The 144,179-nt window shown below is 41.8% G+C and overlaps 1 protein-coding gene and 3 long non-coding RNA genes across 4 annotated transcripts in view; all 4 read right to left on the bottom strand.

Moving 5' to 3' along the window:
* Positions 1 to 5,153, bottom strand: part of LOC116985336 — a 22,991-nt gene extending 17,838 nt beyond the window's left edge. Inside the window, exon 1 of the long non-coding RNA XR_004415247.1 lies at positions 4,969 to 5,153. This is a non-coding gene — a long non-coding RNA (uncharacterized LOC116985336). The remainder of the gene's footprint in view (positions 1 to 4,968) is intronic.
* Positions 5,154 to 11,170: 6,017 nt separating this feature from the next.
* Positions 11,171 to 18,943, bottom strand: LOC116985335. The gene is made up of 3 exons (XR_004415246.1): positions 18,932 to 18,943; positions 16,727 to 16,955; positions 11,171 to 11,331 (listed from the first exon to the last, which is right to left on the bottom strand). It is a non-coding gene; the product is annotated as an uncharacterized LOC116985335 (long non-coding RNA).
* A 40,280-nt stretch (positions 18,944 to 59,223) lies between these two features.
* On the bottom strand, positions 59,224 to 62,413 carry LOC116985334. Its single transcript, XR_004415245.1, has 2 exons — positions 60,711 to 62,413; positions 59,224 to 60,509 (listed from the first exon to the last, which is right to left on the bottom strand). It is a non-coding gene; the product is annotated as an uncharacterized LOC116985334 (long non-coding RNA).
* Positions 62,414 to 64,584: 2,171 nt separating this feature from the next.
* Positions 64,585 to 142,916, bottom strand: ube2h (ubiquitin conjugating enzyme E2 H). The gene is made up of 7 exons (XM_033040060.1): positions 142,248 to 142,916; positions 98,948 to 99,024; positions 94,570 to 94,644; positions 74,313 to 74,352; positions 71,982 to 72,034; positions 68,597 to 68,725; positions 64,585 to 65,585 (listed from the first exon to the last, which is right to left on the bottom strand). Exons 1-7 carry the CDS (start codon positions 142,298 to 142,300, stop codon positions 65,461 to 65,463), a joined length of 552 nt encoding a protein of 183 aa, XP_032895951.1. The 5' UTR covers positions 142,301 to 142,916; the 3' UTR covers positions 64,585 to 65,460.
* Between the last annotated feature and the right edge of the window lie 1,263 nt (positions 142,917 to 144,179).

Genomic DNA, 144,179 nt, shown 5'->3' with positions numbered 1-144,179 from the left:
ACCTTGAGGTGTGTTTGCCGCCCCCCCAGCGCAAAAGGGAAAGTCGCAATTAAACGAAATGCAACGAGCCCGCCTCCCTCCGTTCCCCCTGTTGGTGTAAAGAGCAAATGTATCGAGTTGAAGATTTGCAGTTCAGAGTATTTCGTTGAAAACCAAAGGGAAATTAATGCAGCGAAATTAAAGGATTAAATCTCAATGTTGAAATTTTGAAGATTTGCCCAAACATTTTATCTCGACCTTCTGAAGATGGATTTATATTTACAAATTGTACAGCTTCGTATTTACAAAATACAAACCACGGTTTTGTTTTGTCTGTTAAATGGTTTCTATCCTTGAACCGACGGGATATAAGCGGTTTCCTCGCGAATAGATTTAACAGTTGATTTTTGTCTAAGTTATATCAGCTACGTCGCTTCGACCAAAACTAGGAACAGCCTACGAAGCCATGGAAGGAGAAAGGTCAACTATTAAACGTTCTAGTTCCAATTTCAGACTTTCTCACGCCAGGGACCCGATTGTAAACGTACATTAAAAATATCAATCTTTTAATGAAATGATAATTTTAAAGGGATAAATATCTGAGAATTTGGCACGCGAGGTTTCTCTCCTTTGATGTTTTTGAATTCGTTTTTCTCTTGCTAGTTTTAGATGCAATTGGAAATATTAATCTCTCACCCAACAAGTGAATAATCCGATGTCTCCGGATTAGCCGGACCTATCTATCCGTGTGTCCCTGGATTTTAAATCTTTTTTTGTTTAAATCCTCTAGGATTCCGGCGCCCTGCCTCTCTTCCCAGCTGTCTCGATTCATTTTGACAATGTATTCTGATCTAGCGTTTAGCGAAATATTGTAAATAATAATAATAATAATAATGGATGGGATTTATATAGCGCCTTTCTAGAATACTCAAGGCGCTCCTCAGGAAGGTAACAAACTGAAAACAAAACCCGTTGACATTTCATGTTTTTTTGTTTGCAATTTCTATCTGGGATTTTGATCGATGACCTGACTGCGGCGACCAAAAACCTCTTTCCATTCCGACGCTGCCTCTTTGTCGATGATCTGATATGTCTCCTGCCTCTGGGAAACCTTTGAGTTTGGAGGAACACGACTCCCTTCGTTCATCTGAAATCTGCATTCGTTAAATGCACCAGATTGCAAACTCAGCCAATTTCACCTAAAATAGCCTCGATTTTTTTTTTCAATATTAATGTTTGAATTAAATGCACGCTGTCTCCCCACATGCAATAAACAAGCATCCGATTCCAGCTCTTCAACCATGTACACAGTCTATGCAAACTGTAGGTGTGGTCAAAACTCAGCCCCGAGATAAAGAAATCGCACAAATAATTAGGGCATCCTGGAATAACGAAATTTCAAGAATAACAAAGTACAGATCTGGAATAACGGCATTCCAAGATCAACACATCGCATCCCTATAATGGTAGGATTCCACGAGTCTTTAAAGCCGCCTGGAATATTGAATTTCCAGGAATAACGCAATGCAGATTTGGAAAAACGAAATTCTAGGAAGAATGGAACACACTCTAAGAATTAGATAATCCCGGGAATAATGAAACGCGCCTCGAACTAAAGAAACGGGGGGGGGGGGGGGGGGGGGGGGGACACACCAAATAACCGATAACTTAATTCTGATGATAATTCACGATCTGGCTCACATTCTGCTTCCCAGTTAGTTAGAGTGGGTTCTGATATACTTGTTACTAAATAGCATCAGAGTATCCATGTGTTGATTGCTGAATTGTAATTGTTTGTGTACTCTGAATGCATTCGAATAATCAGCACCTGTGCTGGGGGGGGGGGGGGGGGGGGGGGGGGTTATTTTTTGTTTAATGGGATCGCGTGAGAACAGATAATATTATAAAACAACAAACCTTTCGTTTGGCCACGGATGTTCATTGTCTCCATCTGCACCTCCCGAAATGGAAACGCACCTGTCCTTGCGTATGTCTAGTCATCTGCCTCTTTTATTTACCTTTCTATCTTTACTCTCGCTGTATGTATTTAGATGAAACCCGTCTTTGATTAGTTAATATTTGTAATAATCATATCTTAAACTTTTTTTTCAATCAATCTAGCTACATGCAGCCGATGGATGATCCGTTGGTAATGACAAAGATGCGGTTACATAGATATAGTAAGAAGGTTATTATATATTTTGGTTCCTAACAATCATAATAGGTTATGCATTCACTTGGTACAATGTATTCATTTCGTCTGCCCTTGAGTAGAGTGGATGGCTCCTTTAATCTATAATCTCTCTTTCGCTCTGTCTTTCCACTGTACTTGAAATAACCCAGCATCTGGAGTAACATATTGACAAGGATATGCCGCAGGATTGCGACATTCAGTGCATTAGCTCCCCGCCCCTCCCCTCCCCCAGCAGCGCGGCTATGGTTTTGTGTACGTTTTGAAAAGGCGAAGTTCAGAAATTATTGATCTCACGCTGCAGGGATGCTGTAAGTGATTTTTTTTCCCGACGCCTAAATGGCTCACTAAGCAGCGCTAATTTGTCGCATTTCCTGGTGTAATCGATCTCAAACTGGGATCAGAGCGAGAGGAACATAAAGATGCAGGGGTGAGGGACAAAGAGCGGGGTGGGGAGGGGGAGAAATAAATAAATGAACAAGAGGTAGGGGAAAAGAAATGATAAATTGACAAAGAGGGAAAAAAAAAGAGAATGAATAGATAAAAAAATAAATAGAAACAGCAGAGTGGGGAACACAGACTCGCATCAAGAGAGAGGGACATAGGGAAAAAATAGAATGAAATCGAGAGATAGATGAACGGCTGCGCCAGAGGGACTGAGATGCAATGAAACGTGAGGAGGGCGACAGGTCGGCCGTCAGCTCTGCACTAAAGCATCTTGCTCGGCCACAGAAGGCAGTGGTGGCCAATTCAACATGTTTTCAACAGAAAGTTAGATTTAGCTTTTACGGCTAAAGGATTCAAGGGATATGGGGAGAAAGCAGGAACGGGATACTGATTGGGGATGATCAGCCATGATCATATTGAATGTTTAAGAAGGAACTGCAGATGCTGGAAAATCGAAGGTACACAAAAATGCTGGAGAAACTCAGCGGGTGCAGCAGCATCTATGGAGCGAAGGAAATAGGCAACTTGCCTATTTCCTTCGCTCCATAGATGCTGCTGCACCCGCTGAGTTTCTCCAGCATTTTTGTGTACCTATGATCATATTGAATGTCGGTGCCGGCTCGAAGGGCCGAACGGCTTACTCCTGCACCGATTTGTCTATGTTTCTATCTCATCTTGTGAAACTATGCTCTATATTTCATTGCTTATAAATACATTTCGCGATTCAGAGGAAACATTCTTTGCGTGGTGACATACCTATGATAATCAGGTTTACTTCAATGTCAATATGATGCCTGTGAGAATTTCGTTCAGTATATAATTTAGCCAAAAATGACTGATCGGGCATGGATTCTAAAATTACCGGATTAGGTAGGTAGTTGATGTGAATTCAGATTGGTTCTAAAAATATATTTGTTACTATGAAACCATATTAACTACAAATACTGGATGTCCAAATTGTGTCTAGTGTTGAGGACCCATGGTTTATGTAAGTTGTTATTTTGAATGCAACAGAGTATTATTTGAACGGTTTTTTAAACAAATAAAATATTTTTTAAACGAATGCCACAGAGTATTATTTGAACGAAGGTTTTTTTTAATATACATCATTAAATTGCTCTGGTTTGTGTGATTTGTGCGTGTGTGTAGTTTTGATTATGATAGGGGTGAATTAAGAAGACGACCGGTTATTAATAAGCAATACAACCGGGGCCATGCACTATTTTTCTGACGTGAGTGAGTGAGTCATATGAGATGTGGAGGAAGGAAGCGGGAGTGGATGTCTATTTAAACTAGTAGCACCTTTTCCACCAAAGATTGGAGAATATGATTAAGAAGGAACTGCAGATGCTGGAAAATCGAAGGTAGACAAAAGTGCTGGAGAAACTCAGCGGGTGAGGCAGCATCTATGGAGCGAAGGAAATAGGCAACGTTTTGGGCTGAAACCCTTCTTCAAATATGATTAGATGTCTGAGTTTTGTTACCATTTTCTCCCCATGTTGTTCCATCTTCATGGTACGTAAATATCAATACTACAACTATTTAAATAGGACACATCGCTAACTATATAGTAAACCCCTCCCACTTGTGAATACCATTTCGAGATTATACATCATTTGATTTTAGAAAGGATTTTTCCAATTTACGAGTCTGGTTTCAAATGGGATAAAGGATTATTGCATTACCCTTCAAAACCCCGCGATATTGACTGTAGAGACAAACCCCTGGACAGTGAATGGGCCCCTGGTACAATATCCCTCAGCAATGTGAGAAGTAATATCGCAGCCAGGGGAAGCCATTCGGCCCAACAAGTCCGTTCCGCCCTTAAATTAGAGGCACCCTGAACTGCAGATGCTGCAATGTTGTAGTAATTCAGCGGGTCAGGTAGCATCAGTGGAGGGAACGGTCAGGTGACGTCTGATGAAGGATTCAGGCTCGAAATGTCGCCTGTCCATGTCCTCCATAGATGCTACCTGACCCACTGAGTTACTCCAGCACTCCGTGTTTTATCCGCCCTTGAAGTATATCGTTCTTGATTCGATAAAATCTTTGGTCCCCTGTCCCCAAACAGACAAACAGCTACCAAATCAAAAATTTGAATATTTTCAATTCATCTTTTTGGGAGAGATAGAGGGGGGAAGTGAGAGAGAGAAGGAGGTTCGGCTTTATCGTGAGCATCAGCTCCGTCGAGAATGGCGATTCGCCATAACACAGAAGAGAGATAGAGCGGGCATGTTATGCTTGGACATCTGTTTATCACCGGAGGCCAGTGCTGCACTGTTCAATTATCCATAAACTGCATCATCGGATTAATGTTTTAAAACCGAGCACGGAAAGAAGGACCTGCTTACCTTGTAACATTTAAGAGGATGAAATTGATCGCAAAACAGAATGCCTCTCTGAGGATCTCCAATTCGCTGACGTTTGATGGGCATTGGTTACTGGCAGTAATTCCTAACAACATGGTTCCGACGCAGTCGATAAGCGCAGCCGCAGTAATTTAGGCTAAAAAGAGAAAACATTTGAAAGAGAAATTGGGTGTGTGTCTAACCACGGCGGAATTACAGATGGTTGCTAACACCCCACTCTGACCCAGTGCCTCATTACTCCATCGTCCACGCGTGGCATTGCAAATATCATTAAACGTGGCCCTTCTATAAAACTGGGGGATGCGGCCAAATTAAAGGTAGCAAGAAATCAAACGAATTCCCATGAATTTATAACGTATACGAGCTTCGGAAACGCCAGCACGTGCTGTGTCTGAACAACCTACTCTTACTGTTATTGTGCAAATGTTTACATTGCTGAAAGTGAAGTTATCCTCTAAATGCCTCTCAGTGTTTAAAGTATCCAACAGTGTCAGTGCGGCAACAATGGTGGTGTCTGTAATTGTCTCCGGATCCCGCCCCTCCCAGACTCTGGGATGGCGTTACATCACTGAGCAACTTATATCCAATGTTCGCGACCCTGCAGACCAAACACGAGCTTTCTCGACCTCCAAGCAAGTTTACGCCTTTATTCTATTTTCACAGAATATTTCCAAAAGAGGAAATGGGTTGTGTAGATTTAAAACAAAATATCCACAGATTTTAAATGTCGCGTTAAAACCGAGAACTCGTTGCATCGGGAATCTAAAATAATCTGGCGGGGACGAAGCAGGTGATTCACACTGTGCCGGGGACCTGCCCTTTTTTGCCCCTCTCCACAATGCTGTGGGATAGTTTTTTTAACATTTTGTTTCGAGTCCGGTTCTCACTCTTTTCATTTGGGATTTCGTTTGATCAACAGCCCGGCTTGCAGGCACAACCCGCTCACTGGCGAGTCCCCCTACTCTGTATTAAGAGACCCAGACGAGCCCTTTCACAAAGAGGCGAGCCGGCAGTTTTACACAGACGAGCGAGGGCTTTGAGCAAAGGCGCCGGGTTCATTCGTGAAATAGCGCGGAAACCGCGGATTTTAGGTCTGATTTCAAACGTGGTGCCCATTTATAGCTCCCCTTTCTTTTGCGCCGCTTCAACGATTCTGGCGGTCTGGCGAGGTGTCGGTGACAGCCTGAACCCCCTTTATCGGGTTTTGCAGAGGCTTGGTCAGTTTGGGCTCACAACGCCGAACAGTGAAACCACTTCACTGTTACTTGGGCACTTGGTTCCTGCTCCACAAATGCTGCTGGGCTTGTGGAGTATTTCCCAGTACTCGGCTCTTGTTGTAGATGTCGGGTGGGTAATTATGAACGAGTTAAAACTTCGTGGCAACCTGCCGTGTAAAATCCCCTCTCTGCCCCCAGATAATCTCATCTGAATGAGTGATCAAACATGCTTCACTGCAGAGGGATGCAGAGCGGGCGGGCGGGGTGGGGTGGGGCAGGGTGGGTTTGATGCAGGGCATGACTGGAGGAAGCTGGAGAACAGAGAGATGTACCGACAGAAATGCACATTGAGGAGATTTAGATCGGATTTCTATCTCCTTCTCCAGTTACACCCCTTGTCTCTGGTGACAAGAGCAAACCCAGTCCTCGCATACACCACCCCCGGCCCTGCATTCACACCGAATTTATACGCCATTAAATTGACATTATGTTCCATTCCATCCACCACTATTTTTGTCTATAATTTTGTCTTGATTTTTCACTTAAACCCGGTTTTTTCCGTGTTCTGTCAAACAGCATCAAATCCCTCTCGGCAATATTTGCACCCTCGCCCCAACAAGAATAAATGCCCCATGTTCGACTTGTCTCTGTCACTGCTATTACCGGTCCGTCACAAAACAAGCGTTTTGTGGCAGAACAATACGTGACAATTTGCGAGCTTTCGGCTCCTTCGCAATCCTGGTCCTTTTTGGAGAATTAAAAAGACCCGTCTGATTTCGAACATGTTCAAGCTCTTTCGCGAAGGGAACCAATCGGGCCTCGAACCTGACTTATCCGGTACAGGACCTGGCCTCGCCCGTGCCCCACCGAAGCGCAGACACTTACAGAATAAGACTGATCCCCAAACTCCAGTGAGAGACGGAGAAAGGGAGGGACAGATAAAAAGAGACAGGTGGGGTTGGAAGCGGAGATATTTGATGATAGGGTGGGATGAGAGGGAAAGGGGAAGACACAAAGAATACAAAGGCAACACACTGAGGAGAGAGAAGACCCCGGGTTCTGTAAGACCGGGTGAGTGGAGAATGATGAAGAGAAAGACAATGTCGTTCAAATGTGTAAATATGATGTTTTCATTTTGTTTCACTGTAATAAAAATGATAGGGCAAAACAAATATTTGCGATATGAAAGATTAAAAATTGCATTAAAATCTATTTACTTAAAATACAATTTGAATTTATAACTTGGTAGAAGACATTCACATGGTTAAATAAAGAAAAATATTTTTATGGGGAATTGTATTGATTGACTACAGAATGTATTCAGTTATCAATGTGAAAGGAAGTATTCAGAATATCTATGAACTGAGAAGCGGCTGCCTCTGTAACATGCCCGCAGCTGATCTGGGAGAAAACAACTTTCACATTGTGAAGATGTTCACAAAAGCTCCTTCAGACGAGACCATTTCCAAAACCGACTCTACAATTTTGATTCATTTTCATGGTGCTTTCCTGTCACTTTAAATGTTATTGCTTCCGATGTTATTTTTTTTAATGATAAGACTTCATGATTTATCTGCATCTATATATTGAGCTTGTCAAAGTCTATATCCAGGCTTGGTTTATGGCCATTTTGTGTGATAGAGCAGCGGACGTGAAGTTATTGTCTTCATGCACTTACTGCACTCTCCGATGAACCGCAGAATTTCGGGGCGTGGGGAGGGGGAGGGTGGGGTATTAATCGAAGCAGGAATGCACATTATCTAAGAGTGGATGGTGATTTTGCAGTGTTACACCAACCTGTAGTTTAAACGTACCCTCACGAACCATCACCCTGTGAATTGATCACAAGATGTGTGGTGGTGAAACCTTTAAAAAGGTTGAACTATTAACAAACCAGATGAATACTTGGGGAAAAATGACAAAGAAGCATTTTTGCTGTTTCAGCCTAAAGTGCAAAGCCTCTCTTTGTCTCTTCGCCTTTAAATACCAAATGCCGGTTAATTTATTTATAGCTTCGTAGGAAAATATAGGGGCGCAGCGAATGGCCATCTGAAAATTCAAATGATGAATGATTGGAAAGAACATTGCTCTAAAATTACATTAATAAATATTATACACCGTTAGGAAACGCATGCAGGCAGGTAAATAAGGTACGTCAAGGTGACCCTATTGTTTCAAAACACCATTTCAAATGGTTAAAAGAGAGCGTCGATGATCAGGATTTAATGTCCTCTCATTTAATTCAAGATAAAGTGTTCGCTCGATTTCTTCCTAATTTGTTCTGAATGTTAAATTTCTAATTGAAACATTGTGTCCGGTAATAAAAAAAACAGTTCTGCATTATCGGTTGTTTTGTGCATCGCTTATTTTCTGTTCAGTTACAACACTGGATAAATGGGGGAATATTCTGCTTTTAATATTGTTATTTACCCCTCCCCCCCCCCCCCTCCCCCTCCCCCTTCCCAAGGCGAGGACGATGCAGCTTTGGAAGGATGCATCAGATAATATTTCCTACTTCACCGCCTGTCCTTGCATTTTCAAACCGATTCGTTCGTTTTGCGCTGTAATCGGGGCTCGGCGCCACCTTACAGTTTAATGCAGATGATATGTTTGTATCTCTTAACAATATGCACAGGTAGATCTGGAGAAATAAGGGGCAAGACAACGGGTGGGAATTGGGTTGGAGACAAGACCTTTGAAGAAAACAGTCTGTGAATATACTTTTATCTCATTCCCCATGAAGGCGAGGTTGAACGAATATACGCCGAGAGAGGTTGAACAAATATACGCCGAATTTTTCCAGCGATTAAAACAAACCCTTAGCTTCAGATTTTGGCGCCTAAAAATTAGTTGCAAACCACCTCTTAGCAACAGTGTAGATAAACTCGAACGAGGGTTGCGAGATTTCGCCTTAAAAGTCGCCGATAAAACATCAGTAAGTTTGGAAAACAATTACCTCTGTGGCCAGGAATCATTCTGCAGCAATTTACCGGGGCCTCCAGCGTTACCTATCCGGGACAATAGAGTGTTGTATCTACAGGCTGCTTAGGACAAACTGGTTCTGATCATTAACATTACAATCGCTCCAGAAACCGCTCCAACAACCTCCGTATAAAACTGCAAAAATCCCGAATGGAATATTAAAATATATCATGTTATTTTTTTTTTCAAATCTAAGAAATCCGCTGAAAGAGCGAATGGGCCGAGCAGAGAAAGAAAGGTTAGGTGCACTTACCTGCAATTCGCCATTTTACAGCCGTGCTTTCATTCTGTCTCTGCAGCCGCTCCTTTCTCAACGGAGTTCAGTTTTATTTTATTTTTTTTAAATCAAATAAAGACAGCACCAAACTGGGCCGCTGCCACAATGCGGGCAGGAAGGAGGAGACTGGGTGAGTGAACGAGTTACTGTTCCGGATGCCATCAACTGATCCGTTTAGAGAAAATGTCTGGGATGCCGTCCAAATATGTGTATCGGTCGAAATTCGTTTGAATTTCCACTGCGGCTCAGTCCGTGAAACCCACCCCGTCTAGACAACCGGCTACACTCATTTGAGCCGATTCTCTCCACTCCTGCCCTGATCCCACCCGCTCTTCGTTAGACTCTACCTGTGTCATCTGTAACAGATACACAAAGGAAGGAGCGGAAAGCCGCCTCTATACTACCTGACTTCCGTGATATTGGATCACAACTTAGCCCAGCCGGCTGTCTCTTGTACCTGCACACATTCACAAGCAGCAAACGCCGCTTCCCGGTTTCCGCATTCGTTTTCTCGCTTTATAAATATTTTCTCGTTCATATTTTTTCGTTCTCCGGCCATCGACCTCTCCCCTCTTCCCCCGCGCCCCTCTCCCTACATCCACCCATCATTCTTGCATTCTCTGTCTTTTTCACCCATCGCTGCCTCCTTTCACCCCCCCCCTCCCCCCTCCCCCCTCCGTCCCTCTCGCCATATTTTCACCTCTCTCCCCCTTCTCTCTCTGTTCTCATCTTTCTCTCCCTCGCCCGACCTCTCGGCTCCTGTCCCACTGAGCCAGATGAAGCAGACGGCACCCAAGGCAGCTTTGTTTGTGGTAAGACTGTAAGCATCTTACCCCTCTGGTAATCTCATCTCATCCCAGCACAGCCCATCCCATCCCATCCCATCCCAGCCGCCAATGTCACCCGGTCCTCACTCTGCCCAGGTGCGCTCTAAGGTGGTTTAGAAATGAATCAAACTCACCTTAAGAACCACAAGCGCATACCATTCCCATCAATTAGCCCGGATCTACCATCACGTTTGGATGGCAAGGGAGGAGTTATGTTGCGGGAGGAGGGAAGGATGAGACCATGCAGCAGAGGATGGGAGGAGGGGGGGATGGGAGGGGAAGGGGGGGGGGGGGGGGGGGGAGGACATATGTTAATGAGAGCGCTGCCTGTTTAGGAGACACTTTGGTTTTACACGCATTGCTGCTCTCTAACTGGTCGGGGAAGATCTGCTCAGAGGCGTGCGAGGGGATTTAGTTCCCTCCTGACACACCTTCCTGCTTCTCGCCGCAGGGCCTTCGGATCAGTATCTACGGTTAACATTCTCTGACTGGCCTTGTTGTCCCCCCACCCCTCACTCCTCTCCTCCCCCCACCCCCCACCCCCGTGCCTCTGCACCTGGCTGCACAAAACCATCGGCCCTCTCTCGAGTGCGGAGCAACCCCCCACCCACCCAGACCCAGTCTCTGTGCTCCTTCTCGGTATACAGGGAGACCCCAGCAGCATCGCCTCGCCTCGCCTCGCCTTGAAGGGGCGGAGAATGGCAGCACTTGGCTACTCAGAGTTTATATCCCCAGCCCGATTCAAGAGAAAGTGAATTTACATTTGTGTCCTATGTCTGTCTCTATCTGCAACATTTCTCAGCCACTCAGCGCCCACTTATCACCGCTACGCTCGGCATTCTTTGCCGCAGGCATCTCGTTCCATCACAGATGGGTTTTTTTACCTTTGCTCAGTCTGCGCACCAATTTAGTCTTTGCTATCCTGTTTCACAGCTGCCTCCATATCTTTCGATCTCCCCTTTTCTCCGATCTTTCTCGCCGACCCTTTCAATCTAACTGGGTAGACAAAAATGCTGGAGAAACTCAGCGGGTGAGGCAGTATCTGTGGAGCGAAGGAAATAGGCGACGTTTCGGGTCGAACCCCTCTTCTTCAGACTAATCTAACTTCCCATCTAACTGTTGTATCACAATATCATTGTTCTTTGTCAACCTTCCAGTTATCCATGTATGTACCTGTCCTCCGGGTTACTGTTCCTAAGAACTAGACAATAGACAATAGGTGCAGGAGTAGGCCATTCGGCCCTTCGAGACAGCACCGCCATTCAATGTGATCGTGGTTGATCATCCACAATCAGTACCCCGTTCCTGCCTTCTCCTCATATCCCCTGACTCCGCTCCGAACTAATAATGTTCATTATAAAGTATCTGCACCTCACCTCAACACAGGGACACCGATCATTTATTGGATGAGTTGCCTCCTGCATGGACAAAAATATCATTTTCTATGCACCACCAATCTACCATTCTTCAGTCAACTCCTGACCACTGACGCTGAATAATTCAAGCTTTTTCCAGCGAGGCTGTGAAGTCAATTTACCTCCACGCTAGTGTCTATCACAAACAAACAAACATATCTCGTTGTTCACAGGTGAACCAACACGAGGGTGAAGCAAACTCTGTATAATAAAGGGAACTTGAGTGAAAAAGTGAAGATGACCACTGCAAAAAAAAATAGCAGAGAAGGGTCCCCGACCCCAAAATGACACCTTGTCCATGTTCCCCAGAGATGCTACCTGACCTGCTGTGTTACTCCAGCTCTTTAATGCCCATTTGTGCAAAACATATCGACTAGGTGACATCACACCCGGAATATTGTGTACATATTGGCCTCCTCACTCTAAAAAAAGGATATACATGCCACAGAGAATGCAGGGGAGATTCTCTGGACTGATTCTGGCAATGTTGTGTTTGACATGTGTATGAGGGGAGGTTAGACAGAGTAGATTTGTACTCTCTGTGGTTTAGAAGAACGAGAGCAGATCTCATTGAAGCTCAAAATCCTGCAGTGCCCAACAGGCTGGATGCAGGGAGGATTTTTCTCCTGCTCAAGAATTTAGAAACAGGGTTTGCAGTCTCAAAAAATGGCTAGGCCCTTTAGGATTGAGATAAGATTACATTTCTGCATGGACATTGGTGAATCTTTTAGAATGGTGCGTGTGTGTATGTGTGTGTGCGTGTGTGTGTGTGCATGCGCGTGTGCGTGTGTACCTTTGTAGGTGGGTTTATCTCCATTTCAATGTGCTTGCAGGTATTACACTGTGTTTGTATGTATATGTTTCTCTGTAGACCTGCTTGCAGTTGGTCTAGATAAAGTAGAAACAAGGAACTGCAGAAGCTGGTTTACAAAAAAAAAACACAATGTTCTGGAGTAACATTTTCTGGTCCCTGGATGGGTTCTGAAATCGTGTGCCAATCAACTAGCCACGTGGTTTATTGACCTCTCATTTCTACAGCCTACTGTTCCAGCAGCTTCAAGAAAGTCCCCATCATTCCAATCTCCAAGAAAAATAAAATGAGCTGCCTCAATGATTACTACCCAGTAGTTTTAATATTGATCATGATGAAGTGCTTTCAAAGACTGGTAATGACCCAGATCTGCACCATCCTTCTGAACAAAGTAGCCCTTTCACAATTCAAATACAGGAATAGTAGGGAGGATGCTATCTCTCTTGCACCACATACAGCTCTGGATCATCTTAGTAATAAGAAATATGTCAGGATACTATCCATTGACTAGAGCACAGCCCTCAACACTCTAATACCAAATAAGCTCATCTCTAAACTCCTGGTCCTTGGCTTTGGGGCCTCCATCTGCTTTGGCGTCTGAACCTTTTGTGCAGAGGACCACCATCAGTTAGAATTGGTCATGACACCCTGACCCTCAGCACAGGTGCACAGTCCCCTGCTCTACCTACCGTACAACCAAGTACAGCACCTGGCTGATGTGTAAGTTTGTCAATAACACCCTTGTCCCACAACAATAATGATGAGATGAGGTAAAGGAAACAGATCAGGAACCTTGTGGCATTGGGTCAGAACACAACATGGCCATTAACATCAGCAAGGCCAATCAGTTGCTTGTTGACCTTGGAACCAGTTGCTTGGAAGCAGGGGAGTGAATACAACTCTGCCCTCATCAAATGAGCTGCTGTAGAGATGGTTGACAGATTCACGTTCCCAAGCATCCATATCACCAGCAATGTAACACAGTCCCTTTACACTGATGGAATGATCAGGAAAGCACATCCCCATATTTGCTATCTTAGGCATTTGAGAAAATTCAGCATGTCCATGAGGATTTTCTCAAACTTCTACAGATTCGCTATGGAAATTATTCTGCCTGATATAGCAACTGCTCTGCACTGGACCACACAACTCTACAGAGAGCAGTGAACATAACCCAGTCCATCACAAGCTTGTCACTTCCTATGATCCGGGCTATCTTCATAGAGCATTGTGTTAGGAAGGCTGGGAGTATCATCTACGAATGCCCACCATATCCATTCTCTTTACTCTTTTCTACCTTCGGGGAGAAGACACAGCACCTTGAAAGCCTGGAGGTCCGGATTAAAAATAGTTTCTACCAGAGTCCTGAACCATTCATTTTTTTCTCATCCCCTTCCCAGAGATGCTGCCACATACTCTTTCTCTTAACTCCACCTCATTCGCTTATTCAATTATTGCGCTTTGTTTTTTGTTGTTGTATTTTTACAAATTTCACTGCAGCCTTTGCACCATTCTACTGCTTAGCATTTGTTATTGTCATTGCTGTTGTATCTATCACTATAAGGTTCATGCAAACAATTTCATTGCACTGTGCTGTTTATGACATAAGCTAATCTGATATATGTGCTTGTGTAGCTTTGTATGTCTGTAAATGCATTCCTGTATATGTTTGTGTGAGTGTATATGTTGCGTGTGTATATCTCTGTATATTTGAATATGCAGTTCTCTGTGTACCAGAATATGAGTATTTCTAGATGTGAGTGCATGTGTGATTGTGTACTTGTGTAACACAGCTGATCTGCAAAGCAAATCACCATGCATACTTGTTTTGCAACACTTTTACCTCCCCTTCTTCCTAGCCTGGGAATCTCTCAGTTCCTGGTTGTTTTCCTTCTGTCTATCAATTCATAAAGATTGCATGTTATGGTCCAGTTGGTGTTATTTGTAAATGGCTCCATAGTTCTACCCAGGTTAATGTCACCCAACCATCCTTCAACCATAAACTCTGTTTTCTGGAGGTTCTATCATTTACATAGATCTGCATCCTGTATACTTAGCATATATTTATACATTGCGGAAACATGCTCACAGGCAAAGATCAAAAGATCTGTTGCCGATTAACTCCTTTTCTAGATAAAATGAGTCTTTTGCAAGCTTAACATTATGTGCAAGAAGATTGTGTAAAGAGCCTAAGCACATTGTAGGGAGTGTTGCATGAATTGTACTCCCTGTTACATGCTCTGTACAATTAATATTGCAGGTAGAATGTAAGAATACTGCTAACACGCTGTAAATTGTCACATGTGCAGTGCAAATAGTTACACGCTAATGTATGACTATTACATGCGTAGTGTAAAGAAAGTAAATTGACTGTAAGAGTGTTACAATTACAGAGATAGGTGTTAGAAGCATAGTAAGAAAGATAAGTGCAATGTGAGACATTATAAGAACAATGTACAAGTGGCAACCAGCAAATTAAGGTGAGGACTCTGGAAGGAATGTTGCCGACACTTTATATAAATGATACAAAATGAAAAAAATCACAAGCAGAGAACAAAGAATGTAAATTCAATGTAAGGATCCCTAGCACAAGTGTAAGAATACTACAAGGACAGTATAAGAAGCATTGCAGGCATTGTGTGAGCCAGGAATAGTTGCACAGCAGCCACAGTGTGTATGTTCGACATGCTATGTAAGAATGTTACAAGCTTATTGTCAGAAATCTAAGTAGGGTTCAAGAGTGTTAAAATCATTGGGTAAGTTATTGCAGACACTACAGGGAATATAAGTAATGTATGAAATCTAAGCACAATGCAATAATGGTCTAAATGTCAGGTAATTAACACAAACACCATGTGAAAAGGTGCCACAAACAAACTCCAATAGCGTTTCACGCATGGTGAATGAGTGTTACAAGCAAAGTAGGTTCAAGCACTATGTAGAAGTCTTCAAAATACAAGATTGGTATAAGTACTATTATGACCAACGTTTAAAGAACATTATAGGTACAGCAGAAAAGGGTTACAGGCATGGTGTAAGAATGGCAAGTGGCACAGGGGTGCTACAAGCACAGTGTATGAAGCACTGAAGGACAAGGTGAGGCATCATGTGTGGAAGGTAGGCACAATGTAAAGGTGTTACTTACATACGTTGTGTAAAGAGCATTACAAACACTCTCTAAAGACTCTCCTGCACTACCTGTAATATTCTTCAAAATACTCGAACTACTTAATATATATAAATAATCGGCATTTAATAAACTAGTCTGAATATATTATATACATATTCAGACTCGTTTATTAAAGCAACAAGATTATTCATACACTAGCTGTTATATATAATCCAACTCTTTCAGCTTTGTTCAATTGTTGGAACAGTCTTAATCTGTCTTAAAACACTGGCTGACGTATATACATATATATATATATATATATATACTTATCTATATATGTACAGTATATATAGATAAGTATATCTATACCGTATATATCAGCCAGTATTAAAAATATTGTCCCTTTAATAAACTAGTCGGAAGCATCTTCCTCTGCTCTCCGTCCATATTGGATCAAATTAAAACTCTGCTAAAATAACTCTTTAAATCCAATTACATGTTGACCCTGAACGGGTTTACAAATTCCTAATGTCCACAACCCAGTTTGATCCAGTCCTCAACCCCCATCCATACAGATTTACATTCTCTGTGCATAAATCAGCTTTGGATCCAGTTTCTCACTCCCTGTTCTTTCGCCAGTTTGAAGCCACTCCCTGTCCTTCAACAGTCGCGGGTCCAGTTTCCCACCTTAGTGCCCCGAATTAAGTTTGGATGCACTTTCCCACTCCTCGCAGTCGGAAGAAGCCTGCACCCTTTATACAACAAACCCGGGACAATTCCAATCATTCTTGGCATATTATCGGAACTGAGAAAATTGCTGGTTCACATTAATCTGGTTTAGTTGTAAAATGTATGCATTAATTCCGGTTACATGAGTCTAGCCTGATGTCGTTGACAGAGCGTGGTAGCCAGAGGCAGGCGGAAAGTAAAATGATTTCATTGAGACTCTTCGTATATCTTTCAACGCAGGATGTGTAGACACAGCTCACAAAAAGAACACGTTGGATTGAAGTTTAGTCCTCTCTCCCCGTCCCACCCCCACCCCCTCCCCGTGCCCCCCGGGTGCTTTGTCTCATTCACACTCGGAATTCCGTATTACCTGTCGCTTCTCGGCCGCAGATACTTCTCTCTCTCTCTGTCTCTCTCCGTCTCTTCATCCAGTCACCTCTGAACCAGGCAGATTCGTAACTCCGCTCCGGCCTCTCCAGAGAGAAAACAAATAACACAGAATGGAATGACAAACGGCTCCAGGCGCCGTGTTTCCTTCGGCAAAGTCAATGAGAAGGGAGGATGGCGAGAGTGGACCCTGGAGCCAAGAGCAGAAGCCGCTGTGTCTCTCACTGCCGAATTGGCACTGCCTTTATACCGTTGCACTGCCCAAGTTCCCCTCGGGTCAACCGGCTAGTTTTCCGTTCTCTCATTTACCTGCTGTTGCCAATTAGACAGATACTATTAGAATCCTCCTCTTCCATATTTTATGTACGACTTGAATCTGATATTGTTTCAATGCCCTCAATCCCCCCCCTCGCTCATCCACCAACCCCAGCGCAAGCTCATTGAAATCCTTTTGTCTCCCACCCACACGTGTTAAACCCGATCCCAGAAATACAGGAAAATCGACTCGTCTGAACCCAGGCCAAGACTGAAACCTTAACTCTCCGGCCTCACAAAGGGAGGCGGCCGGAGATCGGGCTCCAGCGGCTGTTGAATATTTAACGCGCCAGATTAAACTGCACCCGACACCGCCAGGCTCCATATGACGGCCCGAGCCCGTCTCTGTGCTCGGCCAGGTGTAAGGCGAGCTCACCTGGGCGGCGTGGACGCGGCTTCGTCACTGTAACTCAAGCCCCGCGAACAATGAGGATGCGCGGAATTCAATGCACCCCCTCGCTGTTTAAAGTGTTGCACTTACCGTGCAGATAGATGTCGTTTGTTCCATGTGCGTACACACTTTATCATCGCAGAGACGTTTCTATCATGTGTGTTGAGCCGCTTCGGGAGAATCACATAGTGGCTGGGAAATGTAGCTTCACAAACGCACCCCGAACCCACTCGGGCGACCAGTGTTAGATGTAAAATGGATATTCATAGAAACATAGAAAATAGGTGATGAGTAGGTCATTCGGCCCTTCGAGCCTGCACCGCCATTCAATATGATCATGGCTGATCATCCAACTCAGTATCCTGTGCCTGCCTTCTCTCCATACCCCCTGATCCCTTTAGCCACAAGGGCCACATCTAACTCCCTCTTAAATATAGCCAATTAACTGGCCTCAACTACCTTCTGTGGCAGAGAATTCCACAGATTCACCACTCTCTGTGTAAAAAATTATTTTCTCATCTCGGTCCTAAAAGACTTCCCTCTTATCCTTAAACTGTGACCCCTTGTTCTGGACTTCCCCAACATCGGGAATAATCTTCCTGCATCTAGCCTGTCCAACCCCTTCAGAGGGGTATTGTGTATTGTAGACACAAGGAACTGCAGGTGCTGGTTTACGAAAAAAAGACACAAAGTGCTGGAGTAACAGCGGTCAGACAGCATCTGTGGAGGATGCTGCCCATATTACATCTTGTTGTGTTAAAACTGGGCATGAAAGTCTCTGCGGTTTACAAAGAGTGGCTGCAGTTCATAGGTGTCTGACCTAGTTTGTATGTTTATACGTGTGATTCCAGCGTGTTTCTGCACATTACGTGCCGACATCTCTGTATCTTTCTCCCTGTATCTCTCCCTTCTCTCTATCCATAGATTCTCATGTAGTCGGCGTGTTCTTGCTGGGATCCAGGGGAGAGGGGGGGCGCTGCTCGGCGGGACGGGTTGATTGGGTTCTTTGCCTTTTTTCCAGTTCCTTACACCAAATCTCTGCGTGGTTTGTGTTTTAGCGTCTGCTCCGCCACTTTACATGGCCGACTCCCTACTCCCAACCAAATATTGCAGACACCGGAGCTTCGAAATACTCAGCAAGTCGAGCAGCATCGGTGGGGACAGGGGCGGAGACAAGGTTTCAACGCGTCACCCCGTGAACTCTGTTCTTACGGAGACACAAAGATTGAGGGTGGTGGAGTCTCCAGCAAAACACACAGTGCTGGAGGAACTCAGCGGGTCAGGCAGCGTCTGTGGAGGGAAGGGACACTTTTTCGGGAAACCTCTTTCATATTCACAGATGCTGCTTGACCTGCTGAGCATTTCAAATAAGAGACACAAAGCGGGTCAGGCAGCATCTCTGGAGAGAAAAAAAGATGGGTGATGTTTCAGGACGGGAACCTTGTGCAGCATTTATTTTAATTTTCTTTCCAGCATTTGCACTCGAGAGTGGAGTTAAAATCCATGCTCCGTATTTCTTCTATTTGTGAAGATGGTGTGAGAAATATTATTTTAAACAGTTGTTAGTGGATGTCATTCAAAGCATAAAACTCATCCAATCTAGCCATTGTTCCCTCCCGTCCTAACTCAGACAGCCCATGGCAGCACCAGTGATGGCGGTGGGATGCGAGGAGAGGGGTGGTACCCTACTTGCTCAGCTAATGGTCGCGATGAATGGTGATTTGCTTCCATCTCGAGGCGGCTACTGCGACAAAGCCTCCCAGAGATGGGGCAGAGGTGACATGTAGCTGGTGAGGCCGTGAGCGTCTTTAGTTTAGTTTCGAAATCCTGCATGGAAGCAATCCCTTTGGCCCACCGAGTCTATACCAACCATCCATCATCCCTTCGTCTCACTGGTTCTGTGTTATTCCACTTTCTCGTGCACCCTCTATACACCAGGGGCAATTTTACGGAGGCCAATTAACTGACAGACCTCCGCGACTTTGGGATGTAGGGGACAACCAGTGAACCCGGAGGAAACCCACGCGGTCACAGGGCTAACGTGAAAACTCCACACAGACAGCACCCAAGGTCAGGATCGAACCCGGGTCTCTGGCGCTGTGAGGCAGCAGCTGTACCCGCCGCTTCGGTCTACACGGCCCCGATGTTCTCAACACCACATCGACTGCTCCTTCAGCGCCGAGCGGTTGAAACTCTTCGGAGCGGCCATTCCTGACCAGCAGAAGATTACATATAAAACTGAGATAGAAACTCAGCACGTCTGGTTGAAGTCCCTCAACTGATCCGTTAAGCCGGCTTCTCTCACCACACAACATGTGTAGGAAGGAAATGCAGATCGAAGATAGACATACAATGCTGGAGTAACTCAGCATCTGAAGCAGGATCTCGACCCGAAACGTCAACTATTCCTTTTCCCCAGAGGTTCTGCCTGACCTGCTGAGTTACTCCAGCATTTGGTGTGTGTTTCTCTGATCACAGATGCCTCCTGACATGCTGAGCATTCTCCGCTGTTACAATTCGATAACAGGAATGGAACCGGATATCGAGATGTTAGCTCGCAGCTGAGAAAACATCAGTTAGCGATGGATAATTAAATTATATCGAGAAAACCCTTTCAAAGCAAGAAAGACGCGGTGTGCTTTCTGTGAACCGTCTGATACTAGTGTTATAGACTCATGGAGTACAGAAAAAGCCCCTTCACACAGCTGAACTACAGGGGTAGATAACATATAGTTAATATTTCCCTAGTTAAATTGTTAATAATTTAAATCGCAGGATGATGTTATAACCAGGGAAACGCAGATTTACAAAAACAAATGTATTGATGTGTCATCATTAGAAAATGCTCAGTTAGAAAATATTTTGTATTTTCCACCCAAGGCCGCAGAAGGTTGAATGTTGGACATATTATACATTTGGCAGCTTTCTGGTTACACACAGCGCTCCTCTAATTAATCCAATCCCTCAAGTGTAGAGGCAGTCACAGGGGGCTTCAATAAAATTACTAAATTGAGGCTTATTCTTAATATTAATGCCATTATTTACTTCACAAATGTATACCTACAAATCGCGGCATTGTATCCCAGAATCATTCCCTAATTATATCACCTCCTTTCATTTGGATGTGATCTCATTCAAGAGAGAGACATTCTCTGTTGCTCGTTTTGTATTTATAGGGCAATGTCCCAAAAACAGATATTTCTTTGTAAAACTCGGTACTTTGAGGCGATCGTTCCTATAATATAAATACACAACACTGTGCTCAACTATCAACGGTTATTAATGTAAGCATTTCTTGTATTCTCTATTTATTATCTGTGTATATTGCGTTTACCGGCCTGTTATGATGCTACTAGTAACACTGAGGTTGTTCAGTTGTCGGTACATATGACAAGTCAACTCGGATCTTGAATGGGGAATTCTGTGTAACTGCACGGTGGGCATTGAAACAAAAAAAGGGATCGCTTGCTTCCCAAGGGTGTTATTTTCATGAGAAGAATTTTATGCAGAAACCGATATCCGCTGTTTGGGACAGCGCAGAAATTGCCCGATACTGAAACAGCCCTGATCTCATCATCCCATCATATTAAAAAATGCTCACGAACTCTTATGTCCTTTGATTGTTTTATGGGCGAGATCCCGGCGTGAGGACATGACTGAGGCTGTGGTGAGAACAAGCGTTCTTGACACAAAATCGAACCAGTTAGCGGCGATTGTGTCTCAGTGTGACGAGAGAAGGGCCGCGGACTGCGGCGAAATCTTTAATTCCTTTCCCCCGCCATGTTTGCATCAACATTTTAATTAAAATACCCGCATCTGTCGGTGAATAAACCGTCAGCGAAAAACAAAACCAGTGTCGAATTCAATGCTGGAAATTCCAAATCCGAAACGTTAACTCTGCTTATAGAAACATATAAAATTATAAAAGGACTGGACAAGCTAGATGCAGGAAAAATGTTCCCAATGTTGGGCGAGTCCAGAACCAGGGGCCACAGTCTTAGAATAAAGGGGAGGTCATTTAAGACTGAGGTGAGAAAAAACTTTTCCATCCAGAGAGTTGTGAATTCATGGAATTCCATGCCATAGAGGGCAGTGGAGGCCATATCACTGGATGGATTTAAGAGAGAGAGTTAGGTAGAGCTCTACGGGCTAGTGGAGTCAAGGGATATGGGGAGAAAGCAGGCACGGGTTATTGATAGGGGACGATCAGCCATGATCACAATGAATGGCGGTGCTGGCTCGAAGGGCCGAATGGCCTCCTCCTGCACCTATTTTCTATGTTTCTATGCTTCTTTCTCCACGGGTGCTGCCCGACCCTCTGGGTAGTTACAACACTATTTTGTTTCTAAACCTGGCCACCTTTTTTTATCTGCACGAAAGCTTTTGGGACCAGTGTTGATGAGCCGAAGGGTCTGTTTCTACGCTGTATGACTCAATGACTGCGTTTCTGGTCCCGCTGCAGCTCGGAGGAGGGGTGGGGAGAGACGGTTCCTGTTCTCTCCAATATTTCACGAAGTCTATGCGAGCGAGAGAGGAGCTGCAACGGACTAATACCGCGCTGAATGCTCAAGGCCTTTGGCCTGGGGACTATGTTGCGTCTCTTGGGGGAATGTGTGGTCGATGGAAGCGCTATAATTCTGTTCAACGACTCGTCGCTCAACCCAGAACCATCCTCAGCCGCCACTGTGAGTGGTGCCCGTGTCTGTCTGCCCTTGGCGAGTTTAACCTGAGAGTGAGGAGCAGCATCAGTGGCGAAAACAAATACAATGTTAACGTTTCAGGCCCCCGACCCTTCTTCAGAATTGGGAGCATTTCTGATAAGATCACGGTGCACCCCGTGCTGTCCACATGATCTCTATGTAGCAGAACACTAGAACACTAGATAGAAAGATCCGGAGGCCATTCGGCTCCTCAAGTCTGCCCCTACATTCAATATGATCACGGACCTCAACTCCTTTTTTGAACCAGTTCCCCCTGAATGGCTCTTAGTTCCAAAACGTTTCAAATATTTATCTATTTCCACCTTAAACATGTCTAATGATCTGAACTCCATCACCCAGGTGACAGATAATTCCAGAGACTCGCTTCCTCCGAATTGTGACATTTCTGCACCTCCGTTTTAAATGATTGTCTCGTTGTTCAGTAGCCATGTCCCCATGTTCATGACTCTTGCACGCGTGAAAACCACCTCCATTTCTCCCATCTGATGTTGCCCGTTTTTTCTGATTACTTGTCTATTTTGCTCTGCTAACCTTTATTAAAATACCCCAGATTTGTTCAATGAATCAAAATGACGGGTGGAAATTAATTGCGGGTGGTTCTGGAGACTCATTTCCACAATTCTCTGCTCCACCACAGATTAATCCCCACAAATCTGACCGACCTCCCACCCTCTATCTGATGAGCATTTTTTGTCCTCCAGCTAACCTGCAAATGTTGCGTGTTTAAAAATATGTCAGGCAGCTTTGTCCTGCAATTAGTTTATTGGATTTGGGAGAAAGATCCAATTCGTTACTTAAGTTAAATAAAATAATTGTTAGTGAACAACAACCATATTTGCTGACATTGTTCAGTAGTTATGTCCCCTTGCTCATGACTCTTCCACGAGTGAAAACCATTTCTCTCACTGGATTTTTCTGATTGCTTGCTTATTTGCTATTTTTAGTTTATTCAGAGTGTTCAATATTTGTATTGGCTGACCTCCCAGACCCTTGTAAACGCAAAACTGTTGTTACACTGAGGTGCTGGTGCAAATGTTAGCACCAAACTGGCTGTAGATGGTTGTAGATTCCAATCCCGCTCCAGAGGCAGACCATGAAGTACAAGCCAACAGCTGCAATACATGGGCAGTGTGGCAATGTAAATGTGTTGCCGTTCCATCTACCCACCCAGAGCAGGGAATCTAGAGTTCCCAACTGCACTCATACAAAGGGGTTTATAACTTCTCTAGTGTTAGGAGCAGAATTAGACCATTCAGCCCATCAAGTCTACTCCGCCATTCAATCATAGAATCATGGAAATTAGGTGCAGGAGTAGGCCATTCGGTCCTTCGAGCCTGCACCGCCATTCAATATGATCATGGCTGATCATCCAATTCAGTATCCCGTACCTGCCTTCTCTCCATACCCCCTGATCCCCTTAGCCACAAGGGCCACATCTAACTCCCTCTTAAATATAGCCAATGAACTGGCCTCAACCACCTTCTGTGGCAGAGAATTCCACAGATTTACCACTCTCTGTGTGAAAAATGTTTTTCTCATCTCGGTCCTAAAAGACTTCCCCCTTATCCTTAAACTGTGATCCCTTGTTCTGGACTTCCCCAACATCGGGAACAATCTTCCTGCATCTCGCCTGTCCAACCCCTTAAGAATTTTGTAACTTTCTATAAGATCCCCCCTCAATCTTCTAAATTCTAGCGAGTACTTAGAAGATTGAGGGGGAATCTTATAGAAACGTACAAAATCATGGCTGGTCTATCTCTCCCTCCTAACCCCATTCTCCTGCCTTCTCCCTATAACTCCTGATGCACGTACTAATCAAGAATCTATCCATTGACTTAGCTTCCACAGCTTTCTGTGGCAAAGAATTCCACACATTCACCACCCTCTGACTATAAAGATGTTCATTCTCATCTCGTTCCTAAAGGAACATCCTTTAATTCTGAGGCTATGGCCTCTGGTCCTAGACTCTGCCACTAGTTTAAACATTCTCTCCACATCCACTCTATCCAGGATTTCCTGATCAAACTCATTGATCTGTAACTTTAATCTTGTTTCTCACTCCACAGATGCTGCTGGAACAGCTTAGTATTTCCAGCTTTTTATCTCTTTATTTCAGATCTCCAGTATTTGCAATGTTTCCCTTTTGGTTTTCAAGTCATTGTTTGTGGGTGCTTGCTGACCATAAATTGCCCGCTGTAATTACTGTGTTACCCTGTTTCATCCAGGATCAACAAGAGGGCTGATGTGGCCACCATGGCCGTAGAGGGGTGATTCCAGGTTACCCCTGCATGTGAATGTGATAACCCAGATCAAACAAAGGAGCCCAGCATCACCTCCTGCCCCGGACACGAAGGATATCTTCTGAGAATGCCAAATGGTGGCTTACAAAGCTCAGGCCTAAATTGCAGATATCATTTCAGCCACCATGCTGGAAATATGTTGGTGGGTGGCACAAGGAAATGTAGATGCTGGAATCTTGAGCAAAACACAAAGTGCTGGAGGAAATCAGTGGGTCAGGCAGCATCTGTGGAGAGGGTGGCCAGGTAACAGTTTATGTCAAGAACCCTCAGACAGATTAGAAGAATGTTGCGCTTTAAAAGTACTCAATTTTGTAAAATTTAAAAAAAATATCTTAATTATTTTAAAGAATTGTTTTATACGGTTTGCACACGGATAAATGCACTTGAATGTTTGGCACTAAAGAAGAAAACATCCTCGCCGACAATCCCACCATGCATTCCCACCCCAGCGACCTATTACAGCTAAAGTCGCACACTACAATGCATTAGTTATGTTTCAAGTTCCCAATTATCATCTTGTATCTATCTCCAATAGGAATTAATAGATCACGGTGGAAATGTTGCGCTGGGTACATGTTACCAACGATAGCGAATCCATTTGAACTGAGGACCACAGGACTTTATAAAAAAAATACGTGGAATTATACAGCATACAGAAGCAGGGTTTTCAGAGAGATATAGAGGATAATGTAGAGAGATATAGATGATAATGTAGAGAGATAAAGAACAATGAATGAAAGATATGTAAAAAAGTAACGATGATAAAGGAAACAGGCCACTGTTAGCTGTTTGTTGGATAAAGGAAACAGTCAGTGGGACAGGCAGCATCTCTGGATAGAAGCAATGGGTGATGTTTCGAGTCGAGACCCTTCTTCAGACTCCAGCCTTCTGTGTCTATCTTTGGTGTAAAGCAGCACTGCAGTCCCTTCCTACACAGTCCATAGTGTTTCATACTTGCTGAGGTTAGTGTTGTGCAGATTTCAAGAGCCTGATGGTTGGTGTGAAGAAGCTATTCTTGAAACTGATGGGCGCGTGTTACAGGTCCTGCACTTTTTCCCCGATTGTAGTAGTGAGACCAGGGTGGTGAGGGTGTTACCTGTTGAAGATGTCAGCTGCCTTTTTGAGACAGTGCCTCCTACAGATCCCATTTGGTGGGGGTTACTTTTACTGTACCACTCTACTGCTTTTTTTTTAAATTGCTGTTTTTTTCCCTTTTCCCTTCCGCCCACAATATTTAATATGTAAAAGTATATGTGATTCTGTTCCATTCTGTTGGTAGTTTGTTTGGTTGTTTGTTTCTTTGTCTTTTTGCACAAAGTCCGCGAGCATTTCCACTTTTCATTTCACTGCACATGTGTATGTGACGAATAAACTTGACTTGACTTGACTTGACTTGACTTGACTTGGTGGGGCGGTCAGTACCTGTGATGGACCGGGCACTCAGCCTACAGTACCACTCAACCTAACTAGTTATTCACAATGGATATTTTAACATTGCAAAAACACATTTGAATTACTTTATTCACACAATAAAAACAGCCAAAAGATAGGTGAAGGAAGAAATGAATGAGGAATTCCGAGAATGGGAAGGGATGAGTAAAGGAGGAGATATACAAGGGAAAAAGCTGACGAAGAAGACACACGTAAAAATAGATGATTATAGAAGGAGGAAATAAAGAAATATAACATGTAAAAGGAGAGAAAGTACACAAGAGGGAAAGTGAATGTTCAAGAAGAAACTGCAGATGCTGGAAAATCGAAGGTAGACAAAAGTGCTGGAGAAACTCAGCGGGTGCGGCAGCATCTATGGAGCGAAGGAAATAGGCAACGTTTTGGGCCGAAACCCTTCTTCAGACTTCAGAAAGTGAATGAAGTGTGTAAGAATGAATAAAAAGGAAACATGGATATAGAGTGGTAGAAGGGTGACTTGACTAATAGGGAAGAAGGAGCCAAGGAATAGGTGAGGGGACTCAATCTCCTGGGAGGTGCTTTTTCCCCTGAGGAGCATTCACTGCAGGACTAAACTAAAAGGGAGAAAATAGGAATAAATACATGTTTGGGGTCACCAAGTGATATTGCTCTGGATACCAGCATTTTTTAGGTTTCAGGACCGCTCTAATTATTCTGACAGTGATTGGAAACTTGGATTTCATTGGCAAAAGGTAAAATAACTCTTTAATTACTATGGTAAAATTAAACATCACGTTAACACTGGAGGGAGAGTGTTCTTTAACTTAGCATGGCTGTTCATTGTTAAGACATTGGTAGTAACTTGTCAAGAATTATATGATTAATGAGTGAAAACCCTAACTGAAGAGTTGTTGGAGCCGAGACACTTTGTGGTTTATCTTTCCGACTGTCGTGTCTGGGATGTGTGTTTGAACTCAGCTAGACTGTGAGAATAAATCAATATTCTATAATGCTAATGGTTGCGGGGGACTGGATTGATCCTGCCTTATGCATTCTTTAAAGAGTGTGAAAAGGTTCATCCCCTCACTCTGAGCGTGATTCAATCCCAGGCTGTGGGAGGCAAGCGGGGAATGATGGCTCATTTAGCTGCACAAAACAGCCCATTGTAGTGGGTAGTGGGTACTGTGGGACCAGAGGTGCCATCCCTGAGTATCTGAGGCAGGCAGACATGCTATTTCAAATCAAAGCGTTGAGTTTCCTCTGAAGAAGGGTCTCGACCCGAAATGTAATCTATTCCTTTTCTCCAGAGATGCCGCCTGAGTTACTCCATCTTTTTGTGTCTAACTTTGGTTAGACACCTGTCTGCACATCTGGATGCCCGCAGTGGCGGCTGCGGAGGGTGGAGGTCCCGACCACGGGGGGAAATGGAGGAGGACTGGCCAATTTTTGTGCCTTCCACCACAGTGATGAATGCTGTGGTGGATGTTTGTGTTAAATTTTTATCGTGTATTGTGTGTTCTTTATCATTGTACCGCTGCTGACAAATAAAACTGATATTGAATTGAATATTGAATATTGAATATTGAATATTGTTTAAACCAGCATCTGCAGTTCCTTCCTACACGAGTTTCCTCTCGTGTTGAGGAAGTGAATTTCCTCTGTAGACCTTTCCAATAATCACCCTCCCACTAAAAACATAATCACTATTGGGGCTGCTTTCTGTACCAAATTGACTCCTACCTTTCCCACCTCAACATACAAGTGGATGTCAATGAGAGAGAAAGAGAGGAGAAATGATGAAAAATGTAGCAAGCTTTGGGGGAAGGTTGTGCATGTTGGGCTGGGATAAAGAGAGAGAAAAAAAATATCACCAAACAGGTCTGTGTAGTGGCTTGAGATCAGATTCCAGCTGCAGCAACGTACACAACTACAGTCATTCAGCCATTCAGAGACTGAAAGTTCCAGCCTTCAATCAATTTTGTGATGCAGATTACAGATTACAACAGAAAATTGACCCGATAAATCTTGAAATCAGTGTAAACAGTGGCCTGGTGGTTAAATCAATCCAGAGGTTTAAATGAATGACCCTAAGATGCGCATTTAAATCCCAGTTATTTAAATATTAGTGAAATATTTCAAAAATACAAAGCTGATCTCAGTAGTGGATTCACAAATTCATCATTTTGTCACACACAAAATATCAGTTAATATGTGTCCCTCAGGTATTGAAATGCTGACTGAATTATGTGTGATTTCCGATGTACAATAATGTAATTGTCTTTCATCTGCAAGCTGCTCAGTTGTATTAAAACTGCTGCATTAAAGAGTTATCAGATGGAGTGTCATCAACAATGCAGGCTGCCCTCTGGGTGGCTGCTATGGAGAGGGAACAGTTGCTCATCTCTTCCCAGAGTGTGGATTTGCGAAGAGAGTCTGGATTAGGATGCCACGATACATCCCGCACAGGTCCGCAACAGAGGACCCTCTGATTTACGGGGTGTTCCCAGGGACAGGGTCAGAGACGGACAACAAGTGCTGCTGGAAGATTATCTCCCTGGTGAAAGACACTCTTTGGTCTGCCCGAAACCTGTTGGTCTCCCAGCAGAGTGAGTTGTGCGGCAGGGGATGATGGTGACTGGTACATTCTGGACTGCAGGAGCCCTTGCTGAGGAACCCACCAAAGGTTGGCACAGCCAATGCAAGTCTCTGCAAGGGAGGACCACAGTCTAATGTCCTTCCACTGCTGGACATTGAGGGGCAGAGTCCAGTGGGGACATCCCTCAAACAAGGCAAGGGATACAACCCCAGGGGGCCACAGTAGTGGCAAGGGTGTTTTGTTTAAAGATAGGTGCGAACACTAATGACTATGACACAATTGAATGTATAGATACTGAGATTGTACGAAGAACGTATCCCTATTATACCCCTTACACACTCACAAATGTGTGGCCATATTTGGCTCTAACTCATAAGTTCATAAGTTGTAGAAGCAGAATTAGAGAAATTCGGCCCATCAAATCTACTCCGCCATACAATCATGGCTAATCTATCTTTCCCTCTCACCCCCATTCTCATGCCTTGTCCCCATAGCCCCTGACACCCAACTGTGTCTAAGTTACACACAAAAATGCTGGAGAAACTCAGCAGGTGCAGCAGCATCTATGGAGCGAAGGAAATAGGCAAAGTTTCGGGCCGAAACCCTTCTATACGTTTGCAGATGACACTACTGTGGCGGGCTGGATCATGAACAATGATGAGTTGGGGATAACATCAAACAAGAAATTATTGATGCGTGTAGCAAAGATGCAGCAGTTATCATGGGTGACATTAATCTTTCATAATCGACTCAAGCATCTCCCCACTACCATACATTGTCTTAGTGGCGGCACAGGGTTGGAGTTGCAGAGTCCATTGGCATCGCAGAGTTGTGATGTCTCAACGTCCTCCACCACTGTCCTGCCGCTCAGAGCCCATGCTGTAGGCTTGAGCCATTGATCTATAATGTAGGAAATGTGGCAATTAAATTTGTGTACAGTAACTCCCATAGGAACGTGACGATCAGACTGTTTTCTGTCCAGCGATGCTTCCAAGATTTCCAGCATTTTTGGTTCTAGAGTTGGTGATGGGGATGACTCTCAGGATTGCTTCCTCTTGATACCTCCGATGGGTCTGCCTTGCTGGTGGACCAGGGTGCTGTTGGTGATGGTGATGAAGGAGGCCGGGATCTCAGCGTTATGCCGTGATTCTGTAAGAGATGAAGAGATGAACAACTTGGGAAGCTTCTGCGGAGTTTATCCATGTCAGGTTACTCAGGTTGCTACTCTGTGGGATGTCCCATGGTATAAAGTGCAAAGAGCACTGAAAGGTGGTGAAGGTCGGGCATACTTTTGCTGTGATTGAGGCTGATTTTGGATGACCATTTTGGCTGTTCTTTCGTTGTAATGTGGATTCATGCAACTGGGTAGCTAACAAGACTATTGCAGATGGAAGAGTGGCAACAGGCCAAAGCAGTCAAGGCTTGCAGATTGACACAAAATGCTGGAGTAACTCAGCAGGTCAGGCAGCATCTCTGGAGAAAGAGGATGGGTGACATTTTGGGTCGAGACCTTTTATCAGACTATGTTGTGTCTATCTTTGGTATATACCAGCATCTGCAGTTCTTTTCTACACAAGGCTTACAGATTTGTGGATTGTACGCTTTTACTCATTCTAGTCATCTCATTGCAATTAGTGCTGATATTTTTTAAACAAATATGCATTTTTTATTACTCTTCTACAGCAGGAATTGAACTCATGCCTGCTGATCATTAGTCCACACCTATAGATTAACAATTCAGTATCTTCACCCCAATGCTTCGATCCCTAAATGTCCTGTAAATGATCTGCACTGTTCCTGCCAGTTTTGATGGAGCAGTGAGGAGGAATCTTTCCTCTGTTTCTAACTCATGATATACTTGACGTCAGAGTGATGAGACATTGTCAAGAGATCTTTACCTTCATCTAACCCTTGCTGTAACTGACCTGGGGGAGTATCTGATACTGGCACGGTGCCTGAAATTGAAAGGATTCAATTATACAAGACAATATTCTCACCTTGACGACTTTTTACCATCGTGATTTATTTAGTGGCATGGCAAGGAGAGAGATATGTGCTATTTTCCTAATGCCAGACATGATAACCTGATATTGCAACTGTAGCTGGGGTTGGTTTATATCAAAATGAAGTGTGTCGAATGTAGTGTCATTCAGCATGATTCAAGGCTATAGCATTCCCTTTTTAATCTGAACTTCATACATTAATAATGAAAATAGATCCTGCTGCTGAATAATTTTGAGGGCTTGATAATCAGATGGAGATAAGCTTTGAAACACATGCCATTCCACTTGCTCCGATCACCAGGTGTCCATTGAATAACCATGTGAAAGGTTTTAGACCTTTTATATTCATCCTTTGGCAATGACAAACAAGCCCCATCGCACCGCACACTTCCCCGTTAAACCTTCCCTCGCTCCCTGCCCCACAGAATGTACCTTTGTCCCAGCCACAGTCAATGAGTTCATCAACACAAAGGTTTTTGTTGCTTATCCTCGTGTCACTGCTGGCACAGTCACTGTAAGCAGTTCCATGGTTTATCAGAAGTTGATGAACCCTGGAATTGCAGGCAACTCACATCCAAATGGCTTGGGGCCGAATCTAGTAGGAGCAAGAAAACAATTTATATATAAAAAGGACATTTGACCCACTTACCCTTTCCTTCCTACTGAACTGTGGTGACTTTACATCTTCATTAATACACAGCCAATTTCAGGAATATTCCTACGTTAATATTCCATAAAAGGCTGCACAGACATTTTCATAGAAACATAGAAAATAGGTGCAGGAGTAGGCCATTTGGCCCTTCGAGCCTGCACCGCCATTCAATATGATCATGGCTGATCATCCAACTCAGTATCCCGTACCTGCCTTCTCTCCATACCCCCTGATCCCTTTAGCCACAAGGGCCACATCTAACTCCCTCTTAAATATAGCCAATGATCTGGCCTCAACCACCTTCTGTGGCAGAGAATTCCACAGATTCACCACTCTCTGTGTGAAAAATGTTTTTCTCATCTCGGTCCTAAAAGACTTCCCCCTTATCCTTAAACTGTGATCCCTTGTTCTGGACTTCCCCAACATCGGGAACAATCTTCCTGCATCTCGCCTGTCCAACCCCTTAAGAATTTTGTAACTTTCTATAAGATCCCCCCTCAATCTTCTAAATTCTAGCGAGTACTTTGAAGATTGAGGGGGGATCTTATAGAAATGTACAAAATCATGGCTGATCTATCTCTCCCTCCTAACCCCATTCTCCTGCCTTCTCCCTATAACTCCTGACGCACGTACTAATCAAGAATCTATCCATTGACTTAGCTTCCACAGCTTTCTGTGGCAAAGAATTCCACACATTCACCACCCTCTGACTATAAAGATATTCATCCTCATCTCGTTCCTAAAGGAACATCCTTTAATTCTGAGGCTATGGCCTCTGGTCCTAGACTCTGCCACTAGTGTAAACATTCTCTCCACATCCACTCTATCCAGATTTCCTGATCAAACTCATTGATCTGTATTCCAGAGATTCACCACTCTCTGTGTAAAAAATGATTTTCTCATCTGATAGATTTGATAGAATTTATTGCCACACAACCAGGGTCGGTGGAATTTTGGGTTGTCAGCAGCGGTACAATAATAAAGAACACACAACCACAATAAAAATGTAACACAAACATCCACCACAGCATTCATCACTGTGGTGGAAGGCACAGAGCTTGTCCAGTCCTCCTCCATTTCCCCCCGTGGTCGGGACCTCCACCCTCCGCAGCCGTTGCTGCGGGCGTCCAGATGGTAAGGGACAAAGTCAAAGGCAAGGTAAGTCCAGGATCGGCTCTTCCCCACCGGAGACCGCGGCTTCAGGCTGGTGTAGGCCGCAGGCCGGCGGTCGAAGATTTAAGGTTCCCGCCGCGCCGCAGCCAGAAGCACCGCAGACCGCAGGGCCGGTGGTCGAAGCTCCCCTCCAGGGGTGATGGTAAGTCCATGCCGGACCCACGGTAGAAGTTGGCCGCGGGCCGGCAGTGATGGCTTCTTCTTCCACCGGGTCCCCCACGAGGGACGCCGCACCAGCTGGAGCTGTGCAGACAGCGGCTTCAGGCTGCCGGCTGCCCCGGGCCAGCGAAACGGAGCGCTTCCCTCCAGCGAGCCCCAGCGAGGGCTCACCCGCTCCACGCCGAGAGTCCACGCTGCGCCCGCCGCTGAATCCACGGGCGCGTCTCCAGGAAAGGCCGCGCCGATCCTTGCTGTTAGGCCACGGAGGAGGCGACCTGGAAAAAGTCGCCTCTCCATGGAGGAGGCAGCCGAAACGGTTTCCCCCTCACCCCCCCACACCACCCCCCACACAAAACACACCGAGAAACATCAAAAACATACTTTAAAACATACTAAAAAAATTAAAAAGTTGAAAAAAAAAATAACGCGCTGCTGACAGGCTGCTGCCACTGCAGCGCCCCCTACCTACCTGGTTCCTAAAAGACTTCCCTCTTATCCTTAAACTGTGACCCCTTGTTCTGGACTTCCCCAACATCGGGAACAATCTTCCTGCATCTAGCCTGTCCAACCCCTTAAGAATTTTGTAAGTTTCTATAAGATCCCCCCCCAATCTTCTAAATTCTAGCGAGTACAAGCCGAGTCTATCCAGTCTTTCTTCATATGAAAGTCCTGACATCCCAGGAATCAGTCTGGTGAACCTTCTCTGTACTCCCTCTATCGCAAGAATGTCTTTCCTCAGATTAGGAGACCAAAACTGTACGCAATACTCCAGGTGTGGTCTCACCAAGACCCTGTACAACTGCAGTAAAACCTCCCTGCTCCTATACTCAAATCCTTTTGCTATGAATGCTAACATACCATTCGCTTTCTTCACTGCTTGCTTCACCTGCATGCCTACTTTCAATGACTGGTGTACCATGACACCCAGGTCTCATTGCATCTCCCCTTTTCCTAATCGGCCACCATTCAGATAATAGTCTACTTTCCTGTTTTCTTAATGCAAATGTGTCCAACCATTTTGTTTCAATGTTTCTGGGGGGGAAACAGGAGGAGGGTGATGGCAGGAGGTAGATGATGTGGCTAGACAGCAAGAAGTCCTAGACAAAATGATATTCCCATGAACTTGCAATGAATCAATATTGAAACAGGAGATATCAGCTACCCATAATATTCGTAGCAGCACCCTCACCCTTCCCCAACCGAATCCTCTACCATTCAGTTTACTTATCATTCAGGAATCAATTACTTTCTATACTTTTAGTTTAGTTTAGAGACACGACATGGAAACAGGCCCTTCAGCCCAACAAACCTGCGCCAACCAACGTTCACCCGTACAATAGTTCTATCCTACGCATTAGGGACAATTTGTACAGAAGCCGAATAACCTACAAATCTCCACATCTTTGGAATGCGGGAGAAAACTGGAGTACCCGGAGAAAACACGCGGTCACAGAGAATGTACAAATTCCGTACAGAACGCACCCTTAGTCAGGATTGAACCCAGGTCTCTGGTGCTGTAAAGCAGCAACTCTATTGCTACGCCACGGGGCATCCCTCTTTTCTCTTTCCGAAGAGTATATAGTCCAATTCTAGTATTACAGATCCCAACAACAACCTGGTCCACAACTCTACAACCTACTTTCTAAAATAACAACACCTACGTTTCCTGGTTTCATACCAACTTTCAGCTGTTTCCTGCATTCCTCAGATCTCGTGCCTGACAATAGATATCGTTGGACAAAAGACACCGACTGTTCATAGCAACACGACAAGGATCCCATGTGTGACCAGCCATGGAGAGGGATGGCTCCAGTCACGTTAGGTATGGAAATCTCAGACCTCTGTCCACCTCCCTCCATTCTCTTTTCCTGAGGGTACTCTGCTTTTAACTTGAAGTTAACTCTATGGTCCAAGTACAACAAGAGCTATTTTGTTTGAAATTGATTACATTTATTGGTATTCATTTTGTTAAGGTGAGGAGATCTAAGATGTAAGTGACACCAGGCACAGCTCATCAAATTATCCTTTCCCTTTTGCCTATCTCTGGCTCTTTTTAAAAGGCTTAATCACCACTGCATTTGGTGGGATTTTACACAGGTATATATTCAGCAAAAGCAGAGGCAAAGTGACCTTATAATTCTGCATCCGTTAGTAAGACCTGAGCAAATATGACACTTTCATCAAGCCAGTTTCACACTGCATCCAACCAAGTCAGCAAAACCCTTTGGAACAGCCTTGATTTTATTTAATTGAACTTGACTAGAGCCATCCTTCCCCAGGGCTAATCCTATACAGGATCCTCATCGAACTAGCTGCTCTAGGATTGACCTCCAGAAGCTTTTCCATGGAAGGTTGATCGAAGAAGCTTGGCTTATATTCACTGGAGTTCAAAAGAATGAGAAGTGATCGTAATCAGACAGAAAATGAATCCAAAAGGGATTGAAAGACTGGAAGTACAGTTTTAGATCAAAGATACTTCTCCAGATTTCTGCCAACTATCGTGTTACTGATTTCCAGTCGTCAGACCTTTCTGTGACCCATGGCCAAGTCTACCTTTGGAGCAATGGGTATCAGACTCATCTACTCGTACAGCGTGGAAACAAGCCCCTCGGCCTGACTCGCACATGCCAACCAAGATTCCCCGTCTATGCCAGTCCCACGTGTGGCACATATCCCTCTAAACCTTTCCTATCCATGTACCTGTCCAGATGTGTTTTAAGTGTTGTTATAGTACCTGCCTCAACTACCTCCTCTGGCAACTTGTTCCATACACACACCTGTGTGTAAATGTTGCTCCTCGGGTTCCTATTAAATCTCTCCCTTGTACATCAGTCACTGAAAGTAAGCATGCAGGTACAGCAGTCAGCGAAGAAAGCCAATGGCATGTTGGCCTTCATTGCAAGAAGATTTGACGGTAGGTGCAAGGAGGTCCTACTGTAGTTGTACAGGGCCCTGGTGAGACCGCACCTGGTGTATTGTGTGCAATTTTGGTCTCCTAATTTGAGGAAGGACATTATTGCTATTGAAGGAGTGCAGCATAGGATCACCAGATTAATTCCCGGGATGGCGGGACTGACATATGATGAAAGAATGGATCGACTGGGCTTATATTCACTAAAATTTAGTAGGATGAGAGGGAATCTTATAGAAACATATAAAATTCTTAAAGGATTGGACAGGCTAGATGCAGGAAAAATGTTCCCGATGTTGGGGGAGTCCAGAACCAGAGGTCACAGTTTAAGAATAAGGGGTAGGTCATTTAGGACTGAGTTGAAGAAAAACCTTTTTAGCCAGAGACTTGTGAATCTGTGGAATTCTCTGCCACATAAGGCAGTGGAGGTCAATTCACTGGATGTTTTCAAGAGAGAGTTAGAATTAGCTCTTAGGACGAAGGGAATCAAGGGATAAGGGGAAAAAGCCGGAATGGGGTTCTGATTTTGGATGATCAGCCATGGTCATATTGAATGGCTCGAAGGGCCAAATGACCTTCTCCTGAACCTATTTTCTTTGTTTCTATGTTTCACATTAAACCTGTATCTTTTTGATCCTGATCCCCCTACTCAGGGTAAAAGACTAAATGGTGGCCGACTAGGAAAAGGGGAGATGCAGCGAGACCTGGGTGTCATGGTACACCAGTCATTGAAAGTAGGCATGCAGGTGCAGCAGGCAGTGAAGAAAGCGAATGGTATGTTAGCTTTCATAGCAAAAGGATTTGAGTATAGGAGCAGGGAGGTTCTACTGCAGTTGTACAGGGTCTTGGTGAGACCACACCTGGAGTATTGCATACAGTTTTGGTCTCCAAATCTGAGGAAGGACATTATTGCCATAGAGGGAGTGCAGAGAAGGTTCACCAGACTGATTCCTGGGATGTCAGGACTGTCTTATGAAGAAAGACTGGATAGACTTGGTTTATACTCTCTAGAATTTAGGAGATTGAGAGGGGATCTTATAGAAACTTATAAAATTCTTAAGGGGTTGGACAGGCTAGATGCAGGAAGATTGCTCCCGATGTTGGGGAAGTCCAGGACAAGGGGTCACAGCTTAAGGATAAGAGGGAAATCCTTTAAAACCGAGATGAGAAGAACTTTTTTCACACAGAGAGTGGTGAATCTCTGGAACTCTCTGCCACAGAGGGTAGTCGAGGCCAGTTCATTGGCTATATTTAAGAGGGAGTTAGATGTGGCCCTTGTGGCTAAGGGGATCAGAGGGTATGGAGAGAAGGCAGGTACGGGATACTGAGTTGGATGATCAGCCATGATCATATTGAATGGCGGTGCAGGCTCGAAGGGCCGAATGGCCTACTCCTGCACCTAATTTCTATGTTTCTATGTTTCTATGTTTCAACTTATCTATTCCCCTCATGACTATATACATATTTTGACCACTCACTCTCGGAAAGGGCAAAAGGGATTCAGAGGAGCATTTTCTCAACAACCAGGTTAGGATGTTCTCATCGGAGGAAAGATAATTGAGCAGCATTCAATACTTTAACATAATGTAAACTATGATCACAGTAGATGTGAAATTCATGTAATTCATGTAATCAATTCACTTGCTCTGGTACAAGCCCAAGCATTTGGACTGGTACATGGATAGGAAAGGTTTAGAGGAATATGAGTTTACCATGATGGGCATGTGGAATCAAGGAAACGAGGATGCATGGAGACCAAGGAAAGTGATTTGGGGATTTCCAATACATTAGTTGTAGTGATTTCTGTGCAGCCGGAGGTTGAGAGATGAAAATGATGGAGAGCTGGGTACTTCCGAGAGGAACGTGCACACTAACTTGAGTTTTCTATGCACAAAAGCTAATGTACTCTGTTTTATTGTGATTTTTTTTTTAAAAACAACCCTCGTATGCTACTGGAGATGAGCGGGGTCTAATAAAATATGAAACAGTAATTTCATGGGTGGGTGGGTCACTGACATCTTGTAAATTGGGCCCTGTAATTGGAGCCAGCCTTCCAAACTCCTTTGTTTCCATATGCCTGTTTGCTGAGTCTGCCTGTTCTCGTAACAGAGGGAAAGTAGATCAGATTTCATGATAACGCCAACCCATCTCTCGGCGCGACTAAACCGACTGCCCGCCTATCAGGGCAGCTGCAGGGAGATGCAGCTTGCAGAGTGCAAGGTTGGTTCCTGCAGGGATACGGGAGAGAATCCCGAATTCCATCTGTACTCCGTGGTGGCACATTACAGAGAGCTTTAAAGAACCAGTCCCTGTTTCCTGGTAGTGCATGGGCTTTGTGCTGCATTTGAGGCCTGGATCTTCAAAGCCCTTGTCCCCAAGTCGTCACAACCTGTGCCAGCAATTACAGGCAGAGTTACCAGGCTGCCGTGCACATTAAAAAGGCAGACAGTAACATCAATATTTGTAAATACATAGACATGGGCACGGAACTTTGTGCCTTCCACCACAGTGAAGAATTGTGTATTGTGTGTTCTTTTTTATTGTATCTGCTGCTGACAAATTCATTTCACTGCACATTCGGGTGTATGTCTTGAATAAAATTGACTTTGACTTTGGAAGTATACTTATGAACAGGGTCTGAAGAGGGGTCCAGAACCAAAACGTCACCCATCCATTTTCTCCAAAGATTCTGCTTGACCCACCGAGCTACTCCAGCACTTTGTGTCTATCTTCACTTATGAACATACATATTCATAAAGATAAAGATAAGTGTGCTTGCTCACACACGTTCACATGTGCATTTGTACAAACACAAGTATCTTGTCCTTTTTCCACAGTCCCTTGGAATCAAGAATGACTGAAATACGCACAAAACGCACAGACACAGAGACACAGCTATAGAAATCTGGATTGTAACCCAATGTGAAGGAGAATATTAACATACAAATCTGCACATCAGCCCGTGGAGTTTGTGGTACATCCTCCTAACAATTTAGTACACTTCACCTGCCGCTGGCCTATAGAGACCCATTTTCCACTTGAGTGGCCTGATGATGTCATCAATGCTGTGAAGTAATATCAGCTCAAAAGGCCACAATGTCGTTCAGAACTGCGAGGAGAGGTGAATACAGCCAAGGACAGCGGGCCAGAAGAACAAGGAATCATCTTCCTAACCGTGTGTTCAGCCATCACATTTGTGCTCAGAGTATTTCTCAGATTGTTTGCTGTGGCGTCGAATCCTGGACTCAGATAATCAAAATGTGTAGGAAAGAACTGCAGATGCTGGTTTAAATCGAAGATAGGCACAACATGCTGGAGTAACTCAGAAAGACAGGCAGCGTCTCTAGAGAGAAAGAAAGGGTGACGTTTCAGATCGAGGGTCTGAAGAAGGGTCTGTACCCGAAACGTCACCCATTCCTTCTCTCCAGAGAAATTGCCTGTCCCGCTGGGGTCCTCCAGCATTTTGTGTCTATCTCAGATAATCAGATTTCTCCTCCTCTTTACCTGTTACCATCTCCTTCTTGTGCCAATCACCACATCTTCGGCCTTTCCCTTGATGGGTGTGGATGAAGTTGGCCTACATTAAGATCCTAAACCATTCTGTCTCCACTAGCGGTACGTTCCTATCGCGTGTTGTAGCATGGGCCCCTGTTCACTAAGCCATCTCTTGGCCAGGCAGTCGAGCTGCTATCAGTTCCTGCTCCTCCTATATACTGTATGTTGTGCCCGACCCACTGTGTCAACCTCACTGCTCCCTAACTCTTGCAATCACCTTCACTCTGTCTTAAGTAATGCATCAACCTCACTCTTACCCAACCTCTAAACCAGTGGTTCTTAACCTTTTTTGGCACCAAATGCGAACAAAATACTGTATGTGGTATGTACCTTTGTAGGTTCCTAAACATGGGCTCAACAAATTGATATTTTATTTGTGTCCCCTTTCATGACCCCCGGCAAAGCCCCAAACGACCCCCATAGGGCGTCACAACCCCCAGGTTAAGAACCACTGCTCTAAACCAATCTCACTATGGGCTTCAAACCTGTACCAATGGCATTCTGTAACTGATCTCTCCAAGTGATGGAACAAGCTCAATGTCCTTCTCTCACGCCCAATGGGAATCCTTGGGTTTGAACCACTCAACTCTTTGAGGACATGCTGGTGTCCAGTCTTGCTCTCAGCAATCCCAGTGATCAAGAACAAGCATTGATTAATGATCAGCCCCTGTGGTGGGAAATTGGAGGAGATGGTGTTGAGATATCTCTCCTCATGTAGGCAGTTACAGTTAAATTAAACCAGGTGAGTTGATGTAGGTATCATCGTTCATTAACATGCTAATAATCAAAGAGTCATTAAAAAAACGGCCTCTTCAGTCCAACATGTCCATGTCCAGCAAGATGCTTAAATAAGCTAGTCTCATTTGCCAGTGTTTGACCCATATCCCTCTAAACCTTTCCTGTCCATGTGCCTATCCAAATGTTTTTTAAATGCTGTTATTGTACTTTTCTCAACTACTTTGTCCTGCAGCGCTTTCCACATTCATACCATTTTCTTTGTGGAAAAAGTTTCCCCTCAGGTTCCCATTGAATCTTTTCCCTCTCACCTGAAACCTATCTATGCCCGAAAGTTCTTGATTCTTCAACCATGGGTAAAAGACTCTGTGCGTGTTCAAATTTGGACACACTGCTGTAGGTAAGGGTACAGCAGGAAATATTCAAACACAATACAATGTTGGCTACACCAATGTCTTGTCCAACAGCAACATAATGTCCGAACTCTTATACTCATAATGTCCGAACTCTTATACTCAATGCCCTGACTGATGAAGACCAATGTACCAGATGTCACCTTCATCACCACTTTTAGGGATCTATGTATTGGTACTCCTGTGTCCCTCCATTCTACAACACTAGATGCAGGAAATTTTTTCCCAATGTTGGGCGAGTCCAGAACCAGGGGCCACCGTCTTAGAATAAAGGGGAGGTCATTTAAGACTGAGGTGAGAAAAAACTTTTTCACCCAGAGAGTTGTGAACTTATGGAATTCCCTGCCACAGAGGGCAGTGGAGGCCAAGTCACTGGATGGATTTAAGAGAGAGTTAGATAGAGCTCTAGGGGCTAGTGGAGTCGAGGGACATGGGGAGAAGGCAGGCACGGGTTATTGATAGGGGATGATCAGCCATGATCACAATGAATGGTCTTTAACAAGGTCCCACCTGGTAGGCTGCCTTGAAATGTTAGATCCCATGGGATCCATGAACTAGCTAATTGGATACGTAGGGCCGAAGGGCCGAAGGGCCGAATGGCCTCCTCCTGCACCTATTTTCTATGTTTCTATGTAACACTCTCCAGCACTTTGCACCTATCTGAATTGAATGTAATTTACAAATCCTCAGCCCACTTACCTAACTGACCCTCAAGATCCCAATGTAGTTGTTGATAAGCTTTCTCACTATCTATGACACCACCTATTCGTGTTTTGAGCAAAGTTACTAACCATTTCTTGTACATTCTCATCTAAATCATTTAATATAAAAAACGAACAACAGTAGGCCTATCACTTCTGAAACATAGGGCACCAATCCAAAAAACAACCTTCCACTACTTCTAGGAACCTCTGCTTCCTAGCAGCAAACCAATTATGTATCCAATTAGCTAGTTCATGGATCCCATGGGATCTAACATTTCAAGGCAGCCTACCAGGTGGGACCTTGTTAAAGGCCTTGCTGAAGTCCATAGAGACAATATCCCCCTTGCTCTCATCAGTCCTTCTTCTTACCTCTCAAAAATATCTAACAGATCACCTCTGACCTCTTGTTGGCAGAGATGTTCCATGCCAGCACTTTGAAGAGCAGATTGACTTCTCCCAGCGGCCAGGTCTACATTGACACCTCAAGCAAAGCCAGATTCCTTGGTAAGTATCCCACTGTTGTTTGTGGGATCTTAATTTCCATAAAATTGGTTGCCTCCAGTTTTGTTTCACAACAGTAACATAGTTATAATTCCCTGCCTCACCACAATGCCAAGCCTAGTCTCATATACTGCTCGATTTAAATTCACTGGAATTTGTTGATCACCATTTTTATCATTCCAGGCTTAACATCAGGGTCAAAGGTCTGTCCCTTCACCCCATTTTCCCACAAAGCAGCTATCATTCACAATTCCTGTTCCCAGTTGACACATCCTTTCAACCCGTCCTATAACCTGTCCTAAGCTTTTGTTACTTCCTCATGCAATAATTTCTTCCTCTTTTGACCACAATGTTGGTTACTCAAGTTAATATTTCCAGCAGTTACGTCCAAATCACACCCTGCACATTAGGATCCAAAACACAGCATAAATGTGGTTCTCACCCTCCACATGGGGTAAGTGCCAGCCATTGCCAATAGTCATGGTCTTGGTGTAACAGTGGAGTTTGCTTCATTATCTTGGAGCAACAGCCTCAACCATTCCTTGTGGGTGAAAGGTTTGGCTATTTCAATAATTCCTTCTGTTTCTGCTGAGAGGGAACCAAAGTTCTCACCCTGGGCCTCAAAGGAAGTGAGAATAAACTTCCAGTTCCTCATCGCTGGCTCCATCCATCAGCTGTATCCCTGGTGGGAAATGCAAGTCATTGCAATCAAATGGAAGGCAGTTAGCAGGGAGTAACACAATCAGACAGTGAAACACGAGAGCATCCAAAGTCATTGAAAACACTTGGTTTGTGTTACACCTTGTTATAAATGAGCTTTCTGTTTAATTAGCTCAAGCTTATCTACCTAGCCTCTGGTCGAACATTAATGGCATCAAATTTCTCTTCTAGTTCACACCCACTCACTGAGCCTTATTGGCCCTGTCAGGGGACCAACGCTCGTCTTTGGTCCTCGCTCAGAGGTGTTGACTCTATCTGGGTGCATTGCCACAGAATGAGCTACGGGCTCAGAGCAGAGAGTGGGTCAGGGTCTCACAGAGCACCACTCTCGACCCACACCTGCTTCAGGTCAACCTGACCTCATCGCCTACCTCAGACCATGTGCTTGGCAGGGCTCCAACCTATCCACAGATAGCGAACTGGCAGTAGGATATCCGTAAGGCTTTAAGCCATGATAGTCCTGTTACTGAACTTCTCCTTTCATCTTAACGCTTGGGACCATCTACTTCCTTCTCTGCAACAACCATGGCCTGCCGAAAGCTGAGACCTTTCCAGGGTGGAAATGTCAAAGACTAGAGGACATAGTTTGATGGTGAGAGGGGCAAAGTGCAGGGCGAGTTTTTCTTAGATGGTGGTGGGTGCTGGAACACATTGCCAGTAGGGGTGGTGGTGGAGGCAGATATGATAGTAGCATTTCAGAGGCTTTTGGATAGGCACATGGGTATGCAGGGAATGGATCACATGCAGGCAGATAAGTTGAAATAATCTTGGCAACATGTCCAGCGCATGCATTGTGGGGTGAAGGCTCTGTTCCTGTGCTGTACTATTCATCCAGGCTCAACCATTTCAGTTGCCTCTGTGACCACATGGGCTTCTTCCAACGTGTGGTTCGGTAGGATAATGGGTCACTGTAAATTGCCCCTCATTTGTGAATGTAGTGGTGTCAGTACCATCGGGTGGAAGCTGATGAGAACATGTGGAGAATAAAATGGGGCAAGCGTAAATGGGCGTTTGATGGTCAACATGGACTTAATGAGCTAAAGAGTTTTCATGTTGTATGATTCTACACAATGATCATTTCAGCAAAGTACCAGGAGATGGCTAGCAAGTGTGAAAACGAAAACACAAAGTCAATGGACAATAGACAATAGGTGCAGGAGTAGGCCATTCGGCCCTTCAAGTCAGCGCCGCCATTCAATGTGATCATGGCTGATCATCCACAATCAGTACCCCGTTCCTGCCTTCCCTCCATATCCCCTGACTCCGCTGTCTTTAAGATCCCTATCTAGCTCTCTCTTGAAAGTATCTAGAGAACCGGCCTCCACCGCCCTCTGAGGCAGAGGATTCCACAGATTCACAACTCTGTTTGAAAAAGTGTTTCCTCATCTCCGTTCTAAATGGCCTACCCCTTAGGTTCTGGACTCCCCCAACATCGAGGAACATGTTTCCTGTCGCTAACGTGTCCAAACCCTTTATAATCTTATATGTTTGAATAAGATTCCCTCTCATCCTTCCAAATTCCAGAGTATACAGAGCCAGCCGCTCCATTCTCTCAGCCTATGACAGTCCCGCCATCCCGGGAATTAACCTTGTGAACCTACGCTGCACTCCCTCAATAGCAAGAATGTCATTCCTCAAATTTGGAGACCAAAACTGCACACAATACTCCAGGTGTGGTTTCACTAGGGCCCTGCATAACTGCAGAAGGACCTCTTTACTCCTATACTCAACTCCTCTTGTTATGAAGGCCAACATGCCATTTGCTTTCTTCACTGCCTGCTGTACCTGCATGCTTTCAGTCCTTAACAATGGTAACACAGTGGTGCAGCAGTAGATTTCAGGGACCAGATTTCAGTGTCAGGGACCCAGATCCTGACTATTGGTGCTGTCTAAAGGGAGTTTGTATATTCTCCCTGTGAAGCGTGGTTTTACTCTGGGTGCTCCTGTTTCCCCCTTCATTCCAAAGACCTGCAGGTTTGTAGGTTAATTGGTTTTGGTAAAATGAGTGTAGGCTCAATGGGCTGAAGGAACTGTTTCCACACCGTATCTCTAAAGTAAACAGACAATAGAGAGCTATTCAGCAGGGGAAAGCTCATCGATTGTTGGGTTCGGATTGTCAGCAGCAAGGCTGATGTTTATCATATTTATTATCATCCTAAGATGCCCTTGAGGGTGGGAAGCTGCCATCTCACACCACAGATGCTCCCAGTAAGTGTCAGGTTAGATTTCTTGGAGAGAACTCAGATGTACCGAAGCTCTGCTTCATTTCCTTTGGGACACTTGTGTTTTGCAGATGAGTAAATGCCGAGCATTCACCCACTGTTGAATGTACTGCACAGCAGCTCAGAGAGGTGAACAGTATTTCTCTGGAGAGAGACACAAAGTGCTGGAGAAACTCAGCAGGACTGGCAGCATCTCTGGAGAAAAGGTATAGGTGACATTATGGGTCGGAACCCTTCTTCAGTCTGGATCTTTCTGGATTCCTCTGTTCTCAAGGATCAGACAAGAGTTAGAGCAAGTACTATTTAAAGTGAAATAGTTATTTTGAAATCTTTGTATGTTTCAGAAGTCCATAGTGGACCACTGACCAATGCTTTGCTGTGCTGTGCTGAGAGCAAAACCACAGACCATTCAGCTCAGCTATCCCGAGACATTCAATACTTTGTGTGGTTGACATCTGGCGGTTCAGCTTCCAACTCTCACCTTCATTCTTGGGGTTGACGAGATGAGGGATGATGTGAGCAATGTTGGAAAGGACAAGAGTGTGCAAAGTAAAATGGAGGAAATGTAGCCTGCTGTGTGACTAAGATGGTCATATAAAGGCTAAATGAACGTCCCTGACCGATGGAGAATTGACATTCTTTGCACATTCTCACATCCTAACTCAACGTCACGCAACTGCAGTCCTAAAGCAGGAGGAGTCAAAGCTGCTTTATTTATTATGGTCCAAAATAAAAACACAAAATGCTGGTAATACTCAGCAGGCTATGAATGGAGAGAGATGTTTCAGGTTAGAACTTCATCTGACCCAGGGAAGCTCTTACACATTCTCTTTCTTCCCCCACCCCCCATGTTCCAGCAAATTAAAACACCATTTGTCTCTTTCACCCATTTCCAATAGATGGGCAGGGAAATGGCACAGCTAGGAGCTAGTGTCTTACAGTGCCAGAGACCCAGGTTCAATCCCAGTGATGCTGTGGGCTTATCCCACATCTGAAAGACGTGGAATCTGACAGGTTCATTGGGCACTGCAAATTGCCCCTGCTATGTCATTGCCAGGTAGGATCAGGGGAGAAATTCAACGTGGGATTAATGCAGGATTGGTGTAAATGGATGGTTAATGGTCAGGGATTAATGCAGGATTGGTGTAAGTGGATGGTTAATGGTCAGCCTGCTCCCAGTTTGCTGAAAGTTCTGTTTCCCTGCTGCAGTCCTCTATGAATGAGATGTTGCCTGACCAGCTGAGTGTTTGCAGTCTGCTTTTATTTTAGATTTCATCCATAATTGATTTTTTATTTACGGTGGTCAACTACAGGAATCTAATGGAGTTATAATATGGAAGGATTTTTATGATTTTACAATCCATTTGTTTTACTTTCATTTAACTTTTAACATTTAAATCCTCACTCTTGGGAAAATCAGCCAATTATTTCTCTCTTTTCTCTGAAAGACCACCTCAACTCCAACCACAGGTTGAGGAACACTGCCCCTTTAAGCAGAACCTGGATCCTGTTGTCATCCAGCTTGCACAGCGGTGAGTTCCCATTGCAGCGCCCTGCAACAGATACCCAATGACCTCATCTCTGGGCTGCAGTAAAATCACCTGCAGACAACTTGTTTATCGCAATGCAGAGCAGGGACTGAATACTTCATTGCATGCAGTCCGTGGTGGTTAACTCTTCATGTGCCATGTGCATTTAAATAATAAGCAAACAGGCTGTGATTTCTCTCCCTCTACCAGTTTCTGCATGGTCTGATAGTGTCACTCTGTGCAAAGATCAGAATGGCAAGACAGAGAATGGAAGTGGTTACGATAAATACAGGAAGGGCTGGCAACACAAAGTAGTCATCCATAGAAAAGGGTCAGGAGTCTGCGAGAAAGATCTGCACCGCATCCATCTGACTTCAACCATGCTATTCTGGAATTTTCCATGATCATTTGCCATTCTGATCATTGTCAGAAAATAATTTCAGGGAGAATATATCAATGCATAATTCTGTACCTAAACAGGAATAAATCAGGGAGGAAATCTGGATCTGTGTAAGAACAGATTCACGACTTATGAGTAATTTGTTGTGTGAGTAAGATGTGACATGTTGGGATTTTGGCAGCACTCCCTGTATAAAATCCAGGATGTAGATTGTCCCTGCAGTTGACTGAGGTCATGATTGAACACAGCAGGTGGAGATTCCCCAGGGCTATTTGACCTGCCACTGACTGCCCAGTTTAGATGTTACATTGCCTTCTCAATGTCACTGCGCCCAACCTGTTCCCCTCCTGCAGCTGGAACATCAAAGAAATGGACAATTTTTTTTCCCTTCTTTCAGTCACCTGAAGTGCAGATCTGGGACCTCACATTGGGATTTGAACTTGTTTGTGATCAAGGGTGTTGAGCTGTTTCAATCGCGAGGGCAGAAATCATGCCCACAGTGCAGTTTTCACATTGATTTTTGGCACTTCGTGAGTTAGAGTGGATCGATCATTCGCGGGCTTGCGAAAGGGTCTAATCAAGATCATTAGAACAGAGTCTAGCAAGCACGGGGGAGTGGTTAGCACGCCTTTGGGTTAGAGTCCCATAAAACCAGGCTGGGGTTAGAGGCCCTGGTGGGTTGGGTTCGAGGTGCTTTCCTGGGTTCGAGGCCCAAAACATTGGTCGTAGATGGCAGATTGCAGCTGCTCTAACGAGAGCCAAACGTGCTTCATCGGACGACGAGTGGCCCAGGGTTAGACTTTGTATCCGAATTGGTGGGGTATTAAAATACAGGTCTCGCCTTTGATTGGATCGTTGCCGGGAGCGCAAATTGAAAAGGTGCGGTCTGAAAAACGGCATTGATAACTCACAGTGAGAAGCGGCTAGGCGCTGGATCCTCGGTGCTTAGCAGAGATGTGTGTCTGTGTGTAGGTATCTGAGTCCCTCCCTGAAGTGACAGATGAAGAGCCTCGAGAAGGTACTGGGCTTGGGCGGACAGAGTATAGATTGGCTGGAATACTCCAGTCCGTTCAAGAATTTAATTGGGCAATTTTAGTTTGATTCGAGAGCCCGCGTTGTAAGAGAGATACGCACTAAAATTAGGAGATCGAATTCGAGTTTGAGTCTATATTTGCAAAGCCAAATTTTCAAATACTGAATTTCCTATTGAAGTTCTGCCAGTAAGGTGGAATGCAAATTCCTTTATATAGAACTTCGAAGTTGGTTCATGTCCGTGATCGATTCCGAATAGCGGCTGATCAACAGTGAATAGTTACCCTGATTAGTACCTGATAGCGAAGAGTACCTGAGAGACGGGAGCCTCCATACTTGACAAAAAGTAATCCGAATAGCAAAGGGTACCCCTAATTCTGTCAAACTTAGAGAGGAGGGATAGAGGTCCCCCTATAGAAGTCCAGTCTTAGCAGTGGGATAGCAACATTCGGGAGGAAAAGTAATCATTTAAGGAATAGTACCCCTCAGCAAAGAGTAAACTAGGAAGGGAAAAATCTTCGGTATCAGAGGGAGAGGTTCACTGCGTGTTAACAGCGTGACGCGGCGTCGAGGTCGAGTGTTCGTGAATTGTGCGCTAATGCTTTAAATCATTTTGTAAATTGTAAAGGTCTAGCTTTTCGTATTGTCATTGGATTCGGATTTTGTAAATATTCTATGTATGTAAATAAAATTAGAGTAATTAAGATTTAGATCGTGTTATGTCTGCGGACCGTCATTTGTGTTGCTGCTTGTGCGAGTGTTTACAGATTTAAAAACTTGAAGTAAGATATTCGGATCTGTTTTGTAAGAATCTGAATCGGTGTAGTTCGATCAGGGATCATACTCCTTCGATTGCTGCGTCGGGGGGAGGAGTCATTCCGCTGATTGATGGCGCTGCGAGGAGGATTTCTTAGAGTGCGTGATTTATAATAAACAAATGTTTGTGGTTTATTTAGGAGTGTGATTGTGTCTGATAATGATAGGTAGCATGTTATCCTGCTCGTGGACTGTGTTACTGAAGATCATTTTTGGATGTTTTGATTGAGAATTAATTAAGTGCTGGAGTGTGTTTGATTGTGTTTGGATGTGCTTGATTGTATCCTGATTATTGAGTGACTGGGTACTGAGAAAGTTATAAGAAGAAGAATGCCTTTATTGTCATTCAAACAAACAAAGGATTGAACGAAATTTTGTTCGCTGCAGTCATAACAGCAAAAAAAACAAAACACACAATTAATACATTTCCACACAAACATCCATCCCAGTGAATCTCCAAACACCTCCTCACAGTGAAGGAAGGCAAAAGTCTTATCTCTTCCCTGTTCTTCTCCTACGGTCAGGCAGTCAAACTGCTGCGTCGAGGTGATCGAGGCTCTTGATGTTAAAGCCCCCGGCGGGCGATGGTAAGTTCCTCAGCCGATTAAGCCACGGCGAGCGATGTAAGGCCCTGCAACGGGCCGATTCAAACCCCGCGATTCGGAGCGGGCAAAGTTGGCGTTGCGGGAGCTCCTGAAAATCAGTCTCCTACCAGGGACCTGCGAGCTCCCGATTTTACCGTGAAATTTGAGTTGCCATTTGGTCGGGGCCTATTTGAGGCCTCCGCAGTCGCCGCAACAGCGGCCCGATGTTTCAGGCCCTTTCGCCGGATGATGGAGCTCCGGCGTCGGGAGAACACTCTTCAGCGGCTTGGAGTGTCTGGAACGGCCGCTTGCTGCCAGAGACCGCGGCTCCCGCAGTCCACAGGCGGCGCTGGTCGGAGCTCCGACACTGGCGATCTCGGCGAGAGATCCCAGGCTCCGCGGTGTTTAAACTCAGCGGTGTTTAATACCCACTCCATGAGGTATTGAGCCTTGTCTGGGTTTTCTGCAGATCAGGGTAAATGTTTCTAAGTTGCCTTCCTTACGAAGTCAGTTTTGAATACAATGTGTTGATCTGTTGTATTATTGGGTTTGGAAAATGTCTGTTATGTATGGGGGTATAATCGATATCTGTAATTGGGTTATTAAGAGACCACCTCCATGTGGTTCGGCCCCTCGAGGTCCCGGGACACATAAAATTCCGCTACCATGAGGTTCAGCGTCGATCTTCTGGGAGAGCGCTTGGGACTGCGTGAACTTCTGGAGTGTCTCTGTCTGAGCGATGCCTAGAGGGCTTGAACAGGCAGACACGAGGATCAAACCCGCGGTGGGATATGTACAGTAGTTGAATTGCAATGTGCTTTTGGTAAAATAAAATTTAGTTGTTTCAAATGCTTGATTCAATGTTTTTACTGAAACTAGACTGGGGGGAAGCTTCGTAAAGAGCAATTTACAATAGCAGTGGACACAGGAGAACAAACAATATTCCAGATGTCATACTGAAGACCTGTCATCCAGGATTGATTAACCTTTAGCCATTATATTTCAGTCAGTTACAACAAGATCAGTAGCTACCTAAGAGTGGGAAATGGACCAGCTATGACCTGCTCACAAAAGGCTGGACAAACCCAATCCATTTCCACCCATTCTGTCCACGCTCACTCTGCAGTAATGAAAGCTGCCATTGACAGTGCAATCAAGTGGCCCTTACTCACCAACGCTCAATTTGGGTTTGCCAGGACCATTCTGCTGCAGATCTCATCACAGGGAGGTCTTAACATGGACCAAAAGATCTGAATTGCAGAGGTGAACTATGATTTGGTTAAAGTGGCATCAAGGAACCCTGGCAAAATTGAGGTCAATGGGAAAACACTTAAACCAGGCTCCTTGACTGGCATCTTATTAACCACCCCTAACCTTCCCTCCACTACCAGCTCAGTGGCTTCAGTGTGCACTCTTCAGCATGCACTGCAGACTTGCCGAGTTCTTGAGTTTCCTTTTTAACTCAAGATTGCAACATCTGCAGTATCCTCTTCATTCTGATTTTCACTGGCTTTTAAAAAGACAACATTTTACAGATTAAAATTAATTTTAGCAAAGATTAAAAGTCCCTTAGCTCTTGATACCTTGCACCAGGTGAGATAATTTCCAATTTTATTACTTTACACAATAATTTGTACAGGAGAACGGAGCCATTTCTGCTCAGATTTAATCCTCCACGGCACTAATACTGTTTAAGCAGTGTGTGTACTTCCACCCTCTTCCCAGTTTTCAACAAGGTATTTCCAGATCAACTGTTTTCTTGCTATCACAATAAATAACCTTCCACCTGTTGGTGGATAAATTAAATACAGTACCCAAAATAAACTTCAAAATGAATTTTCAATAGGAAGCTGCTAATGCAGCCATGACATATAGTATGATTAATAGCCTGGATACACAACAAACTGCAGATTTTGAACAAAAGGCAGCTTTTGTATGGAGAAATTGACATTTTGTGTAGACAATTTTCAGACATTAATATGTGTAGGAAGGAACTGTAGATAGGTTTATACTGAAGATAGACACAAAATATTATAGTAACAATGCAATACACTTTATTTTTCCATTAGGTACTTTGGTTTCTGCAGCCATACAGCAAGAAGAAACAATTCCACAAGACACACAGCCAACTCAATTCACACAGACATCCATCACAGTAAATCTCCTCCTCACTGTGATGGAAGGCAAAGTCTTGTCTATCCCCTGCTCTCCATCCTCTCCTGATGTTAAAGACCTTGGCAGGCGATGGTAAGACCAGCGGCCGTTAAGGCTGCGCCTGCGATTTAAGGCCCTGCTCCGGGTCTTAATGTTGGAGCCCCCGGCGGGCGATGGCAAGTCCCGCGGCCGTTAAAACCACGCGGGGCGATGTCAGGCCCCACTCCGGGTCGTCTTCAGTCCCGCAACTCGGGCGGGAGAAGCTGCCGCCGCGGGAGCTCTGAAAAGTGGTCTCCCACCAGGGACCCGCGAGCTCCCGATGTCACCGTCCACAGGCCTGCAGCTGGAGCCTTCGAAGCCCCGAAGTCTGGCCGCAGCCGCGCGCCACCACAGCTCTCCACGCTCCAAGGCCGGCCAGCCACACGAGGGTGAGTCCGCAGGCTCCACGACTGGAGCTCCCAGGTCGTTCTGGCTGGAGGCCGCTCCACGGTGCTAGGCCCCAACGACAACAGAGACCCGACAGGGAAAAGGTCGGGTCTCCCGTGCAGAGATTTAAAAGTTTCAACCACCCCACCCCCACACATATACACAGTCAAAAATATAAAAACCACAGCAAACTACACATTGAACGCGACAAAAAAATTTTAAAGGACATACGGACTGTAGGGGGCGCTGCCGCGAGGCACCCCCATTTTACACTCAGCGAGACAGGCAGCATCTCTGGAACATTCTTCTTCTTATCGAGTCCGCACACAAGATTAAAAGTTGTTCAGCCAGAGCTGAACACATTTCTCGGCAACTGTATACAATGGTGTCTGTCTTGTTGCTTCTTGTGCGTGATGGTGGAAAGATTGGTGGAAACGCTCTTTCCTTGATCCCTCTGGAAAATTAATATCCTGCCTGACCAGGGCAGCTCACACTAAAAACAGTCACACAACTCAACAAATTCAGGCCAACATAGAACTTGGACCAAATCCAATACTAATAACTGAAGAATTGTCCTGATCCAAAACACCAACTGTCCATTGCCTCCCAGATGCTGTGTGATATACTTTTTCACCAGCACTTTATTTGCTCAAGATTCCAGAGTAGTCATACAGCACGGAAACAGGCCCTTCAGCCCAACTTTCCCATGCCAACCAAGATTCCCCATCTACACTAGTCCCACCTGCCCATGTTAGATCCTTATCCCTTTCCTGGCCATGTTCGTGTTCAAATGTCTTTAAAATGTTATAATACCTGCCTCAAAATACTTCTTCTGGCAGCTCATTCCGTATACCCACGACCCTTTGAGAAAAAGTTAGCCCATCGAGTTCCTATCAAATCTTTCCCTTTGCAGCTTAATCCCAAGGCCCCTGGTTCTCGATTCCCCAACTCTGTGCAAAAGACAGTGCATTTACATTATCTATTCCCCTCGTGATCTTGTGCACCTCTATAAGATCACCACTCATCCTCTTGCACTGCAAGGAATAAGGACTTAGCCTGCCCAACCTCTCCCTATCACTCGGCCTTCAAGCCCTGGCAACATCCCCGTAAATCTTCTCTGCACTCTTCCCAGCTTAACATCTGCAGTTCATGGTGTCTTCTTTAGACTAAAATCCACCTGGAGGAACAGGTTCTTTGGGAACAAAAAAGTGCTTTTCATGAAAATAGAATGTTCCAGGGAGATTTCCAAAGAAATAGTAAGCACAGTCACTGCTGACACACTGAAAAATGACAAGCAGACAAATTAGGATGGTGATGTAGATCAATCCAACTGGTATCATGGCGCCATCTCCTGATGCACTGAAGTACTGCAAGCCGTCTGCAACATTTATTGCCCACAATGTCGTCTCTCTGAGGAATGCAAGTGTAGATTCTCCTTTGCAGAACACCTTTTATAAAGCCCATAAATGAGACCCACAACTTACATTTGTTCCTCTTTTTAATTCTCCAAATCTTTCCCACTCTTCCTTAAAGCCCTTCTCAAATTTGAGCAATAGCACATCTTTTGACCCTTTAGAACTCTGCCAATACATTAACTTAAGGCAATTAACAATTCCTTTTGTCCCACATTTGCTACATTCATAAATTTTTGTTCTGTCTTTTATCCATTTTCTTTGTATCTTCTTCAGACCCACATTGTCATTCGTTATTGCATTTCACTTTCCCCTTTGTTTCCTCTGGTCCCTCATTTCTCCCCACTGTGGATCATCTCCACATGCTGTGTGGTACCAACACTGTGCCAAGGTTTGAGTTCCACGAGGCACTGTGGCTCACCAGTAGAAACGTGCTTACCACGTTCTGTATACTCATGGCCTGGCCTACTCTCTCTCTCTCTCTCTCTCTCTCTCTCTCTCTACAATTGTAATCCAGCCATGGCTCAATGTGGGATGCATTAGCACCAGGCAAAATCAAAATCAAGTTGCCACCAATGGTGCAGATCAAATTTCCACTGCCCTATCCCAGCTAGTTGCGAATCTAGTTGGTAAGCAATGGTGAACAGGGCAGCACATTGGTGCAGTTGGTAGAGCTGCTGTCTCACAGCACCAGGGAGGGGTCAAGGATAGAGTGTTCACGTTGCGGCCCTGTTTCCACCACTACGCACAAGGAGCGCAAGACGTCAGTGTATGCAGATGCCGAGTAGTGTGTTCAACTCTTGCTGAACAATTTCTAATCTTGTGATGTGCACTCGATAAGAAGCAGCACCAGGGATCTGGGTTCAAATCTTACCTCGGGTGCCGTGTGTGTGGAATTTGCATTCTCCATGTGGGTTTTCTCCGGGTGCTTTGGTTTCTTCCCACATCCCACAGATGTATGGGTTTGCAAGTTTATTAGCTGCTGTAAATTGCCCAGCGTGTGTAGGGAGTGGATGCGAAAGTAGAACAGAACTAGTGTGGTCAGCATGGACTTGGTGGGCCAAAGGGTCTGCTTCCATGCTTCAGCTTTGAACTCAAACTAAAAGTTATTACAAGGAGATTGCCAAATGAATATCCCCACCTTCAGCAGCGGTGGGAACTAAAGACTAAAACATTTTTTTAACTATGTTTAGTCCAAGCATGGCCTTATTTGAATTTCACTAGGCTCTAAAACTTTCACAGCCTTGGTCTAACCATGGACTAAAGAACCAAATTGCCTTGACGTGCAGCATTAAGGAGTTTTGTTAAAACTGAAGTCAATGGATATCATGGGGAAGACACTCCAATGGTTGGAGTCATGACTTGCACAAGGAAGATGGTTGTGGTTGTTGGAGGCCATCAATCCGGTCACGAGATATCACTGCTGGAATTCTTCAGTGAAATGTCCTCAGCCCACCCACCTTCAATTGCTTCATCAATGACCTCCTTCCATCTTAAGGAACTCAGATGTGGTGATTTTAGCTGCTGAGTTGATGATGTTTGCATCAATTTGAAACTCTTCCAATAAATAAAGCAGTCAATGCCTGCATGCAGGAAATGTAAACCGATTGGTAGCAAGACATATCTACAACAAAATGTCTGGCCACGACCATCTTCCAACATGAGACATAGAAAATAGATGCAGGAGTAGAGGCCATTCGGCCCTTCGAGCCTGCCATTCAATATGATCATCCAACTCAGTATCCTGCACCTGCCTTCTCTCCATACCCCCTGATCCCTTTTGCCACAAGGGCCACATCTAACTCCCTCTTAAATATAGCCAATGAACTGGCCTCAACTACATTCTGTGGCAGAGAATTCCAGAGATGCACCTCTGTCTGTGGGAAAAATGTTTTTCTCATCTCAGTCCTAAAAGATTTCCCCTTTATCCTTAAACTGGGACCTTAGACAGTTTATCCTTAAACTGTATCCTTAGACAGTTTAACCATTGTTGGCAGTACCACTGTCAACATCCTGAGGGTTACCATTGATCAAAGATTCAAATGGACCCGCCACACAAGAGGAAAAGCACATATTTTAAGGATGGGGGTAATCCAGAGAATTTGGAGGAAACACAATCATGGAGAGAATAGTTAATTCCTGCATGAGAAGCATCCAAGATCAGGATCAAACTTAGGTCCTTGAAGTCAAATGCTGTGCTATCCCCAACCTCCATTAATCGAGGCTAGCTACCAGATGGAGTAATGTGGACAGCAATTACAGATGCATTTGTGTAGTGTTTCATTAAGTAAAGCTTTGTAACTGGTAAACACACACAAAAGACACAATGGTAATTTTAATACACTATATTGCCATGGATGGAGAGTGGTGTGCTTTCCTTCGTAGTGAGAAACAGCTTCGTAAGTAAAGATATGTATCCCAAAGAGTCAATAATATTGCAGCACAAATCCATAAATCATACATTTGCACATCATCGACAATACACCATGGGCAGGCCGTCAGATCCTTGGCATGGAGATTCACCAATGAGGTCCCGAGTGAGGACTGATGGACAGAAAAATCAGAGGCTGTTCATTTTAGTCAAGAGTCACGAGTGTTTATTTGTCATATGCACCGGAACAATGAAATTCTTACTGGCAACGATTGTTAGTCAGTGTGGCCTTGGTGGGCCAAAGGGCCAGTTATCATGCTGTATTTCTAACTAAACCCTGACCTGATAGATGTTTTCAAAAATCATGCTGGGCTTTATTGATTGCCGTAAACAAGGATGGCAGGTTTACATAACTGAAGGGAAAAGAAAAGATAGATTGGGATTGATTGTTTTGTTGATCCAACTCTTCAGTAGTTACTTGGTTTAACCTTCCGTATGATAATAATTAACTTTAAAAGTAATTTTTCTGACTGTTTGGATGGATATGTTCAGAACATTTCAATAGATGGCAGCTCAAAAACCAATTTCTCCTCTCATTGCCATCACTCAAGTTTCTGGTAACCATTATAAAGTAAGTCTGTTTAAAAAAAAACTACCACAGGTGTAGGGGGGAAACAGCCGATGTACATCAAAGATAGACACAAAATGCTGGAGTAACTCAGCAGGTCAGGCAGCATCTCCGGACAAAAGGAATAGGTGACGTTTCGGGTCGAGACACTTCTTCACACAGAGAAGGGTCTCGACCCGAAACATCACCTATCCCTTTTCTCCAGAGATGATGTCTGTCCCGCTGAGTTACTCCAGCATTTGCGTGTAAAAATGCACAGGTTTTGAGTCACTTTGTTTTGCTGAATCCACAAAAAAATATTTTATGTCAAAGCAAAAAGCATCTGCAGAGAGAAGGTAGCATTCGTGTTTCAGGTCAATGACCATTAATCAGAAGAAAAAAACCCCAGAATATGCTGGAAACACCTGGCAGGTCAGATAAACACTTGTGGTAGAAGGAAGAATTAATGTTCCAGGTGAAACACTGCATTTTATGAAAATTTAATGAAGTGCAAATTGGCTGCAGCAGTTCCAACAGTACATTTCTGACCTCAAATGTATTGAAACACTTTTGGGTGTGGTGGGTTGAGAACTTGAAAAGAGGCACATTCCTGTCCTGAAAACATACCATATAAGTGCCCCTATTCTGCATAAAACCTGGCAAAACACAGCAATGAGCACACAGGCCTGAAACATTCCCTTCTAGTCATAGAATAATGCAGTACAGAAAAAGGCCATTCGGCCCACCATGTCCATGCTGACCTTCTTGCCCACCTACACTAATCCCATTTGCCCTCGTTTAGGTCTGTGTCCGGGTGGGAGATTGCAACCTTCACGTGGTTCGCCCTGTTTCGACAAATGCAATCAACCCGGCGTGCACAATCAAATAGAACAAGTTGTCCGACAACTTTAGGCTGTGCACGCCATACGCAAGAAGAAGGCCTGTGTCCTTCTACCTTGCTTTTTCAAGTACCTGTCTAAATGTTTCTCAAAAGTAGCAACTGTATTTGATTCCACCAGCTCCTCTGGCAGCAAGTTCCAGATATCAACTACCATGTAAAAAATTCACCTCGGAACCCCTTTGAAATTCCTCAGCTCATTTTCGAGAACCCTTCCAAGAAACCCTCCTACCTATGCTTATTTTATAGACCGCTACCAGAGCACCCTTCAATCTCAGGAAAACAAGCCGTGCCTATCCAATCTCTCCCCTTAACCAGTCCTCCATTGCAGGCAACATCCTGATGAAGCTCCTCCACACTAGTGTAATCGCTCCCTCCCTAGATCAAACAGGAGGAAAGGCGTGCACTCAGGTAGGTCAGAGGGGTTTGGGTAATCAGATGGGTGCATAAGGAGGGGAGCTATGATCAGTTAATGGGTTACGTTAATGAAGATCTCAGCCAAAGATCCACAGTGCATAACTTAGATGGCTCACTTGGTAATACCAAGTAACAGAATGATTATCTTGGTCCTGAACACATGGGGCTCCTTTAAAGTATGAAGTATGCCTCACATCCGTTGTAGCCAGTAGGTTTATCTGGGCACATGCGTACAAATGAATTAGGCAGGTGAAATCCAAACTTGCATGGCTAACGTCTATCCTCTGTAGGTAAATAAATTAGACACAATGTAATTGGCACTGGCCCAATTGCTGTTGTCATCCATGTCAATGATATGGATGAGAATGTACTGCAAAATTATCAATTTTGGAGTTGAAACTAAAATGTGACATCGTAGACAGTGAAGATGGTTATCAAAAATTGCAAAAGGATCTTGATCAGCTGGGCAAGTGTGCCAAGGATGGCTAATGGAGTTTAATGCAGATATGTGCAAGGTCTTGCATTTTTGGAAATCAAACCAGGTCATGGTCTTCACAGTGAATGGTAGGCTCCTGAGGAACGTTGTAGAGCACTGAGATCTACAAATATAGACATTTGATTTGCTGAAAATGGCACCACAGGTAGATAAGGTGATAAAGAAGCCGTTTATTGGCTTTCAGTCAGGGAATCGAATATAGAAGTTGGGACACAGTTACAGTTATACAATATGCTGGTGAGGCTGCACTAGTAGCACTGTTTTCAGTTTTGGTCACCCTGGTTTAGAAAAAATGTAATTAAGTTGGAAAGGGTGCAGAGGAAATTTACAAGGCTGTTGCCAGCATTTGAGAGCCTGAGCTATAGAGGGTGGTTGGCTAAGACATTATTCCTTTGAGCGCAAGAGGCTAAGGGGTGATTTTATAGGTGTATGTAATAATTAGGGGATTAGATGGAGTGAATGTACAATCTTTTTCCAAAGGTAGGAGAATCAAGAACCATAGGTTTAAGGTGAGAGGAGAAAGATTTAATAGGAACGAGAGAGGTAACCTTTTCACACAGAGGATGGTGGGTATTTGGAATGAGCTGGCAGAGGTAGTTGAGGCAGGTACGATAACATTTAAAAGACACTTGGACAAGTAGGAGAGGTTTAGAGGGACTAGCTTAGTGGAGCATCTTGGTCAGCCTGGAGTAGGGCCAAAATACACATTTCTGTGCTGAATGACTAGGAATCTAAATCTATATGTTGAGGAGTCAGAAGCAAATTGTTGCCAATTCCTCATTATCCTCTAAACCATGAAATTTCAAAAAATATATATACTCTAAATACTACCAATGATCTAGCGTCCAATATTTTCCAGGGAAGAACATTTCAGAGACTCAACTGTTGCAATTTTGACTCCTCTGCAAGTCAATTTCAAATACCCCTCCCCCTAATCCTGTAACTGCGTCCTCTTGTTCGAGACTTTGCTACAATGGTCATCCATATTGCTCTGCCCTCATCACAATCTTGTATGGTTTTACAAGATCGCACATCATTCTAAATTCCCAAGAATATAGATCTAATTTGTTTTAAAACTCATGATAGGACAACCCACTCACCCCAGGTAGTAGTCTAGTAAATCACTTTTGGAGAACCCCAAATGCAATCTTTCCTATCTCAAACAAGGGAACAAATCTGCATAATATTCCAGGTGTGGTATCACCAGGACCCCATATAATTCCAAAGTCCAACCATGTTGCAATAAAGCTCAATGTCATTTTCTTCCTCATTATGTGTTGCACCCGCCAGCTAACCTTTTACAATTCATGCACAATTTTGTGCCACTCATCTGCAATCTTTCTCCTTTTAGAGAATAGTCTGGCTTTTGATTCCTCCCATTGAAGTGCAATAAGTTTCCCATATTAACTCAATTTGATTGGTTTTGCTCACCTAATGACTCAGTCTGCCAGTATCCTGTTGAGTCCCAATTTCACAGCCGACCGAGGATCTTTGCCCTGAAACATCGTCCATTCCACAGATGCTGCCAATTCAATGTTTCCAGAATTTTCTTTTATAATTTTAGATTTCCAGAATATGCAGTTTCTCAATTTACATTCATTTAGTTATGTTAAGTGGATCAGAATCTGAGCACTATCATTAACTCCCACAATTCTATCCCACTTTAAAAAAATCTCAAAACATAGCTTTCTCATCTCTCCTGAACCAGTTTCCAATTATTCGCTCAAGGCCATTAATTCAGTCCCTTATAAAAAACATCCCCATGAGAAACTCGATTATATTAAAAGGTGTATGAAAGTAAAAATTGCAACACTATTTAGGTTTGATGTTAAGGCACATCACAATTGGGTATTTTTGTTGTTGTTGATGGTCTTAAATGCAGTCTGCCATCTATACCAGGAAAGTGTATCAATTCACATGAAAACTTTATATTGCAAGAAAATCCTTTAGGGAGATCAGACTTGTACATTCCAGGTGCAGGTTCACTGGGATCAAATGCCTATTCAATTTGTTAACAGTTGATCCACATCGCACATTAGTTCAACTGCTTTAGGATTTCAAAGGGTCATCCATAAAGTACAACACCAGAGATTATTACACACAACAGCACATAGTGCAGGGAAATACCACATGGATTCAGAATTGGTTTACACATAGAACAGAGTAGGAATTTGTCATTTTTGGGCTAGGAGGCTATGACTAGAAGAGTGCCACAGGGTTCAATCCAATACATCCAAATTTGCCACTGATACAAAAGCTGTGAGGAAGGTGCACAGGGGTTGCACATGAACAAATAGGCCAAATGCATGGTAAGCATGTGGGAGATGGATTATAATGTGTATATGAATCGGTGAAGGCTAACATGCAGCTACGAGTAGTAATTAGGAAGGCAAATAGTATGTTGACCTCAATTACACATGGATTGTGAACAAGTATACATACATCGTGCTCCAATTAAAGAGTCTTAGTGAACAGCATCTGAAATATTGTTTACAAAGCTGGTGCCTCTGCCCAAAGATACATGGTGGCAGTTTAGCAAATGTTCACTTGATGGCTTTCTGGGAAGATGCAAAGATGTATCATATAAGAAATAAGGCAGACTGTAAAATATTTATACATTTAAAAGTACAACAGAAGATCTCACCAAAATGTGCAAACATTCAGAGGGCTTGACTGGGTAGATGTGCAAATGACATTTCCTCTGGATGAGGTCTTCGGGATTAAAATGAGGAAATTCCTTCAGTCAGAGGGATTGAATCTTTCCATATCCCTTTCTAAGAGGGTTGTGGAGACGCTCTTACCATGTTTATTTAAAACTATTGACCAACTTAAAATGTTAAGCATTACAATGCGACTACTGTAAAGGACCATCCAAACTTTTATTGAACAGCAGACAAGAGAGTGAAAGGCACACTCTTGCTTCCATTTCCTATTGCTTACCTATCACAAAAATTATTGCTCAGCCTTGAAAGTACTGTTCCCTAAGTACTAAGAATCCAAAGTCTGGGGAACTTTTTTGTGGAAATGTGCTGCTCAGCAGTTTCCCTCCTGAACAGGCTAGCTTTAATTTTTAAGATTATTAAGCCGCCTCAATCTTCATCACCCCCAACATGAAATACTGCCTTTGTTCATTGCCATCAAATCTTTTTCTAAGCACACTATGTGCAGGGGAATTCATCATTTTATAGAATATATGCCCATGCCTTTCAATGGATGGAATGCCCCAGATCTGTGTGTCTCAAAGTAACAGATCAGCCTCTTGTCATTGAATTAACTTTGCCCAATCTTCAGTAACTAGGGAAATCACAGTGCAGTCATTAATAGATTTATTCATCACCCTTCACTTCTTTCCGAAGGGCAAGCCTAGCTTAGTCACTACATAAATAATAAATAAAGGTTAAACAAGATAGGCAGCAAATGGTTACAAATGGCACGTGGAAGAAAGTTAAATGAGAAACAAAATACTGCCACCATCGCCTGAGTGCATCTCGATCCAATCAAGCAGTTTCCCCAATGTAGTCTATGCCCAGGTTCAGCAATGCCCACTTGCCACTCAGCTACATTACAGTGACTATGATACCCTGAACATAAGCATGCTTTTTTAACCAAGTGACCTGTAGCTCTTTCAGGTGTTATCTTTCTAAGCTGCATCCATGATGTCATGGACATTTACTGTGAACTTATTGCAGCTCCTTCAGCTTTGCGTTTATATTTATATATCCTGGGCCAGAGTCAGCCAGTAGGCTATTTCAGCACCGATTTGTTGATATACCATTAATCTTTAAACTACGACCCAATGCAAATATAAAAGGTTACTCTCATAGTTGTACCATATATTAGAACAAGTTGAAATTGAATAGTCCAATTCTTCTTTACGGTGATGATGCGCCTAGATTTTCAAAATCTCACAGAACAAAGTTAGCCATAGAGCCATAAAGCCACACCAATAGCCCTTTAGCCCATTAAATCGGCACTGACCATCTGGGTTCTCCTAATGAAACCAAGATGTACAAGATGTGCGCAGTAAGTAACCTGTTTAAACAGTGTGTTTAGATTGCTCAACTGTTTTAACAGCATCTTCTGCAAAAGTAGGCATTCCCAGGGGTGGGTTAGGTAACAAAATCTTGGTTAAAGAAGCAGGTTTAAGGAGCATTTTAAAGTGAGAACAAGCATAGGAAAGTGGACAAATAAATCAATTCATTTCAATTCAGCCAAAACACAATAAAATGCTCCTTGAAAAATTAATAACAGTATATATTTAACCAATTCCCACAACTATTTATATTTGACTGAATTGTATATTACAATACTTGGCATTTGACCTCCAGTATTTCTTAACAGGGCAGCCTAAATAAAAACTGAAATAAAAGTGGTGTCTGAAACACTCGTTGATTAGGCAGCATCTGCAGAAAGGGGAATGTAGGATTAATGCTTCATTAGATAATTTTTCACTCAATCTATCACATTCACACAGTTTTCAAAGTGTTTTACATGCCATGAATAGCTATCGTTCAGATATCTGGAAAAATGCAGCATCCAGTGTTCATGTAACAATAACTCACAATCAGTAGAAGGCAATATATTTTTGTGGCATTGGTTGAGGAGGAATGCTGGTGGAATGATGGGTGACCTCACCCTTATGAAAGTTTTATCCATAATTGTCTCCTGAACCACGAGTGGCCTTAACAATGGTGTAGAAGAACTAAATCCAAACATGCTACTTCCGTGCCAATCTCCAGACACTAAAGTTCTTGCATTAAGGTTCCATTGCAAAACATATTTGGAGTACTGTGCAGAACACACTAGCTGATGAAAACACCAAATAATCTTCTACATAAATGAATCATCCCATCTGTCGCTTCATAATTCCCATCTATTTTATCCAGCCAAAAAAGTAAGTTGCATGTCAGTATATTGATTAAACAGATTCTCTATTTTTCTCATTCCCTGTATTATTATAGATAGAACAGTGCAGCAAAAGAACAAGCCCTTCGGTTCCACAATGTCTGTGCCAAACATATGCCAAGACCATGTGTAAGAAAGAACTGCAGATACTGATTTAAATCGAAGGTAGACACAAAATGCTGGAGTAACTCAGGGGGACAGGCAGCATCTCTGGAGAGAAGGAATGGGTGGCGTTTCAGGTCGAGACCCTTCTTCAGTCTGGACTTCTTCAGTCCTTAAACTTCTTCAGTCTGAAGAAGGGTCTGGACCCGAAACGTCACCCATTCCCTCTCTCCGGAGATGCTGCCTGTCCCGCTGAGTTACTCCAGCATTTTGTGTCTATATGCCAAGACCAACTCTTATCTGCCTGCACCTAGTACATATTCCTCCATTTCCTGCATATCCATATGCCTATTCAAAATGTTCTGAAATGCCACTATCGTATCTGGCTAAACCACTATATATAGCACTACAGCACGTTCCTGGCACTCACCACCCACTGTGCAAAAAACTTGCCCCACTTCACTCCTTGAACGTTGCTCCTCTCACCTTAAAGCTATGCTCTCTAATATTTGATTTCTCCATTCTGGGAAAACGGTTCTGACTGTCCTATGTATGCCTCTCATAATATTATACACTTTATGCAATCTTTCCTCAACCTCTGGCATTCCAGAGAAAACAATCCAACTGTACAACTGCTCCCTGTAGCTAATCCAGGCATCATCCTGGTAAACCTTCTCTGAGCCCTTTCCAAAGCATCCACATCCTTCCAGGGTTGACCAGAACTGCACACAGTACTCTAAATGTGTGTAGTTCCCATAAAGCTGTATTATGACTTCCTGACTGTTATATTCAATCCCTCGACATATGAAAGCAAGCATTCCATATGCTTTGTTTACCACTCTATCTACCCATGTTGCCACTCAGGGAATTATGGACTTGCACCTCAAGATCCCTCTGTACACCAATGATGCAGATAAACAATCCTCAAACTCAAGAGAGTGAAGTCTTTCATTCTGAAAGCAAGCTGCATCACAATAGTCTAGATATACTTACCAGTCAGGCAGAAATCAAAGATCTTAGTGCTTATTCGTTAAGGAAGACAAACAACTCACTCTATCACTTTGCGTTCATCTCACAACAACTAATTCAGAAATGAAGTAAAGCGGTTGGTTTGTGACCTAGAGGCACCCAAAATAAAAAGTTCCAGGCTAATGCTCATCGCAATAGAAATACTTGATGTAGGATCTGTGCAAACCAGAGAACAGTACACTTTTACACATGAAGCTTAAAAAAACCCAGCCAGCTAAAATACATGTCCCACTAAGAGTCTGAACTTGGTTTCTTCTCTTGGTCAATGGTAACATATCCAATCCCACTGTCACTGCTGGAATTGCACAACAGCACAAGAGAGATCCCCATTTGATGTTAGGTTTCCCTGCACCACAAATCCAGAATCTTTTTACATACTTCTAAACCAGTCAAAACATAGAAAATGTGAGATGTCAACAAACAACTTTCTTTTAACAATTAAATCTTACAAAGAGTTCATTTGGAAATTAGGTTCCAATACATTGTCACATGGTAAGCAAGCAAACTGTGGAATATACTTGTATCCGACTGATGAACTGGGAAAGTGTGAAGTGTACTGGACAAGATACAAACCTTTTACTTGGGAATGTAAATCCACGTCAACTTGATTTCAAAGTCACCTCAGCCTCAGAAAGTGAAGCTGGTTCAGCTGCACCATTCCACTGCATAAATGTTTCTGCTTTCAATCACGAGATGGCTAAGTTGTAAATTGTGAAGATATTAACAATGATGCACAGTTCCAATGATGTGATGCCTCAATAGGATCATCAAACAGCTCAAAACATGAACATATGCTGCATTTACTTCATGGAAAGGGAAAATATCAATGGAAGGCGACAGCTATGTGGAATGAGAAGAAGAAGACGTGTATTCCAAAGAACAGGCAAATTGGGTGAAATGATTCCTCAAGAGCTGAATGAGACTACAGTTGAGGATGGCTTTTCAGAAGTAGGGGTTGTAAAAGGATAATTACCCTGATTTAGAATACGTTCAATTTCCCTGTATTCCATCCACACATCAGAGACCAAGGGATATGGAAGAGGGAAGGTGGCTGGAAATGAATATAGGCCATGAACGAGAAGGTATCAATCTTCCCTTGTAGTATTACAGAATTTACAACTACTGGCACAAAATTCTACACCAGGGTAAAAACTATTACAATCAATTCCAAATCAACTATTGTAACAATGAAAATATACATTTTTTTATTTTGAAATCACCAGCGAGCATACTAACTAACCCTAAATAAGTCAAACAGGTATAAGTCAGCACATAGCAATAGGCATTTAAAAAAAAAATCTATATAGCAAGATAGGGTGCTGGCAAGTATTCCCCCAATAATAATACAACGTGCTAATTAGAGTAATCAAGTTCACCACTACCTAGTAATTACTTAATACTATCCTTCAGGTTAAAGCCACAAACACTAGGTTTTTTTATAATTAAATCTGCTTTACGAACCAAAGTCCTAAACAAGTTGTATTCTTCCATATCATGCCACAATTAAAATAAAAAGGATGTTGTAATCTGTACGTCCAATTTTATTCACGAGGAAAAAATAGAAACAAAAAACATGCAGAGCAAATAATATTAGTTTTTCTTCTGCCTAGTAAACCTTCCATTGTGCTTCGATTTTACTGAAACTTTCTGTTCTCTCTAGCGCTGCTGTTCTGGTCAAGATACGGACAGGGCAAACGGTTGTTCTTGCTTGGTTGTTATTCTGCTCTCACCAATCCGTCGCTCTCCTTTTCTTGCTCTTTTTCCATTTGGGGCCAAAATATTTATGTTAGGAATACCAAGGTTATGTGATAACATGCATTTGGGCCTCACATAGCTACCATTGGAATGTGGGGTAAGATGCACCTCAAGTTGGAGCAATGACCAAGGAGAGAAAAAAAAAATCCAGGGCGATAATATACCAATGCTATCCATAAAAACCTGGTTTTAGTAATAAAAAAAAAAATTGCTTTTTTGTTTTTAAATATGAATATTATAGTCTGCTTTTCAATGGTTAGGAAATTATATAGTCTGTCTCTTAGAAAGAGGTTGGTGACACTACTACAATTCCATATCCTGGGCCTCATCTTCGGAGAAGTCAGACATGGAACTCTCTGATGAACTTTCGCCAGCTCCTTCTTCTTGTTCCTTTAGTGCCTCCTCTGTTGCATATTTCTGGATGTATTCTATGCAAGGATTAGGATGAAGGTAGGAAGAAAATAAAAAACAAAAAACAAAATCAGCGAATGGCTTCTAGAATCAATCACATTTCTCAATTTTGAATGTAATATTAGGGCAATGCAACAAAGCAAGAACACAGTGCTGCAATAAAATAAATGGTCTGTGAATTTTGAATTGTGGTCTTGACCCAAAATGTCACCTATTCCTTTTCTTCAGAGATGCTGTCTGACCCGCTGTCTACTCCAGCTTTTTGTGTCTATCTTTGAATTGTGGTGTTGATGGTCATCAGCACCAGCACTCTGTCAGAAAGTACTAAAACTCTCTCACTTCTCCTGGGCTCAATATGAAAGATGTGTGCATGAAATGCTGCACTGTACATTACATCCACAAACCACAGGCCAACTTGATTCCTCAACCTCTCAGGTAAGGGTCCTTCTTGCTATTTACTCGCCAGGATGATTTCACAAAATTAAAAATTAAACGACCAAGGAACGAGAGGGTTGGTAGTCTTGTAGAAATAAAAATAGTTGTCAGATTACACTCTGTGTAGGTTCAACAACTACACATTTTAAGTGGGACAACTGCAAAGGAAGAGATTAAGTTTGAGGATGTTTTGATTTTTTGAGATATGGGCCTGTCCCACTTAGGCTATTTTTTAGGCGACTAGGCTGTCGCAACATGGTCACCGGGGTGTCACCTGTATGGTCGTGAGTAGTCTTCTCAGTCGCCCAAAGAGTCGTAGCGTCTTTCTGATCGCCGCTGGATTTTCAACGTGTTGAAAATTTTTTGGAGACAGTGGGTTTGACGCCTTTGAGCGTAGCTTGATTTCTCCTGACGTAGGTGCTGTTATAGTTTCTCGCCAGGTTAACGTAGGTTGTCACCAGTGCTGACTTTGTTTTTTTTTGTTAAAGTAATGATTCTATTTTTAATTTTATGTCAAAAGAGATTCCAGTCGCCGGTTTTTCGGCGACCTGCTACGACTGTGACAGTCGCCGGCAGTCGCCTAAAAATAGCCTAAGTGGGACAGGCCCTTTACTTATTTGTAAGTGCAATTTGTTGTTCTTGCATTTTTCTTTTATAATTTTCTTTTCAATAATATGTTCAAGTTTCAGTTTTTAGGATTATTCATTCTTAAACATTGGAGTGGCTGTGTATATCCTAGTCTTTTAGTTCCCCAAAATATATAGTCACAGACTTTTTAGGATTAAATCCTATTTGGCATTTTCTTTCTGCCCATTTTACCAACAGGCCAATTTTATTCTCTAAACAAAGACGACCCTCCTCACTATGCACTATGCACCCCAATTTTCATATATTCTGCCAACTTATACCTCCTACATTCACATCCAGATTGTTAATGTAAATAAAGAGCACAGTCCCAGCACCAATTACTGCAGTATACCACTCACTATTCCCAGGTTTTGCACAAACAACCCTTCATCATCTCTGCTCCTTGTCAAAAGAATTTCAGATCAGCCTTTTTACACTCTATCCACTTGGCCTCATTTTAAGAACCTTTTAGAATATTCTCTTTCCTTACTGAAGACTCCTTGATTACTAAAGCAATGCCACCTCTTTCATGTCTCTTTCCCCGCTAACCTCCCAATTCTCCAAGGAAGATTCTAAATCCTGTACCATTGATTGGCCAGTGCTGCCCATTCTTCAAACACATCTCAGAAAGCAATTATGTTATAGTCCCATTTATTAAATTACTGCCTTCAGTTAATCAACCTTACTTGTCAGACTCTTTGTATTAAAAGAGATGCAGTCCAACCTTGCATTCCTAGAGACCTGGTTTTCCTTCCACATTTGTCTGCTCCTCAGCCCCCAAAGTGGGCCTACCTGCGTCACATTCGCCTTCAGAATTAGTTTAAATTCTTCTCAACACTTCCAGCAATTTCCCCCCATCCTCCGCGAGAGAATTTCTCTGCTTGGTGTGACTTGTCCAGCTTGTATATTCCCATCTTTCCCAGACATATTACTAGCGAAGTCCTCTCTCCTCCACGACCTCTTCAGTCATTTGAGTTACCCTCCTATTTCTATGCTCACTAAATGCAATTCAGAAATAAACCAGATAATCCAGGTTATTCCTGTTTAATGTTTTTGATGGGACAAACTATCGAGCATAGCATCATATAGCACTGCAAATTAAGGCAAGCTAACTCCTCAAACATGCGGCCATTAATACCCAGGGCCACATGTAACAGTTGTCTCAGTATGGAGGGCTTTCTACTCTTTCATCCCCATTGACTGGCAGCTTACAGTTTTTAAATCCAACCAATTTCACTACAATTAGCAACCTCACCCAGCACAGCTATGTCTAAAGGGCCTGTCCCACTTTCACGACCTCTGCCGAGTTTGCCCTTGACTCATACTTGCAGCATGGTCGTCACGAGGTCGTAATGGTGGTCGTAGGTACTCGTGGCATCAAGTAGGTTGGGGCGCTTTTCTAGCCTGATGAAAAATGTCCACGAGTAAAAAAGATCATGAATTAGGTCGTGAAAGTGGGACAGGCCCTTAACTCTCTCTTAAATATATCCAGTAAATTGGCCTCCACTGCCTTCTGTGGCAGAGAATTGCAGATTCACAGTCCCGCCATCCCTGGAATTAACCTGGTGAACCTATGCTGCCCTCCCTCAATAGCAAGAATGTCCTTCCTCAAAGTAGGACCAAAACTGCACACAATACTCCAGGTGTGGTCTCACCAGGGTCCTGTACAACTCCTTGCTCCTATACTCAAATCCTCTCGCTATGAAGGCCAAAGTGCCATTTGCTTTCTTCACTGCCTGCTGTACCTGCATGCTTACTTTCAGTGACAAGGACACCCAGGTCTCGTTGCACCTCCCCTTTTCCTAATATGACACCATTCAGATAATAACCTGAATAATATGATTAGAGTGCTTGCTTGCCACACAGGATTCACCTGAACCAACAACCTTCATTGTTTTTTTTAGACCAGTAAATTAAATTTAAAATCATTTTTATATTATTAAATATAATTATAAAGCATCCTTACCTTTTATTTTCTGTTTGTATTCTTCTGGTCGATGGAGATACATAGCTGCAGCATCACCGTTTAGAGGGTCAATTGGATTTGGATAGGCCAGAAGCTGGGGGAGGAACGACTCAAATATGTTGGTGAGATCTGCAGGGAAAATACAAGTTCCCGGTTACTCCATTTTCAATGCCAGGACTATTGTAATGCATCAAAAATGACCCAGATGCAAGTGTGTTGATAAACAACTGTTAGGCGAAATGAAAGTTGGGGAAAGAGCTAACACAAAGCCCAGGAACAAATGTTTGGCAAGCAAAATATCCAAAGAATACCTGTCCAAGAATTCACAAACTAAAACACACTCACACCCTATGCGCTCCTTTCTCTCTCTCTTTCTGGTTCTCTTCCCTCTACCCCCATTTCATTCTCTTCCCCACCTGGTAACATCTGCCAATCACTCCAACATACACTCTGGTTATCCTATCCGCTTTCCCAATGGTTCCATCTCCACATCATTCTGCGTCACTGACTCCACTTACCACTTTCTTTCCTTACCAGATTCAGCATATGTAGCCTCATGCTCCAACTTACCACCTTCCAGCCAGTCTCAATAACCACCCTCCCCCCCAACTAATTCCACCTGTCCATCAACTCCTCCTCACCTTGTTCCATCTACTGCCTGCCAGCCCCTGCCTCACTTCTCCTGCATGCCACTTTACATTGGCCAGCTCCCCTCTACACTCATTTTTGATGCAGAAACTCGATCGGTAACATTGACTCTCCCTTTATCGCCACAGATTCTGCTTGACCCAACGCGTTCCCGCAGTAGTTTGATTTTTGCTCCAGATTCAGCATCTGCATTCTCGTGATGATACCCATGTGTGTAAAAAAGACACTGCTGATCCCAGAAATCTAGGAAGAAAAATGCTGGAAATATTCAGGTCAGGCTGCGCCTGTGTGAAGAGAAGCAGAGTTAACATTTCAGGTCAGAGATCTTTGTCAGAACTGTTCTGACGAATGGTCTTTACCCTGAAACTTTAACTCTGTTTCTCTTCCCACAGATGCAGCCTGACCAGTCAAGTATTTCCAGCAGTTTCTGCTTTTAAAACAAATATGCATAGTGGTCAAAGTCCCTATTGTTGGACAAAGTGACTTCAATTAATCCAGGGAATTTAGACTAGTTAAAACATTTTAGTAACCCTACATACAGATATCCATCCAAATCCAAAAATAATGGTCCCAGATGGGATATCCTGTACAGGTAGAAAACATTTACCAAATCCACAAAAAAATCATTAATATCATATCTCATTGAAATTCCCAATACTGCAAAATTGATTTAAAAAAGTGGATTCTGAATAGTCAAAAATTAGAAGCAGTCTTTTTCCAGTTCTCCAAACACAAAGCAGCTTAATAAGCACAAACAAAAAAATACTTTGTACATTCCACAAGCAAAGACAGGTTTTGATATCAGTTCGAAATGAATTTTGCAAATTGCATCAGTCATTCCAAATGGCGCATTGCCTCGGGGTAATCTGAATCAGGTTGGAAAGGATCCTGATGTCCAGTGACCACATCCACTTCCTGGCTAATTATTAGAAGTATTATGGAAACACTGGTATTATGTTATTTAAGGAAAGAGCTTTAGAAACTGTGCTAACAGAGCTGGACATGGCAATGAGGATTTTCTTCATCAGTAATGATGTAGGAAATATGGGCAATACTGGCAGCATTTAGTGTCCATCCCTAATTGACTGAGATGGTGATGGTGAAGTCACTTTTGTGAACCACAGCAACCGTCTGAAAAAAATACTTCTAGAATTTTTGGAATTAATGTTTCTGGAATTGAACTCAGTGATAAACCCATGTCACACATTTCCAAGTCTAAAAGCTGAAAGACTTGGAGGTGAAACTGTAGATAGTGTAATTCCATGTGCCAGTCATCTTCAAAGTAGCGGTTGCAGATTTGGGAGCTGTTGAGGAACGGACCTTTGCAAGTAGTTGTGGTTCATTTTAGAGTTGGTAGATACAGCAGCCAAGCATCTAGAGTAGATTCAGGCTGATAGATATTCTGCCAATTGGTGGATTGTTCTGTCACATCAAGTTGGTGGATTGTTCTGTCATATCCTTATTGGAGTTGCACTCATCCAGGAAAATGGAGCATTTTCTCCATCACACTACTGACTCTATAGATAAAGAACCATTGAACCATAGATAAAGGCCATGGATAATTGGGAAATAGCAATGTGAAAGTTATTTGCCAAAGGACATCTAGCTTCTGACCTATTCCTGTATCAACAGCATTTAAGCAGCTGACAGTGTTTCTGATCAAAGGTTATCACTCTAGAATTCCAAATACCCATGGTAAATGATTAGCTCATTTCCGGCTGGAGATCTTTTTTTACCACTTATGTTATACAAATGAACATGCTGTCAGCTTTTGCTGCTTAATTTTTGAGTTAGGAATGACACCTGATCAACTAGTAGCTTAATTGGCGATTGTAAATACAGAGAATCAGTGAGTCATAATAGGTGTGAGAGAATATAGATTACAGGGAAAAAAGTGTGGGAAAGGGTTTGATACGATCATCCTGAGTACAAGCACATACTAATGACCCAGAGAGCAGCATTCAGTGTCTTTATTTATGCCCCTGTCCCACTTAGGAAACCTGAACGGAAACCTCTGGAGACTTTGCGCCCCACCCAAGGTTTCCGTGCGGTTCCCGGAGGTTGCAGGTAGTGGAAGCAGGTAGGGAGACTGACAAAAACCTCCGTCAACCCCTAAATTCACTTTGATATCTATTTCCTATCGTCCCAATTTACAATAGGTTTTGCTACCTATTTTATCCTCTCAGAAAAGCTACATCAGTCTACAGTCTCACAGATATTAGATATTTTGTGGCACTTTACTCAACTAGTTAAAAGTGCAAGAGACCGAACACCGCCAACAGGCCATTCAACCACAAGGATAACACAATGACCTCCATTTGTTCTTCTCAAATCTACACTGATCTACCCACTATCCCAACTTCAAGTGGAATTTTATACTTCAATAGGTGTCTGGATAAAAATTATATCACTGATCATTGTCCACTTCAGAACAGATCAACTGTGGACATTTTAAGTCAATTCTTGGTTAATTATGTTACTGTTTAATTTACAGCATCTCGAAAGTTGACTAGATAACAAGCGAGAATTTCAATTGCTTTGAAGGTATTCACATTGATCCCAATTTGGTGAAGGCAAGAATCACTTCACTTAATGTAGTGTTACACTGGACTTCCAGTTCAAAGATTACATTAACTGTGTTGTACATTCCGTGGATGTACATGGCACTATCAAGGGAAGCATGTATTGGCCATCTCTTATTTAAACATATTATGCAAAAACATTTTCAAATACTTACCATAAAGGGCCGTCCATGTCTGATTAATTACATCTAGGCATACGGTTCCTGACCTGGAGAAAGTAAACATTTGAAGCAAATTAGGGTTCAATAACAATGTCTTGCAACCCACGGCACTGTCCAAAACCAAGGTCTACAGTGACTAAAGCAAGAAAAATCATATTAAGGGGCAAAAAAGTAGACTGAAACTAGTGATAAAGGAGGGACGGTTTTTAGGAGGAGAGTTAAACTGATCTAGAATAATATGTACAACAGGCAGCATGAAAAAGTTGTTAAAACTCAGACAAATTGCGACACAGTCAATCTCAGTTACAATAACAAGGAAGAAATCCCTATATAGCTTCATTAGTTCTTTTTGTTATCAATGCACAATTAAAAATTCACCCTTTTAATCTCCGTTCATTGTTTCTTAATATCTGACTACCGTTCACATTTCTGCAACCATTTTTAGTGCACAGTTCATTCAGCCTCTCCCATCTTGAAAGGTTAGAAAACAAAATGATAGAAGACATCAATCAAGACAAAACAAGAACAGCCTAATTTTGGAATGGTAAATAAGTAATGGCCTTGATAAATAAAAGGATCTGGAAAAAAAAAGATTAAAACAACATTTTTTATAGCCAAGCTTTTCACAAGTTTTGTGGAAAAACCTTGAAGAAAGTTGATATACTAGTGAAAGCACTTTCCCCTTAAATCTGCAGACAATGAGATTGAAGTCTCACAAATCTATAAAGTCCCAATACCCACCGTAACGGAACATCTCAGGTCTCGGGCATTTCGATGCTGTTACAAAATGGGTCATTTAAAAAAAAAAGGCAAAGCCAGTGAAGGTTGTAATGCATTGAGGAAACGGTTGCAAGACCTTCTGCTAAACAAAGGAAAACTATTGGAAGTTATCTTGTACAAGTACAATAGAAAAGGTTTGGAGGGATATGGACCAAACGCAGCCAGGTAGGTGGGACTTGTTAGATGGGCATCTTGGTCAGCATAGGCAGGTTCGGTTGAAGGGCCTGTTTCCATGCTGTATGACTATGACTCTAAATCATGAGAGTAATCTTTCTGACATGGGATTTTCTTTATTTTATATTATACCATGAAGTTGCAGAGTTTAAACTCCACGCGATCATGATTGGCCTACATTTTGTTTCCATGCAGCATTTAAAAAGATTGATGAAATTGAAAGCACTTGAAAAGATATGAACAGTCTTGCTCACATAGATCGCCACACGTGTGTACAAGTCATGCCACAACTAAGATTCACTAGAAAGCAAGTCGAATCCCATAAAGAATCCAATTCATAGAAACATAGAAAATAGGTGCAGGGGTAGGCCATTCGGCCCTTCGAGCCTGCACCGCGATTCAATATGATCATGGCTGATCATCCAACTCAGTATCCTGTACCTGCCTTCTCTCCATACCCCCTGATCCCTTTAGCCACAAGGGCCACATCAAACTCCCTCTTATATATAGCCAATGAACTGGCCTCAACTACCTTCTGTGACAGAGAATTCCAGAGATTCATCACTCTCTGTGGGAAAATGTTTTTCTCATTTCAGTCCTAAAAGATTTCCCCTTTATCCTTAAACTGTGACCCCTTGTTCTTGTCTTCCCCAACATCGGGAACAATCTTCCTGCATCTAGCCTGTCCAACCCCTTAAGAATTTTGTAAGTTTCTATAAGATCCCCCCTCAATCTTCTAAATTCTAGTGAGTACAAGCCGAGTCTATCTAGTCTTTCTTCATATGAAAGTCCTGACATCCCAGGAATCAGTCTGATGAACCTTCTCTGTACTCCCTCTATGGCAAGAATGTCCTTCCTCAGATTAGGAGACCAAAACTGTACGCAATACTCCAGGTGTGGTCTCACCAAGACCCTGTACAACTGCAGTAGAACCTCCCTGCTCCTATACTCAAATCCTTTTGCTATTCTGACTAGACTGATACATTGAGCTTCGGATGAGATTTTAGACAAGATCCTACACTTGCAACAGAAATACTACAAGTTAATTAACCCCACAATGAACGCTACTGTCATGGATAGCAGACACAGGGGAGATGCCTTCATACTCAGCACCATGTAGCACACTTTCTTGACCATACACAGTAGCCAGTTTTTCTAGATACACACAATTAAATTTAATTTTAGCGCTTTAAACAATTGTTAATGGGTCCAATTCTCCTTGGTTATCAGCAACCAAGGAAATATAACATCCCCTCAATCCAAACCAATAACTTTATCAAAATGATTCTTCAGCGTTTTATCCATTTCAATCTTTCTCCCTTCTCATCTTAATGTTTCCTTAGCTGCTACTGAAAGTAAACTGTCACTTACGCTTCATCGATGTTTGGATGGAAAATTTTATTCATGAATCCTGTAAACAAGCATCGAAAAGTCAATTAGTACTCAGAAATGGAAAGAAAAACAGCAATATGGATAAAGTGAAAGCATAAGCTATTTTTAGTCTAACGATGTTTTGGGTTGTGGAATTTCAGAAATAAAAATGATCTCCACGGTGTGCGGCTCTATACCTGCAGCATTTCCCATTTACATTAACACCAATACAATACTCCAAGGACAAATATTTTACACCATGATCTTAATGGAGTTGTCCGTTGTTGCTGTATTATGATAGTTTGACTCAGAAACACCTCAAGTCAAAAATATACATTATAAACTTTGCACAATTAGCATGATTGATTCACTCAAAGTATTTTTGGTTTAGTCCTGACAGCAATAAATTCATATAGTAAAAATGTGTATGGGGTACACCTGGAGAGATTCAGAGACAGGGGGAGAGAGAGAGAGAGAGAGAGAGAGAGCGAGACGGAGGGACGGGGGGGAGAGAGAGACGGAGGGACGGGGAGGGGGAGACTGAGGGACGGGGAGGGGGAGACTGAGGGACGGGGAGGGGGAGATGGAGGGGGGAGACAAAGGGGGAGGGGAGACGAAGGGGGGAGGGGGAGACGGAGAGGGAGAGATAACATGAACTTATCACCTTCATGCCTCAATATCAGATCTAAATTGACAAAGTTGCATTATACAAGAAAATACTTGGAAGAAAATTTCAATTAATTACATGGCAACTCAACCTGTCAATCCGATGATGCAGCTTTCCACAAGTTAACAAAATGCTTATTTCACCATCCAAAAAGCACCTCAATCTTTATACATCCGTGTGGTCTGTTTTACTGGGTTACAAGTCAATTTCCTTGTTAACTAGTTCAAAAGTCAAACAGGGTAGCACTGCATGTATTAGATATGCTACAGAAAGCTGTGGAGGCCAGTTCAATGGAGATTTTTAAGACAGAGATAGATAGATAATTGATTGGCATGGGTGTCAGGGGTTATGGGGAGAAGGAAGGAGAATGGGGTTCGATGGGACAAATAGATCAGCCATGATTGAATGGCGGAGTAGACGATGGGCCAAATGGCCTAATTCTGCTCCTATCACTTATGAACATAGCCATACTAAATGACAGTAGTGATGTAATTGCGACTGCTGGTGATTTTCCTGCTTTCAGCTATTCTCTGATCACAAACAAACTTCCGTGTAATTCTCAACAGTCACAATTTCTTGCTCCTCAATCTTCTTGATTGGTTCATACTACTCAAATGAAAGAACCCCAAAACCAAAAATACCTGCCATGCTCTAACTTGCCACAGGAATACATCAGCAGAGCTCGATCACATCCTTTTTGTTTAAGAAGGAGCTGCAGATGCTGGAAAATCGAAGGTACACAAAAATGCTGGAGAAACTCAGCGGGTGCAGCAGCATCTATGGAGCGAAGGAAATAGGCAACGTTTCGGCCCGAAACGTTGCCTATTTCCTTCGCTCCATAGATGCTGCTGCACCCGCTGAGTTTCTCCAGCATTTTTGTGTACCTTCGATCACATCCTTACCTGGCACACTTTCCAACAAGTGAATGAATAAAATAAACATAAGCTTGAAAAGTTGTACTATTCCAAATCATAACCACGCTGTTATTAGAAAAGATCTGTCCAAAAACGCTAGAATACCCATTTAAACAATACGTTCCCAGACCTTTTATCGGATCTGACCTGCTCTACAACCATCTGGACACAAGGGGGAGCTCAGCTGTATATAAAACAAACAGGAAATCAGCACAGCCAGCAAGTTCAAGACATCCCTTTTGTTCCCTGTTGCAGAAAACTACATGCACTTGCATTGACATTTGCTGTCAGTTCCTTTTGACAAAATTAGAGCAACTACCTATCTTCAAGATTTGTATAAGCTTTCCACAAGCTAATTTTAGACGAACGCACATTACTTTGTGCCAATGTGTAGGAGGGAAATGCTGATTTAAACCAAAGATGGAGACAAAATGCTGGAGTAACTCAGCGGGCAGGCAGCATCACTGGTGAGAAGGAATAGGTGAACCCTAATGCACCCATTCCTTCTCTCTAGAGATGCTGCCTATCCCGCTGAGTTACTCCAGCATTTTGGGTCTATCTTACTTTGTACCAAGTTGTGGGATTAATGTTTTATAATTAATGGAAATTGACATGACATTTTTTATATCTAACTTTTTGTTTCTGTTAAAAGGTTAGTATATTATCTAGCACGCAGCAGAGCTGCATTTTGTAAGGCTCAAAACCTCTTTGATGTGTGGTACAATATATTACATTCCATAGATTCAAAATAGATCCAAGAACAATAGCAGCAGAAACATACATATCATAACCAGGAACTTCACTCGATTACTGCGATGGATCGTTAAGTACAGAGGGACACCGAAGCCTCGGCATCAGACACACCAACGAGGCGCTCAGTGAACTACAATGGCAGATTTCATGTGCGCTAAGCAACGAAACAAAACATGCAAAGGACAAAGCCAAACAGTAGCAGAACTAATATATCAGATCAAACCGCTCAAATGCCACCAACCCTCATGAACATTGATTGACAGCTAACAACAGGCTCCAAGGATGGTGTCCAACAATAGTGCTCAATACTGGAGCATTTATAACTACATTCAACCAGAAGTGCCCAGCAGACAATCTTGGCTTCCATCCAAGGCCTCCAGTATCATAATAGCCAGTATTCAGCTAATTCAACTCACTCCACATGGTAAAGAATGACGGTTACCACTAGATACAATAAGCAAGGGACTAATCACATTCTACTGTGCCCCCAAAGACTTGCTCGACAGAACTAATGGTAGCTCTAGCCTGCAGCTCCAATACAGAATTGCATCTGATCTTGTCGAAAATTGCCCACGTGCAGACTAGTCAAAATAAGCAAGGCAAATACAATCTGGCCAACCACCACAATCAGTCTACTCTCAAACAAAGTGATAGATGTTCACAACTGATCCACCAATGCCACTTTGTTCTTAGTAGGACCGTTAAGCTCCAGAGTTCACCACAATATTGAACCAAAGATCAAATTCCAAGGGCAAAGTTAGTGATGGATCTCAACAGCAAGCAGAATATGACCGAGCATGGCATCAATGAGGCTGAATAAAAATGAAATTAATGGGCATTAAGAGAACACGCTAATGATTGATGCCTTACACAAAAGATGGTTTAGTTCTTGGAGTCAATCATCCAGGCCCCAGCCATCCTCTTGGGCTTCAATCTTCTTTTCATCATGTGCTCATAATTGAGCATGGTTCAATTCAATCGCAAATTCTCAGCAAATAAAACAATTCATCTCTCCATACAGCAAAATCTAGACAAGATTCTGAGAAGGGGCATTGAGATATTAAGTAGCAATTAACATTCATGCCATAAAACAAGCAAAACAAAGACCTCCTCTAACAAGATAGAATCTAATTACCCATCGTTGATATTCAAAGGCATTACATTCACTGGGTCTCCCATTAAGATTCTAGGGGAGGGGAGATTCATTATGGCCAGAAACACAAATACTATGGTCAAGGGAGCATGTCAGATACTGGCTATCCTAGAGCAAGCAATTCTCATTCTGACACTCTAAAGCCTTTCTACTATTGACAAGGCACATAAGGAGTACGATGGAATATTATCCACTTGTCGGGATGGGTACAGTAACACTGAAGAATTTAAAAACACCCAGGACAAAGCAGACCATTCAACTTGCACCATCATCCATTCCTACCACCTACACAGCTGCAATGTACCAAGTGTATTATCTCCAAAGTTTGCAATCCCTACCATCAAGAACAAGAGCAACAGATACATTGGAACACCAACCCAATACTGGTCTAACTTGCACCAAATGCCCTCACGTAGAAACAAGGAACTGCAGGTGCTAGTTTATCAAAAAAAGACAAAGCATTGGAGTAACTCAGCGAGTCAGGCAACATTCCCGGAGGACATGTTTTCCAGGGATGCTGCGTGACCTACTGAGTTACTCCAGCACATCGTCTTGAAATAAATTGTCATTTCTTAATCATCACTGGTTGCAAATCCAAGAACTTCCAACCCTGTGGGAGTACTTTCACAACTACAGCAACCAAGAGACTGGGTCACCACCACCTTCAAGGGCAATTAGTCATAACAAATGCTGACCTTGCCAGCAACACCCACCTCTCAAAATGCAAATACTTTGCACGAAAAATATCACTTACAATCTAACCTTTACCTGAAATACTACTAAATAATCTAAATTTAAAATTAGTAAGCAGAATCCGATTTAACATATTAAAATATTAACAATTTAGACAAAGGAATTAAATGCAATATCTCCAAGTTTGCGGATGACACAAAACTGGGTGGCAATGTGATCTGCGAGGAGGATGCGATGAGGCTGCAGGGTGACTTGGATAGGTTGGGTGAGTGGGCAGATGCAGTACAACGTGGATAAATGTGAGGTTATCCAGTTTGGTGGCAAGAACAAGGCGGCAGATTATTATCTGAATGGTGTCAGATTAGATAAAGGTGAGGTGCAATGAGACATGGGTGTTCTTGCACATCAGTCACTGAAAGTAAGCATGCAGGTACAGCAGGCAGTGTAGAAAGCAAATGGCATGTTGGCCTTCATAGCGAGAAGATTTGAGTATAGAAGCAAGTAGGTCCTACTGCAGTTGTATAGGGCCCTGGTGAGACCACACCTGGAGTATTGTGTGCAGTTTTGTCTCCTAATTTGAGGAAGGACATTCGTGCTATTGAGGGAGTGCAGTGTAGGTTCACCTGGTTAATTCCCGGGATGACGGCACTGACATATGATGAAAAAATGGATCGACTGGGCTTATATTCACTGAAATTTAGGATAAGGGATCTTATAGAAACATATAAAATTAAGGGATTGGACAGGCTAGATGCAGGAAAAAATGTCCTGATGTTGGGAGAGTCCAGAACCAGGGGTCACAGTTTAAGAATAAGGAGTAGGCCATTTAGGACTGAGATGAGGAAAAACCTTTTCAGCCAGAGAGTTGTGAATCTGTTGAATTCTCTTCTGCAGAAGGCAGTGGAGGCCAATTCACTGGATGTTTTCAAGAGTGAGTTAGATAGAGCTCTTAGGGCTAACGGAATCAAGGGATATGGGGAGAAAGCAGGAACGGGGTACTGATTTTGGATGATCAACCTATTTCCTATGCTTCTATGAATGTGCTGTAATAAATTTGAGTAGATTAGCTCCGTTTACCCAGTGCCAGCACTTAAAAGGTATTATTAACACAATATTGCTTCATGCAGATACAACAATGAATCGCAGAACCAGGTGCCTGACATTTGAAATAAGCAAGCAGCACTGAGAAGATGAATTTTGATATGGTTAATTGTGATTATTTTGTTTCCATAGCCTGAGACAGGCCGAATGATTGAAAGATAATAGAACTAAATTGAAAACAATTGCTGGATTAAAAATAGCGATTCCTAATGGAAAGGTAATGTCTACCTTAACTGAAAGAATGGCAGAAATATTACAAATCAAAAAAGCAAACTTATAATTTCAGGCACATTTATTTTGAGATGACGATGGCAGAGATTGTCAGTTAATCCTGATCATATACAATCAGCAAGGCCAGAACAACGTCAGTGAGACCAGAATATACAAGTCACATGTACGTTATGATCATTCAGCTTACCAAAATTTGCCCTTACAAAAGTCACAAATTACTATCCAAAAATGAAATACAGAATAAAATTCACTCACATAATTCATGTGCAAAAGTAAATCAACATAAATGTCTCAATTCATGTATTTTGACACATAGGCTGATGACGCTGGTTGACGCTATGGAAAGTCACAATATGGACCATTTTCTAGGACACCCCTCGAACCCTAATGCGGGGTCGCTTGTACCAAGTTCTCGACTTCTGCAAGGGATAAGGACATGAACATCCTGCATATAACACAAATGTAGATACTGGTAAGGCCCTAACTCCTTATACCGAGTACACCAAGTTTATTGTCTTGTGTGCAAGTACACGAGGTACAGGTACAATGAAAATCCTGCTTGCAGCAGCACAGGCACAGATTCCGACAACGCACAAAAAAAGCAAATGATACATAAATTATAAAATTTACAGATTCTAGAAGATAGCACAAGCAAAAGACGGACCAAAAGAAAACTTCTGTACGAAACACAATTAGAGAAACAAGTTTGTGGTAGTGTAAGAGGTGGTCTGTAGTGTTCTGTTGCCAGGGTAGGATCAAGGTTGTGCAGATCAGTTCAAGAACCTGATGGTTATAGGAAAGTAACTGTGATTGAACCTGGTGGTGAGCAACTTCAACCTTCTGTGCCTCTTGCCCAATGGTAGCAACAAGAAAGGGACATAGCCTAGATAAATAGTAGGGATCCTAATGATAGATGCCACCTTTTTGAGGCAGTACCTCATGTAGATGCTTGAATGGAGGGGAGGGCCATGCCATGATGGACTGGGCATAGACCTCAATACCCTAAATAAAGCTTCACACATAAATAAACACAACTATTTCCATTTAATGTCTTGATTCAGTTATTGTTGCATATTATGATTTGAAAACAATAGACAATAAGTGCAGGAGTAGGCCATTCGGCCCTTCGGCCCTTCGAGCCAGCACCGCCATTCACTGTGATCATGGCTGATCATCCACAATCAGTACCCCGTTCTTGCCTTCTCCCCATATCGCTTGACTCCGCAACCTTTAAGAGCTATATCTAACTTGAAAGCATCGAGAGAATTGGCCTCCACTGTCTTCTGAGGCAGAGAATTCCACAGATTCTCAACTCTCTGGGTGAAAAAGCTTTTATTCATCTCCATTCTAAATGACCTACCCCTTATTCTTAAAATGTGGCCCCTGGTTCTGCACTCCCCCAACATTGGGAACATGTTTCCTGCCTCTAGCATGTCCAACCCCATGTCTGAAGAAGGGGTTTGGCCCGAAACGTTGCCTGTTTCTTTCGCTCCATAGATGCTGCTGCACCCGCTGAGTTTCTCCAGCTTTGTGTACCTTCGATTTTCCAGCATCTGCAGTTCCTTCTTAAACCCATAATATTCTTATATGTTTCAATAAGATCCCCTCTCATCCTTCTAAATTCCAGTGTACACAAGCCCAATCGCTCCATTCTATCAACATCTGACAGTCCCGCCAACCCGGGAATTAACCTCGAGAACCTATGCTGCAATCCCTCAATAGCAAGAATGTCCTTCCTCAAATTTGGAGATCAAAACTGCTCACAATACTCCAGGTGTGGTCTCACTTGGGCCCTGTTACAACTGCAGACAGACCTCTTTGTGCCGATACTCAACTTCTCTTGTTATAAAGCCAACGTGTCATTAGCTTTCGTCACTGCCTGCTGCACCTGCATGCTAACTTTCAGTGACTGATGAACAAAGACCCCCAGAACTCGTTGTACTTCCCCTTTTCCCAACTTGACACCATTCAGATAATAACCTGTCTTCCTGTTTTTGCAGCCAAAGTGGATAACCTCACATTTATCCACATTAAACTGCATCAGTCAAGCATCTGCCCACTCACCCAACCTGTCTAAGTCATCCTGCATCCTTATAGCATCCTCCTCACAGTTCACACTGCCACCCAGCTGTGTGTCATCTGCAAATTAGCTAATGTTACTTTTAATCCCTTCATCTAAAAATCATTAATGTGTATTGTAAATACCTGCGGTCCCAGCACCGAGCCTTGCAGTACCCCACTAGTCACTGCCTGCCATTCTGAAAGGGGCCCGTTAATCCCTACTCTTTGTTTCCTGTCTGCCAACCAATTTCCTATTCATGTCAGCACCCTACCCCCAATACCATGTGCCCTAATTTTGCCCACTAATCTCCTAAGTGGGACCTTATCAAAGGCTTTCTGAAAGTCCCGGTACACTACATCCACTGCCTCTCCCTTGTCCATTTTCCTCGTTACATCCTCAAAAAATTCCAGAAGATTAGTCAAGCATTCGTAAATCTATGCTGACTCGGATCGATCCTGTTACTGCTATCCAAATGTATCGCTATTTCATCTTTTATATTTGACTCCAGCATCTTCCTCACCACCGATGTCAGGCTAACTGGTCTATAATTCCGTCTTCTCTCTCCCATCTTTCTTAAAAAGTCAGATAACATTAGATACCCTCCAATCTACAGGAACTGATCCTGAATCTATAGAACATTGGAAAATGATCACCAATGCGTCCACAATGTCTAGAGCCACTTCCTTAAGTACCCTGGGATGCAGACCATCAGGCCCTGGGGATTTATCAGCCTTCAGTCCCATCAGTTTACCGAGCACCATTTCCTGCCGAATGTGAAATTCCTTCAGTTCCTCCGTCACCCTAGGTCTTCTGGCCACTAGTACATCTGGGAGAAACTTATGTTAACAATGGCTCCATTCCAAAAGGACACGGTAAGGAGCTGGATATGTGGTCCGGAAACTATTCATTATATTTCCATAGACAATGATTGGTTCCTTTCTGTATATGTATAGATATTTGTATGGAAACCTGAGACAGTACTAGGGGCCAAATCTGGTGACTACACAAATAGGAAATCAATATATAACAAGAACTGTGCACATAAAAATGATGATAGCTATTCCAGCACTTTCTTCCTCCCTAAAATGCAGTGAAAGTGTACAAAACACATAAACTGACAGACCTTCTACAACACACCACTGCCAGCAATATTGCCTGCTTTTACATTCAAATTAGCATGAACAACAGTTGCAACATCGCAGCAAATTTAAGCTGTAGAGCCTATTGAAGGTAAAGTATTGTCCAATTTGGGGAAATTAGCCTAAGTGGCTGTCAACATTTTAATTTTAACTAGTTTAAGAAATCGATGCAATCTTAAAATTAGAGCAGAAATTATATTGATGAGAATCTACAGCAAAGTTGGCAATTCAGCCCAATAGATATGTGCCAGCGTTTGTATTCCAACCAAGCCTTCTCTATCTTGCTTCATCTCACCCCATTATGCAGGCACAATAAGTAAGTTGTTCTAATCACAATCTGTTCATGCAAACATATATTAGTGTTGTCATCTCCCATTGTGTGCTTGCCAATCTGAACAGTTTGTTTAAGAAGGAACTGCAGATGCTGGAAAATCGAAGGTAGACAAAAATGCTGGAGAAACTCAGCGGGTGAGGCAGCATCTATGGAGCGAAGGAAATAGGCAACGTTTCGGGTCGAGACCCTTCTTCAGACTGATGTGAGGGTTGGGGGTGGGGGGCGGGAAGAAGAAAGGAAGAGGCGGAGACAGTGGGCTGAGGGAGAGCTGAGAAGGGGAGGAGAAAGCAGGGACTACCTGAAACTAGAGGTCAATGTTCATACTGCTGGGGTGTAAACTGCCCAAGCGAAATATGAGGTGCTGCTCCTCTAATTTACGATGGTCCTCACTCTGGCCATGGAGGAGGCCCAGGACAGAAAGGTTGGATTCGGAATGAGAGGGATAGTTGAAGTGCTGAGCCACCAGGGAGATCAGGTAGGTTAATGCGAACCGAGCGGAGGTGTTGGGCGAAGCGATCGCCAAGCCTACGCTTGGTCTCACTGATGTAGAGCAGTTGACACCTAGAGCAGCGGATGCAATAGATGAGGTTGGAGGAGGTGCAGGTGAACCTCTGCCGTACCTTGAAAGACTGCTTGGGTCCTTGAATGGAGTCAAGGGGGGAGGTAAAGCGACAACTGTAGCATTTCCTGGGGTTGCAAGGGAAAGTGCCAGGAGAGCTGGGAAGATGCCGCCGGTGATGGGATCACGTTGGAGGTGGCGAAAATGTCGGAGGATTATTTGTTGTATGTGACGGCTGGTAGGGTGGAAGGTGAGGACAAAATGTCGGGGGATTATTTGTTGTATGTGACGGCTGGTAGGGTGGAAGGTGAGGACAAGGGGGGGGGGGGTAGCAGATTTACGGGCTATACAAGATTTACGGGCTATACAAGAGACCCTGGTGAGAGCCTCATCTATAGTAGAAGAGGGGAACCCCCATTCCCTGAAGAATCAGGACATCTCCGATGCCCTGGCGTGGAACACCTCATCCAGGGTGCAGATGCGGCGTAGACGGAGGAATTGGAAGTAGGGGATGGAGTCCTTACAGGAAGCAGGGTGGGAAGAAGTGTAGTCCAGATAGCCATGGGAGTCAGTGGGTTTATAGTGGATGTCGGTCAGTAGTCTAATCTGAACAGTTTGTTACTTGTTGGACATTACGGAATTCAGAAAAAAATGGATCTGAAAAATAACTAGACACATATAATAGGAGGCAATAAAATAATTGGAGCACAGTAAAACTGGTTGCCAGGCAGCCAGGGTCTTCAAGTTCACGCTGCTCTGGTCTCACTGACCGAATAGGTAAAACTAGACTCAACAGTAACATCACAATTGAGAATATTGGACCAAAACTTCCAAACCAGGCGTTTTTCATCAAGAATCACTACCCTTTCATGTGGATGTGGAGGGTTTTTATTTTGCTGGCCCAAAGGCATTCTGAACGTCAATGGCATGGTGCCAGTGGTTCTCAACCTTTTTTCAGTGATGTACCCCCTGTGAAATATTTTTTCAGCCAAGTACCCCCTAACCAGCGCAAAAATATAGGCCTACATATATTTTAAAATCTCACGTACCCCCTGGAGTGCCTTCACGTACCCCCAGGGGTACGCGTACCCCCATTTGAGAACCACTGGTCTAGACAGTGGCATGGTCTAGACAGTGGCAGGTCCTTTGGTGCACACCTCCAGTGGTGCACTGAAGCCTCCCCTCCTGACCAGATCAGCGACATTTAAGTAAATAATTGAAAAAATGAGTTCAACTAAACAACCAAATTACAAATAATTAAGTTGAAAATATATAAAATAAGCCACAGATCATGCAATTCCCATCGAACTCAATAGGTCCACAGCCTGGCAATGGATGCGAAAGGCAATTTCCCAGCAATGTATTTGATAGATTACATGAAAGACCTTGCTACTTGTTCATAGCTTTTTAAACAGCTGAAACCTCAATTCACCTCATTTTGTGACCAGTGTTCATTTTCTTCCATTCCTTAATGCTTTCAAGTAAAAACCCCAAACCATTTCCTCAATCTCTTGCCCCTTACCATTACAGTCTTACAACACCATTACCTTAATCATAAATAGTCCAATTTCTGATTACATCTTTGTATCCCTCCTAACACCAACTTCTTGCTGAACCTGCCCCTGGAAAAACGACTCATTAAATTCTATTACTTTTGCAATTTCAAAATCTCATTTGTTACAGCTTTTCTGAAGTTATTGATCTGTCAAATCAAAACCTTCCACCATATTTGATACCATAATCCACGTTAAATGGGGATTGTTAAATGGGTGCTATGGAATACATGGTCTATGTTAAATGGGAATTTAACCCCTGTTAACCCCCCAACCCCCCCCCCCCCCCCCAGGCGGTTGTTTCACATTCCCATTAAATCATTGATTAAAAATACTTCCTTACCTGCCCCCTAAATTAACCGACAAATCGTTAACTGTACTCAAGTAGTGTCTCCCTCTGGTTTAAAATCTGTCATATTTGCCTTGCAAATTATCACTCCACCTCCAATCTCCTTTGCTTCACTCTCTCAAATGTATGCACTTCTTTCCAACTTCTTCGCTCAAATCCCCACCAAGCAACTTTACTTTGCTACTGCTATTTTATTCAAAGCTCTGGTAATAGTCACTAATGACAACTGATGTGTTTACAACAAATCTATCTCTCCTCGTCTTGTTCCACTCATTTTAATAAATGACAATGTCACGGTCTTTATCCAAAAAACTTCCCATTTTTGACTATCTTGATGGGACTGACTACACTCATTGGATACTATTACCTTTCAACCCATCGCCAAAAAAAAATATTACCAAAGATTTATTTTCCCATGCTACCACTATTACGTCTGGCATCATCGAAGGAATTGTCCTTACCTCCCTCCTCTTCCTTAATGATGTGATAACTTGGCCCCATACTCCAAAACACTGGAGTAGTTTGGCACATAACTGGTGACAACCAGCTTTTACCTCACCTCTTTCTCAACTTCTCTACTGTCCTCAGACGTTCACAAGATTTGTCTGAATATCCAATAATGGATGAAAATCAATCTTGAATCTACACTCCATTCCCTATATTCTGCCTGGAAACTGCCTTGAAGCTGAAGCAGATGGCACAAGTACAACCTTGGTGTTATTTAACCAAAGGTTTCTACCTCAATTCAAACTAAACCAGAATACATGCAACCCTGGCATTGGTTCATTCCCAGATGGAGCACCCAAGTACCTATCCTATCTTGCACCCGATTCTGTCTACTCTACATCTATGATTGCAAGGACACATATTGCTCCTGTTCCAGACATTCAAATATAAAATTCCCATCCTTGTGTTAAAATTCTCACCTTCACCCCAACATTCTTCCTTTCTAATCTCCTTCCAACTTCATAATTTGTTTTATTCTACCATTTATTCAACCCTCTCACCTTGCTCCGGAATTCATTTTTCAAAAAGCTCAAGCACATTCTGATCAAGGAAGATTAGAAAATGATTAAACCCTATAATTCATTAAAAATAATAGAAATATATCCATGTTATTGCTATTTAAGTACAAGCCGACAGTGGTAATTAATCCTAAAATATTTTGCTTGTGCACAAAGGGTTACTAAATATTTTATAGCTTTATTGCTGTTAGTCAGTATCTGTGCAATTCTGGATTTAGGACCATAGGCTTGTGATATTATGCACTGCAGATGGCTCTCTTTGCAGTGTCAGCCTACAATCACTTCAATTTCATTACTTAAGTGATAAGCAATACTGCGGTGCAAAATTCAGCCATGCCAATTCTCAGTAGGAGTAAAGACAAGTCACATCAGCTAGCATACCGAGTGGAAAGGACAACAGAAAATGCTTTGCAAAATGAGATTCACACAAATAATATGACATTTCATAAATGCAGATCAACAGAAATTGCCCTCCTGCTCCATTTTTTTGAAACTACACTATGAAACAGCTGAAGATTGTTGGACCTAGGGGACTGCTCAGATCGGGAGGCAAGGTCCTGGGCTTGAGATGACTAGCTTGTGCCTCACAAGTCCAGCAATGATGTTTCTCCTTAAATCCCACCAACCTCAACTACATTACAGCTCATTGATATCCCAGTCAATAATGTTACTAAAGCAATCACTCCCCCCCCCCGATCCTGAATCTATAGAACATTGGGAAATTATCACCAATGAATGCGTCCACGATTTCTAGAGCCACTTCTTTAAGTACCCTGGGAAGCAGACCACCAGGCCCTATTTTTTTCTCTCTTTACATACTCTTTAGGAGTCGTCAGGAGTAACGTGGTCCTGGCCAGTTATTGTAACTGAACAAATTATTGGCAAGTGTTACTTAACCGTACTATCAATTACACCATACAGCAGTTTGTTAATGATAAAGTAAATAAGGCCACATTGGGTTTATTCTACATTTATTCTCTCTGCACAAACTGAAGTTTGTCGAAAGACCATTCTTTGAAATGAATCCAACTGCACATCAACCAATGTAAGACTTACTCCTGTGCTGACCCAGTTTATTGGGGCACAATACCATTAATATCTCAAATTTAAATAAATATCTATCTTGTCCACTTCACACTTTTAATTTCCTCCAGCCTTTTAAGCAGCTGGCCTCTCCCATTCCCCCATTTTTTAAATCACCCCACCAATGGGGCTATGCAAAATATTTTGATGTTTTGGACAAACACAAACTGCCATTATTTCCTTGAACACTCAGCAATTTGACATGGCAGTTCTTCCTTTGCCCTCTTGGGGAAAACTATCTGTATCTCCACTCCAAATCCTTCCCAAGACATTAGCAGTGTCAACATCTCTACCTCCTCTCCGTCTCCAATCTACCCCCAAGAAAACTACCAACTGGTGCAACATCTTGCATATACATTTAATACATCAAAACAATTAACAAGTGTCACACAGTAATTCAGGCAGATAACAAAAGTTGACAGAGACATTTTAGAAAGGTCAGGAGTTCTTGGTCGGAAAGATTTAGGGAGGGAGTTCCACAGTACTGGTCATGGCAGCCGAAGACCAAACCATACAATGTTGCACTGATTACATTCAAAATTGCACAAATATGAAGGATTTGAAAGCAAGGATAATTCTTTAAAAATCAACTTTGCTTAAGAAGAACGAGTGAAATAAGCCAATTTTATCACGATAAAAATCTGGCTGCTTTTCATCATCCACTTTCATCTCCAAACCCCATTTCCTTCGATTCAAAAGGTCTAAAGTTTTTAATATATTTTTATCTTCAACATAGAACGTAAGTAGAGGGGAAGAAAGCCCCAAAGATTCCCAACCTTTGATTAAATAAACTTCTAAGTGACACTTTATCCCAATATTATCTTCACTTCAATGTTCCCCAGTCGGGGAAATTAGTCACTCAGCATCTACTATGACAATTTTTAAACTTTCAATGAGATCATGCATCTTTCTGATAAATTACTACTCAGTCACTTACTTCATAGGGCAACCGCTCATCCAAGAAATTAATTTAGTGAGTATATTTTGCCCCACCCCAGCTTTAAGTATAGAGATCAATTACATCAATATTTTTGTACTATTTTTTGCAATTCTCAGTATTTACTTTACCTGCCTTTAGACTTTACTTTAGACTTTAGAGATACAGCGCGGAAACAGGCCCTTCGGCCCACCGAGTCCACACCAACCAGCGATTACCCCGTACACTGATACTGTCCTACACACATGGCATGGGTTTGCTTGGGATCACAAGGAGAGATAGCTGAATGGATAGAAAATTGGCTTCATGGAAGGATGCAGAGGGTGATGGTGGATGGTTACTTCTCGGACTGGATGCCTATGATTAGTGGTGTGCCTCAGGGCTCGGTGCTGGGCCCGTTAATGTTTGTCATCTACATCAATGATTTGGATGAGAACATACATGGCAAGATTAGCACATTTGCTGATGATACAAAAGTGGGTGGTTTTGCAGATAGTGAAGATGGTCGTGAAAAATTGCAGCAGGATCTTGATCGATGGGCCAGGTGAGCTGAGGAATGTTTGATGAATTTAACACAGAGAAATGTGAGTGTTGTATTTTGGGAAGTATAACATGGGCAGGACCAACACTGAATGGTAGGGCCCTGGGGAGTGTCGTAGAGCAGAGGGATTTAGGAGTGCAAGTGCATGGTCGAGTCACAGGTAGTCAAAAAGGCTTTTGGTACATTGGCCTTCATCAGTCAGAGCATGGAATATAGAAGTTGTGAGGTCATGTTGCAGTTATATAAGATGTTGGTGAGACCACATTTAGAGTATTGTGTTCAGTTCTGGGCACCATGTTATAGGAAAGATGTTGTCAAGCTGGAAAGGGTACAGAGATTTACAAGGACGTTGCCAGGATTAGAGGGTCTGAGCAATAGGGAGAGGCTGAGTGGGCTGGGACTCTATTCCCTGGAGTGCAGGAGGATGAGAGGTGACCTTATTGTGGTGTATAAAATCATGAGAGGAATAGATCGGGTTAATGCACAGAGTCCTTGACCAGAGTAGGTGAATCAAGGACCAGAGAATATGGGTGTAAGGAGAAGGGGAAAATATTTAATAGGAATCTGAGGGGTAACTTTTTCATACAAAGGGTGATGGGTGTATGGAACAAGCTGCCAGGGGAGGTAGTTGAGGCTGGGACTATCCCAACGTTTAAGAAACAGTTAGACAGGTACATGGATAGGACAGGTTTCGAGGGATATGGACCAAATGCAGGCAGGTGGGGCTACTGTAGTTGGGACATGTTGGCCGGTGTGGGCTAGTTGGGCCGAATTGCCTGCTTCCACACTGTATCACTCTATGATACTATGGACAATTTTACCGAAGTCAATTAACCTTCAAACCTATACATCTTTGGAGGAAACACCCAAAGAAAACCCACACGGTCACAGGGAGAATGTACAAATTCCATACAGGCAGCACCCGTAGTCAGGATCAAACCCAAGTCTCTGGTGCTGTAAGGCAGCAACTCTACCACTGCACCATTATGCCTGTTAACTTCCTGCACTTTATGTACCAGTACATACAAACTTCTTCATACACTAATATTTATAATTTTCCACAAAAATCTGTATTTTCTTCTTGACAGCCCGCAAAACTTAACACCCTCGCGTATACCACTTCCTAAACCAGTTAGAGCTATCCCACGCAAACTTTCATACCATTAGCTTCCTCCTCACAACTTGTTTTTTCATCTATTTCTGCAGTACCAAACATGAAAAGATTCAAGGAGGAAACAAATTAAATGGGGGGAGGGTACAGACCAGCCTTAAATGCTTTAGAGGAGCTGGGGGATAATACACAGAGATTAAGCTTTCTGGAGATAAACCAAGGCATTATCGAGTCAGATATTATAAAAGGGCATTTTTAAGGGTGGTGTGAATAAGTGGTACAAAACAATTCTATGGGGAAATATAATACCAAGATTGAACAAGATTGATTACCTCCCTTTCTCCTCCAATCTACCATTGTCAGAGTTAGATTCATATAGAGTTCTTGGTGGGAGCCACAGTCCTTGTGGTTTTCAATATTTAGTTGGAGAAAAATTCTGCTCATCCTTTACTGGATGTCTGACAAAGAAGTCTGACAAATTAAGAACAGTGGAGCTCAAATGAGATGAAGGTCAAAGTTCGGGATTTTCCCTCTGAAAATAGATTTTATCCAGCGCCCAAGTGCAATATACTTACAGCCATTTTCACATACTTATGCATCACTTTAGAAATTCAACCCTATGCTTTGGGCACAATTATTCATTAATTGATTGTTGAGAATGCCAATCCATTTGAAACAGCGCTGGGTGAACTTTAATTAAATTACCTTGAAGCTTTATATACATAGCTACAACATAGGAGGCACATTTGAAAGAGGATGCTGCGGTCAATTGTGTGAAAGGTCAATGACTTGGACAATTTTGTTTTGGTCTTAATCACAGAGGATGCCAGCAGTGAACCAGTTGGGTACTGTATTAGAAAGGAATTCTAAGAGAAATAACCAAGGAACCCTGGGAAAGTTGGCTCAAATTTGGAGGCTAAAACAAATGTATTGGGTACAATCTAGATAACCACGATTCTTTGATCTTCTTCACAGTCATTGTGGTTCATGGTACTGCAAACCCAAGATTTTTATGAGACAGGAAAAGTTACTTAACATATCCAAAACAAGTGTCAGCATCATAAAATAACTTAAGAAGTCATGTCATCGGGCACAGCCCCTTTCCTATTGAAAACAGATATCAGGAACTTTAAATACATAGACATTATGAGTTTCCAAACCTACAGTTATCAAAATTAATAACAATTTCTACACAACAAGATTTCAGGTCAGTAATGGTGTTAAAAAGAATGTTATTCTCACTTAAACAGAGAAAGTAATCACTATAATAGCGAGAACTCCCTGCACACCTCACCAAAATAGCAGTGATATAAATGTACGTCTAACTCTTGCTAAGAGATATTTTTACACCTGCTTCATGTTTCAGGGCAGTGTGGCAAATCTACCCCTATGCACTGCAAACATACATTGATACATGGCTGCTGAACACTGCTGAGCTGGCGTAATAGCTGAAGAGTACTGTACTCTTCCTTCAAAACATAAAATAGTGCTGAAACTAAATCACTGAGGCACCAGATGCACCCTAATGCAATTGCATGCTAGGTGTTAGAGGAAAAACCATTGGGAAAAATGGCAGTTTCAATCAGGATTTGAGTTAAAATCCATGAACATAGTACTATTAATGCATGGAGAAAGGATGGAAAGAGAAGGAACTGACAGGAAGAAAAGTATGTGCATGTTTGCAATAACTAGTGCTTTGCTACTATGCTCAAACATTGCAAAATCATAACTCATTGCAAAGTCAACCTACAGTGCCCTCCACAATATCTGGAAAAAGACCCATCATTTATTTATTGCCTCTGTACTCCATAATTTGAGATTTGTAGTAGAAAAAGTCACACGTGGTTAAAGTGCACATTGTCAGATTTTAACGAAGGCCATTTTTTACATTTTGGTTTCACCATGTAGAAATTACATCCATGTTTATACATAGTCCCCCCATTTCAGGGCACCATAACGTTTGGGACACAGCAATGCCATGTAAATGAAAGTATTCATGTTTAGTATTTTGTTGCATATCCTTTGCATGCATTGACTGCTTGAAGTATGTGATTCATGGACATCACCAGTTGCTGGGTGTCTTCTCTGCGATGCTCTGCCAGGCCTGTATTGCAGCCATCAGTTTTCTCTTCAGCATATAAAAGGCATGCTCAATTGGGTTCAGATCGGGTGATTGACTTGGCCACTCAAGAATTTATCATTTTTTTAGCTTTGAAAAACTCTTTTGTTGCTTTAGCAGTATGTTTGGGATCATTGTCTTGCTGTAGAATGAACCGCCGGCCAATGAGTTTTTAGGCATTTATTTGAACTTGAGCAGATAGGATGTGTCTACACTTTAGAATTCATAATGTTACTATCATCAGCAGTTGTATCACCAATGAAGTGATACAACTTCCTGCCAGTTCCTTCAGCAGCCATACATGCCCAGGCTATTACACCCCCACCACCGTGTTCCACAGATGAGGTGGTATGCTTTAGATCTTGGGCAGTTCCTACTCTCCTCCATACTTTGCTCTTGCCATCACTCTGATATAAGTTAATCTTCGTCTCATCTGTCCACAAGACCTTTTTCCAGAACTGTGGGTGCTCTTTTAAGTACATCTTGGCAAACTGTAACCTGGTCATCCTATGTTTGCGGCTAACCAGTGGTTTGCATCTTGCAGTGTAGCCTCTGTATATCTGTTCATGAAGTTTTCTGCGGACAGTGGTCATTGACAAATCCACACCTGACTCCTGAAGAGTGTTTCTGATCTGTCGGACAAATGTTTGGGGATTTTTCTTTATTATAGAGAGAATTCTTCTGTCATCAGCTGTGGAAGTCTTCCTTGGCCTGCCAGTCCCTTTGCAATTAGTAAGCTCACCAGTGGTCTCTTTCTTCTTAATGATATTCCAAACAGTTGATTTTGGTAAGCCGAAAGTTTGGCTGATATCTCTAACGGTTTTATTCTTGTTTCTCAGTCTCAAAATGGCTTATTTGACTTTCATTGGCACAACTTTGGTCCTCATGTTGATAAACAGCAATAAAAGTTTCCACAGGTGATAGAAAGACTGGAGGAAAGACTAGGCGCTGAGAGCTCTCTTATACCTGCATTAAGGAGGCAATTAAACACACCTGAACAATTACAAACACCCGTGAAGCCATATGTCCCAAACATTATGGTGCCCTGAAATGGGGGACTATGTATAAACACAGCTGTAATTTCTACATGGTGAAACCAAAATGTATTAAATGGCCTTCATTAAAATCTGACAATGTGCACTTTAAACACATGTGATTTTTTCTATTACAAATCTCAAATTGTGGAGTACAGAGGCAAATAAATAAATGATGGGTCATTTGCCCAAACATTATGGAGGGCACTCTATCTGAGACACGCAAAGATTTAACATTGCTCGCTCCGAATACTTATAAAGACCCTGCCCTTTCCTGTTTTATGAATAGCAAAGAAAGGTGCCTGGGCAGAACAGGGGTTAACTCTTCTTGCAAAGTTTTGGATAGAAGCACAGTTTGTTACTGTGCTTCTTAATGTTTCCAACCAGAGGCACCCAACAGGGCAAAATGCAAACAGAAGTTAACATGTAGAGAATGGAAATCCAGGGGTTACTGATATTTCTTAGTTAACACTAGACATTAAATTTTAAACTTAGCTTTTGTTTTACATACTTTCAATATTTTCTTTTGTTGCATTATAGCATTAGGATATACAATAGTCAAGATGCATTTATTGGTCCTCTTCTTGTTCATTTGTCTTCTCCAATGCATGAGCTACAGTTACCCTCTAATACATTTACCCATCTGCTGTAAACCATGAGGATCCCTCAAGAACCAATACTATTTAATCCCACCTGAGCCCCCACCCCGTCCTCACCCATTTCTCTATACAAAGTGCTCCAATCAAACATTGCTCTGCAGCTGAACGGTGCAGAAGATTTAATCTTCCTACTTTACAGAATTAGTTCATTCGATAAATATGAAGTGAAAGAAAAATCCTTCTCGGACTTGATTGAAGAATTTTAATCACTTGGACACAATACATTAATCTAATCCATACCTATGGAAGGAGATTTGAATGGATATTTGTCTGGTAGGTCCACTCTAACTTTCCATACACCACCTTCATAGGGAGCTGAACAAATAGAAAAAGAAAATGAACTTAACTACATTCAAACAAGTCAATAAACAACAAAAGCTGTAAAACAGATGCTTAGAAACACATCCAGGATGCCCAACCTGCGAGAATTATGACGTTTTAATACATATAGATAAAAAATTACACTGCAGATTTTTAATCTTCTGATCCAACAATTGAGAAGATTTCTTGCTACCGAAGGCTGAAAACGCTGAACTTTCACACTATAAATCCACATAGAGGAAAGTAATCAAACGATATGAGTATGTAGGGTGGAGTATGCGAGAACAATGAATGTAGATCTACCTTAGTGCTAATTAAGGGAGGATTAAGGCATCCCTGCCTTGAATGTACAAATCAATCAAGTCATTTCTACTTAAAATTCTCTACATCGTCAGAAATGAGTATGTTTGCCTATCCTTAACTGCCCTCAAGCATGTAAAATTATATCTAACTAAGCATGTGCAGTCAATGTCAACCTCTCTTATAGCTTAGGAAATCTTAGATCTCTGCTCAATAGCAAGGAAGCAATGACAGACAATCTCCAAGTCAATGTATTGTAGTGGCGAGCAGAAAACCTGGATGTTATACTTGCCCCATGCACCTACTGCTTGTCATTTTAGGTGGTGATGGTTGCAGGGTTAGGTGCTCTGGAAGAAATCTTGGCTAGCTCGTATAGTCGATCTTAAAGGTCGCATACAGTGCCAATCGTGCAAGCAGCTTTATTTTTGATAGCATAGCTAGGACACCATAGATGGTAAAGACACTTGGGGTCCCAAATTGGATCCGTCTCTGCAGAATAACTTGCTGAAATATTCTATATTTATGCAAAAATAGAACTGAACTATCAACACAAATTCTGAACTAAGAACAAAAAACTGCTGGAAACACTCAAGGAGCAGGTAGCAATTGTGGAAAGGAAAATAGAATAGACATTTCTGATTGAACACCTTTTATCATATTTGGGGAAGACAAAATGACACTAGTTTTAAGATGCAGGTGGGGTGAGGGAGATGTATAGGATAAATGGAATATCCCTGGCATGGTGAGGCCAAGGTTGCCATGGGAATAAACTGCTGATGAGGGTATTTTCCCAGTTTAGTTTAGAGATACAACGTGGAAACAGGTCCTGTTGCGACTGTGGGTGGGGGGGGGGGGGGTGTAAGAGGGGAGCTACATGATACAGAGGAGACATATATGAATGCCTCATCTATGATAGAAGAGAGGAACTCCCATTCCCTAAAGAGAGGATATCTCAGATGTCCTGGTATGGAACACCTCATCTTGGGCAGAGACGATGGAATTAGGAGTAGGGGATAGAGACTTTGCAAGAGGCAGGGTGGGAAGAAGTGTAGTCTAGATAGCGAGTCAGTGGGTTTGTAATTGACGTCAGTCCATAATCTACCTCCTGTGATGGAGACAATGAGATCAAGAAAGGGGAGAGAGGTGTCAGATATGGTTAATGTTCTCTTTGGTGTTTGATAATAAAAGGGATTGCATGTGGACCTTGGAGACTTATGTTGAAAAACTGTCCACAGAACTTAAATTTAAACCAGGTTAAATAGCCAAGAATAATGCTGAACCTTGATTAAATAGAAGAGTGAATATATGCACATAAATCTGTATTGAGTTAATTTAAGACCAAGTTTATCCAGTGTGCAGCCAACACATGGGATCCGGTTCTGACAAGTGATGATAATCAGAACAATGATCTATTCAAAGGTAAGTGGGTCTTTCAATGCATGAGTTTTCATTGCCTGCTCTTTCTCATAGCCCCGGTCGAAGCATTGTCCTTCTCAAAGTTGATTACCCAAAGATATTTTATGAAAACCTTTGATAACTATTTTCAGATATCAGAAGATAGTTCAATGTTCCAAATTAATTCAAGTTCCTTTATCTGTGCACTGTGGATGGCTTGATATAATCATGTATAGTCTTTTCTTTGACTGGATAGCACGTAAACAAAAGCTTTTTACTGTACTTTACATGTGCCAATAATAATAAACTAAACTAAAGTTAGTCATAAGCACTTTTTGCAAATAACATTTTGCAACAGTCCTACACTGAAGCAATCTTAGTAACTCAAAAATACAGTAAAACCCATGTTACTAAAACATAATCCAGCAGCATACTTAATTAGCCAAGTTGTGCACTTATATTGAAGTAAGCAATTACGATAGCAAATTAAACAAGAAACCAAAATTTTAACCAGTAACATCAATGGAAAACAGAAAAGGAACTTACAGGAAAATTTAACATTTTAGTTAATCCAAATTTAATTCAAAAATCAAAAGAACTTGCAAAGATTTGGTTGTAAACATGATTTGCCTAAAGAAAGCAAGTCCTTTGGTAGCTTCTAACTCAATGCCAGGTGAAAATACTAAGTAGACTTTGGTTCAATCCTGATTTAGTGTGCACTAGCCAGATAGTTAGATCAGAATACCCTTGTGCAATACACTTTGATGAGAGTTGTGATGAATACTGAAGACTATTCTATTAAATAACATGGATAGTAAAGGCTTTGAGGGAAAATGGGTTGTCTGGAAGACACCTTGATCAGCTTATTGGCTGAAGAGACTGATGCACAACTATGACTATGATAGGCAAGCAGAGTGTCAAGCAAAAAAGCCTGTTTGGATGCTATATGCCCTAACTCAATTTTTCCAAATTACATTTAAACCTAATACATCAGGAAAGGTCAATGCCAGCATATTGTAGCCCCGACAAGAGTTAACTTGTTCCCCTAATGTGCAACAGAAAAGAAAAATGTGCAAGTCCAATGCAATTTAGTTTAATCTTGCCCATTATTGTATTTACAAAGTCATCATTGTTTTGTAGAAACACGGACTGCAGATGTTGGTTTATTTAAAAAAAGACAATGTGCTGGAGTAACTCAGCGGCATATGCAGCATCTCTAGAGAACATGGTGATGTTTGGGGTCAAGACCCTTCTTCAGACTCGAGCATATTTGAGTTAAATAGAACTCTAAAGGCTAGTGGAATCAAGGGATATGGGGAGAAGGCAGGCATGGGTTATTGATTGAGGACGATCAGCCATGATCACAATGAATGGCGGTGCTGGCTCGAAGGACCGAATGGCCTCCTCCTGCACCTATTTTCTATGTTTCTATGGTTCTATATTTATTAATTGCTCTCGTAAAGAGTGGTTTAGAACTCGATCAATGGAGCTGAAGGATCCATTTAATACCAAGGAATTGGCTGCAATAAACTTGCACCAGTAAGTGTTTGCTATCATGGACTTGGAGGATGAGTTGCTGTAATTAACAATAATTAACAATTAACAATATAATTAACAATTCTGCAACCCTCTTTTAGGTTTTCCAAAGGCAATTGCAATTCATTGCTTCAGTTATTCAGCCCTGATAATGTAATTTTGATGCTTTCAATTCTGATCGACTACTAGTTTAATTATTAATTTATAATAAACATATAATTCTGTCTGAAAAAGGGTCCTAACCCAAATCACCGTCTATCTATTTCCCTCCACAGATGTTGCTCGATCTGCTAAGTGCCTCCAGCACTTTTTTGATGACTTAGTTGTAGACTGAGCAGGAATGGAGAAAGAGGCCACCAGCACTCAGGGATTTTCTTCCAATTTTTCGAGTTAATTTTCTCCTCATCCTGGAGATATTGACATTGAGCTGAGGTGTAGGTCGACAGGTGCCAGTTAGTCTTCAATACTTTTGCCCAGTGAGCATACTTAATGCACAAGATTGCACTTGATCTCATGGTTTATCATTATCTGACTAGTGTAGGAGCGGACATTCATTTAAGATGAATCAGACTTGGCAGTGAACCACCTACAAGTGAACAAGTTTAGGTTTACACACAAAAAATTGTCATCTTCAGCACGGAATTAAAGACTATACCCTTGCCACGAAGCATTGTGGGAAAGGGGTAAAAAAAAATGTTAAAAAAGCACCTCTTTATTTCAGATCTAAAAATGTAGCTTCTATTAGAAGGACAAGTTTCACACAGGCAATTAAATGTTGTCTTGTACATTGTTCAACAGACTGGATAACTTTTGACTAAGGAAATACTAATTGTATAAACTCAACACAAGCATTTGATGCCGATCAAGTAAATAATTCATGAAATGGAAGTACCCATAAATTTTTAACAACGCATAAATTTTCCCCGTGTTCTTGTGCATAATGAGATTATATCACTCAGAAGCCTGATATTTATCCGCACTAATCCACCCATCACCCAGCAGTATGCAAGTCAGTGGCACTCTTAATTTGTGTCCAAAGCATTTAAAACATTGCATGTCTACTTACTTCCTTGTGGTCCATAAAACTTGACTACAAATTCATTCAGCCCACCAAGTATGGTAACTTCATGCTTGCTTTCGATACTGAAAAAGTGTCAAGGAAAGCACAAGATGCAGAACAGAGACAATTTCCAAATAATTCACAAAAGGATCTTAACTGAATTCGTTTTGAAAAAAGAGGAAATACTGAGCAAAAAATAAAAGTGTAAATATAAAGGTTCTGAACAAAGTACAGTCTAGACTGTATAAATTAAAACAGAAAATACTGATAATACTCAGCAGGTCAGGCAACATTTGTGCAAAAAAAAGGTTAATGGTTCTGGTACTAGACTCTTGGACTGGCCTGAAGCATTGATTATTTATTTTCCCACAGGTATTATGATGTACTCTTTCCAGCATGTACTGATTTTACTTTAGATTTTCACCATCTGGCAGTTTATGATGAACATTGTGGGGAATTATCGTCTCACTAAAATAGCTTCTTCAGTGTTCAGAATAAATCAGTTTATCCCAATTTTATTCTGCTAAAGTAACATATTGCTCTGAAATTGCACAAAGAACCACAATCTTAATTTTCTCTCCAACATTTTAATTGCTCTCCAAATAGCAAAACACAACCTACTTTAGCAACCTTTAGAGCGTATTTAACTTTGAAACATTTATGAAAGGTGTCGACAAATTGATTGAGAAGAACAGCCAAGGTCAAAAAGCCTTGAGGTTCTGGAAGATGGGATGAGAAATAGTAAGACACACGAGGGCGCAACACAAGCCCAGTCTGAAGAAGGGTCCCGACTCGAAACATCACCTGCCCATTCCCTCTACAGAAACTGCCTGATCCATAGGTCTTCGAGAAATAGTAATGTTTAGAGAGGGGGTCATGATGATAGTTTACAATGGAACCGATTTAGAGGTTGAGATAAGGAAATGAAGCAATGCGTAGAAACAGAGTGTAACAGGAACATGTATAAATGTATTTTTAGAAATAACTTTCAAAAAGATAAGTTAATAGAGGTCGGCAATGGTAAACATTAGGAAATAGTTTTAACCTTAAGTATACAATCAGTTCATGTTTTATTTTTACAAGCCTGGTGTCAAAGTGCTGTGGAACTGCAAAGGAAACATTCATCCCTGAAAACTGAGCCAAGGCAGACTGAAACAGCCCTCAGAGCACCAAGATACAGAGTAAAACCAAAAACCCCAAGTCTGTCAGAAGTTAATTCTACACATTTCACATTGATGCCAAGTGCTTTAATGTTACAGAATCATCTGTACATTGCCCAGTGAGTTCATTAGAGTCTCAATGAGGACAAGCTTGTATTGCAATGTACCTGAAATCTGCAATCCAAAATTGGAATTGGTTTTTCATTTGCATGAGAACAGACTTACAATACAGTTCTCTGTACCTGACTGGCTAGAAGCTTTACTCATTCTTTCTACAAATACAGATGTCTATCTAATCTGTGCCCAGCCAGCTCACAGGTGAAATTCTCCTTTGCTTCAGTGAAATATGGTCTGTTGCAATCTCCACTAGACCTTTTTCACTATTTAAGTAAATTCCCACAATGACTGCAACAATGATGAGGATGGAGTAGAGAAAGCATCAAGACTTATGGAAAATAATGGTTTGCTTTCTCCCCCATTAATAAAGCCACTTGATCATGCAGTAAAATAGAGGTGATCAAGGAAGATACCAGTAAGAGTTCAAGGAAGGAAGTAGGAAAACGTTTATGCACACACACACTAAATTCTATGACTCCAATAAGTTTTCTTTTATGTCAAATCATTCAAACAAAGATTGAATGCAACCAGTACATCTTCTGTTCATTCCTCCTCGACTGCACCCTCTCACATTATACTCCAAAATCAGAGTAAAGTACATATCTACAGTCTTCATGTACTGCTTAACAATAGCTTGTTAGTTTGAGTTATGTCCCTGTCCCACTTAGGAAACCTGAACGGAAACCTCTGGAGACTTTGTGCCCCACCCAAGGTTTCCGTGCGGTTCCCGGAGGTTGCAGGTGGTTTCCGGAGATTGCAGGTAGTGGAAGCAGGTAGTGGAAGCAGGTAGTGGAAGCAGGTAGGGAGACTGACAAAAACCTCCGTGAACCTCCGGGACGGGCACAGAAACCTAGGGTGGGGCGCAACTAGTTTCTAGTTAATCAGAGTCCACATCGCTCAAAATACATTTGATATATTCTTTAGAATTTCACTTTGTGCTACTGGCAATATTTAACTCAAATTTATTCTGCAAAATCAAAATGGAACAAATTAACAGAAATATACTATATATACTTCTATATACTATATATACACTAATATTCTTCTCTGCGGTTTGTCACCTTGTCGTGGCGGAGAAGAATGTGTGGATCTGAGATCGATGCCGTCTGGAGCTAAGCTCCTGGTAGGGCCACCCATGGCGGTAAGGTCGAGGGGGAGGTCTCTGACAAAGAGCAATCCAACCAAGACCTCAACGGTGGAACAGGCGGAGGATGATGGCTGACCTAAGTGAAGCGTCACAACGGCTGGGAAGGTGGATGAAGGTTGCAGCAAAAAAAAAAGGGTCTCCAGTCGTCTTGGACTCCATGCCACTGGATCCTGAACCAGATCTGTCAAGGACCGTGGGGTGGCTGTCTGTGCACCAGTCTCCCCATATTAAACAAAGTCACACACAGGCGTCCTCCATATATGGAATAGCACTCTGGCGACACCCATGGTCAGCCACGACCGCAGGGGGCCTAAGGTACTATAAACATTTTTTTTAATGTATCCATTTATAATCTTCGTCTCTACTCATTTCCTGTAAATCTGGTTCACCAACTCTTCTTCACTATTTTTCCTTACATTTTCTCACAAATGGTTGGAGAACAAGATTCTGTTGGCTGGATAATTCTATTAGATAAACAAAAGCTAAGATATGCTCAGGATTTGTTTTTATTTTCATCCTTGTGATAACTGGAGAATGATTTTAAAATGCTTGCCAAAATGACAATGCTAATTCTCACTGGAAATATGGGGCCCTTCTCCAAGATGTATAAAATTGGATACAGTCATTGAAACAAATAATTGGTTAAGTCTGATAGGTTTTCATCTTTAAAAACGTAAATATAATTAAAATAAGCAGATTTTTCAGATTTGATCCCTTTAAAATAGGGAGATCGAGAGCTGCTAAATTGATAAGACTGCACAAACAATAGAACACTTGTTTCCAGAATTGTATTTAAAATGAAATGTTCTTACAGCATACAGAACAGACAGCACCAAGTAACACACTTCAATCCATCTATAATTAAACCATCTCTGCTCAGAACACCTTAAACTGAGTCACAGTAGAATGAATCACTGCTGGTTAAACAGTATGTCATGTGAAGGGAGTAATTGCAAGCAAATTAAAAAATATCATATAATAAATTATTCAACGTACTGGTAATGCAATAAAACAGCATTAGTTTAGTATCTTCATAACTGATGACAATGGCGACAAAAGCCAAATTGAACACCAGACATCACAATTCATCTCAGAAAACTGCAAAATGGCCCATTTCATCAGTTACTGGTACGACAGACAGTTTCTCACAATAAATGAAAATGTAACTCAAAGGCAACCAACTTTAACAAGTTGTGAGGCAAGCTGGGAAAACTAATATCTTGACCTGTTGGCACAGGTGAAGAAGTTGTTCTGGCGATCTTTTCCAACAGGTAAAATCACCTCTCGGGCCCATGTAATCCATTCATCAGCTTTAAGCAAGAAAGGGACAAGTGGATTGCTACATATCACAGTGTTTAAGAAGGAACTGCAGATGCTGGAAAATCGAAGGTATACAAAAAAGCTGGAGAAACTCAGCGGGTGCAGCATCTATGGAGCGAAGGAAATAGGCAACGTTTCGGCTCGAAACGTTGCCTATTTCCTTCGCTCCATAGATGCTGCTGCACCCGCTGTTTCTCCAGCTTTTTTGTATATACCTGCTACATATCACAGATGTCTGTTTTTGGAAATCTTGATATTTGCAGTCATGCTTTACAAACGATAAACAATTAATCACGTGTCTTAAGACCAAGAGAAAGCAAGTCATGGATGGAAAAATACGGGGAGAAGAAAAATTTATTATTCACTACAATTGACTAGTTCACAAAATTAGGAAGCTGAATGTTTCAACCAAATGTCTGCACAATCCAGCACCTCATCTGGCTTGATACTGGTTTGGAAAAGTAAAACCAGGATAGCCATTTCAAAAAAAATAAAAAATAGGGAGTGGCACGTCTAGGGAACATTGTATTCAATAGAGCCAAATGGTTAATTAGGGCAAAACAAATAAAATGGTTCTTACACAGGATTTGCCACAGTAAAATAAGCCTGTTTTTTAAAGTGTCAAGGGGAATTAAAAAAAAAATTTACTTAATTAGAAATATGCATTTGTATCATTAATTTGATGTTGAAAGTGATCGTAATTTAGAGCACAATTTTGCCACCATGCTGCTCTTTTTTTTTTAAACTTAGCTGTTGTCATCATAATAAACTCATCAAGTAACTCATCACAACGTCCAGTTAGTGAGTGGTACTGAGCCCAGGAAACGCCACATGTAATTTATATTTGACCCATGGTTAGTTGTGCCATATTTATGAAGACCTTGGGAATGGATGCAACTGATACCTATTTTAAAGTTGAGTCAGTGTTATGCAAGAAAAATAAACTGTCGATATTCCTGCCATTGATCTCACCAAGCTGTGACCATCACTAGGAAACACATGTGGATAACAGGTAATGAAACAGATTTGGCTGCAAATTCTCCTCACAAATCAGTTCAGCCTGCCACGATATGGTCCAGGTCGTCACATGGAAAATGGGTGTTATGGTACAGAGCAAGAGGATTACTGGATCGTGAGGAACTGTAGCTGTGATTTAAAGAAAAGATTAGAAAACAAAGAAACAAATCTAAAAAATGTGTTATTTGCTTACAACTGAACTAAATGGAAATCATTAATTATTTTTAAAGTAATAATTCCACACAATTCTCACTGTCTCTCATGAGTCTTTGGTTTTAAAAAGCAACTTCAAGTGTTACTAAAGCAACCTAAAAATAATCAAAGTACTTAAGTTACTTAACCCTTTGGCAGCCAATTTTCTCCGCTCTTCTAACGCACCGACTGCAACATTTCAGAACCAGCTGTTTTCATTCGTGTTTGAATGGAAAGGGCGGGATTTCATACCAGAGGTAGATCCTGTCAACAAGTATCAGTATTTAACAGGTATGAATTTCTATTCCCAATTTCAGAGAGCAAAACGAAGTGTAACATAGTTATCAGTGCCAGACATCTGCTTATCCAGCAGAGTGTTAATCAATGCTAGACTGTGTATTTCAGCTGTTCATTAGATAAATACGCAAGCTTCCATGAATTCCAATTAATTTGAATAAGAACAGACTAATATACTTTCCTGATGTTTGTTCAGTATCTGGTTCAGTAAAGGATAACAGAAATCAGAATACTGACAAGAGCCTCAGAAGTCCATCTTCCACCCCCAGGGAGACAGAAAGGCAAAAGGCAAATCTATTAACAGAGTTCTCAGTCACATGCTCAACTTCCAAAAAAATATTTGGGTCTCTAGTATCAACACTTATCACCATAAAAGAGCTTGTTGTGCAAAGCTGGCAAGTGTATTCACCAGACATTTAACCTCTCACTGCCTTAACCTGCGGTTCCCACCTGCTTCAAAACAACCACTATCATTCCAGTGCCAAAGAAAAATAATCTGCCTTGATGACAATAGTGCGGTGCCTCCGACATCCGTTATCATGAAATGCTTTGAGAGGCTGGTCTGGTCACGGCACACATTGGTCCTAGCCTAGACCCATTGCAATTTGGCTGGCAAGGTAACAAGTACATCAGAATAACACAGGGACCTACGCCAGCCTCGATTAACTACTGCTCCACCTTCAACACCATAATTCCAACCAAATTAATCTACAAACTCCTGGACTTTGTATCTTCTCTGCAACTATATCCTTGTCTTCCTGACACAGAATGTAATCATGAAGGATAGGTGACAAAGCTACACTTCATGCTGCCTCAGCAAGGCCACCAGCATAATCAAGGAATAGTCTCACCCCAGACAATTCCTCTTCTCCCCTCAGGCAAAAGGTACAGAAGTGTGAAAACATACACCTCTAGATTCAGGAACAGTTTCTTCCCAGCTGTTATCAGGCAACTGAACCATCCCATCACTAACTAGAGAGCGGTCCTGAGCTACCATCTACATTGGAGACCCTCGGACTACCTTAATCAGACAATGTTTATTTTCTCTTTTGCACTCTGTTGCATGGTATGATCCGCACGGATAGTATAAAAGTTTTTCCACTATGTCAGTACATACAGCAATAATAAATCAATGCCACAGGCTTTCTATTGAATGGATCCGACATTGCTTGATTCTAGTACCCTGGAACTGAATGATAATTCTCAATTATACATAACCAGAGTTCACAAGAGTTGGTGAGGTTATGCATACTATGAATAGCATAACTCAAAGTGGCTTGAAAATAAAGTTTAAAAGACTGCCTTCCTATTTATGGCTTATTTGCCAGTACCTATGAAGGGCGATCAATTCACCCATCAAAAGATATTACATTTGGTGCAAGGAATCACAGGAATCATGGAAGTACATTTTAGTTGAAGTGTAATTTTTGCTGAAGACAATCATTACCAATCTATGTACCATGTTGAGAATCATGTGTGGGAAGGAATTGCAGATGCTGGTTTAAAGCAAAGATAGTTACTAGCTACACCAGCTGTTTGTGTCTATCTTCGGTTTAAACCAGTATCTGCAGTTCCTTTCTACACATTTTGTCTGCCCCACTGCAAAATCGCCTCAAAGTATGCCTAGGTCTGAAGAAGTTCTCCTTCACTCTCTGATGAGAGTTTCTGTAACATCCTCTCCAGCTGCACCCCTTGCGCATTCATTTGTTCTATCTCTCTCTATATCACCGTCAAAATCTCTCGTTTCCCTTTCCCCTGGGTCTTGAACTGAAACGTCACCCATTCCTTTTCTACAGAGATGCTGTCAGTTACTCCATCTTTTTGTTTTTTTTTTTTTTTTTTTTATTTTTTTTTTATTAGAAGTACGGTAAATTGCAATAATACACAACACATATATCTTAATACATTTTTTGTACCGCTTCATTTTTTTTTTTTTTAAAGCTTTAAGAAAAAGATAGAAGTAAGGAAAGTAAAGAAGGTGCGCAAGAGTTGTGAAGTGCAGAAGAGTGTTGGGAAAAGAAAGCCCCTTAGAAAAGAAGTTAGAGAAGGAAGTAAAGTAAGAAAGTAGACCCTAGAAAAGAAAGAAAAAGAAAGTAAGGACAATCGCTCTATTATAACATTAAACTCCGCAGAAAGACTACCAACCAAGTCTGTTTTTGTTGTTTTATCACCCAATGCCAGGTCCTGATACCATTTATTTATTTATTTATTTATTTAAAATTACTATTGCACCTCATGCTTGTAATAGGTCCATAAACGTAGACCACGTCTTTTGGAATTGGTTTGCTTTATCTGCTAAGAGGAATCTCATCTCTTCCAGATGTAATGTTTCAAACATATTTGATATCCACATTTTTATTGTTGGTGTGGGCGCATTTTTCCAGAATTTAAGTATGAGCTTTTTTCCCATTATTAGCCCGTAATTGAGTAAATTCTTCTGATACACGTTTAATTCAGGGATATCTTCCGATATCCCAAAAATGATCCATTCTGGTTTTGGTACCAGTTTTATTTTAATTAATTTTGAAAAAATATCAAATATTCCATGCCAGAATTTTTGGATTTTTGTACAAAAAATAAAAGAATGCGCTATGGTAGCTTCTTGACACAGACATTTATCACAGATTGGTGAAACATTGGGAAAGATTTTATTTAATTTAGTTTTTGAATAATATAGTCTATGTAATGTTTTGAATTGGATAAGAGTATGTCGTACATTGATCGAGCATTTATGCACCTGTAGTAAATGTTTATCCCAGCTCTCTTTTGAAATTTTTATAGCTAATTCTTGTTCCCAATCTCTTCTAATTCCATCTGTTGTGGGTATTTCTATGTTTAAAATGATATTATATAAGTACGATATTAAGTTAGCTGATTCCGCCTTTGTCTTCATTGCTTCATCCAGTAAGTCGGAAGGCATATTATGATAGTCTTTTGTGTATTTTTTCAAATAATCACAAATTTGAAGATATTTAAAATATTGGTTATTTTTCAAATTATATTTCAGTTGTAGTTGTTGAAATGATAGTAATTTTCCCACTTCATACAGATCTTCGAGCGTTTTGATTCCCATTCTTTCCCAATGTATAAATGATTTGTCTATGATTGATGGTTTAAACGATGGGTTATTGGCTATTGGTATTGAGAGAGATAGGTTTCTTAATTTTAGATTCTGTTTTATTTGTTTCCATGTTCTAATTGTGCTATGTATAATTGGGTTTTTATTATAATTTTTATTATTCAGATTTATTGGTGAGAGGATAATCGCTCCTATATTACTCGGGGAGCAATCCCCTTTTTCCATTACAATCCAGTCCGCCTGCTGGGCAGAATTGTCCAGCAGGTGAATCATATTTTTAATATTTACTGCCCAATTATAATACATAAAGTTAGGGAGCGCTAGACCCCCCCACTCTTTTCGTTTATTAAGGTGTGTTCTTTGTATTCTATGGGGTTTATAATCCCATATGAAATTTGTAATGTCTGAGTCCAATTTTTTGAAAAACTTTTTTGGGAGATATATAGGTATTGATTGAAATAGGTATAGAATTTGTGGTAAGAAAATCATTTTTATAGCGTTTATTCTGCCTATTAAGGACATCGGAAGTGTTTTCCAGAATTTAATCAAATTATTTAATTTCTTAAGTAGGGGATTATAATTGGCTTTAAACATATCCTGGTAATTTCTAGTAATTTCAATTCCCAAATATTTGAATTTTTCTGTAGCTATTTTAAAGGGGAATTTCCTGAGATGTGTTGAGTCTTTTGGTTTTATCGACATAATTTCACTTTTGTTCCAATTTATTCTATACTCCATCTTTTTGTATCCATCTTTTTGTGTCTAACACGAAGAAGGGTTTCGGCCCGAAATGTTGCCTATTTCCTTCGCTCCATAGATGCTGCCTCACCTGCTGAGTTTTTCCAACACTTTTGTCTACCTTCGATTTTCCAGCATCTGCAGTTCCTTCTTGAACATGAAGAGAATCATCCTTGGTTCAGTGGTAACACATTCATCAAGGTAAAAAAGTCGAAGGCTTAACCCTCTCCAGTTGAGCACATAATCTAGGTTCAGACTCCAGGGCAAATGCAATAATTACAGACAAAGCAAATGCTGAGATGACAGTAATGCAATGACTATGCTCCTGGTCAAGCAGCCAGAGGCCTAGACTAATTAACCAAGTTTGAATTACACCATAGTAGCTGGGGTTCTTAAATTTAAGTAATTAAGTCAGGAATCAAAGTGTTGGTATCACTAATACAATCAGATTATTGAAAATCTTACTAATTTACATTCTTCAAAAAAGAGAGTCTCTGTCTGGTCTCGCCAATATGAGACATCAACCAGAAAACACCAATCCCATGTCTGTTTGAACTGGTCAATAAAAACTGTCATTTGGACATACACTTCACTCTGTTTAGGTTGGTAATTACTGCCAAGAACTGAAGTGAAAGCAAACCATCCTCATAGGAGCTGTCTGACAAGATGGTTAGAAAAATTAAATAATGATAGTTACCCGATAACACAGCATAGTTAAAAGTTATTTCTCACTGGCAGTAGGCAGGAGTGATAAACTTTAATGGTGTGATTAGAAAGCTAACTGGTATGTTTCTGAAGCTCGATATAATCTATTATGAGTGAATAAACCCACCCTGCCCATTCAGATGGATCTAGTGGGAAATGCTCAAGTGACATGCATGGGAAATAACTCAAAAAATATAGGACATGAGAAAATGAGATTAGACTTTAATCATGGAGGGAGGGACTGATGCAAAGTGTTTCCAGACTGTAAACATCCTTCACCTTTTATAGCTGACACAAATGTCAACAATTCCAGAGATTATTCCAGGTTGGAAATGGAATTGCATGGCTAACAATAGATTTCCCAACTTGGAGCAAAATATATTTTAGTCTAACATAATAGTTTTAAATAACAGGTGACCCTCAGTCCATCTGTCCCACTCAGCCACAACACTATTTCTAAATAATAAATCTCAATGATTAGGAGATCTTTGAAACCGTCAAATCTTCCAACATTCCTGTCAGTAATTTGCTCCAGAGATTCCCACTCCTTTGTTAAACTATTGCACTTGGATTCCAAATTTTGGCCCCAGTTTATAAATATGAATCATTGTACTTAAATTCTGTAAGAATACAATTCCATCAAAAGTATTTGCATTCTTTACTTTAATTGTGAAAAAAGTTAAATTTTGTTTTCTTACATTTCAGAATCATTTGCTCTGCAATCAACTAGATCAAATGTAAGCAACACAAATGATTAGCATAAAATATCATTAAAACAACTGTCAACATAACCTTGTCATTAAAAAGGTTTATTTAATATGGTAGCTTACTCACTGACTCTGAAACATAGGGCCAGCAGTCAGCCATATGCCATTCAATAAGATAATTGTTGATCTGATCTTGGCATCAGCTTCTTTCCTCCATATTCCTTGCACAGTCCAAAAATCTCTCTCCTTCAGCCTTAATTACATCTGATGACTTGGCCTTCAGTTTCAGGGGTTGAAAATACCAAAGATCCATGATCCATGGAAGGAATTGTTCCACGTGTGTTCTAAATGGATGATCCCTTATTCTGAAACACTCGTTTTTCAATTTCTTTAGTAGGGCAAACATTCTTTCTGCATCCAGCCTGTGATGCCTCCTCATCTTAATAAGATCACCTCTTATTCTGCTAAGTGCAAAGTAGAGGGTGGGTGCAATAGTTCCTCATGAAATAATCCTCCCATCCCAGAAAGCAATTTACTGAACCTTCCCTAAATTACTTCCAATGGAAATATGGCTTCTTAAATAAAGTGACTAACACTGCATAGTCTATTGATAGCTTCACCAACACTCTACATAGTTGTGGCAATATTTCCCTACTTTTATTCTCCACTCCATCTTGCAGTACAAGTCAAAATTCAATTGGTCTTCCTACTTTCTTGCTGCATTTGCGTGCTAACTTTGTTTGTGTATGGAGACACCTACATCCCTCTAGACAGCAGCAGTCTGTGAAACCTTTCCATTTAAATATTATGCTTTCCTATTCTTACTGGGGAACTGGATGACTTCACTTTTCCCCTCGTACTTTATTAAGCATTTTTCCACTTAATTAACCTCTTTATATCCCCGAATATAGAATTCTCTTCACAATTTGATCATCTTCCTTTCTTTGTATCCTCAGCAATTTTGGCTAAAATAAATTAAATAGTGAAGATTCCAATGCCAATCGCTGGGGCACCTCAACCTTATTTAAGCCTAGGTTTCTGTCGGAGCCACAAGAGACTGCTGATACTGCAATCTTGAGTAAAAGACAAGACTGCTAGGCAACTAAGCAGGTCAGGCAGCATGTGTGGAGGGAAACAGATAGACAACATTCTGAGTTAGGATTAGAGTCACTGAAGGGTCTGATGCTGCCTAACCTGCTGAGCTGATATAACAGTTTTTGTTGTCTGTTTTTCCCTTATTTAGCTAATCCTCTCTCAATGCCAATATATTATACTTATGCCAGTCTCTTACTTTGACCAGGAATCTTTCATGCAGCACCTTATCAAATGTCTTTAAAAAATCCCAAAACACAATCCTGATTTCTCTTTATCCAACATCCAAAAAATAAGCTAGTTTGTCAGACAGGATATCAGCAATTAATCCATACAAACCAGTAATGAAATCAAATGATAAAATGCTAGATAATCTCATTAAGTTAGGTATCATCAGGTGCAGAGAGGAAAAAATGCAAAGTCTATGAACTTCCCTCAGATCAGGTGAATAAAGCAAAACAAGTTTCAAATTGCATACAAAGGTAGAAACTTCAAAGTTCTGCGAATAGTGTAGCGAGCAGGAGAAAATGAAATAACAAAAAGGGGTAATGGTATTAGTGGGGGAAAAAAGGTAGGTATGACGGAGGTATAAATAAAATACAAATAATAAAGCTACAAAAAGGAAAACGTGCTGGAAATAAAGCCTTAGGTTGTTGAATAATATCAAAAATGTTACATTCAATGTTAAGTCTGGACTTCAAAACCGATTTTCTGACTTTTCCCAGCTATCATGATTACCATTTTCTAAGAATATTTACTCGATTTCCCTCTCCACAGATACCTTTTTGCCTTACAGACTCAAGTCTAACTGCAAATCACCTACCTTTGCTGTTACTGGTTCTTAGCTTGGTGTTACCATTAGCCAGAACACGTGTGGATTGGACTAGGAGTCCAATTTGTTATTAAATAGGGATGCAGACAAAGAGTTACGACAGGATCAGAAATGATTGATGCCTCCAAGCACTTACTAAAAATGGTTCATATATTAATAAAAACTGATGGAGGAGATACTAGAACAGCGTAACATCATCCCCAACACTATTCATGTTTCAAACCTAGCCCACTTCAAGGAGCATGCGAGATATCCATACTTGAAAGACGGGGCAAGCAAATTACAGGAGTGCTATCTTTCGTGTTAAGTGCACACCCAAAATATGCCATAATTGTAGTCTTGGAACAAGGTTGCCTCTCTTTGACAATGGAAAGGCAATCCAAATAGCTTAAAAAAAACAATGAAAAACCGTAGCAATTTGTCTGCAGCCATATCATTCTTTTAAACCTGCATCACAAAGAAACATTGCTGAAGACTTTGTGACTTGCACTTTATAACCTCAGGGCTTAAAACAGCTGATTGTCACACACTAGATGTTCAACAAAACAATACTAATTTTACAGTCCAACTAATGCACTGAACTCCAAGCTGAAAGTAAGGCAGAGGAATGGCAACAAGATTCCACCAAAGACACACATCACTTTCCTTTTTACCTTTACAAAGGGAAATTGCTCCGTTTAAAATTCCCTAGTCAACTCTTCCATTCCCGCTAGCCACTCGTTTTATATATTTTTTTTAAACATTTGCCCTTCACCTGAAAAGGCCGTTGGATCTTCGGGTAGTGGAAAAGGAAGATGTGAAGGGTTTGAAGAAAGTGACCTGCTTTTTTTTAAAAATCATTTATCCACTAAAGAACCAGTTGAACATTATTACTGAACTAAGTGCACATTTAAAAACTAACAATGCTCAGATTCAAAAAGGAAGCCAATTTAAGCAGCAGCTTGGAGAGACAAAAGAAAATGCAGATGATGATTTACAAAAAAAGACAAAGTGCTGGAATAACTCAGTGGGTCATGCAGCATCTCTAGAGAACATGGATAGGTGACGTTTCAGGTCGGGATCCTTCTTCAGTCTGATAAGATGCTGCCTGACCTGCTGAGTTACTCCAGCACTTTGTGACTTTTTAAGCAGCAGCTTGCAGTCACACGTAGCAACAATTCTATTCACTATGAACTTAATTTACTCCTATGCCATGCAACAGATAATTAGCTGAGTTTAAGAATTCAAATTTATTTCCATTCCATTGCTCTATACCTGAAGGTACATCGCCAAATGAGTCATATGGCATACACCAGTCTTTTACAACTTCACCTGATGGCCTATTAGATAAATATCTCTTGATGGCGTAATAGACAAATATAGTCCACACTATGGCAGTCTGAAAGATTCAAGTCCAGCTCACTAAATTAGTCTGAAGAATGGTCTCGACCCAAAACGTCACCTATTCCTTTTCTTAAGAGATGCTGTTTGCCCACTGAGTTACTCCAGCTTTTTGTACCTATCTTCGGTTTAAACCAGCATCTGCAGTTCCTTCCTACTCACTGAATTAGTTTACTGCTTTCAGAACCTATGGCATTTGGGAAGGTGGTAGTGAGAGCAAAGGAAGAGAGGTGGTGGTGGTTGTAAAGCAGGATGGGAGAATTGTGTGCAAGAGTGCAGGAGGAATTGTGAAAAACTGAAAAAAAGTTAGTCAGTATTTGAGGTCTAAAATCACTATCTGGTAGCCTGCTTAACGCTACAATTTACCATACTACAAGAAGTCTAGGACAGGTAATGAGAAAGCCTCAAGAACTGCAAGTTAGAATTGAAGATAAGCAGCTTATCTGGAAAAAATGAAACCAGTCAAGTCTTTCAATTAGAGCCCAACACAATGGTGCCATTCAGTCAATGCAAATACCACAGGGCATTAGTTTCACAGAACTTTGTCATCGAGTCTCACAGAGTTTGACATAGGTTGTGAAGATTTGGAAAAGCAGAACTATTAAAACAGACATTTGCTGCCATGTTGGCAAGGTTTCAGTTTGATATTGCTTGATCAGAGAAATCCATTCAAACGACCACAATCTTATACAGTGCTTTTTTGTTCATTTTAAACATTAGAACAAACAACTTCTCCCAGGAAACACAGCACAACGTTCATGGCATTACATACTTTTATATCTTGGCCAACAGTAATTCCTCAGCCAAACAGATTAGCCATTCATTTTGGGGCCCAAAAGCACAAATTGAACATTCAGCATGAATTTTAATCTACTTTAAAGTAGGTAGCCTCTTCTCTCTTTAGGTACAGTCCTAAAGGATGCTAAGAGGCTGCAAGGTGACTTGGATAGGTTGGGTGAGTGGGCAAATGCATGGCAGATGCAGTATAATGTGGATAAATGTGAGGTTATCCACTTTGGTGGCAAAAACAGGAAAGTAGACTCTTATCTGAATGGTGGCCGATTAGGAAAAGGGGAGATGCAACGAGACCTGGGTGTCATGGTACACCAATCGTTGAAAGTAGGCATGCAGGTGCAGCAGGCAGTGAAGAAAGCGAATGGTATGTTAGCATTCATAGCAAAAGGATTTGAGTATAGGAGCAGGGAGGTTCAACTGCAGTTGTACAGGGTCTTGGTGAGACCACACCTGGAGTATTGCATACAGTTTTGGTCTCCTAATCTGAGGAAAGACATTCTTGCCATAGAGGGAGTACAGAGAAGGTTCACCAGACTGATTCCTGGGATGTCAGGACTTTCATATGAAGAAAGACTGGATAGACTCGGGCTTGTACTCGCTAGAATTTAGAAGATTGAGGGGGGATCTTATAGAAACTTACAAAATTCTTAAGGGGTTGGACAGGCTAGATGCAGGAAGATTGTTCCCGATGTTGGGGAAGTCCAGAACAAGGGGTCACAGTTTAAGGATAAGGGGGAAGTCTTTTAGGACCGAGATGAGAAAAACATTTTTCACACAGAGAGTGGTGAATCTCTGGAATTCTCTGCCACAGAAGGTAGTTGAAGCCAGTTCATTGGCTATATTTAAGAGGGAGTTAGATGTGGTCCCTTGTGGCTAAGGGGATCAGGGGATATGGAGAGAAAGCAGGTACGGGATACTGAGTTGGATGATCAGCCATGATCATATTGAATGGCGGTGCAGCCTCGAATGGCCTACTCCTGCACCTAATTTCTATGTTTCTATGTCCTTGCTAGATTATAGCACCATAATTGTTCATTGCCGTTTCATGGAACATTCAATGAACCGCATTCTTATAATATGTGGATGCAGAGAGGTTGGAAAGATGGAGCTGTGCACTGGATATGGTCAGGATTAAAGAGATATGGCAAGAGTTTCCATTTCCTAGCCCAGGGACTACAAGGCCAATTGCCAGCAGCAACTATGCCAACACCACTAGCTCGGCTCAGATCAATATCCATCCCCACAGCCCAAGACAGGTTTTTTTTTATTTTTTTTATATAATGTCTTGTATAATATCTGACCACATTCAGAAATCCTCATACACAATTCTGCACCCAGATTTATTTTCAAGTGTAATCATAATTTCTATGCATCATTGCTGTTCTATATATTAAACCATAATTCTATGTGGATAATTGGCAATTCACACTGGCTAGTGAATCTTGGAGTACTAAATTAACAAATAGATAATAGATATACTCCCTGGATATTGTTCTCCACATCTATCCGTGTCCTGAACAAAGAAAGAGACGTGTTTGGCATGTCGCATTATTGATGTTGACGCAATTTATTCTGAACTCAATCAACTGTTGAACAAATCCCTGGAAGTTACATTACAATGCTCTGCCTGCTAAATTCATGGCAGAACTACAAACATCAGTGAAATAATGATTATAAAATTGCAAGTTAAAGAGTAGATTTTTGATAAATATGAAGTCAATTTAACTGACTGATGGCAAGGCATTTCCTACTACCGTCTGTACTTTGACCATTAGAAACATGTTTATGTAATTGTATATGCTAGCCTTTTGCATTGCTACACTCCACATACAAGAACAAGTTAGTTTACTTTTTGCAATTTAAAGCAGTAATAGCCGTCCCATGGTACGTGTTCATTCCAAGAGCTCTCCCTAGTTTAAAAAAAAAAAAAATTGTGGTAAGCACGGAGAATGAACGTAGCGGATACGTCGGAGCTCAGGGACGTCTCTTAGCTCAAACGGCAGTTACTCGGGAAGACTCGCTAACGGCAGGTAAGCACGGGAAGACTCGTGAAGATTTTTCAACATGATGTAAAATGTCCACAAGAGCCCCGAGTACCGACGAGTGGCCATTACCGTAAATCTCCAAGTTCGAATCAGGGCAAACTCGGGAGAACTCTTGGAATGAACTTGTACCGTGGGACAGGGCTTTAACATTGACAAGATCCAAGAGTAATGCCAACCACAAATATGTCACATGCTTTACCCTCACTTGGAGATAGAAGTCTCAATTTAGTCCAGGCCAGAAAAAACAGAACCTCCCACAGACATCAGTCTACGTGAACACTCAAATCCTGGAGATATCACCTCCAAATCTGAACTGACTATTATGATCTTAGCAAAGCTGAAAGTACACAACCAGGTAATGCTCAAAGAGGATTTAAAAAGCAAAGCTACACATCTAATGCTTCAAAAAGAAACAAGAGCAATAATTCAGTCTACAACCAATCTTATCAGAATTACAAAGATTATCAATTTACAGGCCAAACTAAAAAACTGCATTGCTCACAGTACAGAATTTTTTTTTTTTTTTTAAAGAATACACACAATCAACCAGACTCAGTAAATTGAGGATAGCCTAAAACACAAATGACATCATCTAAGGTAGACACAAGAAATTACGAATGTTTGAATTTTCATTAAAACAAAGTAAATTCAGTGTGCCAGGCAGCATTTGTATAGGTAAAGGAAAGGCGACATTTTGTATTGCGACCCTTTTTCCAAACTAATAATTTCTAATGGCCCAATGATATTTTAAACATCATTGAGAACTTCAATGTTCTCAATTCAATTATCAGACATTTAGTTGGGGGTTTGGGGGGGGGGGGGGGGGGTGGTAAGAAATGGTGAAAAGGAGAATTATTTGTTTGAAAAATTGAAGTTAAAAATAAAGGATTTTCTCTCCTTAATCTGATTATAATTCATTTTGTGAGTGAAGATTTCACTGGTAGGATTAGTGACCACTACAGCACCAAATAAATAACGTCTATGGCCAAACACCAATTAAAACTGAAAATGCAGTAAACCTCCAATCTTGATTAAAAGTCCCCAACCTGAAACATTAACCATTTCTTTCGCACTGATTCTGCCTGACCTGCTATCTTTTTTCCCATTATTTTGTGTTTTATATTTGAATTTTTATTTAAGAATTAAATTAGCAATTGGATTAGAGTCATGTATAAGCCAGACAGGATAACTAATTGATTTTGTAATCACAGTCACTTAGCATGTGTGGTCGCAATATTTGAATATGAATTTAAAATTTGTGGCAGAGTTGCTATATATTGTTTTATCTATGAACATTTAGTCTACTATTCATTATTTAAAAAACATACACAAATGACAAGCCAACACAAAAAAAAACATGCAGACTACTCTCAAAGAATCATATCTCTATTGTTCAAGTGTAAAATCACTGGTGGTGGCTGAGATAAAAAGGAAGTGTAGGTCAGTGAGATGATTCGAACAAGTAGAGGATCACTTCAAGTTGATTTAGAAAAAAAATTACGTTTTTAATCTCTCAACGTTTCAAAATTCATTGGTACCAATGATTTGCTCTTGGAAATATTGATATAGCTTGGTTCTGTAACCAAAAGCAAAATAAAGTGTGTATAATTGTGACCAGATAATATTTTGAGGACAGTTTCAGAACATGGAGAGCACATATTGTATTACAACAGTGACGATGCTTCAAAAGCTGCACAATGTTTTGGCATGCCTAGAGATCTCCAAGGTATTACTGTAAAATTATACTCATTATATTTTACACTCCCTTTAGACTCACCAAATTCACTGGACAATAAGAACATGTAACTGCTTAAAAAAACGTGAAATAAAATGCTTGGACATTGATAATAGTAACATAGTTGTTGAATAATCTGCCAGTCTGACAAAATCCCAGGGATAGAGACAAAGTACTGCAGATGCTGCCATCTTGCGTAGAACAGTGCTGGTGTAACTCAGTGGGTCAGGCAGCATCTCTGGAGGACATGATTAGGTGATGTTTCGGGTCGGGACCCTTCTTCAGACTATCCATGTCCTCCTGACATGCTGAGTTACTCTTTGTGTTTGATGCCAAGAATGTCTATTATTGGAATTTTATTGTATGTGAATGCAAGCCTTTTCCCCCATCTTTCAGACAGGAAATTAGATTCTCTCGCAATTTCATGCTTTAAACAGGCAGTCCCCAAGTCATACAATAGTTCCATTCCGGAGTAAGCTGTCTAGACACAGATTTCTTCTCATCAGAAAGGTCAGTTTTCTGTACTAATTCATAATCCATCGCCTTACATTGACTTGATATAATAATAATTTTTTAATTTTTAAATTTTTTTTTAGATATACAGCGCGGAAACAGGCACTTTGGCCCACCAGGTCTGCACCGACCAGCGCACATTAACACAAGCCTACACACACTAGGGACAATTTATACTTATACAAAGTATACAAACCCAAGCCAATTAACCTACAAACCTGTACGTCTTGAGTGTGGGAGGAAACCGATGATCCCGGAGAAAACCCACGCAGTCACGGGGAGAACATACAAACTCCGTACAGACAGCACCTGTAGTCGGGATCGAACCCGGATCTCTGGTGCTGCAAGCGCTGTAAGGCGGCAACTCTACCGCTGCGCAACCATGCTGCCCTTATTTCATTGAATGTTCAACCTAACTCTATCCATAATTAAACTAATGGAATATATATTGTAACCAGTCATTAATGAATACTATGAATCATTATTATTATAAGCTAATTACTGGGAATGAAATACTTTGATGATGGTTGTGGCATAAATCAACTCCTACCTCAGAAATGACCCAAATCCACATCAATTTGCCTATTGCCACAACGGGTTAACAGAGGATGCAATCTAGACGCAAGGAACTGCAAGGGCACAGGTACATAGCGCCATGAAAGTGGCACCACAGTTAGATAGGATGGCGAAGGCAGGATTGCACTCATTAGTAAAGATAGAGTACAGGATTTGGAACAGCTGCAGCTAACCATGACATTGGCGAGACCATATTTGGAATATTGCATGCAGTTCTCGTCTCCCTCCTATAAGAAAAGATTGGGAGTGAAATAGATGCACAGTCTCTTGCCCAGAATAAGTGAATAGAGGACCAGAGGACATAGGTTTAAGGTGAAGGGGAATAGATTTAATAGGAAACTGAGGGGAAACCTTTTCATACAAAGGGTGGTGGATATATGGAACACGCTGCCAGAGGGGGTAGTTGAGGCAGGGACAATCCCAACAAATAAGAAGACGTTAGACAGGTACATGGATAGGATAGATTTGGAGGGATATGCAACCCACCATCAGTCATTGAAATATAATTATAAACTGTCAATTAATCATGAATTCAATAGTTTTATATTCTCCTACTGTATTTGAAATTCTGAACCAAATACCACTACTAACGATATTCTCTGTAACGTCAGATCTACAAAGCCAGGGTAGATTTTCATCTGAAGAATTAATGTTCGAGAGGAAAAAGAACAGTATTCAAACCACTGCACTTCCCACATCCCAATTTCATTTATATATACTGGCATTTTCATTTTTTGAGGAATCGGAGCCTGACCAATATTTATCGTGTTTCCCAAATTGCACTTAAGGTTGGTGGTGCGCCATTTTCTTGAACCACTGCAATGCTTTTGGTGAAGGGACTGCCACAATGCTGTTGGGTGGTGTTCCAGAATTCTGACCAACTAATAATATAGAATGGCAATATATTTCCAAGTCAGCATGTTGAGTGGGTTGGAGGGAAACATGCAAGCAGGTAATGGTTTTCCCATGGATCTTCAGGGAGTCAATTTCTGACCTTATGATGAAAGGAAGTGCGCTGATGAAGCAGTTGCAGATTGTTGAATCTAGGACAGTGCTCTAAAGGAACTCCTGCAAACGCAGAAAAGATTGATCTCCAATCACAACCACCTTTGTGCATTCCATAGCTTCAAAAGGTTGAGTCTTTTCTCCTTGATGACTATCAACTTGTTTTACCCCCAGGCCTTCTAGATATCATAATAAAATACTGCTGTGATGTCAAAGGCTGCCAACTCTTGTTTTAGTTCTGGAATTTGGCTCTTTGTGCTGATATATGCAAGGTGGTTTGCAGGTAATTGATGAATGGACTGGTTGGGAACAACCAAGGGGTCTGCTCCATTTTATTTCTACAGGTGCACAACCTTTTATCCGAAGATCCAAATAACGAAAACCTCCGAATAGCGGCCATTTTTTCGGTCCTTGAAGAAAGGTCCTTGAAAACGTTCACCGAGGGCGGCCCGCAGAGGTGACAGCGGAACCTCCGGTCGGTCCTCGAAGAAAGGGGAACTAAATCCCCATTCATAAAAGAGAAGGTGAGGGTATATTGCGCGGGAGGGTTAATAATTGACAATATGCTGCTGCCTGCCCGCTGAGTTAAAAAGTTCCCACGGTAGACTCACGATACACAGTGTTTCGTGAGTCTTGCGTGGGAACTTTTTAACTCAGCGGGGCAGGCAGCAGCAGATTGTCGCTCGCTTCAGTTTCACCCCACCTACACCCCTCTGTTTCCCGGCCATGTGTGTGACCCCTTCCCTCCCCTCTCCAGCTCCCCGCCCATTGCACCGGCGCGGGGGCTTTGCACTGTCTTCACGTCGGCGATTGCAGCAGGATCGTGCCAGTCACCGGAGACGTCAGGACCAACGGGACACCGACCCCCAGGCCCACTGCAAGCACGGAGATCCCAGAGACCCACAGCCAGCAGCAGCCCAGCCCCGTTCCAACTCCAGAGGAAAACTGCAAACTGGCCGGAGACGTCAGGACCACCAGAAGCCGTTCCCCGAGCTGCGCCCCCTCATCGGGACACCGACCCCCAGGCCCACTGCAAGCACGGAGATCCCAGAGACCCACAGCCAACAGCAGCCCAGCCCAGCCCCGCTCCAACTACAGAGGAACCTGGGTTGCGGATGACGGGGCGCAGCTCGGGGCGTCATAGGGGCCCATCGGGGAGCGGGTTCCTGTTGGTCCTGACGTCTCCGGCCACCTGCCACCCTCCGGGAACTGTACCGCCCTTGCAGGAGAGTGGGGTTGTTTGCAGTTGCAGAGGGAGGGGGCAAGGGCGGTACAGTTTCCAGTCTCAGCTCCAGTCCAGGGGGGTGGCCGGAGACGTCAGGACCAACGGGACACCGACCCCCAGGCCCACTGCAAGCACGGAGATCCCAGAGACCCACAGCCAGCAGCAACTCCAGCCCAGCCCCGCTCCAACTCCAGAGGAACACGTAGGGGCAGAAGCTGATGGTGTGCAAGGTACGTCTTGTTCTTGGGGTGGCGGATGAGGGGGCGCAGCTCGGGCTGTGGGCAAACTGCCACTTGTCGCCGTAGCGGCCCATCGGGGAGCGGATTCCTCTGGAGTTGGAGGGGGAGGGGGGTATTGTGCTGTTTGATCGCCCCCTGCTATCCCTGGGACAGGGAGACACAGCGGCTTTTTAGACTGGTGGGCAATCACTTCCAAAGTTCTGCCCACACAGTCAGTACACCTCTCCTACACTGCATTTCATACAAACATTTATTCTGCAAGAAAAAACTACATTGAAGACTCAAACTCGCGACCGAGTTTACTGCCGGGATCAAGGCGCAAACTCGCGACCTTGCGGATATGAGCCGAGCACTCTACCACTGAGCCAGCCATTAAAATCTACGCTAAAAAATTTCCATTCCGAAGACCGACAAATTCTGAATTACGAAAAGTGTCTGGTCCCAAGGCTTTCGGATAAAAGGTTGTGCACCTGTATTATAGTGCAGTGGTTATGGTATAAAGCAAAGACATTTACAAATCAGAAGGCAGGATCCACATTCCAAAAAGATTAGAAAACCATACAGGATTTTTACAATAATCATGTAGATTTAAATCATTACTAATAACCAGTTTGTTTATTCCAGATTATTAACTAGTTTCAAATTCTGTAGCTGCCATAGTGAGGTTTGAACCGGGCAAGGCTAATTTAACCTTCTTGACTAATAGTACAGTAATATAATCACTGCAGAGCCATTATCACTCAAACCCAATCATATTTATTCTCTGGAAGGTTAAATATTTTTACAAGACATTTACAGAATGTGCAAACAAAATGTGCTGCTCAATGAAGTTCTGTCAGATACCAATAGCCTACCCCTTTTTCTCAAGACTATGTTAAAACATAGTCTTCCCTGTTTAGGAGGAGTTTCTTCTCCCTGGCTCCAAACTAACCACTTAAAAAAAACCTTTTTAAAAAACCCGGCAGAAGTCCAAGTTTTTTTAGAATCTGCACATAGCAAATTCTCAATCCCATTTTTCAGACTAGTTCAACTGTGCAACTCAGATTGGTAAAAACATGGCCATGTACAAGGTAACATTGTGTCGCTTTGTGAATCAAAAAACAAAACTACTGCAGGACATTTGTACAACTGCACATCACTCCTATTTTTTAAACTACATAGATGCTATTTCCTGGGTGAAAGTACAGGCAGTCTCCAGATTATGCAAGGTTTCCGTTTGATGTCCATTAGCCGATTTATCGACGGCAGAAATGTCCCTTCTCTATAACTACCCATATTATATTACTCTGCAGACACTAGCTATTATTCTTTCATTGGATAATCCACCCTAAAATTACCCATAACTAGAGTTTATACCGCAACCAGTCATGGAACGTTATCATTACGATTTAAAAAATGAATGGGAGAATCTGCGTAATGTCATATCACCTTGACCTGGGAACCCCAGTACCTCAAATTCATACAGCAGCAATCTGATGAAAACAATTTGTGCTGTTACACAGATCTACAATACATTCTCTTGTGATTTCTTTAGTTCTACTCAACAGATTTCAAGATTGATTATGCAATAGTCCATTGCCTTGCCTTAGGGAGAGCAATACGATCCCATTTACAAGTTTACTGAAGCCTTGTTCATTCAATCATACATTAAAATTAATTCTCAAGAGACTTCATTGAAATTCAATGTACAAACTCTTCAAGCACTTCCTCATTGAATGGATGTCACAAGATACTATCCGAGCCACACCAAAAGGTTTGAGAATCACTCCCTGGAAGATGTGAAGCAAGAGGTTTGCTTTTGAGATGGAGCACACAAAGCAATAGTTATAATGAAATAGCAAGTACAGAATTAAAGCAAAATAATGAAATAAAGCTTAAACTATTCCTATTGGGGATCTCACAGACTATTGCTAGTTATTCCAATGATTCAGGGACAAGTCCTCAAGATAAGCAGCTTCCAAACCATCCGGACTTTCCTTCTCATCCAGCAGCTTTGTGCATGAATCACTTATCTCATGTTTTGAACGCAGGTACAGCTAATGCGTCTGGAGCTGTTAGCTTTTATTTTCATCTAGGCCAAAATTTTCTAAAGGTTAAAAAAAATGGTATGTCAAATATTGATTTAAACCCATTTTTTATGAACAAATAAAAAATAAACTGCAAATTCTGGAAAGCTGTACAGTTAGCTGGCCAGGCAGTATCAATGGAGAACATGTTTGAGGTCGAATTGGGAAAGAGACAAACTAGTTTTAAGTTGCAGAGGATGAGGTGGGGGGGGAGGATAGATAGGGAAATACAAATCTCTTTGATAGTGAGAGTTCAGAGGGATAAGTTAGAGGTCATTCAATCAATGGATTCATGGAGACAGACAAATTGAACAAGAGCTATGAAATAGAGATTGCTGGAGACTGTAAAATAACTCAAAAGTTGCAAAATGCAGTTTTAGAACACAACCAGCAGTTCAGTCTGTGTTAATGGAGGAGAAATACTAATCCAATGTCACAGATGGATGTCCTACAGTAGAAAACAGTCAGTGCAAATATAAAGGTTCAAATCATTTCATCGTTTTTTTTTTTTTAAATCAGGAAAAATTAAGACTTTGAATGCCTGCAAGCTGTTCTGGGATGATATAAACAACAGCACGTGCTCTCTCCCAGTGGGAATTCTGATGTGCTACATGCAACTAGGGCAGTTTTGACACAATGAATTTGTTTTCTTGAGTTCTTAAACTGTAAGAACGAACTCTGCTTATTACACGAATCACATTTTTAAGCATCAAGCATTGCTTCCAACTTCAAATTCATAAAATAACCGTCTCATTGGTCAAAATTAGACAAATACCAATTTTAGGTAACCAACCCCTACAACCTTCACTCCTCCTTCCCTTTTTCCTCCACCCCCCTTTTCTTTCCCCCACGCCTCCCCTGTGCCCCTCTCCCCTTTCACACCAATTTCTCTCCTCCCCCTCGACCCACATTCCTTTCTCTGGCTTCAAAGTTTGGAACTCCTCAATTCTTTTGTCTTACACCTTCTGTTATAATCTCTGGCATCTGTTCCAACCATCTGACTATCAAAAACCCCACTCACCTGTGTTCACCTATAACCTGCCACGCTTTGTTCTGCCTCTTCTCTCTCCCAGTCCACCCCTCCACCACAATCAGAATGAGGAAGGGTCCCGAACCAAAACTTCACCTATCCATGTTCTTCAGACATGCTGCCTGATCTTCCATATCAAATTTGAAGTAACTATTAGAGTAACTGTGTTATGCAGCACAGAAAGTGGTCCTTTCATTCATCGTCCATGTCAATTGTTTTGCCCATTTAATTTGCCTCATTAGGATTTGTATCCTTGAATGCCTCCTTTTGCCAATTCCAGATATCAATCATTATGTAAGACATTCCACACAAATCCCCGTAAACTGCTTCTTCTCATTTTAAACCTATACCCTCTCATTTTGTATACCCCTCTCACTGGGGAAAAGCATCATCTACCTTGTCTTATGGCTCTCAATTTTACATACCTCGCTCAATCCACCCCCCCCCCCCCCCCCCTCTGCTCCAGGAAAAAAACATCATTCAACCCATAACAAAAGTCCTCCATTTCAAGCAACATCCTGGTGAATTCCTTTGCCCTTTCTAGCACAACAATTTGACTGAAATAGGTGAACAACATTTTGAACAGAAGCTCTGACCAGCCTCTGCCTTTCAAATGTACAGAAATCCTATCCCGTTGTCCAATAAATTCCCTACCGCTGGCCGTTCGTTACCTGGTTTATATCTGCTGTCTTTCTTAAATAAGTGAACATTTGCTGTCCTCCAGTCATCTGACCAGTGGCTCATGAACATACAAAAACCTCTATCAGGACCTCTGCTCCCTTTCCATAGTACATAGTTCCCTTTCCATAGTTCCATAGGATATATCACATCTGGACATAGGAATTTATCAACCCCAGGTGTCCCACGAGATCTAAAGCTTCCTTTTCCTTACTGAACTGATCCGATTGTCCACATACTCTACCCCAAACTCAGTATCTTCCATGTGGTCTCCTTGGCAGGTGAGAAGCATTCATTTAGGACCTCGCTCACAATTACCCAACTCCACTTAGATTCATCCTCAGCTCCCCAAGACGCTATGCTTTTCCTATCTACTCTTTTGCCCCGATATACTTGTTTGTCCAACTGCTTAAAGATGTAGAAAATACCAAACCAGGAAGACAAACTGTATAAGCCAAAAATTAACTATGCTTATTCAACTTATATAGCTGAGAATCTTCATTGTTCTCTCCTTATGAAAATGCTCACACGGAAATAAGACACTCAATGTTTGTTTCTTAATTCAACAGGAAAGTTTAATATCTGTAGTAGACTTTAAGATAATGTTTATGTGCATGGAATTAATTACCATTGTATGCAGAGTTCAAATTATTCACAATTCCTGAAAGATGACAATTAGGACAGCAATTTTGCAATGAAACATTATACATTTAACCCTTTGGATAAATTAACCCTTCACTTTGTGCAGTACTATTCAGAAATACCACGCTATTTACCAATTTTTCTGCTGAAAAGCTTTAAAATAAGGAACTCCATCTGTCTACAATCTTCTCTTCCTTCTACATTTGCCCATTAACTGATTTAAACACAGGACTACAAAAAATTCTACCACCAGAATGAGTCAAAAATGAATGCAAAAAAATAAATCAGGAGCTAGAATTCTACAAGGTAATAAATGTGCAGAATCAAGCTTAGATACAGTAAAACTCCTCCCACCAGAGCCTCCAAATTAATAACCCACTGATAGGCAGTTGCGGTTGGACAAGACACTGAAGGGCTATTGCCATTTATGGTCATTGCTCAATTTAACTTTGGGCAGGCTACACAGAATGCACTGGCATCGGCAGTGTTGCATGAGTGACCATCTTTTAGATGATGCAATGCAACAAAAAGAGCAAAATACTACACATAGATGATCTGAAATAAGCATTGGCTTCCTTCTTCCAAAGAACAGTAATAAAAACAGAAGTTTAACTTGAGTCCCTAAGATGCAAATGACAAAGCAAGCTCATGCATGCACTTGAAGCATATACTTGGATCGGTTGCCCATTTAACTGAATATTCAACATCGACAAGAAAAGTAGACTAGAACAGACTAAAGTCATTCCTTCCTGATTTTTATTTAATTTCTACTTTCATTAGCTGTGTTTTTAAAGAGCCCAGTTCCTCGGAACCACAAACTGGCAAAAACCTTCTAAAACATCTGCTTTTGACACACTTTAAACATTTCAGACATTCTGTCCTTCCCCTTCCTTCCTACCACTTTTCTACATGTACTCTCGAGTTTCAACATCCCTTCGCTCTGTTACAATATACCTAGATGCCTCTTGTAAGCCAATCTAAGCAAGTTCATTTCCTGTTTACTCTCAATTCAGACGAACAGTTGCTATTCTGTAAAGCTAAAATGCAAATGAATATCAAAATAAATTCACATCACACTGGGCTCCTTGCATTGGCTCAGCCAGCAAATCAGAATATTGAAATTATCTTAGTCAGCATTAAAATTAACTTCAACTCGCAGAATAGGAGTAGCAAATCTAGACAAGATTCCCATTTTCAGATCATGTTCACTTCTCTGCCAGATATTCAAGTGTAGGTTATTCAGTTACGACTGCAAAGCAACCTCACCAACTCCTGCATAACATCAATGCAGTGAATAACATCCCAACACATGACCCAGTTCTAAGCTCACATGAATAACACTTCCTTGGCCAATATTAGATTAGACTTGCTTCAATATTGGCAAGTGAGAATAAAAAGATCTTTTAAATTTTCAGGAATGCACAACCACACAAATACTGTTCCTTACACCGGCTCCCAGTAACTGCGACAATGCTTACCCAACATGTTAAAAGGCCCTCCACCGAAAACGGTGTCTGAGACGGGCCGGGAAGATCATCAAAGACCCCTCCCACCCTAACCATGGACTGTTTGCCCTCCTCCCATCAGGGAGGCGGTACAGGAGCCTCAGGTCTCGTACTAGTAGGATGAGGAACAGCTTCTACAACAACACTATCACATTGCTGAACTCGGAGTCCCGCCGATAGATTTCTCCAGTCTCTCCGTCAACATTGTTTGCTTATTCTGTATTTTTATTTCTATATTGCACTATTACTACGGACTGACGCTAAACTGCATTTCGTTGTACCCATCATTGTATCTGTGCAATGACAATAAAGTTGAATTGAATTGAACTAATTCCTCAGATATACTCAAGGAATATCAAGGTTCACTCCGACATCTAACAGAGAGTCAGTCTCATATCCGTGTTGTTAACAGCAGAATAAATACTCAAATTAATGCAGCCAATTATGCATCCTTTTCCCCTCAATGAAAAACCTTGCTTATTGTTCACTTTAAACTTTTCTTGGTCTTCCTGTATGCCTTTGTAGTCTAACTGGATACATTCCAGACACCAGCTGAAAGGATTCACCTGCAGAATTTACTGCTTGACTGATGAGAGCAACCAAGTTGTTAGCTAGCCAGCAGTCAGTACCGAAAATGATTGTTATCCACTCTGCATTTGAAGAGTGAACGTTGGGAAATATGTAGGTAGGAAGGAAGTGGGTTGGGTTCAGGAAGAATCTGAAGCAAAATCAAGTTTCAGGCAAATTTGATTTTTGACAGACAAACATTCAGTCTACTTCACCAGGGCACCAGCCAAGATCAAACAAAGCCAAGATCTTTGTCTGTTGGCCCCTGGAGTTTGTCATTTCAACCAGCTATCCACATAACTACAGCACAAATGTTCATGATAGAATGAATAAAGAACATACCAGTCCAGTATAAACACAGAAAATAGAAAAGCACAGGCATAGACCCTTTGGTTCCCTCCACAGCACCACTTTCCAAGCACCAACCACTCTGGGGGAACAAAAATATTTGCCTTAAATGTCACCTTTAAAATTTAGACACAAGGAACTGCAAATGCTGGTTGATACACAAACGGACACAAAGTGCCCGAGTATCTCAACAGGTAAAGCAGCATCTTTGGATAGTTTATATGGGCCACATGGTTAGTGTGGTGAGTTGAGAGGAAGGGTCTCTTTCCATGCTGTATTTTTCCAGGATTCTATGTGAGATAGTCCCTGGAGACTTATCAAGTGCCTTATAAATCCTCAGCATTACATCCCTGTTTTTCTATTTTAGTCCTCTCAAAATAAATGCTAGATTTACTTTTGCCTTCCTTACTACCAATTTAACTTGCAAATTAACATTGTGGGAATCCTGCACCATCACTCCCAAGTCCATTTGCAGCTTCCCAAACTTTTTATGCTTCATTTTTCTTTTTAACTAAATTTACATAATTTCTCGTTGTCCAAGATTCCCTAACCTTGCCATCCTCGTCTCTCTTCCTCATTGGAATTTAAGGTTCATTCATTCTTCAAGACTTAATCACAAACATTTTTTATACAGTTGGTTCAATGGATTCGGTAGGATTACACTAAAGTTTAAGACTTAACTAACTGAGAAGGTGCTTGATTCAATTGGGCCTTGCGTGGGATCATTATTTTTAATGATCTCAACTAGCACATGGAAAAATGACAAGACATGTATTCGAATATACGGTTAAGAAAAAAACTCTTTCGGTGTTTATGTCAATTTGGTTTTACTGCAGGAAAGGGATCTCAATATGTAAAATGTAGCATTACCACATTTAGGAGAATTATCTTAAATTACTTTATTCCAATTATTTTTCCAAATGAAGTCAAAATAGTTACATGCGTACATAACAGCTAATTGGCCCACAGATTAGACATTTTTGATCACCAGGACAAAATTCACTCAGACACATGGGAGGGAGGCTCCTGCTGTTCAGCCAAGTAATTCATAAACACTCGGAAAACAGGTTTGGACATTGACGTTATTTTCTCACTGCTGCATCATAGTAATGGACTACTGAAGGTCAATACCTTAGACTGAAACATGAACCCACTTCTTCTGATTCAAAAGGGAGTAGAAGATACTGAAGACTTATATCACCTGTGAATATTAGAGTAATGCTTCAACATACATATTTAAAATAATTTTAGCATGTTATTATTTGGGTGCTACAATAGTCGGGACCACATTTATTACAGAATAGAAAGCAATCTGCTTTCAGTCCATGTAGCATTGTTAGTAGTGTAAATTGCAGAGCTATTAATAGATTTCGTGAATAGAAACTGTAGCAGTGGATTTCAAAATGTTTAAATCCGAATAATTCACTTAGAACCCAATAAGATTGGATATTTATTAAGTGAAAAGATAGAATAAACTTAATGTTTAAGAAAGAGCTGCAGATGCTGGAAAGATCGAAGGTAGACAAAAATGCTAGAGAAACTCAGCGGGTGAGGCAGCATCTATGGAGCGAAGGAATAGGTGACGTTTCGGGTCGAGACCCTTCTTCAGTCTGAAGAAGGGTCTCGACCCAAAACGTCATCTATGTCTTCGCTCCATAGATGCTGCCTCACCCGCTGAGTTTCTCCAAAATAAACTTCATAGTCAGCACACAAAAAGACCAGCCTTTAAACCCGGATGACTGGAATACAAGAAGATGCAAACTCTAATTTTGTTTTCGAGTGCCCTATATGCTGTGCATTTCTGGGCAAAACACCTTCAAGGGGAATTGCTTGGTCTTGGAAGGACTGCAGTATGGATTCATAATGCTGACTGGAATTCAACAGCCAAATTCCAAGGAGAAATTATAGTAAATTTTCCTGGAATTCAGCATGTTTAGAGCTGTGATTGAAGCGCGGAATTTAAGGGGAATTAGGTAGATATTGGAAAACCACCAGCATATTGGTGTGTTGGAAACCAGGAGCCTTGATCCAACACCAATGCGGTTGGCAAACATTTCTAGAAATGTGAGTTTTGCCACTTTTCCTCAAGATAGATTTATCATCAAGGTGGCTAAAATTAGAGTATCAAAGGCTAGCAAGCAACCAGATAATCAATGTCCACAATGGTCAATGCCATTAAGACAATACTGGGGATAAAACTGAATTCCTTAGAAAATTGAGTCGCTGGAAAAGCTCAGAGGTTCAACCACTACTTGCCACTGGATCACAACAAATAGCACCATTTATCACAAAATGCTAATCAGTGCATTAATTCACATACTACAGTTGTAAGATTGAAAAAAACTAGGAGAGCCTTTATTCATACAGAAAATGTTATGTTGATTTTATGTTTGTTTAACCTCCTCAAAGGAATCCTGCGCTTCTACCTTTACTGATTATTTAGAATCTATCTTAACTATCATCCTAAAATACCTGTCAATTTAAATGTGTAAAGGGAAGTCACCATTGTTTTTTTCTTAGACATTATCTTGGGATCAAGGATGACTTGCCTCCATTTCAATTCTGTGGCCTCAGAGTTGGCTGATGTGATGCCATTAATGTGGAACCAACAGTCTGACAGAGGTTGGGCAATAGTGTTTGATGTGGTTTCCTTTTGTTTACCCTCGATTTTCACATTTCTGATGATGAGGCTCACGATAATCTATGCCATCCCAAATCTTTCATTTTGCAAGATTAAAGGCCAAGGCTCCCCCAAAGTTGGCGGTGGCATTACAGCCTTTCAAGGAGGCTTTAAGAATATACTATACTTGCTTCATATCTTTCTGGTAATCTCCTGCCACTAAGAATGGAGTACAAGTTTGGAGAAAATGGTGCCTGGTATGTGAACAATATAGTTTGCTCATTGGAGGACTCATTGTGTGTGCTGGGGATACTGAAATGTTAGCGGTCTTCTAATTCCACCCAGTAAGTAAGTAGTAAGTAAGTAAGTTTTATTTATATAGCACGTTTTAAGTCAACTCGCATTGACACCAAAGTGCTTTACATAAAATAGATAAGTTTCCATACAAATCATAGAAGAAGGTTAAAACAAATTAAGGATTTGGGCAAGTGGTACCTCTTAGCCACATACACCATTTCCTGGTAGTGATCACTGCTGGCCAATAACTTGGCATTGTCTGCGATTTTGATTTGCGCACTTTCTTCCTCAGATAATCAAAGGTGTGCAAATGTACTGAACGCAACTGCAAAATTCATCATTGACGTCTGCTTTCAGAGAGGTAGAGTCCGAAATGTAGGCCGAATTCCTTACTATGTTGTGTGGACTTTTACTGTACAAGAGTATTGTGTGGAAGGGACAGGTTGGTAGAGAACCATGGGACATTGCACCAAACATCCACACAATGTTCACCAAGGCTTACGAGTGCCTGAATTAATAACACAGTGCCCTCCAAAATGTTTGGGATAAAGACCCATCATTTATTTATTTGCCTCTGTATTCCACAATTTAAGATTTGAAATAGAAAAAAAAAAATCACATGTGGTTAAAGTGCACATTGTCAGATTTTATTAAAGGGTGTTTTTATACATTTTAGTTTCACCATGTAGAAATGACAGCAGTGTTTATACATAATCCCCCCTCCTCCTCCCTTTTTCAGGGCACCATAATGTTTGGGACACATGTCTTCACAGGTGTTTGTAATTGTTTCCTGTGTATTGAATTGCCTCCTTAATGCAGGTATAAGAGAGCTCTCAGCACCAAGTCTTTCCTCCAGTCTTTCCATCACCTTTGGAAACTTTTATTGCTGTTTTATCAACATGTGGACCAAAGTTGTGCCAAAGAAAGTCAAATAAGCCATTATGAGACAAAGAAACAAGAGTAAAACTGTTGTAGACATCAGCCAAACCTTTGGCTTACCAAATTCAACTGTTTGGAACATAATTAAGAAGAAAGAGAGCACAGGTGGTGAGCCTACTCATCGCAAAGGGACTGGCAGGCCAGGGAAGACCTCCACAGCTGATGACTGAAGAATTCTCTCTTTTATAAAGACAAATCCCCAAACACAGATCAGAAACACTCTTCAGGAGTCAGATGCAGCACCTAGACTGTGGAACAGTATCCCTCTCCTCATCAGAACTGCCCCCTCCATGGACTCCTTTAAATCGAAGTTCAAAACCTATTTCTACTCCCTAGCATATTTTGAAGCCCTCTGAGGGGGTGCTGTAAACAGTTTATGTATGTATTGTTAGGTCTGTGTAGCATTGTATGTAGCACATTAGTATCTGCTCTGATGTACAGCACTTTGGTCATCATGAGTTGTTTTTTAAATGTGCTATACAAATAAAATTAATTGATTGATTGAGGTGTGGATTTGTCAATGACCACTGTCTGCAGATGAATTCATGAACCGAAATACAGAGGCTGCACTGCAAGATGCAAACCACTGGTTAGCTGCAAAAATAGGATGGCCAGGTTACAGTTTGCCAAAAAGTACTAAAAGTGCAACCACAGTTCTGGAAAAAGGTCTTGTGGACAGATGAGACGAAGATTAACATATCAGTGATGGCAAGAGAAAAGTATGGAGAGAAGGAACTGCCTAAGATCCAAAGCATACCACCTCATCTGTGAAACACAGTGGAGGGGGTGTTATGGCCTGGGCATGTATGGCTGCTGAAGGTACTGGCTCACTTATCTTCATTGATGATACAACTGCTAATGGTAGTAGCATAATGAATTCTGAAGTGTGTAGACACATCCTATCTGCGCAAGTTCAAACAAATGCCTCAAAACTCATTGGCTGGCAGTTCATTCTACTGCAAAACAATGATCCCAAACATACTGCTAAAGCAACAAAGGAATTTTTCAATGCTAAAAAATTGTCAATTCTTGAGTGGCCAAGTCAATCACCCAATCTGAACCCAATTACGCATGCCTTTTATATGATGAAGAGAAAACTGAAGGGGACTAGCCCCCAAGACAAGCATAAGCTAAAGATGGCTGCAATACAGGCATGGCAGAGTATCACCAGAGAAGACATCCAGCAACTGGTGATGTCCATGAATTGCAGACTTTAAGCAGTCATTGCATGCAAAGGATATGCAACAAAATATGAAACATGACTACTTTCATTTACATGACATTGCTGTGTCCCAAACATTATGGTGCCCTGAAATAGGGGGACTATGTATAAACACTGCTGTCATTTCTACATGGTGAAACCAAAATGTATAAAACTGGCCTTTATTAAAATCTGACAATGTGCACTATAACCACATGTGATTTTTTTTTTCTATTACAAATCTCAAATTGTGAAGTACAGAGGCAAATAAATAAATGACGGGTCTTTGTCCCAAACATTATGGAGGGCACTGTGAGATTAAAGAAGGCTCTCTACCCGAAACATCATCTTTTTTATTTTCTCCAGAGATGCTGCCTAACCCGCTGAGTTACTCAAGCATTTTGTGTATCATGAGTCGTATCTTCAGTGTAAACCAGCATTTGCAGTTCCTTCCTAGACACAAGATTGGTATCTGAACATGCACATGCAAACCTCATGTGAAGACTGCATTTCAATGACAAAAATTGGAATATCCTTGCTTTTACACTAAAGACAATGGTGATTGATGTTTCTTTTCTTTCTCTGGATAAACTAAATTCTAGCAGGAAATTTGTTGCAAACAGATCCAGTACTGCAGCGAAATCTATAGCACTGTTACACATTTTTTTTCCCTTGTGGTGTGGAGGAGTTTCCAAATTTAAGAGCACCTTGCATTAATGATCTTGTCATCATTTTCATCACCCCAGTCCCTGTGGTTTCTGGCAAAAGCCAAGAAACATCTTATCAATGTTAATTACTGCAGACTTCAAGGCAATCCAGACACCTAGAATCTGCGACTGTTAACTACATGTGTTGGAAAGAACTGCAGATGCTGGTTTAAATAGAAGAGAGTCACAAAATGCTGGAGTAACTCAGCGGGACAGGCAGCATCTCTGGAGAGGAATGGGTGATGTTTCGGGTTGAGAGCTTTCTTCAGACTGATGTCGGGGAGTGGGCGGTACAGAGATAAAATGTAGTCAGACAGTAAGTCTGGTAGGAGAACTGGGAAAGGGGAGAGGATGGAGAGAGGGAGAAAGCAAGGGCTATTTGAAGTCAATGTTCACACCGCTGGGGTGTAAGCTACCCAAGCGAAATATGAGGTGCTGCTCCTCCAATTTGCGCTTGGAGGCCTCACTCTGACAATGGAGGACGCCCAAGACAGAAAGGTCAGTGTTGGATTGGGAGGAGGAGTTAAAGTGTTGAGCAACTGGGAGATCAGGTAGGTTTAGGTGGACTGAGCGAAGGTGTTCAGCGAAACGATCGCCGAGCCTGCGCTTGGTCTCGCCGATATACAGGAGTTCGCTGAACGCCTCTGCTAATCTACCTGATCTTCCGGTTGCTCAACACTTTAACTCCCCCTCCCATTCCCACACTAACCTTTCTGTCTTGGGCCTTCTCCATTGTCAGACTGAAGCCCAGCACAAATTGGAGGAACAGCACCACATATTTTGCTTGTTTAGCTTACACCCCAGTAGAATGAACATTAACTTATCTAACTACGTAGCCCTTGCTTTCTCTCTCTCCCCATCCCCTCCCCCTTCCCAGTTCTCCTACCAGTCTTACTGTCTCAGTTATCTACAGGTCATGGCTCAGGCGATGTAGACATCCTGAACAGGCTTACTTGGACATTGATGTAATATCAAGTGCCTGGATGGGGGTTATTATTACTACAAGGGTTCTCTCCACTCCCCTCCATCACAAAATGCAAGTATTCTTAGCAATCACTGTAGCTTCCAGAGTTGTGCTGATGACCATAGCATGCTTGTTTTGTGTTAGAGGAAATAGGACATCATGAAACCTTTAGTTATTCCACAGGGAATGTCACTAAGATGTCCGACTATCTTATTTTTTGACTGTAAAGCCAACCTCAGGGAGAATCCAGTTTGCTCATCACTTTATTCTTGAGCTGGCCAGCACCTGCCTGTCAAGTTCCCAAGACTCAATGTGAAAATGACCAAATAATCTGTTGTGCAAGGATAAGTCTTATTGGACTGTTTTCCTCCAAAATGACTCCATAAGCCTTCAGCTCAAAATGGAAAACAAATACCTATTTACCATGTTATCAAAAGATTCATAGCTTGGAAGCCACAACTTCTCACTCTGCTCGAGTCAAGATTTTTCATTCATCTCCAAAATGGGATCCAAATGCACAACCTGATTTAGATCAGCAAGCCTGCAATAGACTCCCATGAACAATTTCTTTATCTTTTTGCAGATCCAATTTGTGGATGTGAACAAAAAAATGGTTACATTCATCATGAGCCTCATTACCTCAAAGTAAGTTACTTCTGAAGAATAGAGCTCTCATAAACGACATCTCATTTTTAAACAGAAGTTGGCCGTGCTTCATGACAGAGTCTGAAGACGGGTCATGACCCAACATGTCATCTGCCCATTTCTCTCCACAGATTCTACCTGATTCGCTGTATTCCGCTAGCAGTTTTTGTATTCAAGATTCCAGCATCTGAGGTCTCTTGTGTCCCAGGATATTGTTTTACTGCACTGAAATGTTTGCGGTAATGAAATTCTTACCCAGAAACTAAATGGAAACTATGTAAATGACCAGCAGAAAATAGATCACAATAATAAAAAGATCAAATGAACACGGATTACTGCATAACTGAACAGCTCAGGCTTCTCAAATATAACAGAAAACAGAGTCTCTGGTAACTTCAAGGAGTGGTTTAGGCATAGGTGAAATCATGCCTCAAAATTGAAACCAGGAACATATATTACAATAGTCCTCAATGACAAGACCAAAATAATATTCAGATGTTGAAAAGCAAAAATGCTGTAGATGTTGGAAATCTGAAATGGTAGAAAAAGCCAAAACATTCAGTTAATCAGAGAGCATGTGTGGAGAGAAAGTCAACATTTCATGCCAATGACAATCAGCTGTTCTTAAAGATCACTTGTTTCTCACTCCACATATTGTATGTGTTACTGCAGCAACAATTAATACAATTCTAAAAAAAAACAGAAGCAGGAGGCAGCATTCAACCATTTAATAGGTTCACGGCTAATACCCAGTCCATTATTTCTTAAGATCATAACACTTTTCTGCAGCAACCACATTCCCAAAGATGTTCTTACTGTTCAAAAATCTATTCAGACTTGCACTAAGTAAATGAACCCCTGGAGTTGAGAATTCAAAGCCTCTATCTTCTGAACAAGAAATGTCTCCTCAATGGTCAGTTCCTTCGAATCATGTCAGCACAGACATTGTGGGCCAAATGACCTGTTCCTGTGCTGTACTGTTCTGTTCTATGTTCTTTAAAAGACAGCCCTCTGAATAAATCATTCTTTCTAATCCACACTCAACTCAGAACAGACTGGATTACAAACTTAAACAATTAGTACAGTAATCAGTAGCCTGCACATCTTCAACTGCTTTTGCAAGGTTGACCATGTCCAAGTTTGGCCACCATCTTATCTGGTGCCCTTCAACCTCATTTGATTTAGAAATTGTACATTTCTATTTGGAAAGTACAGGGTTTTTTTTTTTTAAATAATTCCTTCTCAGCCATATCTATTTCTCTTTTTTATTTCCCATTTATCCCCTTTGGGGAAAACCAAACTAATGCAGGGAGGTTATCAAGAACAATACTGTACTATTGTTTCCAACTAACAGCCGGGGCATTTCACACTTCACCAGAGAATATCAATTTTAACAAAACTGGCACATGTAACTTGAAGTTGACCACCAATGAAACAACCCAATCAACCTACCAAGGCCAGACGTCACAAAGTTGCAACCATTTCGAACATCAGATAACCAAAAAAACCTTAACAGCCATAACATTTTTTGAACACATTGCATCTTTCTTTAAATGCCAAAGCTAATATTGAATGTTGCCCAAAGATCAGGGAGTTGCACAGTCTCCTGCCCAGAGTAGGGGAATTGAGGACCAGAGGACACAGGTTCAAGGTGAAGGGGAAAAGATTTAATAGGAATCTGAGGGGTAACTTTTTCACACAAAGGGTGGTGGGTGTATGGAACAAGCTGCCAGAGGAGGTAGTTGAGGCTGGGACTATCCCAACGTTTAAGAAATAGTTAAGACAGGTACATGGATAGTACAGGTTTGGAGGGATATGGACCAAGCGCAGGCAGGTGGGACTAGTGTAGATGGAACGTTGACCGATGTGGGCAAGTTGGGCCGAAGGGCCTGTTTCCACACTGTATCACTCTATGACTCAGCTGGTAAGGTTCTTTTGAATTACTCATTCAAGGAATGTGGGCTTTGCAAAATGCCCCAGCATTTAATTACCCATCCCCAATTGTGCTTGAATAGATAGGGTAGAGGCACAGAGTATTTTACCCAGAGTTGGGGAATCAAAAGCCAGAGGACTTAGGGTTAAGGTGAAAGGGGAAAGATTTAGAAGGAATCTGAAAGGCAACTTTTTCACACAGAGGGAGGTGGGTATACGGAATGAGCTGCCAGAAGAGGTAGTTGAGGTAGGTACTATAACAACATTGGGCAGTACGGTGACGTAGCGGTAGAGTTACTGCCTTACAGTGCCAGAGAACCGGGTTTGATCCTGAGCTTGTACGTTCTCCCCGTGACCTGCATGGGGTTTCTCTGAGATCTTTGGTTTCCTCCTACACTCTAAAGACGTACAGGTTGTAGGTTAATTGGCTTGGTATAAATGTAAAAAGAATATCCCCAGTATGTGAAGGGCAGTGTTAATGTGTGGGGATCGCTGGTCGGTGCGGACTTGGTCGAAGGGCCTGTTTCCACGCTGTATCTATAATCTATAAACGAAACTAAAATTTAACAGACATCTGTACAAGTACACGGATAGGAAAGGTTTAGATGAATATGGACAAAATACAGGCAGGTAGGACGGGTGTAGATGGGGCATCTTGTTCGGCATAGGAAACTACAAGTAAGGTGATGGTGGCAAGCTGCTTCGTGAACCGCTGTAGTCCGGGAGGTGTGGGGTTGTGAGGTGCTATCCAAGGCATCTTGGCACGTTGCTGCAATGCATCCTACAGATTGAACAAACTCCACCCTATAGTGCATTGGTGGAAGAGTGAACAGAGTGACTATCATGCAGGCTACTATGTCCTTGTGTTACAAGAACCATACAGACCAAAAATGCTACGTTCAACTCCTAGAGAACCCTGGTTTGTTCACAACTACTTGGCCATAAAGGGAAAAGACACTAGAAGTGACAAGGCATCGACTAAAGATTATATATTTAAATGCCTGTTGCTGCAATCTTGAAGAAAAAAAAGTTTACATTCCAGGCAAATCAGGTTTGATTCATTGACTGTAAATATCAGCACCGTCTCTTTCCTGACCCACCGAGTGTGCCCAACATAGCACTTTTCAATTTCCAGCATCTGCAGCTTTTTGCTTTTACATTGTATCAGCATTACCTGGGAGCTGCTTTTGGTGTCCATGCATTGCAGGGAAAAACATTACTTAAATTGCATGTTTCAATATGGATACCAGTACGTTTCCCATGGGCTTTCACTCCTCACCTCAAATTACAAGCAAATACCACGAAGATATAATTACCAGAACATCATCGTAACTTGTTAGGCTATTTCTCTCTAAACATAACCCCAGTTTAGAAATTATATTGCTTGTGTTTCCCGGGCCCCTCCTGCAAGCCAACTCTGCAGAGAAAGAGTATGCCAGAGGTGAGAATAATCATCAGCGTTTCACAGATGCAAGCTTCATGAATTGTGTTGAACATTGAATAAGCCTTTGCAAATTCATGAATCATAAGCAAATTCAATCAACAGAACATGCATATACACTAGTACAACCAGCTATCATGCTAATCACACAAGTTCCATTCTTCCTTTCTCAATGCTTAATTTTTCTACCTCAATTAGGTCTGCAGCAGCATGATATTCTCAGGGTCATTTTTGTCAAATAGAACCGCACAATAACACAAAACAACTGATGATCCTCTGTACAACCAGTTCCATTTGCTTCCCATAAAATATACACTGTATTCCATAAGTAGGTTAAATATTTATTTCAATTCCTTTTAAAAAGCAACGGTGACACAAAATGCTGAAGTAACTCAGCGGGACAGGCAGTATCTCTGGAGAGAAGGAATGGGTGACATTTCGGCTCGAGACCCTTCTTCAAACTGATGTCAGGGGAGTGGGCAGGACAGAGATAGAATGTAGTCGGAGACAGTAAGACTGGTGGGAGAACTGGGAAGAGGGAGGGGATGGAGAGAGAGGGAAAGCTGTTAGAGAAGTCAATGTTCATACCGCTGGGATGTATGTTACAGAAGCGAAATATGAGGTGCTGTTCCTCCAATTTGCACTGAACCTCACTCCGACAATGGAGGAGGCCCAGGACAGAAAGGTCAGATTGGGAATGGGAGGGGGAGTTAAAGTACTGAGCAACCAGGAGATCAGGTAGGTTTTAATTAAGTTAAAACCCTTAGGTTGGATACCCAGTCTTGAAATCAGCCGCACCTGAATGCAGTTTCAATCCAAATGAATAGATTAAAGACGCACTCTTGCAGTGTGCAAGTTAAAGTTTAAAATTTCCTCTGAACTTTATGATGTAAATTCATGTGGCACTTTTATTAAAGTCAATGATGCAATGATGAATAGTCCAGCCTCTAAGGTATGGTAAACATTTCCATCATCTGCTCTGCCCCAATATACCATCAATGACAGACTTTAGTCATCATGAGCCACGCTATCAAACACCACTCAAACACTTTAATCAACTCCTAATTTAGCCTCATGTCCACTTTGTGAAGTATTCTTTAATAGGTTTATAGTGAATAAGTCATAATATCAAAGCCTTTCTTTGTAGATCTTCACTTCAACAGGGTACTACTAGAGATACCAACCATCAAGCAATCACTCAACTGAAAAAGGGGTGATTTGTGAATAAAAACATTACCCTAAATTTGATCTCATCCTGCAGAGAAGAAAGTTCAACCACATCAGCTGATCTTAACCAGGGATACTCGGAACACTCAGTACTCTGAGGAAACAAATTCCACGAATTCACTGGGTACTATGTTAAAAAACATGTGTGCACGTTAGTGAGAACAGAATGTAGTGCTTTTAATTGGTCAAACATACCACTTGCATTTAAAATCCAGGATGTAAACTGAAATCAAAAATACAGGGATGTGGTTGGAGTGGTAATCTTAGGTCACCAGCTGGGGAAATTAGTTTCTAATATCCTCACTAAAGGATTAATATGAATGTCATTTTTTTTCTTCAACTTCCATCCCTTCTTTCCTCCATATCAAAGATGGACGAGTAATGCAGCATTAGTTCAACAGGCGTTGGAAGAGGCCTATGAAAACATTCTGCTCAGATGCCCTCAAATTACAAATTTCCCCATCACGCCCACGTTCTTATCAACAGTCAACTTCAACATTTTCACAAAATATCGATCGTAGATCAGCAACATGTTTGGTACATCTTAGTGGAAAGGTGGTTTTAATGGAATTCACCCAATTACGAAAATCAAATATTGAATCCTGATACGAGAACTTATTTCATCATACAAGTCAATTGAAACGTGCATCATCCTGTCAGTTAAGTGTAAAGCAGATCTGTGATCAATGCCTGGTTGAAAAAAGTAACGTGCCAGACCAAAATACCTTCCCGACAACTGCAGAAAATGAGACAGGGTTAAGTAGTCATGACATCGAATATTAACCTGGGTGACTTTGTTACAGAGTACTTAAAGGCAGAAATACAAAAGTCAGCTGCTGACAATAGACACTGGAAGTCTGGGAATAGCCTGGATGATTGTCCTCTGAGCTGCAATAGCGAGGTAAATTAGGAAACACCATGTGTGTTGAGCTTGCACATGTGCATCTGATAGCATGGTACAAAGGAAATAGTCCTGACTGATGCTTAAAACAGAGGACATATTAAATAACTTACACCTATAAACATTTTATGAAAAGTGAGCTTGACAAATTTTACACATAACCAGTGCTTGTATTTTTAAATGAAGGCTAAGATTTCTTTTTTTCCCCCTCCAATTACACGCACTGCTGACCTTTCTAACAGTGGACAGCTCATAATAAGTCATCCAAAACGATGGAATTAATCAACCTCTTAGTTAAATGACCTATTTCTTAACACAGAAGTAAACTTTAGAACATTTCAGAATTCCATTTTTTATATAAAATGGTTGAGAATTTGTGTTGAAGAACAGTAGCGAGATGCAGCCAGATTGTTATTGGTACTGATTTGCTGTAATTTAATTTTGAACCTATAAGTGGTGAGCTGGATGTCCAAGTATTCTTTCCTTTGAGACATCGGTTAGTGTGTTAGTGTTGTAAGCTCCTCCTCCAACCCAATTCCGGCTGGTAACAGTGCAACCAATCGCTCTCTGCAGCTCACTTTAGGACCAACAGTTGCTGTCCAACGAGTTCCAGCAGGTAGCACTATTAAAAAAACAAGGCCAAAATGGGCGAGGGGCTAACAAGATATTAAAAACGTAACATTTATGCATCTTTCCATACGGAAATAAAATCCATGCCATACATTCTAACCATAAAACGAAAATGACAGGCCTGCACTTCAAAACACAGCAAGAAACAAAAAAGTCTAATTATTCACAACAACGAAAAATAAAACAATGAAGCAGCAAATATTCAACAACAAAGTGACTGCCCAATAAAATGTACAATTGGAGCATTAAAATGTAATCTGATTAAAACGAGTTGACATCGACGACCAAATTCCTTTAGTTTTTCTGTTTTTTCCCCATCCCCCTCAACTAAACCTAAACTGATCAACAAGCCAAAAATACCCTGCAAATAAACGACGTCAGACAATCCCCAACCTCTTTTATAGCTGAAAACATATAAACAAGGTTTGATGAGAAGTGACGATGTTTTATAATCATAAACCGTCTGGTGAAACATTACATCTGCTTTCAAACCAACGACACAACACAAAATAACAGGGCTAGATTTTTCTCCTGAAGATACAGGCCCAACAGGCAACAGAACAATTTGACATTACGGCCAGAAACAGTAAAACTGTCATAAATTTATAGACGCCACTAATTTAAACAAACATTCCTAAAATGTCAATTAATCTTCATCTTAAACAAAAAAAAGGTTTTGAAGAATAATAAAACTTCACAATAAAAGGGGACGCCTTAAAATCCGTCACCATTTGAACGTTTACACCAGTTTTCGATATAAACCATTGAACAGCCCGAAAACCTGACAAACATAACCTCCAAAAAAATTCAACCATCACCTACATGTCAGCTGCCTTTTCATAAATAACGAAGTGCACAATTAGATATTAAAATACCCAAATGATGGGCTAAACCTGTGGTAGGGCACTAAATAAAAGAAAACCAGCCTGCAACACAAACAAACGGCGCAGTTGACAGGATAATTAACAGGCGAGACAAAGAAACAGAGGAGGGGGAAATGAGAGAAAAATGAAGCCCCTCCGTGGGGAGGTTTGCTTGTCTGAAGGATACAGTTTGACCACATCGGTGTCCATTCGTCTCTTTCCAGGGCTCGGGGATGACATGTCGCCGCTGTTGAGGTGGCTTTTAGATCCTTCCCTGGGCCTGTCTTCCTCCAAACCCCCGAGTACACAACACACAGAAAACAAACCAAACTCTCTCAGGTGTAATCGAGACACGAAATCCCTCTTTCGAAGGGGATGCAACGAAAATAATATATATATATATGTATATATATAGATAGATATATTTGTCGGTGTATATGTCCGTTCAGCCAACGAGACAGGCGACCGGGTGGGGGGGATGCGGGGAGCGACGCGTCCGTCTGAGGGGTTCGTCCCCCACTCTGCGCTCTTCACTCGGACGACGCCACTTTGTCCTGTTCGGGCTGATTCTCTGCCAGTCTCTGAGGTTCACTTTAATGAGCGCTCTGTGATGGCGGCTGTTTGTTTTGGCCCCTATCCTCACACGGTTACCCCACCACACGACGACCACGACCACCCTCCTCCTGCTCCTCCTCCTCCTCTTCGCTCCTTCGTCCTCCTCCACTTCACACTTTTCCCCTTCTCTCCCTCTCTCTCGATCTCTCTCCCTCTCCCTCCCTCTCTTCACCTCCTCTCCAGCTTCCTCTCACTCTGACTCTTCTCTGATCCTGAACCTTCTCTCCAATACCCGCCCGTGACGTTGACGTTGTTGTTTGTCGGCGTCGTCCTCCACGACGCTGTACGTGGCCTCACCGCCCCCTTCCTCCCACAGCCCTCTGGGACTTGTAGTCTTTTCTATTAAAACAAAAACAAAAAACACCAAACAAACTCAAGAGTCAAAATTGACGCAAAATGCTGGAGTAACTCTGCATGACAGGCAGCATCTCTGGAGAGAAGGAATGGGTGAAGTTTTGAGTGGTGAATCTCTGGAATTCTCTGCCACAGAAGGTAGTTGAGGCCAGTTCATTGGCTATATTTAAGAGGGAGTTAGATGTGGCCCTTGTGGCTAAAGGGATCAGGGGGTATGGAGAGAAGGCAGGTACAGGATACTGAGTTGGATGATCAGCCATGATCATATTGAATGGCGGTGCAGGCTCGAAGGGCCGAATGGCCTACTCCTGCACCTATTTTCTATGTTTCTATGTTTCTATCAGATTGAGAGTCAGAAGAGAGGGAACCTAGGGATATGGAAGGGTAAGGTATGAAAAGGACAGTTCAAAGCAGATGCTGTTCAAGGAAATGTAGAATGGTTCATTGTTGCCTATGGGGAAGGTAACAACGAGGCATACAAACAGTAAAATTAATCACGGGGGCAGTGAAACTACTTGGAGAACTAGGGTGCGGGAGGGATGGAGAGTGAGGGAAAGCAAAGGTTACTTGAAGTTAGAGAAATCAATATTCATACCACTGGGTTGTAAGCTGCCCAGAGAAATATGAGTTGCTGTTCCTCCAATTTGCATTGTGCCTCACTCTGTCATCCACAAACTCCTTTCAACCGTCACAGTGGCACAGTGGTAGAGTTGCTGCCTTACAGAGAATGCAGCGTCGGAGACCCCGGTTCGATCCTGACTACGGGCGCTGTCTGTACGGACTTTGTACGTTCTCCCCGTGATCTGTGTGGGTTTTCTCCGAGATCTTCGGTTTCCTTCCACAATTCGGTTTCCTTCCAAGACTTACAGGTTTGTAGGTTAATTGGCTTGGTAAATGTAAAAATTTACACCCTAGTGGGTGTAGCATAGTGTTAATGTGTGGGGATTGCTGGTCGGTGCAGACCCGGTGGGCCCAAAGGCCTGTTTCCGCACTGTATCTCTAAACTAAACTAGACTAAATTCCACTAAGTTAATGTCCTTATATTTTAAAAAAACAATCTTTGTAAAACTACTTTTTCCTTTATTTCAAAAATGACCATTACTCAACAGGCACATGTTGGTGGTCTTTCAAGTACCAATAATTCCAAAAA

Source organism: Amblyraja radiata, chromosome 21, assembly GCF_010909765.2.
Source record: "Amblyraja radiata isolate CabotCenter1 chromosome 21, sAmbRad1.1.pri, whole genome shotgun sequence".
In the NCBI taxonomy this organism is placed as follows: Eukaryota; Metazoa; Chordata; class Chondrichthyes; order Rajiformes; family Rajidae; genus Amblyraja; species Amblyraja radiata.
Note: the sequence above shows the minus strand (reverse complement) of the source record. Positions and strands in the feature narration are given on the sequence as shown.

Coding starts and splice junctions, on each gene's coding strand:
- ube2h (XM_033040060.1), bottom strand. CDS start 142,300: ATGTCATCCCCGAGCCCTGGAAAGAGACGAATGGACACCGATGTGGTC. Junction 72,035..74,312: donor CATCCAAACATCGATGAAGC/GTAAGTGACAGT, acceptor TACTTTCTCCAG/GTCAGGAACCGTATGCCTAG. Junction 65,586..68,596: donor ATACAAACAGAAAATAAAAG/GTAAGGATGCTT, acceptor ATCCTTGCATAG/AATACATCCAGAAATATGCA.